Below are 120238 nucleotides of genomic sequence, written 5' to 3'. Positions count from 1 at the left end.
TTTTATTAGAAACTCCAGGGAAAGTTTCTTTGCCTTTAAGGGCAGAGTCATTCACATCTTTTACCTCAGCTTCCTTGGTATGAAATTTTTTTTTTTTTTTTTCCTTGATCTCCTCTAAATGCCTGGCAGTGGCTGAACAGTCTGACCTTCATTCCTAATAAGTCTCTCCATCTCCCTATGTACAGCATGTAACCCCTCCCCCCTTTTTTTAATTACTGTACACTAAAATGCCAGTAATTCATAGCACTGAATTATATCCATTTATTTTCCACTGGTCTAAGATTCTAATCTCTATGGTATAAAGTCAAAATCCTCATCCTAAAGGCAGACAACCCTTTGAGTTCCATGAAACTGCTCTACTGTACAGAGTTTGTGACATTTAAAATGGAATAGCTGTCTTGTTGCTTTATGTGACAAAACAATTAAATGGTATAATTTACAGCTCTGATGTACTGCAGAACTATTATCATTAAATTTCTTACCTCAGATGCAGTGGCCCAACTGCTGTTGTTCAGTGTTCCATTATATTCACGAAGGTCAGAATTCGCATCACTGCTTTTGAAACTCAGTCCATCTTCATTCCCTCCCCCTCCTCCTCTCCAAATTTCATCTTCATGTATTCTGTCATTGTCACTGTTTACTGTTCCTGAAATATAAACAAAATGTACTCTGTACACAGAACTGTACTGTACATTCATATCATACAAGTAATATATTATGGTACAGTACAGTACATACCATGCGCGCAAATAATAAATGCCTGGGTTCAGCAACTTTAAAGAAAACTGAAAACTTTAAAATATGGGATCATAATAACAGAAAATCATGCAATAAATGGCATGCAGTATTGTATCACTAACAACACATGCACTAAAGTACTGTACAGTAACTTGTATATGTAATTTATCACATGAATCTTATATGTTTCTACAAAAGCTCTGTCTTCAAATATGTACACAGTCTCTTCTAATATGCAATGATTGTGTGAGGACTAACGCTATCAACATCCCCCTGATGCCTGAAAAACTATTTTGGATAGTGAAAGTCTTCGGAAATCAGATTTGAGACATTACCATACCCAACAAAGGGAGGGGGTGCTGATGAATTTCAGTGTGAACAATACTGCTGCTTTATGGGAACCACAAAGTTGAGAGAGAGAGAGAGAGAGAGAGAGAGAGAATCACTATTTAAAAAACAAAACAAAACAAAAATTAGAATGATCTGTGAAGAGGATAGTAAATAAGAGGTTGATCAAGAAAGTGTTGTGTGAGTAATGCTGAGGGAAGGGAAGACCAAGGAAGAGATGGTGGGATGGTGTGAAGATCTGGTACATGAGAGAGTGGGGTGTGAGCTGGAGACAGGGCAGCCTGATGCAGAGAGTGACATGGAGGTACTTCATTTGTGGTTACAACTTACAAGATTAGTGTCTGGTGACTGATGTCAGCAGTGACTGATGTTTGATATTTTAATGAGATCCACATTTTTTTGCATGCTGTCTTTATGGTATGTGGCTCAGTCAGTTCAATGAGGCTTTATCCAAATCAAATCCAGAGGGTCCAGTGAAGAGTTTTTATTTAAGTGACTATGCATTAATAAACTTGTCTGAGATGAACAATGACATTCTTCAAGTTGCTGAATCAATCACCTGTTCTGGGAATGTGTTGCTGTACCCTCAGAAATGCATGAATCAATCACCTGTTCTGAGCATATGTAGCTGCATGCTTAGAAATGCATGGCTATCAAAGTGAGGAATGTCTCATGGGCATACACTGTACCAAACTCTTCCTTCATGCTAGTGATTGGTTCAACTGCCTCAATAAAGATATTAGTAGGTTTTGATAGCAGTGCACCTCCCCCCCCCTTTTTTTTCACCATGCATTCTGTACATTATTATGCTATAGGTGCTACACATCATAACCATCATCATTCCAAGCCCTTTTTCTCACTAAATAAAGATAGGGTGAGGTAGAGTCCAAAAACAGAGAAACCATGAGTCATGCCCAGTGAAATTTGCTACATAATTACTGTATTCATAGGCATGTCATTTTCGCCTTTAGAATCGCAGTTCCATCTTGCAGGCACAGCCATCTGCACATATTTATTAGATGCAGGAGTAACTCTACGAGTGGCCCTGTCCATAAGCCACTCGCTGATGTTTCAGAAATGAGATCCTGAGGCCCTTTAATAGGGCCCTGAAGGTCCTGTTTCATGCCCCTGGACTAAGTGACTTTTAACAAGGACCCATATTAGAGACCTGAAACTCCTGCATCTAGCTACTGTAGTAAAAGTACTGGTACTTTACTTTTACTCTGAACTCCCTCTTTGAAGGTGACCTAAAGTGAACTCAGAAACTACTTATGACACCACCCAAGCATTCTATGTGGTATTGGGAGGAATAATCTCAAAACTCTTGAATGCTGAGGAATGGTGAAATAATTCTAACCTCCAGTCAAAATACTACACATGGGATGATGACCTTCCACCAACATCACTGATGTTTTGTCTAATCTACCTATCTATTTACAGCCAGATGCCACAATCCCACAAGGGGTAGCCATCTGACTTTGAGTTAGTTGTTTTACGGAAAGGGGCACAACCCTACACCAACCCATTTGCTAATACGTAGGGAACACGTATGGGTTAGTTATATGACTACCCCCCAGGGTTATAACTGGTTTCCTGGCTTACAGGCAACCGTTAGGCTTGTCACTCATTGTAAAGCCACCTGAAAAGGAAAGCGAGTAATAAGAGGTGACAGGAAAGATGAAAGAAATAGGAAGAGAGAAGGGCAGACACAGAAAAAGGATGATAAAACCCCCCCCTAACCCTGGGGGTAGGGTTTTTTTTCAAGAATACTCCCCCAGTATCCCTGCTTGTCGTAAAAGGTGACTAAAAGGGTTGGCGGAGGGTTAGTGCCCCTCACCGGAAAAAAACTAACTAAAAAAACAAACAATAAGCCTCGGACAAGGACTGACCAAACGATGACGACCAAGGACCGGAAAAAGGACATCGTAATTGGAACTTGGAATGTAAGGGAAGCGAATGATGAGGTGAAAGAGAGAGAGAGAGATTGTCCAGGTGCTTCAGGGTGCGAAAGTGGATGTATGTGGAATAACTGAAACAAAATGGAGAGGAGAAAGTGTGAGAGAATGGGAGTATGGATGGGGTATACATGCAGGAGTAGGTGAGAATGAGAGGGCAAAGGAAGGAGTGTGTATAGTTGTGAGTAAAAGATGGAAGAGGAGCATAAGACAGTATGGATCAGTTGGGTCAAGGATTGTGTGGGTAAAGTTGAAAGTTGGAATACAAATGTGGGCGATTGTGTGTGTGTACGCGCCAACGCAAGATCGTGCTAGAAGAGTGAGAGAAGAGTTCTGGACAAATGTAGAAGTGTGCATGGAAAAGTTTGGAAGGAATGAGAGAGTGTTTTTGATTGGTGATATGAATGGTAAAGTTGGGAATGTGAAGGTGGATAGAATAATTGGTGAGTGGGGTGTGCCTGCTGAGACAGATGAGAATGGGAGTGCATTAGCGGACATTTGTGCTGGGAGGTGGTTGGTGATAGCCAATACCCTCTTCAGGCATAAAATGATCCACAGGTATACATGGCGAGTGATGAGAAGGGTGGGTGGTGAACTGAATGAAAGGAAGGCAATGATTGATTATGTGTGTGTGGATGAAAGGATGCGAAGATGTGTAATGGATGCAAGAGTTTATAGAGGTTGGGGAAGTGGACTTCCTGACCACTACTTGGTGGTGGCCAGAATTAGAATTCAAGTAAGATGGAGGAACAGAAGAAAGGAAAGACGAGAGGAAGGAGTAGTTGCAAGGAGAGTGGAAAGGTTACAAGAGGATGAGAAAAAGGCAGAGTATAAGAGAGAAGTGGAGGAAATGATTCGGCAAATATGAATTGGAGCAGATGGGAGACGTGGAAGGTGTGTGTAGGATATTTACAGAAGAAATATGTGCATCATGTGATGTGGTGTGTTGAAGGAAGAGAAGATGGAGGGGGGTGCAAGGAACAGCGTGGTGGACTGAAGAGGTGAAACAGGCTGTGGCACAAAAGAAGAAAGCATACAATGAATGGATGAGAAATAGGGGCGTGGAAGAAGCTGAGAGGCGGAAGAGAGAGTTATATGTAGAAAGAAAGAGAGAGGTGAAAAGATTAGTAAGAGAGAGTAAGAAGAGAGTGGATGAGGAATTTGGTAGGAATTTGAGTGTAAAGTGGAGGGACTGTAAGAAAATGTTCTGGAGAGAGGTGAAAAGAGTAAGACAGGGTGGAAGTGAAGTTAGCAGGGGAGTGAAAGATAAAAATGGTAGATTACTAGTGGAGAAGGGAGAAAAAGTGAGCAGATGGAGAGAACACTTTAAGGAATTGTTGAACGTAGAGGATGGAAGTAATGCGAGTATAAGTGGCTGGGGAATGGCTGGGAGAAGGAGGGAGGTGAGAAGACAGGAAGAAATCAGTAGGATAGAAGTTGTGGAGGCAATGAAGAAAGTTAAATCGGGGAAAGCCCCAGGAATTGATGGAGTGTGTGGTGAAATGCTGAAGCGTGGGGGAGAGATAGTAGTAGAATGGATGTGGAAGATGTGCAGCTTGGCCTGGGAGGAAGGTATAGTACCGGAGGATTGGAAGTCAGGTATAATTATTCCCTTGTACAAAGGAAAAGGGGAAAAAGAAGTGTGTGGTAATCATAGGGGCATTTGTCTTCTTAGTATAATAGGAAAAGTGTATGGTTGGATACTTATTGACAGAGTTAGAGAAAGAACAGAGGAATTAGTTGGAGAAGAACAGGGAGGCTTTAGGAAGGGAAGACGTTGTGTAGTTCAGATATTCATTCTTAGATCTTTAGTGAAAAAGTTTCTAGAGAAGGGAAAGAAGTTGTATGCGGCTTTCATGGATTTGGAGAAAGCATATGACAGGGTGGATAGACAAGGATTGTGGAAAGTGTTAAGAATATATGGAGTAGATGGGAAGTTGTTGAATGCTGTGAAGAGTATGTATGATGCTGCGAAGGCTGCAGTGCGTATGGATGGTGAACTAAGTGAATTTTTTTCTTTGAAGGTTGGGTTGAAACAGGGATGTATCATGTCTCCATGGTTGTTCAATCTGTACATGGATGGGGTAATAAAAGAGGTACAAGGTAGGGTAGTGGATGTTGGAGCCGCCCTGGTGAGAGAGGATAGTGTTTGGAAGCTCCCTGTACTGTTGTTTGCAGATGATACTGCGTTGTTGAGTGAAGACGAAGGGGAGCTGCAAGGCTTGGTGGATGAGTTTGAGAGAGTGTGTAAAAAACGGAATCTAAAGGTGAATGTAGGGAAGAGTAAAGTGATGGTCTTTGAGAGAGGTGAAGTCAGTGAATGTACAGCGAGGTTGAATGGCGAGGAATTGGAAAATGTGAGTACGTTTAAGTACTTGGGTAGTGTGATGAGTAAGGATGGAGGTTTGGAGGGTGAAGTGCTTGAAAGGGTACAGCAGGGAAGAAAGGTTGCTGGTTCTTTGAAAGCAGTGATAAGAAACAGGGAAGTGAGCATGGAAGTGAAAAAGTTACTACATGACAGTATTGTGATACCAACTCTAACGTACGGAAGTGAAGCTTGGACGTTGTTGGAAGGACACAAGTCAAGAGTGAGAGCAGTGGAAATGAGTTATTTAAGAGGAGCCTGTGGAGTCACATGGAGAGACAGGCTGACGAATGAGGATATAAAGGAGCGTTGTGGTGTGGATGTGGATGTGATAGGAAGCGTTATGAGGAACACACTGAGGTGGTTTGGCCAAGTAGAGAGGATGGAGGGTGAAAGACTGACGAAGAGAGTGTATGTGAGTGAGGTGGAGGGGGGAAGAGGGAGGGGGAGGCCGAGGATGAGATGGAGGGATGGGGTGGAGAGGTATATGAGAGAGGGGGGTGTGAGTTGGGAGCAGGGCAGTGAAATGGCGGGGGACAGGGCGACTTGGAGGCGATTTGTTTGTGGCTACCCCAAACGGGATTGAGGCGTCTGGCAATAGATAGATAGATAGAAGAAGTTGGCAACACTACATCAAGTGAGTATATGATGGCTGCCATCACCTACCACCATGATGTTTTGTCAACTTATTTAAATAACAGGAATTTTTAAAATGAGGTCTCCGTTCAAATTCTCTCATTGCCAGCCCTGTAACTTCCCTTTCAGTGGAGTAGGCAATTTCTTTCTGTCACCACCAGGTGCTTCTCACTTAAGCTACTGTTTTACTCACTTTGTGCTGGCTTGAGAGTCCTAAAATACTGAAACCAATGGTCATGTTACAGAGTTAAGGAGGAAGACTGGACCACCATACTTTTGTGTGATGTCTCGACTATCTCAAATCCCTCAGATTTGCTTCCACATACTGGATTTGTAGGCATGGTTATAAATTACAATCTCTACAAAATCTATCAAATTCATACAATTACATGACAATCACAATCAGGATTTTTCCTTTCTTGATTGGAGTTTGATTGTAGTGTAATATTTATTTTGTAGTGAGAGGTATAATTTTTGGGTCAGTTCTGTGGGTTTTAACACTTTACTTTCATAAAATGCAGGCTGTAGAGTTACGTCACTGTGATCTTTGATTCTTTAGGCTTCAAAGGTCTCACTTTGGCAATAATATATATTTTTACATATATATATAAAACAAATAGTCTATATATAGTATTAAGTGTCTGCCAGCAGATTTTTTTTTCTTCTTCTTTTCTTTATGGAGGTGGCACCAGTGACTCCTACTGGGCACTCTCAGTCCTAACCCTGGCATTCTTCTAATCAAGGAATCACAGTATGCAGTGTATTAATTGGACTCACACAAACCAAACCTGAGCCTAACCTACCGGTACCTTAAAGGTATGTCCTGCATCATTCACTTTTTCAACATACTGACCCAAATATCTGTAAGCAATCCAATGTAAGAAGGTCAATATTCAGATAGACACCTGTTTTAGGTTGATTTTATCTATGCATTTGATTTTTATGCTCTTACCTTACTCAGGGGGCCTTGATGATAATCAGAAAGGTATTTTTATATTATATCAGGTAACACTTTGCTTTTACCACCCCATGTAAGGCACCCACATAGAGTATAGTACTGTATGAGGATGAGGTGTTTGGCCGGGAATGTTGGATGGCATTGTTGTGCAAAATGCAGGGATGCAATTTATATTAATTAATGTGGATGTGACAGAAAGTGTTAGGAGAAATACAATGGGGGTGAGTTGGCCATATGGAAAGGGTGGAGTGAGAGACTATCTAGGAGAGTGTATGTTGGTGGGGTGGAGAGGTGGAGGGGGAGACCAAGGATGAGATGGAGGGATGAAGTAGAGAGGTATGTGGGAGAGGGGGGGCAGGGGTGTACATTGGGAGGAAGGCAGCCAAATGGCATGGGACAAGGTGACATGGAGGCAATTTGTTTGTAGTCACCCCTAACAGGATTAAGGCATCTGGCTATAGATAGATAGATATCCAATTGCTTTCAGTAAGCTTTGTTTTAGTAATAATAATAATAAAACACACATCAATAAGGCCTTGTGTAAGTGGGGAAAAAAAGCTAAATAAATAAATTTAAAAAGGGGTAAAAACGACAAAAAATGAGAGATTAATTTCCGTACTTACCAAAGAATATCGTAATCCACATTCAATGGATAATTCAAAATGTGAAAAAGTCCATTACAAAGGAAAAATAGTATACTATCAAATAATATGACAGTATCAGTAACAAAACTAAGGTACATACCCGTAGTTAGTTTCAGCCCATCTTAATCAATCTGGTTTATTCTATGATGTACAAATACCTCTTCTTCCACACTACTTTTATCATAAATCAGTAGAAGCTGCCTCTCATGGAATGCTTACACATCATTAGACCTATCTGTGATGATCATCAAGCCTCACGTAACCATGCGGGGAAACATTTTTTATCTACAGTACCTAACTAACACTTTGTGATGATTTACTTCAGCCAGTCACTGACTGATATACTGTAACTGCCATCTTTCTTGAGTTCCACCTGGTTGTGTCATCACTCTTGCAACTATGGTACATTATCAAAGTCCATTTTGAACATAAGCCAAACTTGATGCTCTGGCAAAGTTTAAAATCAGAACTGTGTGCAAATTGGTTCAAAACTTAAGAAGGCATTTTTTTTTTTTTTGCATGAGTGTGGACACAGACAAAATGGGTAAGCTTGGTCTAGTTTGTAGCAGGCAGTGTTTGGCTATGTTATGTTGGGTATCTGTCTGCTTTCAACAGGTTTCTCATGAAACTCAGGGTTTTCCCATGGTTTCTGATGTCTATCTATCTATTGCCAGATGCCATAATCCTGTAAGGGGCGGCCATTTGACTCTGAGTTATTTGTTTTACTGGGAGAGGCACTAACCCTCCACCAACCCATTTGTTGACACGTAGGGAGCACGTATGGTTATTTATGTAATTTCCTGTTTCATTTCCCAGCAAGTCCCCAGTGGACTTTCTGACCACCATGTGGTGGTGGTGAATGTCAAGGTTGAAAAGCAATGGCAGAATAGGAGGGAAGGACAGGAAGTAGTGGTCCATACAAGGAGGGTAGAAAGATTGCACGAGGATGAAAAAGGCAGAATATCAGAGAGAAGTGGAGAAGCAACAGGGTAAATATGATTTGGAGCACATGGGGGAGGTGGAAGGTGTGTACAAGGTATTCACAGAAAAAATCTCTGCAGCATGTGGGGTGGTGTGTGGGATGAAGAGAAGAAGAAAGGGGATGCAAGGAACAGCATGGTGGAATGAAGAGGTGAGACAAGCTGTGGCACAAAAGAAGAAAGCACATAGTGAGTGGATGGGAAGCAGGGACATGGAGGAAGGTGAGAGATGGAAGAGCAAGTTATATGTTGAGAAGAAGAGAGAGGTGAAAGGCTAGTAAGAGCGTAAGCAGGGAGTGGATGAGGAATTTTGAAGGAATTTGAGTGTAAAGTGGACGGAATGTAAGAAAATGGTCTGGAAAGAGGTAAAGAGAGTTAGTATGATAAAGGAGTTAGTTTGGGAGTGAAAGATAAAAATGGTAGACTGCTGGTGGAGATGGATGAAAAAGTGAGCAGATGGAGAGAACACTTTTAGGAACTGTCAAGCAAAGAGAATGAAAGTGATGTGATGATATGTGGCTGGGAAATGGCTGGGAGAAGGAGGGAGGTGGGAAGAGAGGAGGAAATCAGTAGGATGGAAGTAGCTAGTGGAAGCAATGAAGTCAACATGGGGAAAGTCCCAGGAACTGATAGTGTGGTGAAATGCTGATGCACAGGGGAGATATAGTAGTAGAATGGGTATGGGAGATGTGTAGATTGGCCTGGGAGGAAGGCAGAATCCTGGAGGATTGGAAGTCAGGTATAATTATTCCCCTGTACAAAGGAAATAGGCAAAAAGAAGTGTGTGGTAATCATAAGGGCATTTGTCTTCATAGTGTAATAGGAAAAACGTATGGTAGGGTAGCTACTTATTGAGAGAAATAGGGAAATAACAGATGGAATTAGTGAAGATCTATCTATCTATCTATCTATAGCCCGACGCCCTAATCCCGCAAAGGGTGGCCGCAGACAAAACGCCTCCAAGTCACTCTGTCGCCCACCATTTGACTACCCTCCCCCCCAACTCACCCCCCCCTCCCTCATATACCTCTCAACTCCATCCCTCCACCTCATCCTCGGTCTACCCCTCCCTCTCCCTCCCTCCACCTCACCTACATACACCCTCTTAGTCAGTCTTTCATTCTCCATTCTCTCCACATGTCCAAACCACCTCAGTGTATTTCTCCTAATCTTTTCAACCACATCCACATCTACCCCACAACGTTCCTTCACTTCTTCATTCGTCAACCTGTCCCTCCACGTCACTCCACATGCTCCTCTCAAGTAACCCATTTCCACTGCTCTCACTCTTGACTTGTTCCCCTCTTGCAAGGTCCATGCCTCGCTTCCATACGTCAGGGTAGGGATCACAATACCATCATGTAGTGACTTCTTAACTTCCATACTCACCTCCCTATTTCTCATCACTGCTTTCAGTGTACCAACAACCTTTCTTCCCTGCTGTACCCTTTCACGTACTTCATCCCCCAAAGTTCTATCCTTACTCATCACACTACCTAAGTACTTGAATGCACTCACATTCTCCATATCCTCACCATCCAACCTCACTGCACACTCTGTGGCTTCATTCCTCTCAAACACCATAACTTTACTTTTGTTTACATTAACTTTCAGATTCCTCCTCCTACACACTGTCCCAAATTCATTCACCAAACCTTGCAACTCCCATTCATCTTCACTCAACAATACTGTATCATCAGCAAACAGCAACACCGGAAGCTTCCAAATCTCACCCTCATTCATTAGGGCCACCCCCACATCCACTGCCCTACCTTGCACCTCCTTTACAACCCCATCCATATATATATTAAACAGCCATGGAGACATCACACAACCCTGTTTCAGTCCCACATTGAGATCAAAGAACTCACTCAGCTCACCATCCACTCGCACCGTAGCCCTAGCTCCCTCGTACATACTCTTCACAGCACTCAACAATTTCCCCTCCACTCCATATATACTTAATACCTTCCACATACCTTGCCTATCTATTCTGTCATAAGCTTTCTCCAAGTCCATGAAGGCAGCATACACTTTCCTTCCCTTCTCTAGATACTTCTCCACTAAACATCTTAGAACAAATATCTGACCTACACACCCTTTTCCCTTCCTAAATCCCCCTTGTTCTTCTCCAACTAGCTCCTCTGTCATATGCCTAACCCTATCAATGAGTATTCTACCATATATTTTACCAGTCACACTAAGCAGGCAAATACCTCTATGGTTACCACATACTTCTCTCTCCCCTTTTCCTTTGTACAGAGGAACAATTATACCTGATTTCCAGTCCTCTGGAACCCTTCCCTCTTCCCAAGCCAATCTACACAACTTCCATATCCACTCCACAACAATCTCACCCCCATACCTAAGCATTTCACCACACACTCCATCAATTCCTGGGGTCTTTCCCAGCTTAATCTTCTTCATCGCTTCCACTACTTCCGACCTACTGATCTCTTCCTCCCTCCTCTCATCTCTTCTTCTCCCAGCCATTCCCCAACCACTTATACTCACACTGCTCTCACTCTCTACATTCAACAAATCCTCAAAGTGCTCCTTCCATCTCCTCAATTTCTCTCTCTTCTCCATCAACAATCTATTATTCCTATCTTCCACTCCCCTACTATTGCCCCTTTCACACTGCCTTACTTTCTTTACCTCCTTCCAAAACAATTTCTTACTCTCCCTCCATTTCACACTCAGATTCCTCCCAAACTCTTCATCCACTTTCTTCTTACTCTCCTTCACCAGTCTCTTAACCTCCCTTCTCCTGCTCACATATACCTCTCTCTTCTCTCTCTCATCTTCTCCCCTACCTCTACTCACCAACCATTCACCATATGCCTTCTTCTTTTGTTCCACAGCTCGTTTCACCTCATCATTCCACCATGCTGTCCCTTGCAAACCCTTGCATCTCCTCCTCACTCCACAAACCGCCTCACACGCTGGGCTTATCTCTTCCGTGAATATCTTACATACGTCTTCCACTCCTTACATCTGCTCTAGCTCATACCTTCCCAATCTTTCTTCCACTATGCTCTTATACTCTGTCATTTTCTCACTATCTTGCAATTTCTCCACTCTTCTCACAGGAGCTGCTTCCTCCTGTCTTAGTGAAGAACAGGGACATATTAGGATGGGAAGAGGTTACATAGACCAGATAGCTATATATACATTCTTGGGTCTTTAGTGGAAAAGTTTCTTGAGAAGGGAAAGAAGTTGAATGCTGCCTTCATGGATTTGGAGAAAGCATATGACAGGATGAATACAAAAGGAATGTGGAAAATACAGTATTAAGAATATATGGAGTAAATGGAAAGCTGATGAATGTCATGAAGAGTACGGTATGTAGTCCTATGAGGGTGCTAAGGCTGTAGTGCGTGCGGATAGTGAATTGAGTGAATTTTTCTTTTTGAACATTGGATTGAAACAGGGATGTGTCATGTCTCCATGACTGTTCAGTCTGAATATGGATGGGGTTATAAAAGAGATAAAAAGTAGGGCAGTGGATGTTGGAGCGGCTTTAATGAGAGAGGGCAGTGTGTGGAAACACCTTGTACTGTTGTTTGCAGATGGTAAAGCATTGTTAGTTGAAGACAAAGGGAAACTGTATGGCTTGGTGAATGAGTCTGGAAGAGTGCATAAGAACTGGTGAATGTAGGGAAGAGTAAAGTTATGGTCTTTGAAAGAAATGAAGTCACTGGATGTACAATTTGGATGATGAGGAAATGGAAAATGTGAGTGCATTTAAGGGGTACTTAGGTAGTGTGATGAGCAATAATGGAAGTTTGGAAGATGAAGTGTTTGAAAGGGTACAACAAGGAAGAAAGGTTGCTGGTTCTTTGAAATCAGTGATAAGAAACAGGGAAGTAAAAAAATCTCTGCATGACAGTATTGTAATGCCATGTCTAATGTATGGAAGTGAAGCTTGGACCTTGCTGGAAGGACACAAGTCAAGAGAGAAAGCAGTGAAAATGAGTGAGAGGAGCATGTGGAGTTACATAGAGGGACAGACTGCTGAATAAGGAAGTGAAGGAGTGTTGTGGTGCGGATGTGATGGAAAGCATTAGGAGAAATACACTGAGGTTTGGTCATGTGGAGAGGATGAAGAACGACACTAACGAGGAGAGTGTATGTGAGTGAGGTGCAGGTGGGGAGAGGGAGGGGGAGGCCAAGGATGAGCTGGAGGGATGGAGTGGAGAGGTATATGAGAGGAGGGTGTGAGCTGGGAGCAGGGCAGTGAAATGGCAAGGGACTGGGTGACATGGAGGCGATATGTTTGTGGCCACCCCTTACGGGAATGAGGCATCTGGGAATACTGTAGATTGATAGATTTATGAGTACATGATCAGTTTCATGCCATTTCTATCTATCTATTGCCAGACGCCTCAATCCCGTTTGGGGTAGCCACAAACAAATCGCCTCCAAGTCGCCCTGTCCCCCGCCATTTCACTGCCCTGCTCCCAACTCACACCCCCCTCTCTCATATACCTCTCCACCCCATCCCTCCATCTCATCCTCGGCCTCCCCCTCCCTCTTCCCCCCTCCACCTCACTCACATACACTCTCTTCGTCAGTCTTTCACCCTCCATCCTCTCCACATGGCCAAACCACCTCAGTGTGTTCCTCATAACGCTTCCTATCACATCCACATCCACACCACAACGCTCCTTTATATCCTCATTCATCAGCCTGTCTCTCCATGTGACTCCACAGGCTCCTCTTAAATAACTCATTTCCACTGCTCTCACTCTTGACTTGTGTCCTTCCAACAACATCCAAGCTTCACTTCCGTACGTTAGAGTTGGTATCACAATACCGTCATGTAGTAACTTTTTCACTTCCATGCTCACTTCCCTGTTTCTTATCACTGCTTTCAAAGAACCAGCAACCTTTCTTCCCTGCTGTACCCTTTCAAGCACTTCACCCTCCAAACCTTCATCCTTACTCATCACACTACCCAAGTACTTAAACGTACCCACATTTTCCAATTCCTCACCATCCAACCTCGCTGTACATTCACTGACTTCACCTCTCTCAAAGACCATCACTTTACTCTTCCCTACATTCACCTTTAGATTCCGTTTCTTACACCCTCTCCCAAACTCATCCACCAAGCTTTGCAGCTCCCCTTCGTCTTCACTCAACAACACAGTATCATCTGCAAACAACAGTATAGGGAGTTTCCAAACACTATCCTCTCTCACCAGGGCCATTCCAACATCCACTACCCTACCTTGTACCTCTTTTATTACTCCATCCATGTACAGATTGAACAACCATGGAGACATGACACATCCCTGTTTCAACCCAACCTTCAAAGAAAAAAATTCACTCAGTTCACCATCCACACGCACTGCAGCCTTAGCACCATCATACATACCAGTACTCTTCACAGCATTCAACAACATCCCATCTGCTCCATATATTCTTAACACTTTCCACAATCCTTGTCTATCCACCCTGTCATATGCTTTCTCCAAATCCATGAAAGCCGCATACAACTTCTTTCCCTTCTCTAGAAACTTTTCCACTAAAGATCTAAGAATGAATATCTGATCTACACGACCTCTTCCCTTTCTAAAGCCTCCCTGTTCTTCTCCAACTAATTCCTCTGTTCTTTCTCTAACTCTGTCAATAAGTATCTTACCATACACTTTTCCTATTATATGGTACTAAGAAGACAAATGCCCCTATGATTACCACACACTTCTTTTTCCCCTTTTCCTTTGTACAAGGGAATAATTATACCTGACTTCCAATCCTCCGGGACACTACCTTCCTCCCAGGCCAATCTGCACATCTTTCACATCCATTCTACCACTATCTCTCCCTCATGCTTCAGCATTTCACCACACACTCCATCAATTCCTGGGGCTTTCCCCAACTTAACTTTCTTCATTGCTTCCACAACTTCTATCCTTTTTTTTTTTACTGATTTCTTCCTGTCTTCTCACCTTACTCCTTCTCCCAGCCATTCCCCAGCCACTTATACTCGCATTACTTCCATCCTGTATGTTCAACAATTCCTTAAAGTGTTCTCTCCATCTGCTCACTTTTTCTCCCTTCTCCACTGATAATCTACCATTTTTATCTTTCACTCCCCTGGTAACCTCACTTCCACCCTGTCTTCCTCTCTTCACCTCTTTCCAGAACATTTTCTTACAGTCCCTCCACTTTACACTCAAATTCCTTCCAAATTCCTCATCCACTCTCTTCTTACTTTAATAGCTATAAAATGTACAGTGCTTATTTACCTATGATAAAAGTTCATTATTTTTGGTTTAATAGTTTGACAGAGGAAACACACTGTCATTCTGTTTGTATTTATTACAAATCATGCATGGAGAATATATTAACAAATAATAAAATCTTGATTTAATATTGATATACTAGACTGGATACAACTCTAGTATTTACATCATTGTATTGCTATGTCCTATTTATCCTGCAAAGGAGATGCACAGCAGAATTAGTTTGGGTGGCATTATTGATACTAGAAACTGTGTTTTTTAGAACAACCATGGCAGCACCAACTGAAGTCTTGCCGATCCACCTTTCCTGCATCTGAACAAAGTGGGTGGGAGGGGAAACACAGGAGGCCTACGTTAAATTCTTTTAAATCTCTCATACTTTGGACTACACACATCACATTTACAAGATTTGGAGAAATAAAAATATCAACCTCTTTTCTGTGTTTTCCTTTCCACCATATTATTCACCTGTTACTATGGATCAGTCACTTATCTGCATCCCATAATGAGTTTTGTTGTCCCATTCAAATTTTTGGTGCTTGGTTTATTCTACCTGATATCTGATTGGATTCTGGGTTATCTATGTGGATAAACTGTTCATATACCGTACTGAAAGCTACAAAGAAAATAAAATACCTGTATGCCAATTTTGGATGAGTTCAGTATTCAGAATCTAAGGATTACACATTTCAGTCAAACTATGTACTGCACAGAATCATGTCATTTCCAACATATTATACAATATTCTGTAGTATTACATTGACAATAATATTTTCAGTGTGAAAAGGGGATATTTTGGTACAGTTATACAGTATGTATTGTCCAGTATTAATACTGCACAATTTTATAAATACTGTACTCAAACCATATACTGTACAGTATTTATGGATTATGATCTGTTTCATCCTTTAATATATCTACTCTATCTTTACTGCTTACATAACAAAAGACAACTGAATTTATATACATCATTGCAGCCTGTAATTTATAAAGTTGACAAACTATCCTGTACATAAAAAAGGATATACAGGTAGATAAAGGTATTTCACTATATATTTTGGAGATTACGCTGTGTTGTTTGATGACTGACTCGTAAATTATTTACTTGTGGAGGAACACTGCCATATACTCAGTTTTAACAGAAGTTCTCCACTTTTGCCATGTAAGCAAAAGTTCTGATATATAACCACCAACATTAACTTAAGATTTGGCAAACATGGTGCTTAAATCTTAACAGCAATGAGAAAAATGTTCAAAGGAACTGGCAGACAACCTAAGCCCTTGTAAAACAGTAGTCACACTATGAAGCATTGTGTGCGGCAATGACAAGCCCACTCAGCATAAAGTTTTAAATATATAAACATCTGAAAAATCCAAAAATAATCAATGATAATGACAAACTTGTTCCACCACACAATATAACCCCACATTCCACAAGGGCCTCCTCCTTCCTGAATATCAGTCATAATATGGGAATACTGTATATTAAAAGCCAAGTTAGTCACGCCTGACTGAAATGAGTCCGAAATGCATAATAATAATGTGAAAAACCTAAGCTTCACAGTTAAAATGTGAAATGGACCAAAACTATAATAAATAATCTGTGGGCCCAGACTGGTTGACTCTTACTATGTACAATACAAGGAAGGAACTCTCCTAGGATGAGCATTATCGTCTTGTGGCAGCAAAGTTAAGATAAATGAGATTATTAGTGGAGATGAGTCTGGTTAATGGGTCTACTTTCTCGTACCATTAAAACTTCGTTGATACATTGGTTTTTAAAGGAGGCGATACACTATATTTTCACCCTTTTCAAATATCAAAGCTTTAGTAATATAAATAAGAGTCTTTATAAAGTTCCTTAAATTCACTAAAATTCAGACATCCTGGCGCCACTAAGTATGCATGCTGTTTAGCCCGTAAAAAGTACGGCATTTTTCGAATATTCCATTACACAGTTAGGGAAGAGCGATAAGTCCTTCATAGATTTACCATTATAATTGTTTACCTTCATGGACGCGACATACTGCTGATGTTACTAGCAGGGCGTGGACTAAGACTACCCCTCCAGGCGCCATCATAAACAACTCTGTGTAGAATACATACATTGAAAAAGTCATAACCCCTTAGGCATAAAAATATATTCGCATCAGAAACTTTTCGTTCCCTTCAAATGAGCCTCATAATACTTGATATCACCTCAGAAAACCTATTTAATCAATTAAAGAGGTAACGAGATTATCTGACCTTATAATGGGTATTTTTTCATACATTTGTTTCACAGCTTTCCAAAATCTGTGTAGGAAAAAGTCTCATCAGTATCTGTTTAACTTGTGATATTTAGATATGCTTTGGTAATACCGGATGATGACAGGCCCAAGCTGAAAGTGAGCGAACAATGCTACCTGTGAATTTACCCCGATAGTTGGTAAAGCGTCTGGCCGCTGGCGGCTCGGCGGCTGGCTAGGGCTTCGTCACATCAGTCTCTGAGGACCCTTCGGAGGGTAGGGTTAGCGTTGCATGACTGATTAGGTGCGTGTGTGGTCATCGGAAATGACATCAAATTTTGTATGTCTCCATGGATTTTATTAGTTAACATGAAGGTAATTTACCAGAATACAAAGGACTGAATCAACCTAAGTGGTGAAAAGTGTCCGTGTGTGGCATAACAGAAGAGGAGTGCCCGGTACCTCCGTGGATGTCTCAGCTCAACTGGACACGTCACACGTCAAAGCCATCCTCCCCTGGACATGGTGTTATCAACTGAAACCTCAAGTGGTACCACCGGGACGTTGCGCAGGTATATGCTAACGCCAGTGACATAGTACGTGACAATGGGTATTTACACTGCTCTGCATACTCCAATACCAGGTATTTAACATACATGCAGCATGCAATTATTTCTTTTCTTTGGTGGTTTGATTTAGTGTATTTGAAACAGAACCAATTATCATGCAGTGTTGTCTTGCATTTGTTAACTTATCTCTGCAAGCAGAGAGGCAGGGAAACATGACTCAGACACTGTTGATGCCTTTTTCAAAAATTTGTAGGTTGTCATGATATACAGGTACAGTAATTCATGGTTCAAGCACATACCATAAGGCCTACTTGGGAAATGGTAGCTTTGAAAGGGCACCATTAGACTGCAGCGCAGTGCCTGTATGTTTTTTAGAATATATAATGATATCCCATAAGTTTACCAAAATCATTCTGAATTCTAAGGAGTGTACCATTACCAGTTTTTCTCCTGTGGCACTGCTGTGGTATGCCTAACTGTCGATTTATGTTAAAATAAGTATGGAGTCATCAGCATTGACCAAAGAAGGAAATGACCAGTTCAGGAATATGAAGCCTTAAAAGCTTAATAAAATTACAGTAATCCCTGTACTTTCTGGGCTCCCCACTTACCGGACATGGTAGGCCTGGACCTTCAGAACCCAAAAATTGCCAAAAAAAAGAAAAAAATCCCCTCCAAATCCAATTTTTTCCCCACCCATAATTTGAAATTACCACGTGTTGCGCAGTGCCAAGCAGCTGTTTACACCATGGTCCCTTTACCCCTTCCTTCCTCCCCCCTCCCCAGTCACGGTTGCCATTTGGTATTTTTCATAACCAAATGTGGGCCAATTTGGTACTGAAAAGTTCATTTGGTATGGTAGTGAATCAGCATGATCTATTACCAAACAGACTTTTCACATGTATGAAGATATAGAGAATGGAGACGGTGGACCTGTCTGCTTTTTTTTATTAATCTGCTAGCATACATAGTGCAAAAATAAACATGATGCTGATTATAAGGAGAGTGATTATTTCCATTTACATATAATCAGTGAAGAATAAATGCTTCCTGTAAGAACCTGGTAATGAAAAGTTAAGTTTAGTAATGAAAATTGAGGAGTTTGGTAATGTGGCCAAGTTCAGATCTGGCAACCCTGTCCCCAGTTACTGCCTAACCTTCGTTCAGGGAAGACGTCCGTCGCAGTGGATGCCACACATGCTCATTTTTTATGAATAAACAGTGAATAAACTGCAATACCTCCCCACCAGACCACAGGGGAATTTACAGTGTTGTGCGTGTTAAGAAATTAGAATTTCGAGCGCAAAGGATTGAGTGTGGCGTGCAAAGTGGCGGTTGAAACTAGCATGGTGCAAAGAAGTAGAATGTGCAATGTTAAACAGATATAACTCACAGTGCAAAGAATTAAGTGTAGCACAACACTGGATTACTATACGTGCTTCAAGAGCATTTTCAAAACAACCAGAGCCTTAGAGAGTTAGAGGAGGCAGCCACAGACGTTCTGTAAGTACAGTCTCCTGTACACTGCAAGGCCTAAGTATTTTCCATACTTCTAATGCCTCATTCTCTGGTTCCTTTGCATTTATTTCATGCTTTATGTCCATTATTGGTGTGAATAGGGTCTTAAATAGGTTTAAATAAGTGCTGTGCATGTCTGGTAGGGAGTTATTTAGGTGGCTTTCAAAGTTAGGGTCCTTAAGTACCAGTCCAGGAGCCAGGGGCCCACTTTCCAGATGGGACCACTTTCTGGACATGCCTTTGGCACTGTTACATCGGATAGTGGAGGGATTACTGTATTTGGTGTGTTAGTAGGAATAAAAGGTAGAATAAAAATTATGAGATGAAAAGATTTGAGAATGTTGGAATATTGGAAATCCAAGCCAGTACTTTGAGATTTAAAATAAAGAGGTGTGCAAACTTGGGATTTTAGCTAGATTTTATACAGTTCCATTTTTGAAAGTGCAGGCAGGGAATATTTATGGTTATTACACAGACCAAACTAAACTTATGAATCCCATATTTTTTTTAGTCTAATCATCTTACATTTAGGATGAGAGTGACCAGCCTCACTCATCCCTGAGTGGCATTACATGAGCAGTCAACCCTAACCATCCCTTGGATATAAACCTTCACCAGCTCAATCTGATTGGAGCTCATTAATTACCCACTAAACAACCAGGCATAAAAATTTGGTTATATGGTTACTACCCAGCATAGTAAATTGTTTCTTGGTGTACAGGAAACCATTTGGCTTGTCATTCAGTGTAGAGTCACCCGCGGGCAGAAGGAAGAGGAAAGAAAGACAGAAGAGGGGGTGTAAAGTTACCCATAGGCAGAAGGACAAAGAAAGAATGAAGGAAAGGAAGACAGAAGAGGATGGAAGGAAAGAAGGATGGAGGAGAGGAAAGGGCAGACACCCGAGAGCAGCACTACATCGAGTGAGTGGATGGTGAGCGCCCCCACCTACCACAATAGTGGGTTTATCACATAACTTTAATCTTTCCCATGGTACATCATGCTGGTGCATGGTATCATGATGTCATGTGATATACGGCCAATAGATCAGTGGCTGACTACATTACAGATTGGCGAGACCATTATCAGAACAATGTGATCTCACATTGTATGTCTGTATGTATGATTAGGTATGCCTAATTCTGCATGATTTTATTTAGGACAGGTGAAACCTGTGTGTCATAAAGGATTAGGACATTTTAATTAACACCTATAATTTAAGCAACGTTGGGTCTGGTTAGTACTTGGATGGGTGACCGCCTGGGAACACCAGATACTGTTGGCATAACGTTCTCCCTACGTGTCAAGTGGGGTTGGTGGAGGATTAGTGCCCCTCCCTGTAAAACAATTAACTCCAAGCCGTTGGCCACCCCGTTTGGGGTACATGGTGTCTGGCAATGAATGAATGAATCTTACCTTTCAGCCCAAACGCTGGCATCTCTCAGGTGCAACCCTTGGTAAATATTTCCATTATTGTCATTTCCTGTTTCTGGTGTTTTTTTTGTTCTATTTGATAGTTTTTTAGTTCATCTGAGTGTTTTGAGGCCTCATTTGTTATGCAAATGAATAACCATAATATGACTGACAATCTGATTGGAAATATTAGTAATGGTGGAAGGGACTGGCCTATCTTAGTGTTTAATCAAACTTAACCTAACCTAGCTTAACTGTACCTAACAATTGAACCTTCCCTACCCTAACCTGACATACCCAACCCAACCCAACCCTGCTTGACCTAACCTAACCCAGCATCCAATTGGGAAGTGGAAATGAAATCCACCTTTCAGTATGTTGACCAAGATTTGGTAATATTCATTTGCACACAAAAAAAACACACAGGCATACACTATGTGACAGCACAAATCCACTGGGTATAGTAAGATTGCCCGCTAAGGAAACAGCAGTAAAATACACTCTGTCTATTGCCAGACGCCTTAATCCCGTTTGGGGTGGCCACAAACAAATCACCTCCAAGTCGCCCTGTACCCCGCCATTTCACTGCCCTGCTCCCAACTCACACCCCCCTCTCTCATATACCTCTCCACTCCATCTCATCCTCGCCCTCCCCCTCCCTCTTCCCCCCCTCCACCTCACTCACATACACTCTCTTCGTCAGTCTTTCACCCTTCATCCTCTCCACGTGGCCAAACCACCTCAGTGTGTTCCTCATAATGCTTCCTATCACATCCACATCCACACCACAACGCTCCTTTATATCCTCATTCGTCAGCCTGTCTCTCCATGTGTCTCCACAGGCTCAGTCCTCGTAAATTGCGGCAATTTGGGTCTGGACCACTGCCGTGATTTATGAATAATAACTCTTATGTGAAAAATTAATTTGGGTCTGGACTTTGGCCAACCCGCCCCCACAGCACCCTACCTACACTGATCTAGGCACCATCAAACACATACAAATATAGGAATATTCAGTGCATGGATTAAATAGAAATAAGCCATGTTAAGGGATCTCACCTTAATCCTATGACGAAATTGCTTTAGTGAATGGAGTGGGGTGGTGTTGGGAAGAACTTAGAACATCTCAGCACTTGTTCTTCCCAAACTCTTTCGCCAGCTTTGAAAACTTCTCTCCCCTCTCGACACGACGAATGAGCTCCAAACTTTGACTGTACAACAACGGCATCAGCTTCTTGACGCAGCCCGTCACGTCCAGACCACTTTCGCACCTCCGACACCCCCCAGTTCCGACCACTTTTGGAAAAAAAAATTTTTTGGCTAAAACCGCTTTTGGTGAGAAACATCGAAAATTCATAGAGAAATCGCTCACCTGAGGTTTAAAATACTCGATACAGGTAGGAGAACCTCCTTACCTTACACAGTTTTCTATCAGGCTGGCTGCAAAGAAAACAAGTTCTATGGAAGGATAACTATTCCACACCACTCCTAAACGGTATTTATTTATTTATTTGGTACGAATTTATATGTAGTATGAGAGTATATTGGTTTTCAGACAGTAATATAGGCATTATAAGCATTGTTTCACCCACTAACTCATCACCATTCCTGACCTTCTTTTGCCACATTACCTGATCATCATTTCTGACTGTTTCTTCCTATAATGCTATGTAAACTTTGTCCTCCACACTGTCATCGATTGGGGAATCACTGTGGCCCTGAATGTCTTTATTGGCCAGGTCACTGGTAACAGGTGAATTGCTGTGACAATGGGGGGGGGGGAGGTTATGCGGCGTAAGGCATTGTCCCTGCTTGGCATCTTGTAGAGGAATAGAGGAAGGTGTCCCGTGTATACATACGAAAAATCACGCGCGAAAATTGAAAATTGTGCAAATTATAGACCTTGCAATTGCAAAATGTACCAGCACGTCGATGGGACTGGCAAATGCAAAATGTTGCAACGTACCCATACGTCGACAGGACGTCTCGGGTTAGAGCGATTCATTGGGGGGTCGGGAAGTGCCATGGCAAGTAGGAGGCGGGGAGGGGAAGTTGCATAAAAAAGTCAAGTAACTCTTGTACGTGTCAATTGGGGTTGGTGGAGGATTAGTGACCCTCCCTGAAAAACAATTAACTCTAAGCCCTTGACCACCCCGTTTGGGATACATGGCGTCTGGCAATGGATGGATGGATGGAACTCTTGTACCGTACTCCATGGCGACGGGCTGTAGTGTGTGGACTGGCGGTACAAGAACAACAACATGGCGGCATTAGTATGCACATATGCCACCAGGGACACGCGGTGATTGGTTGTTGGGTTGCGATTTTCAGTTTGAATGCTGAGGTTTACGGTTCTTCTCGGAAAAGGCCCACTTGGGTGCCTAGATCCTCGATTTTCATGGCTTAACAGTGATTTAAGGTTGCAGCAGTCTGACGACCACCTAGACATGATTTATGAACATGTGATTTACGAGGATTGAGTGTAAATACCTAACCTTGTTTTAAGGGATCCAAATTGTGGACTTTTGCCCAATGGAAATTGTAGTTAGGGAATATTTAGCCTATGGTTATTACACCAACCAAACAGAACATAACATGTGAACATCACATCATTGGCCCTATCTTACAATTTCAGTCCTAACCATGGCATCCCTTAGGTATAACTTTTTATGAAGGAAGAGTTGGAATGGGGCACAAAGGTTTGAGAGTAACTGCAGATAAAACCACTGGAGGGACTGGTGATCAGTGATGATGATGACCTGGGTCCCTGCTAGGTACGCCCGGAAGTGCTCGAGTGCCCAGACAATACCCAGGCACTCCCTTTCGGTGGCGGCGTAATTCTTCTCTGTCGGATTTAAGGTACAACTGGCGCAGGCGATGATGTGTTCGTGGCCCTCTTGGACTTGCGCCAGCACAGCCCTGATAGCAATGAGGGAGATGTCTGTGTAGAGCCGAAATGGAAGGATGTAGTCGGGGAAAGCGACGACAGGGGTGGATACAAGCTTATCCTTAAATTGTTGGAAGGCAGCTCGTCTCTCATCTGTCCAGATGAACGGCTCTCCCTTTTGGGTCAGGTCGTGGAGGGGCTTGGCAATGTGCGTGAATCCCTTCACAAAACGGCAGTAGTAGGAAATCAGGCTGAGGAATGCTCGGATTCCATGGACATCGCTGGGTGGGGGGAAGTCATGATGGTGCGGAGTTTGTCGGGGTCAGGGGATATACCGGCCTGGGAGATGACATGCCCCAGGAATGAGACGGTTCTGGCGGCCAGGATGCACTTGGAGGGCCGGAGTTTGAGGCCTGCCTGTCAGATTCGGGAAAAAAACCAGTGGAGGCGCTGCAGGTGGTCGGCCCAGGTCTGGCTGAACATGACATCGTCCAAGTACGCCAGACAGATCTCCCACGCAAGGCCGCTGAGGACGGATTCCATGAGTCTTGAAAAGGCGGCAGGGGCAGTACAGAGGCTGAAAGGTAAAACATTAAATTCATAATGTTTCCCATTGCTGGTGGAAAACGCAGTCTTGTCTCTGTCCTCTGGTCGCACTGGAACCTGCCAGTACCCTGACTGGAGATTGAGGGTGGAGAACCAGGATGTGCCGTACAGGGAGTCTAGGGATTCGTCTGTTCGCAGGAGTGGAGTGGCGTCTTTGGTAGTGACATCTTTGAACCGGCGGTAATCGACGCAGAACCACATCGTGCTATCCTTTTTCTTCACAAGGACGACAGGGGAGGACCAAGGGCTGGAAGAGGGGGAGACGATTCCGGCTTCAATCATCTGCACCTGGCGGTATTCCTCTTCCTGTTGCTTGAGGTTTTTCCGACAGGATGGCTGTCGGATTGGTGGGCCCATCGAATGGATCTTGTGAGCTAGGTAGGTGGTATGTCCAGTGTCATTGGGTCCTACCGCAAATAGGTCTTGGAAGTCCAGGAGAAGGCGGCGGAGGGTGTTGGATTGGTGGGCGGAAAGATGGTCGGGGATAGGGGGCAGAGGGGCGGGATGGGGAAGGGGCACAGGGCTCGGCTTCTTCCATCTCTCCGATTACGAGCCCTTTCGGGAGGGTGAGGGGTGAGGGAGCAAGATTTGCAATCCGGACTGCCGAGTGATGAGGGGGAAGGAAGGTTGGGGGCAGGAGGCAGGCTGAGAGGGTTCTCTGCGGAAGGAGGGTGGAGAATAGAATGGAGGTACCTGAGGGCTGGTTAAGGGGCACCCAGGCCTCATGATGAGGGGGGATAGTGACAGCCGAGGAGGTGGCGGGAGGGGAGGGGGGTAGAGAGAAGGGGGGGAGGGGTGTCCTTCTGCCAGGGCCGTGGCGTGCAAATGCAGACGGCTCTTGTGGGAGGGGGGGGGGGCCGGAGGGTTTCTGGAACTGAAGCTGTCCATTCTGGCAGTTGATGGTGGCACCTAGCTTCTGCAGCAGGTCCAGTCCCAGATAGCCGTCGTAGTTTCGGCAGGAAGAGTTGAATACAATAAATTTGTGCATCACCGATGCTGGCTGATGGGTGTCGACGCACAGGGCCCATGTTTCCCCACGGATCGGCAGGGGGCCATCCCCCGTGTCCACATGGTGAGTAGCCGTTGGGAGTAGCTGGCCAAAGGCTGACTTGTGACAGGAGAAGTAGTGGCTATATAGGCAAGATCTGGCCGCTTCCGTGTTGACCAGCAATGTGGCTTTTACTCCGTTCAGCTTCATCTTGTGGTAAACTGGGGGGCAATATTTGGGGGAAGTGGACCTGCCACCGTGGGAAGGTGCGGGGGTGGTCCTAAAAATCCAACTGTCGGGGGCCTCCTCCTCCTTCCTCTGGCTCCTGCTCCCAGGGTTCGGCTTCCTCTACGGGGTCAGGTTCGTCATCCGGCTCCTCATTATCTAGGGAGGAGACTTTACGCCTGCCAAAGATGGTGGTTTTTCATCTGGCAGCCTTTAGCTGGTCCCTAATATCATGCAGGGAGCATCGGGAGCTGCAGGCAGAGAACTCCCAGGGGTTGACTAGGATAAGGTTGGGGTTCTCCTTGTAACTGGGGCGTCGGTGGGCGGGGTGTGCTCTAGGTAGGCTGGGTGCCGGGGTGGGGCTGGTGTGGGGCATGGGTGGGCGTGGCTTGACTGGGGGAGCCAGAGCATTTGTGGGAAACTTCTTTACCACGTTGATTTGCTGGGGTGGAGGGCGGGAGGTTAGGAGGCGGTGTATCAGTTGGATATCCTTATCCATGTCTCCTGTACGGTCATGGATTGTGAAATGCTCCTTCACCATACTAGGGAGCACTCTCAGGAGAGTATTGAAGGTGTGTTGTTCCTGGGTGTCATCATCTGCCTCCGGGTAGGCAGCAGTGACCAGGCGTCTAGCCTGGATTAAGGTATCATCCAAATTTCCATCGAAGGTTAGGATATCCAATTGGGACAGCGCTACTACTTTCCGTAGTGAGGGAGTGATAGGTTGCATCATGAGTTTCGTCAGCTTTTGCCAAGTGAGCCCTGGAACGATTTTCGGTGCTATGTTAGCTGCCGCTTTGCCTAGTAATGGGAATGTGACTGCGATCTTTTCCTTCTTGTCCTCGAATTCGATATCCAGCAGAGGTTTAATAATTGCCAGGTATGTGTGAACATACTGTTCGGGGTTGAATTCTGGTAATCGCACATGCAGTTTAGTTGCCATTTTGATAGTACTGTATTTCCTGATCACCTCTCGTATGCCCGGGTCAAGAACCACCGCTGTCCACCAGTATAATGCTAGGTGTTTTAGGGTCGGCCTCCCATTCCTAGAGCACCTAGTAAGTAGCTGGGTTCACTTTCTAGACCGGAGCTTAGACAAATAAGAGAGAGGCAGGACACAAAAACTCAAGGCAACACCTTACATGTGTATTACTAAATCTTACACAGGAACGAGCAGATGTCACAAATACAAACAAGCTGGACAATTATAATTCTTGGGCTGCAGATATGGAATACTGGTATCACGCAGGATACTGTACAGGACCAGATTGGTTGGGGGGAACGACACTTGAGCTAGACACTTATGTTGGTGGGGGAGTTTAGATTTCCTAGGCCAGTGGTGGTGGTGGTTGTCTCGATTTCCCAGGATAGCATTAATATTTTACTCTGGGCCTAAGCGTGACCTTATCGAGACGTGCCGTCACTGTTGCATAGTGTTCACTGTACCTTGACCCATAGATCACTTTTACATTACTCTACTATGTACCCAGGTGGAGCTGGCGGTACCAGACCTTCAACTCAGGGGCCTAGGTATGATCTTCACTGTCTTACGGCGGCACTGTACACTATGGTAGGCCTGTTCTTCACTGTATTACTATTGCACCACCTCTTCCACCACATTCTTTTATGCTCTAACCACCGGCCCACTTTACACTGTCACTCCTACACTGTCTGTATGCTGCGTGTGTTCACTCTCACTCACTGTCAGGTCAGACGTGTCACAGTCAGGCACAGGGGCGGCGGCGGAGTCTCAGCCTCCCTACTGACGGGGCAGCGATCCACCAGGGGCGGCTAGATCCTGGGGACGGGGGACAGCTGGTGAGGTGTCCTCTCTCGTCCGGGACTGTTGGGGGCGTAGGGGCCCAAAGCTTCTGGGCTTGGGGTGGGAGTTCGGCCCTCTAGGCTGGGGCCGAACAGTCGCCTGAACTTCTGAGTCAGGCACATGACGGAGGATGAGGATCTCCAGCGTCTGTGTGCAGGGAGGTCCTGCCCGGGAGTCTGAGGGGTGGTCGGGAGGCTGCAGTCCCCACAGGTCGGGGACACCGTCAGGAGTGAGCTGCGGCATCGGCTGGCGTCGGGGTCCATCAGGGGCATCTCCACTGGCTGTAGGGAGAAGAGCCCGGTAGTGGTCGCAGGGGCTCTCCAATACTCCTCCAGGCTGGGCGCTCCCTCCAAGTCGTGGGTAGGTGGACCGGGCTCAGCATCTGACGAAGGAGTGGCTTCAGGGCGTCTCTGGTGGTAGGGCCTGGCTACTGGCCGTGGCTGTCTCAGGACACCTTCAGAGTGGCTACCAGCCGCCTCGTGCAGGAGGGTAGAACGGCTACAGGCCGTCTCTCCGGGGGCACCTTCAGAGCGGCTTCCGGATGTCTCCTGACGAAGGTGGGAGCAGCTTCTGGACGTCTCCTGACGAAGGTGGGAGCAGCTTTCGGCCGTCTCCTGATTGACCTCCGGAGTGGCTTTGGACCATCTCCTGTAGGAGGGTGAGTGGCTACTGGCCATCTCAGAGCGACTTCCGGCCGTCTCCTGATGAAGGCGGGAGCAGCTACCGGCTGTCTCCTGATTGGCCTCCGGAGTGGCTTGAGGCCATCTCCTGTAGGAGGGTGAGCGGCTTCCGGCCGTCTCTCCAGGGGCACCTTCAGAGCGGCTTCTGGCCGTCTCCTGACGAAGGCAGGCGCGGCTACCGGCCGTCTCCTGATTGGCCTTCAGAGCGGCTTCAGGCCATCTCCTGTAGGAGGGTGAGTGGCTGCAGGCTGTCTCTCTGAGGGGCATCTTCCGAGCGGCTTCAAGCCGTCTCCTGACGAAGGTGGGAGCAGCTTCTGGCCGTCTCCTCTTTTTCTCCAGAGCTGCTTTGGGCCGTCTCCTGTAGGAGGGCGAGTGGTTGCAGGCCGTCTTTCTGAGGGGCACCTTCCAAGTGGCTTCAGGCCGTCTACTGACAAAGGTGGGGGCGGCTTCAGGCCATTTCCTAGTTTCCTCCATAGCGGCTTCCGGCTGTCTCCTGCAGGACAGTGAGCGGCTATTGGCCGTCTCAGGGGTGCTGTTAGGAACCTGAGAAACAGTTCTACCCCAGTCTGATCTGTGGGCAGCTCGCCCGGCAGGTCGTCTTGTATTCCTGCTATGGTGGCAGTGGGCGAGTTCCGTGTCATAGGGGCATGCAGCTTGGGTTCACTTAATCCATTTCCGCCCGGAGCTCATTTGCACCGTGTACACTCCTCCATGGGCTCCTTCTGGTGGCTCGTTGCAGTCTGTTTTGATGTCCTGCTGCACTTTAGGTTATATCTGCCCACAAAAAGAGCAAGTTACCCGTTAAATAAGTTTCCTTGTGCATTGTGAGGGCATAGCTGACTAGATCCCCCCTCCCCCCTTACATCCCTGCATTCACTGCGTGCACTGATGGGTTCTAATTTCTCTGAGTGCTGAATAGCAATAGACATAATGTGCTGTCGGGCCGGCAGCTTCGATGTCAGATGTTAACCACAGAGCTACTGCAGGCGAGATTGGTTAAAGTCTTATAAAAACTGTCTCTCATCTTAAAACAGTAAGAAACACACACACACACACACACACACACACACACACACACCAGTCAAGACATAACACCTGCTCGCATTGTGAATGCGGATGTAAAAAATTGCGTAAGTAGAGTGAAGCGACGAATCTCGTCAGTCATCTGACATATCGATTTTTCTTGTTGCCTCCAGAGTTTTGTCCATGTTGTATTAGACCCCCGGTTCTGAAAGTCACCTAAGCTGGATGAAATCGGCTGGAGGTATGATGAATGAAATAATGAAAACAGTATGTATGTCACTGGCATGAAATGGCTAACGTTTTCAGTATCCTCTTTGCCACGTGATTCCATCATATAGTGTTACTTTCAGACGCCATTCTGTATCCTAGGAGAGACTTTTTCATACTGGCAATGTTAGACCATTCAGTAACTTCCTCAGTAAGACAGTTCTTTCCTAAGTTGCGTACGGTAAAATCGTCTGTAAGTAACAGGGAACAAGGAGCAGAGTGCAACACCTGCGCCATGCAGGCGGTCTAAGAGCTGAATCTGTGACCTTGACGTTCGATTGATTGTCCACGAAACTTATTGGCTTCATCATTTCTTGACCTTCAGTACTTCTATCAAATTTGACTAAAATAAGATGAAAACTATTTGGGCTGACTTTGATGTGTGACCTCTTGATCTCAGAATCACCGTTCATTCTTGACTGACCCTTTACCCATCCAACAGGTTTAGTGTAGATGAAAGTTGTTTGTTGTTGAGCCAAACCTTTGACCTTGGCTGAGGACATTGACCATTGACCGATTGTTCTCAAAATTTAATAACTTCATCCTTGCCTGACCCTCAGTCCTCCACCACCTATGTCCTGTAAATCAAATTAAAACTAAGTTGACCTCAACCTTTGGCCTGCAGTTTCCATAATCACTTCAACCTTGACTGACCTCAGCCCCTCCACGAAGTATGGTCCAAGTCGGGTGGAAATGGAATTACCACGTGTTTTCCAGCACGTGCACGCCACCTCGCACGTGTCTTTAAAAAATGGCTGCGATGTGAAAGAGTTAGATTATTCTTTGTCACAAAAAGAGAACCCTGTAAGTTTACTTTCTTCTCTGATGGTAGCAAGAATACCAGTAAGCAAATAAGTAATCGTTTTGAAGAGGTTAAGGTGAAGGGTCTAAGGGTAAATTTGCAGTAAGATGCAAATATTTAACCTCTTCAGTATGAAGGTGTCTTTCAAAGCTTACTGTTTCTACCTCCAGATTATTTCTGTTCATTTTAGGAAGGATCTGTTATTGTGCAGGGGTTAATAGGGATATCTAACCCCCACGATCTCACAAGTCTTCTCCAAGCAGATTAAAGTCATCTGGGGGTAGCAATAAAAATTGAAAAGACGTCATCAGAGACAAGGGGATTGAATCCTTTCATCAATATTAAACATCATGACGGACGTGTGTATGCTGTGATTCTAGTCACATGTGTCAGACTTAAACCTGTCATGTGAACAGCATAAAAACTTGATCGAGGCAATGTGTAGGGTGACTCTTATGGGGAATTATTTCAAGATGTATTGTTTACCTGTATCTGGCTGTCATTCTGCTGCTGTGGCTAACATATTATAAGATACTGTACTGATGATAAGATGGCAGTCGTTTATTTCATGACTTTAATGCAGAGGGCATGTTACGAGCTCAGGCACACTTGATTACCGTATATCGTTCATAAGGCGACAAGTACTTTGTACTGAGCAGTGGTAAAAGGAAGTGGTTACGTTCTGGTACGGTACTGTTCACTGTTTTTGTGGAGGGGGTGGTGACTATCATTCACTCACTTGATACAGTGTTGCCCATTTCTTCCTTAGGTGAACCAGCACTGCGGCACTCCAGTGACGTATAATGGTTTCCTGTTAGGCTACCCAGGAAACCATTTACAATGGAGGGTGATACCGGTAACCATATACCGTTAACCAAATAACGAAGTACTGAGGAGCCTACTATGGTGCCCCTGTTAACTGGGTGCAGAGACGCAAATGCAGTGAACCATCCCGGAACCAAAAATCCACACTTCCCCACACCATGCCCAATCCTTGCCACCACAAGGAACATCTAATTGCACAGGCCAGCCCTGCAGGAGCAATTGCATGCATGCGGTTAATGGGTCTGGTTGACCAAACAGACCGGGGTAGACTTACTACCAGTTCTATAAAAAAAAAAAAAAAAAATCACTTCCATGGGGGAAATCGTATTCAAGACATCGACTATACCAACATAGGTAGTGTAATGCTAGGTGAAAAGGCCCGACTCCTCGGTCCTAGAACACCTAACGTGTAGCGGGGTCTTAGTGCAATAAAGAGAGGTAGGACACAAAAACTCCAGGCAATAACCTTTACACATATATTACTACAGTCAGACACAAAACAAAAACAGCAGATAGTACAACACAATATATGGTGGATAATAAAACCTTAACTAGATAATCAGTATCTCACAGGATACTAACTTAACACTGATGCTAAGACTCTAGGTTTAGTGCACAGGTTTACTTGGAACACAGGGTCGCGGTGCACATGGGAGAGTAGGAGTGGGTCTCACACGGGGGGGGGGGTGACGCGCGGAGGGTCTGATTATAGTTATAGTAATATTAGGAGGGAATTGATGTTACGGATTCTGACTTAGTATTTTCTGGTAGCAAGGGATTTAGTCCAGGTTCTTACATACACACCGAATGCTGAGAGGAGATTTATTAAGGGAGGGTGGAAGGCACAGAGAGTCTCGATATGTTTATGGTAATACAAGCGGGAGGGTATTATTAACATTTTCTCTTCACTATTTCCTGGTAGCAAAAATCGTTTGGATATTTTACCAAAGAGAATTCTCTCGTGTTGGGAGTCTTACTGACTCTATACAAGGGCGTCACTCGTGAGTCTGATTCACCAGAACTTAGTCTCTGCACTCATCCTTATTAATCCGCCCTGTGATAACGCGTATTCGCCTGCTATCTTCTCTTGAACACTTGCCCTGTTATTCGACATATACTACGTCACTGTATCACTGTTACACTAACTTTGGGGGCACCTCACTCTTAACATAAATCACTTATACGGTGGGGGCGGCGGGGAGACACGCTGGCTACAATTCTGCCAGAACAGGGGCACCGCCAGGGGAGGGCGTGCCGAGAGGGCACGGGACGACTCACAGGGGCGTCTTCTCTTGTCCGGGGCTGCAGGTGGCGAAGGGGCCCGTATTCTCCGGGCTGGGTACAGGGGTGTGGCCCTCAGGGCTGGGGCCAAACAGGTTCAGAAATCTCTGGCTCAGGTCTCAGCTGGAGGTGGAGGACTTCCGCCGTCGGGGCGTGGGGAGATCTCGCCCGGGCGTCCTGGGGAGGGCCTGGAGTACCCGAGGACTGCGGCCCCCAGAGTCAAGGGGCGCCGTCAAGGAGGGGCTGTGGCACCGACCTGAATCAGGGTCCGTCAGGTGGGTCTTCTCCAGTGCCAGGCGTAGGGAGCAGAGGCCGGGGGAGGCTGTAGGGCCTCTCTGGAGTCCTTCTGCATTGGGAGTCTGAGCACTCGTCTCATGCTGAGGCGGTAACACTGCTCTCACCTCTCTCTGGCCGTGGCTTCCCAAGGGCGCGATTATGAGGTGCCAAGGCCTGGCTGCTGGTCATGGCCTGAGTGGGGGAACCAGCACGCCTCTGGACACCTTCGGAGCGGCTATCGGCCATCTGACGAAGGTGGGAGCGGCTCGAGGCCATCTCTTGCAGGAGGGAGGGGGAGTGGCTACAGGCCGACTTGGAGGCAGCACCTTCGGAGCGGCTATCGGCCGTCTGACGAAGGCGGGAGCCGCCGCAGGTCGTCTCCTTCTGTCGGAGGGAGGAACGGCTACAGGCTGACTCGGGGGCAGCACCTTCGGAGCGGCTATTGGCCGTCTGACGAAGGCGGGAGCGGCTGCAGGCCGTCTCCTTCTGCCGGAAGGAGGAGTGGCTATAGGCCGTCTCCTGCAGGAGGGAGTGATGGGCGGCTACAGGCCGTCCCTGGAAGAACACCTTCTGACAAAGGCGGGAGTGGCTGTCGACCATCTCCTGATTACCCTCAGGTCGGTGAGACGCCGATTCCCTTACAAGAGGCAGGCAGCTATTGGCTGTCCCAAAGGAGAAGACACCTTCAGAAAGGCTACAGGCACACTCCTGTTGAAGGCGGGAGTGGCTACAGGCCAACTCCTGAGGGGCGCTGTTTGAAGCTGGATAGGCAGCTCCACCCCGATCTGATCTGGCGGTACTTCTCCCCGAAGGTAGTGTTGAATTCCTACTAGGGTGATGGTGAGGAGGCTGAGTGTCATAGGGGCACACGGCCCGGGCTTACTTGTGCCGTTGTCGCACTGCATCCAGCAGTTCGGCTGCGGCTCCTCCGTGGGGTCCAGGTGGGGGTGTCGGTGAGTTTCCGGGGGCACTATGCTGTAGCTCACGCATGTTACCTGTTGGGGAGTTACTGGGGGCACTATGCTGTAGCTCATGCATTTTACCACCTTCCTCCTGGAAAAAGTCACGTCCCCGCGACTGGAGGTGATAGACGTGAGTGTCATGGGTGGCGTAAACAGGTTGGAGGTGCTGGAGAAGGGCCTGCCAGGCAGCAGTGGGGTGGTTTTCCTCTCGCTCCACATCGCAGGTGAGGAAGAGCGTGGAGGTAGTGGGGGAGGAGCGGAGGAGGTTTAGTAGGTGGCGTTGTCCTCGGAGGCGGCGGTTCCTGCTGAGGGTAGGCGCCCATACTGCCCGTCACACTTTCATCTTGCTTGGTGTTGTTGCTGGTGTGGTGTGGTGCTGTATGCTGGACACCGAGGGTAGGAGCCGGGTCTTGTGCCGTGATAATGCGGCGTAGGGTCTCCGGGGAGTATAGGTGGTGGGGATCTGTGCTTGGTGTAGCATGACAGTGTGAAGTCGTGGGGAGGCAGGTGGCATAGGGGAATGGGTGTATCGGGTGGGTAGGCATGAGAGGTGGCCCGAGCTGGTGGTTGTGGTTTAGAGGGTAGGAGTGGGTGGGGAGGTGGGCATGCAGGGTGGTTGGGGTTGGGTGGTTCGTGTCATTGGGGGTGTGGGGGGCGTGGCGGGGTGTGACGACGTCGGAGTGGGCGTCTGTAAGGGTGGTGGGTGGGGGGTAGTGGTTGTCGGTTGTGGTGATGGTGTGATGGCGTGGACGGGACATGAGGGGCTGGGCAGTGAGGGTGGGGTGGCAGGAGGAAGGGGTGAGGGAGAGCGATGAGAGGCTGGTGTGGCAGGTGAGATGTCAGGTGAGGTGTGGGGGATGATGGTGGCCGGGGAGGCTGAGGTGGTAGGGGGGGGTGGAGGGGGCAGGTGAGGAGGAAATGTAGCACTTGTATGTGGAAATGGGGGGTGGCACGGGGGCAGAAGGAGGTTGGGGGTGTGGGGCGGGGGTGCGGAAAGGGCGCACGTGGCGGTTTCGGAGGGGGTGTGATGCGCCGTGATAGTCCACGACAACTTGGTAAGGGTTGGGGATGTGGGTGATTGTGTGGGGCCCCGTGAAGCGGGAGGCTAGCTTGTGTGGGGTGGGGAGTTGGGCGATGACGACGGTGTCACCAGGGTGGAAGGAGTTAGAGGCTGTGTCGGGACTGAGGTCTAAATTTCTTTGTAGGTGGTCTAATCAGCCCTTCAGATGGTGCAACGGGTCTGTGGTGGGAGCGGAGGTGGGTGGTTGTAGGTTTTGGCGTAATGGCAATAGAAGGGGGTCCTTGCCAAATATCCTTTCGTAGGGGGAAACCCTGTCTTATCAGGGGCAGGAATTTATGCCCCACTGAACAATCTTTATGTGAGCAGGCCAATCGTCGTCTTTCATAGCCTCGATGTGTGTGCGCAATTGATTCATGATAGTGCAATGGCTACGTTCGGATACTGCGTTTCCCTGTGGCCAGTAGGTAGAGGAGTGGGAGATTTTATATCCAAATATTCTGGCGAGCTCTTCCCAGATTTTTCCAGAAAAATCCGGGGCATTATCAGAATGGATGGCCTGTAGGATGCCAAAATAAGGGAACACGTGTCGGAGAAGGGCGTCGGCGATGGCGACGGCATGATGGTCTTTGGCCGAGCAGGCTACTACAAACTTTGAATACGTGTCCATGAAGGTGATCACATATTTATACCCTGATTTTGGAGGGAGGGGGCCTACTACATCTTATTGCCAGGAGTTGCCAGGGCTTGTGGGCAGTGATGTGGCCCGAGGGTCCTGCGGTTCGGGTGATATTCCCCAGTGCACAGGCGCGGCAACTTTGAATGATTTCCTTGGCGAGGGTGGAAAGGTATGGCGCCCAGGATGTGTCGTTGAACACCTGCAGTAGTTTCTTGGTGCCCAGGTGAATGCCGTTTTGGGCATGAAGATGGCGCAGGGTGTCACATGCTGCATCAGGGGTCAGGAGGATATGCCCGGATGGGGTTAGGAGGTGGTCTCCCTGCCAGTATAGTTTGCTGAACTGGTGGGAGGGGATCCAGGGGGGGTCGCTCCTTGCGGTGCCATTGTTGCAGGAGGTCTGTTTCTGGTTGTACCGTGTGGATGGGGAGGCGGGAGAGGGCATCTGCGTTAGTGTGGAGTTTTCCGGGCCTGTAGATCTTGTAATGGAATTCTTCCAGGGTTTCGCGCCACCTGATGAGTTGGGTGTTGTGAGAATCAGATTGGCATAACCACTGGAGTGACTGGTGGTCCGTGATGATAGTGACCTGGGTCCCGGAAAGGTAAGGCCTGAAATGCTGTAGAGCCCACACTATGCCGAGGCATTCCCGCTTGGTCGCGGCACAATTCTTCTCAGCTTGATTCAAGGTGCGGCTGGCGCAGGCGATGATGTGTTCCCGACTGGCTTGTACCTGGGCTACTACGGCACCTATGGCAGTGAGGGAAACATCGGTGGAGAGGTGGAAGGGAAGGGAATAATCGGGAAAGGCTATGATAGGGGCAGAGACGAGTTTATCTTTGAGCTGTTGGAAGGCAGCTCACCTCTCTTCTGTCCAGAGGAACAGCTCCCCCTTCTTGGTCAAATCGTGAAGGGGCTTTGCAATGTGGGCGAATCCTTTGCGAAAGTAATAGGACATTAGTCCTAAGAAGGCACGGATGCCGTGGACGTCCTGTGGCAGAGGTATATCTGCTATGGCGCGGAGCTTGTTGGGGTATGGGGAGATTCCTGCCTGGAAAATAATGTGTCCCAGGAATGAGACAGTCCTGGCGGCCAGGACACACTTAGAGAGATGGAGTTTGAGGCCTGCCTGGTGAATCGGCGCTGCAGGTGGTCAGCCCAGTTCTGGCTAAAGACGGTGACGTCATCTAAATAAGCCAGGCATATTTTCCAGATGAGGCAGCTCAGGACAGATTCCATTAGCCTGGAGAAGGTGGCGGGGGTGTTGCAGAGGCCAAACGGCAGGACATTAAATTTTTAATGTTTGTCGTTGCTCATTGAAAAGGCCATCTTGCCTCGATGTTCTGGATGCACAGGGACCTGCCAGTATCTAGACCGGAGGTTAAGGGTGGAAAACCAAGACGCCCCGTAAAGGGAATCTAAGGAATTGTTGATTTGTGGGAGGGGGGTGGCGTCTTTGATGGTGATGTCGTTCAGGCAGTGGTAATGAATGCAAAATTGCATCGTGCCATCCTTCTTATTTGCTAGAACGATGGGGGAGGACCAGGGGCTGGTGGAGGGGGAAATGATGCCGGCCTCTATCATTTTATGTATCTGGCAGTCCTCTTCCTCCCTTTGTCTGGGATTCTTCCGTCGAGAAGGCTGTCTAATGGGTGGGCCTGTCGTGTGAATCTCATGTGACAGGTACGTGGTGTGCCCTATGTCTGCTGGTCCTGTTGCAAACAGATCCTGGAAATCCAGGAGAAGGCGACATAGGGTGTCTGACTGCTTGGCGGAGAGATGATCGGGAATGGGGGGCAGGGGAGTGGGAGGAGGGTGGGGCACAGGGCTCGGCTTCCTCCATCTCTCCGATGATGAGCCCTTTTGGGAGGGTCAGGGGGGAAGGGGTGAGGTTACCGATGCTGTTGGCGGTGTGATGTGGGGGGAGAAAAGTGGGAGACAAGAGGCAGGCGGAGAGGGCTCCCGGCGGTAGGAGGGGGGAGAACAAGACAGAGGAACAGGAGGGCCGGTTAAGGGACACCCAGGCCTCGTGGTGGGGGGGAATGGTAACGGCGGCTGAGACGGTGGTGGGGAAAGAGGGAGGAGGAGGGGGGATGGAGGGAGGGTAGGAGGAGGGTACAGGAGGGGGGAAGGGGGCGAATCTTCCTGCCAGGGGCTGTGGCGAACAGGTGCAAACGGGCTGGGTGGGGCACGGAACTGGAGCTGCCGATAGCGGCAGTCTATTGTAGCTCCAAGTTTCTGGAGTAGGTCCAGTCCTAAATACCTGTCGTAGCTCCGGCAGGAGGAGTCAAAAATAATGAATTGGTGTCGGGTTGACACCGGCTGGTGGGTGTCGACCCGTAGGGGCCATGTCTCCCCAGGGATGGGTAGGGGGCAATCCCCCACGTCCACAAAGTGAGTGGCAGTGGGGCGGAGTGGGCCAAAGGTCGATTTATGGCAAGAGAAGTAGTGGCTGTAAAGGCAGGATCTGGCTGCTCCCGTATCGACTAACAGTCTGGCCTTCACGCTGTTCAATTTCATCTTGTGGTACACTGGGGGGCGATACTTAGGGGTAATGGCCCCCGCCACCGTGGGTTGGTGCGGGGGCGGGCCTAAAAATCCAACTGTCTGGGGCTTTCATTTTCCTCTTCCTGCTCCTGTTCCCCAGGATGGGGCTCCTCCATGAGTGCCAGTTCATCTTGCGGTGCCTCGTCCTCCAGGGAGGACACCTTATGTGAACCCAGGGCCGTGGGCCTGCGGCGGGCAGCCTTAAGCTGGTCCCGTATGTCATGTAGGGGACACCGGGAGCTGCAGGCTGTGAATTCCCATGGATTCAATAAGATCAGGTTCAGATTTTCCCGAGGGGCTGGGCGCCGGCAGGAGGGGTGTGCCCTAGGCGGGCTTGGTGCCGTGGTGGGGTTGATGTGAGGCAAAGGCAGACGTGGCATGGTCGGGGGAGCCGGGGGTTGAGTGGGAAATTTCTCTACCACATTAATTTGCTGGGGAGTAGGGCAGGTGGTCAGGAGGCGCCATATCAGCTGTATATCTCTATCCATGTCTCCAGTTGGGTCACAGATAGTAAAGTGTTGTTTGACAACACTCGGAAGCACTCTGAGAAGAGTGTTGAACATGTGCTGATCCCGGGTTTCCTCGTCTGCCTCCGGGTAGGCAGCAGTAACTAGGCGTCTTGCCTGTATCAGGGTATTATTTAAATCCCCGTCAAATGAGAAGCTATCCAGTTGGGATAGAGCCACCACCTTCCCTAATGATGAGGTGATGGCTTGAGAACAACGAACTTTGTAAAGTTCTGCCAGGTGAGCTCCGGGATGATTTTCGGTGCTATGTTCGCCTCTGCTTTGCCCAATAGTGGAAGTGTGACTGCAGTTTTTTGCTGATCATCATCAAAGCCAATATCCAGTAAGGGTTTAATGATCACCAGATACGTGTGTATATCGTACTGGTCGGGGTCAAAGTTGGGTAATTGTACGAGAGGTTTTGTTGCCATTTTGCCAAATATTTCCTCACTACCTCTCTTTTACGCCCGGGTCAAGAACCACCGCTGGCCACCAGTGTAATGCTAGGTGAAAAAGGTCCGACTCCTCAGTCGTAGAACACCTAACGTGTAGCGGGGTCCACTTTCGAGACCGGGACTTAGTGCAGTAAAGAGAGGTAGGACACAAAAACTCTAGGAAATAACCTTTACATGTATATTACTACAGTTAGACACAGGACAAAAACAGCAGATAGTACAACACAATATATGGTGGATAATAAAACCTTAACTAGATAATCAGTATCTCACAGGATACTAACTTAACACTGATGCTAAGACTCTAGGTTTAGTGCACGGGTTTACTTGGAACACAGGGTTGCGGTGCACATGGGAGAGTAGGAGTGGGTCTCACACGGGGGGGGGGGGTGACCCGCGGAGGGTCTGATTATAGTTATAGTAATATTAGGAGGGAATTGATGTTACGGATTCTGACTTAGTATTTTCTGGTAGCAAGGGATTTAGTCCAGGTTCTTACATACACACCGAATGCTGAGAGGAGATTTATTAAGGGAGGGTGGAAGGCACTGAGAGAGTCTTTATGTTAATGGTAATACAAGCGGGAGGGTATTATTTAACACTTTCTCTTCACTATTTCCTGGTAGCAGAAGTCATTTGGATATTTTACCAAGGAGAATTCTCTCGTGTTGGGAGTCTTACTGACTTTATACAAGAGCGTTACTCGTGAGTCTGATTCACCAGAACTTAGTCTCTGCACTTGTCCTTATTAATCCGCCCTGTGATAACGCGTATTCGCCTGCTATCTTCTCTTGAACACTTGCCCTGTTATTCGACATATACTACGTCACTGTATCACTGTTACACTAACTTTGGGGGCACCTCACTCTTAACATAAGTCACTTATACGGTGGGGGCGGCGGGGAGACACGCTGGCTACAATTCTGCCAGAACAGGGGCACCGCCGGGGGAGGGCGTGCCGAGAGGGCACGGGACGACTCACAGGGGCGTCTTCTCTCCTCTGGGGCTGCAGGTGGCGAAGGGGCCCATATTCTCCGGGCTGGGTACAGGGGTATGACCCTCAGGGCTGGGGCCAAACAGGTTCAGAAATCTCTGGCTCAGGTCTCAGCTGGAGGTGGAGGTCTTCCGCCGTCGGGGCGTGGGGAGATTTCGCCCGGGCGTCCTGGGGAGGGCCTGGAGTACCCGAGGACTGCGGCCCCCAGAGTCAAGGGGCGCCATCAAGGAGGGGCTGTGGCACCGACCTGAATCAGGGTCCGTCAGGTGGGTCTTCTCCAGTGCCAGGCGTAGGGAGCAGAGGCCGGGGGAGGCTGTAGGGCCTCTCTGGGGTCCTTCTGCTTCGGGAGTCCAGGCACTCGTCTCACGCTGGAGCAGTAACACTGCTGTCAGCTCTCTCTGGCCTTGGGGCCTGGTTACTGGCTGTGGCTGCCCAAGGGTGTGACTATGAGGTGCCAAGGCCCGGCTACTGGCCGTGGCCTGAGTGGGGGAACCAGCGCGCCTCTGGACACCTTCGGAGCGGCTATCAGTCATCTGACGAAGGTGGGAGCAGCTCCAGGCTGTCTCCTGCAGGAGGGAGGGGGAGTGGCTACAGGCCAACTTGGGGGCAGCACCTTCAGAGTGGCTATCGGCCGTCTGACGAAGGCGAGAGCGGCCACAGGCCGTCTCCTTCTGCCTGAGGGAGGAGCGGCTACAGGCTGACTTGGGGGCAGCACCTTCGGAGCAGCTATCAGCCGTCTGATGAAGGCGGGAGTGGCCACAGGCCGTCTCCTTCTGCCGGAGGGAGGAGCGGCTATAGGCCGTCTCCTGCAGGAGGGGGTGTAGGGCGGCTACAGGCCATCCCTGGAAGAACACCTGCTGACGAAGGCGGGAGTGGCTATCAGCCATCTCCTGATTACCTTCAGGTCGGTGAGACACCGATTCCCTTGCGATGGGCGGGCGGCTGTCGGCTGTCTCAAAGGAGAAGACACCTTCGGAGAGGCTACAGGCACACTCCTGTTGAAGGCGGGAGTGGCTACAGACCAACTCCTGAGGGGCGCTGTTTGGAGCTGGATAGGCAGCTCCATCCCGATCTGATCTGGCGGTACTTCTCCCCGAAGGTAGTGTTGAATTCCTGCTAGGGCGACGGTGGGAGGCTGAGTGTCACTGGGGTGCACGGCCCGGGCTGGCTTGTGCCGTTGTTGCACTGCATCCTGCGGTTTGGCTGCGGCTCCTCCGTGGGGTCCGGGTGGGGGTGTCGGTGAGTTTCCGGGGACACTATGTTGTAGCTCACGCATGTTACCTGTCGGGGAGTTCCTGGGGGCACTATGCTGTAACTCACGCATTTTAGGTAGTAACTTGCAGAGTGTAGTCTTTTCTTTATAGCATTTTGGTTTTGTATGTTTTTATGTCACCTTGCTATTACTTTTACGCATATTTATGCCTAGAATCTGACCACCTTTTCTGCGTAAACTGTGCGGTTTATTTTCAGATCAGTAGATACGACCTCTGTAAATTCATACTTGTAAACCTATCATTATAGCAGTAACCAACTAGATAGTTTATCATATGTTGAGTGTAACTGTTTTTACTGTTAGATGAACCTGAGATTAGTGCCTACTTTCAGGCTACCCGTCGATATTTCTGTTCAGTGTGTTATTGTACTAGTAGTTCCCGTACCATTTGGTATCCTGTGATTAGATCGGTCTTGTTGAGGCTGGATTTATGCCTGAATGTTGTCCAAAGTCTAACGCTACAGTACTTTTAGGATGAATTGGGTGCTCTGCTTCTATCTTGAACTATGAAAATTCTCACTCCTGTTTTAAAATGTCACCATAATAGTTCCAGGCTGTTGTATGCTTGTTTGCTGGGGCTGTTGCCGATTTCTCTCCCATTTTAGTGAATTTTTTGCTTATGATTCTACCAGTACAGTTTTCTTCGAAGACAACTGATACGTGTAATTTAGTGACTCAGGATTATTCCCTCGACTTACTTGCAACTAAGACGTAAATTAATCGGGTAGCGGGCAATCTTGTGGTTTATGGTAACAAACTTCACTACGCTGGCAAGGATTTGGGCACTTACATGAACAGAAATCATGGAGATATGTGTAAAAATAAAAATGATGATGTTTGTTGTATACTAACTTCTGGGTTACCATTTCAACAGCAAGAATAGTTATGGATGTGACTATGGTGAAGCGCTTAGGGTCGGCGGCGTTCTATGGCCTGTGCTCCTTCCTCATCGTGGTGGTTAATAAGACGGTGCTCACCACATACAAGTAAGTACCTTTCATATATCTGTTCGTACGATATACCTTTTAGAAAAGTGTAACATCTGTTGCACAGCCATTTTTAGTCCTCGTCTCTTCACTGCAAGGGATCTCTGATGATTTGAGGGTAGTTATAACAGTATGGAACATGTAATCGTACTAAAGAGGCTGATGAAGATAGCGCATATCTAATCCCAGCAACTCAAGACAGTTCCCAAATTGAATAAACAGCCGAGTGGTAACCAGAATATAAGTGAAAAACAACGTATTGGTGGGGTTAAACTTAGGATGATAGAATGGTCTGCAATATTTCGTTCATTTTTTTTTTAGCAGCAGTTATAAATACTGGCGATTAATTTAAAAAAAAAAAGTGAATTCCCGAGAATTAAGGGAGCGGAGGGTAATGACAAATTATCCGTGTTATGCATGCCATGGTTTTCTTATTAATAAAAAATGGATGTTAGAAAAGGGTGAACTGGGTGGAAATGAATGACAAGGACCGGGAGACGTGGTGTGGGTTAGTTGATCTTTGAGATCTTTGATTTCTCAGAAGCGCTAGTTCTTAAAATATTCACTGGCGTTCAAACCATCGAAATAACATGGCTGTCATACTTAGTACTGCGTCAGAACAGAGGCACCTCCTGAACCATATAATCCTCCATCAAAGTACCATCCGTCAGCTTAATTAAGAAGGTTTCAGAAAAAGAGTAATCTTGAGCTTTTTCTTTAATGACTCCACGGAGGTAGATACTCTTATAGATAAGAGAAATAATTGAGGAGACAAAAAGATCGTGAAACAAAAGGATACACCCTTTCTGGTCTAAGCCTCTCAAGACGTAGGGGGTCACCACTACCGTACAGAACAACTTGGGGAGGGGAAAAAAGAAAAGAAAAGCGGCAGGGTTAATGTCTGTTGGCTACATGAGGGCCTTTAAGGCAGTCCTGATCAGCTCATTGCTCAGTAGGACACTGCGGTTAAGTTTGCTCCCCAGTTGTACTTCTGGGTGAATGAGTAAACAATCAGATTTCCATGGAAGCAGATTTAGCCCTGTGAAATAATAAAAAGTTTGCAGTAGTGTGTGTGTTGTTCCCGTTTTTCTAGGATTATTCGACGTTGTTAAAAGAAATTAAGTTTGCAGTCGTGTTTTATGTTGTTGCAGACTGAATGTTCGTTATGAAATAAGTAAGTTAGCAGTCCGGTGTACGTTGTAGCAGATTAGATGTTAAGGTTGCAGGTGTATCTTGTTGTGAAATAGGTAATTTTGCAAGCGTGTGCTTGCTGCTGTGAATTAAGTACATTTGCAAGTGTACTGTATGTTGTGAAATAAGAAAATTTGTAAGATTGTTTTTGTTGTAAAATAAGTAAGTTTGCAAACGTGTGTTGTAAATGAAGAAAGTTTGTTAAAGGGTCGAATCCGGCACAAAAAAAAAGGGGGGGGGGGCTTGGTACCTAAGGGAATTACGACATGTTTTAGTTCATGTTGATTCGTTACCAAATTATTTATTTACCAACTGCGGCGTTTAACTAACGTAATTTTACGATAACACTAGTAAGATAAGTATTGCATATACTCTAATAAATAACATTGCTCTTTTGTTCTTTTATGTGATGATTGGTCAGCCGAAAATAGGGGGCACGCCCCCCCCCCCAATCCTTGCCTGTGTAAGCGTGTGCATGTTGTGAAATAAGTTTGCAAACAGGTGTATGTTGTTCATTGTGAAATGAGTATACTTGCAGGTATGTGCATGTCGCAATGTTTCCATAGAGACAGATTGTGCGTGGGTGCCAACGCAGCGGCAGGTGTTAGGGGAAGGCTACTCAGCTGTGTCGAATATTTTCGATACCAGGTGTTGTACGCTGCCAGCTAGTGAGTCTGTAACATGTGTTTAATTTTATTTGCACAAGTGGATCAGACACCTTTTCGTTCGTATCTTTAAAGTTGTACGGAGAGAGATTTCCCAGGTAGTGTAAAATCGTCTGGAGGTAGCAAAAAATGAAATAAAAAAGTCATTGGATTTTTTTTTTTTTTATGCGAGGAAGAAGGAACCAAAGGCCAAGAGCCCGCAGTAACAGTTCCCTCCAAGAGAAAAACAAAATTCAATAGAGAGCCAAATTCAAGATCCGATCATTTTGAGATGCCTGGACACACTGCGTTTGAAAGACTGGAGATCATAGGCAGCAGGAAATACAGATAGAGGGAGACAGTTCCAGAGCTGACCTGTTGCATAAATGAAAGACTGGGAGTAACGGTTAACTCTTGCATTAGAGAGTTAGACAGAAAAGAGATGAGAGTTTGCTGCCAGACGGGTGCTACGCGCCCGTCGTAGAGGTGGAGGAATGCAAGCAGACAGTTCAGAGGAGCAGTGACCATTAAAGTAGCGATAGAAAAGAGATAAAGATGCAACAGTGCGGCGAAGAGACAGAGGTTGAAGGGAGTTAGTAAGAGGAGGAGAGTTAATGAGACGAAAAGCCTTTAACTCCACCCTATTGAGAAGAGCTGTATGTGGGGAGCCTCCCCACACATGAGAGTTGTACTCCACAGGGGCGGATAAAACCCCTGTATAGAGTCAACAATTGTGCAGGGGTAAAGAAAGGACGGAGTCGGCTTAGCACACCCAATCTCTTGGAAGCAGATTTTACAAGAGATGTAATATGATCTTTCCAAGAGAAGTCCCGAGTAAATGAAACCCCAAGCATGTTCAAGGATGATGCAGAATTAAGCTGAATATTATTAAACATTAATGGGTATACCTGTGGAAGATTTTGTCGGGTTGATAGGTGTAAGAACTGAGTCTTAGATGCATTAAAGACAACTAAATTATTTTTACCCCAGTCAGAGATACGAGCCAAGTCAGACATTAGGTGTGCCATAGCCTCATCCCTTGCTTGTTGAAGTAACTGCTGAGATGGGCGTTGCGGGAACCGAATGGAAAGGTGAAGGGTGGAGTCATCAGCGTATGAGTGGATAGGGTTAGATGTACAGCTTAGAAGATCATTGATGAATAAAAGGAAGAGAGTTGGTGATAGGACAGAGCCCTGAGGAACACCACTGTTGATAGATCTAGGAGAAAAACGATGGCCGTCTACAACAGCGGCTATAGAACGACCAGAAAGGAAGCTAGCGATGAAGGCACAGATAGAAGGATAGAAACCGTAGGAGGGCAGTTTGGAAATTAAAGATTTATGCCAGACTCGATCGAAAGCCTTTGAGATGTCAAGTGCAATGGCAAAGCTTTCGCCAAAGTCCCGAAAGGAGGATGACCAGGAGTCTGAAAGGTAGGTGAGAAGATTGCCAGTGGAGCGTCCCTGACGGAATGCATACTGACGATCGGAAAGAAGGTTGTGATAGGAAAGATGCCTTAAAATTTTTCTATTAAGAATTGACTTGAAAACTTTTGAAATACAAGACGTTAAAGCAATTGGACGATAGTTGGAGGGTTGGGAGTGGTCACCCTTCTTTGGGACTGGCTGAATGAGAGCAAACTTCCAGCAAGAAGGAAAGGTACAAGTTGACAGACAAAGGTGAAAGAGTTTGCCTAGGCAGGGTGTAAGCACAGAAGCACAGTTCTTGAGAACAACAGGAGGGACCCCATCAGGCCCATATGCCTTGTTAGTACTGAGGCCAGTGATGGCAGAAAATACATGAACTGAAGAAATTTTAATGTCAGCCATGAGGAAGTCAGAGGGGAGAAGTGATGGAGGAACAGCACCGGAATCGTCTAAGGTGTAATTGGAGGAGAAAGTCTGTGCGAAGAGATCTGCTTTATCAGTAGAAGAAATAGCTACAGAACCATCAGAGTAGAAAAGAGGAGGGAAGGATGATGAGGTAAAGTTGTTAGAAAGATTTTTGGCAAGGTGCCAGAAGGAGCGGGAAGAATTCGAGTCGGAGAGTTGAGAGCATTTAGTATGGATGAAATTATTTTTAGTAGAGCGAAGGACAGACTTAGCACGATTCCGGGCAGAAACGTAAAGATGATGTGATTCAGGGGTGGGTTGGCTCCGGTACCTTTTGTAGGCCTTCTCCTTGTTGCGGACAGCATTAGAACAAGTGTGATTAAACCAAGGCTTTCTTGCGTTAGTCAAAGGATATGAGAAAGGAATGTATGTTTCCATGCCCGAGAGAATAACCTCCGTAATGCGCAAGGCACACTCAGATGGCTCACGGCCATGGAAGCAATAATCATTCCAGGGAAAATCAAAGAAGTACTGCCTGAGGGCCTCCCAGTTCGCGGCTCCAAAATGCCACAGACAACGTTTCCCTGGAGGGTCCACAGGCTGTACCGGTGTGATAGGACAGGTTAAGGTAATAAGGTTGTGATCGGAGGAGCCCAACGGAGAGAAAAGATTAACAGAGTAAGCAGAAGGATTAGTTGTGAGGAAGAGGTCAAGTATGTTGGAGCTCTCTCCAAGGCGGTCAGGGATACGGGTAGGGTGCTGTACAAGCTGCTCTAGGTCATTAAGGATAGAAAAGATGTAGGCTTGTTCACCAGGTGGATCTGTGAAAGGAGAGGAGAGCCAAAGGTGGTGGTGAACATTGAAATCTCCAAGAATGGAGATTTCAGAGAAAGGAGAAATGGACAGAATGTGTTCCATCGTAGAAGTAAGATAGTCTAAGAATTTTTGATAGTCAGTAGAATTAGGAGATAAGTAAACAGCACAGATATATTTAGTCAGAGAATGACAGGAAAGCCGAAGCCAGAGTGTGGAGAATTCAGAAGAATCAAGTTCAGGAACACGAGAGCAAGATAAGTCGTTGCGTATGTATACACAACAGCCACCTTTGGCTTTGAAATGAGTATAGAGAAGTAGGAGGATACAGAAAAGGGTTTGCTGTCGGTTGCCTCAGACAGCTGAGTCTCTGTCAGAAAAAGAAGGTGAGGTTTAGAGGAGGAGAGGTGGTGCTCAACAGAGCGAAAGTTAGATGAAAGGCCGCGAATGTTGCAGAAATGAAGAAGAAGAGAGTCAGACAGTGGTTCCAGGCACCTCGAGTCGTCACCGGGAGAGGGGCAGATGGCGTGGGCATTTATAGTCCCCCCCCCCTGGGGACTCCGAGGCTTGATTAATCGATGCCATTTTTGTTGAATTTTGAATAGGAAGTGTAGTGTGTACTGTGCATGTAGTTTGGTGAAGTTAGTTAGAGAAATTTGTACTGGAGAGCATGCTGGCCTACTCTCTGTGTAACTGAGACACTGAAAAAGTTCAGCAAAGGGGGATGGTCAGGAACTAGTCCTGAGGGCTGATGAAACGGGAGCTCCAGCACTCCCTGTCATCAGCTTTCCATCCACCTCGGGAGTACTGCCCTGCTCGACTGAAGGTGCCGAAGTAGTAGGCTAAGTAAAATTCTTGGTATAGCAAAGACGTTTATTATAGGCGATATGTAACCCATATAGTATGATATCGGGTATTCAGAAAGATATTTCTTAATCAGATCTGGTGAAAGCGTTATTAGTCAAAGTTTAGCTTAGTGCGATGTCGCCTATTCAGATGGACTCATTTACATCAGTTCAGGCGAAAATGTGGATACAGTCGAAATTTAGGTTATTGAATACAATATCGCCTAATCAGGTGGACCCATTTAAATTATTTCAGGCGAAAATGTTGCTGTAATTCAAGTTTAAGCCATTTTATATGATATGGTGATATCGTCTATTCAGAAGAATCCTGTTGTATCGACTGAATTAAAAATGTGGTTATAGTCGAAGAATAACCCATTTTGTGCGATATCGCTTATTTTGAAAGGTCCATATAAACAGTTGAGGCCATTCGCATCTGTTCAGGCATGGGCTAGATCAGGGACCTTCAGATGCATTCACTACCTTAACATCCAGTCGGGTCCTGTCACACCCATTCAGGTTTAGCTCAGAACCATTCAAGTTATTTTCACTCATGTTCATACTTGGAGTATCTCGTGAACTTTAGATTTAAAGGTTTATTTTAGGTCAGTGAAAATCGATTTAGGTCTTGCTAGTAGATGCGCATCCCCCAAACGAGCCCGACTTGTGAAAAGGTCTTTGTAAATTTGACATTTCAGGTGTTCCAGAACTTGTTGTGGTGGGTGGGTTTGAGGAAATATACAGTAGGTACCCTCTGAAATTGGATATTCGAGGTTGAAGGGGTGGGCAGGACAGATGTGGTCGCGGTAATGGTTTGATACAAAACTTGCTTGAAGAACAACAAGCGTATGAATGTAAGCAAGCCCAGTCTTCAACCTGACGTCTAGCATGTGTGGCTGAGGCGGGAATAAAATGTGTTGCATATAACGCCCACGTGTTGAATTATTTAACCACAAGATGTATTCAACTTAGACTTCACAGTGAAACTCCTAACCACTTCACCCCGGCGATCTCTCTCTCTCTCTCTCTCTCTCTCTCTCTCATTAGACAATTATACTTAGCAATGTAGAGACGTCGAACTATTTGGGTTAGATATTGTCTTAGTAGTAAAGGTAAATAAAACTGTTTGCTAGAGCTTGTTTAGTCCCTTCAGTTCGATGACGTTCTATTGCTAATTTGAGACAATTTTATTTAACAGAGAGAGAGTGAGAGAGAGTCAAGGGTTTAATGGAGACTTTTTATCCCCGGCACTACAAATGGCTCCTTCATAGGCTATCGTAAAGTCGTCTGGTGATTGCTAGAATGAAATATTAAAATATGTAAAAAAAAAGGTTAATGATATGAAGAGGAAAATAACGAGATAATTTCGTCATCGTTGTGGAAGTGCTGAAGGTTAAAGCGTGATTGCAATATCGTGATGTGGATAGCGCGTTTGTTTTATCCTGGCAGAGATAACTATTCCTTGTATGCTTATGTGTTGGCCAGATGTGGTTAGGTTGGAGAGTTGATTGGACCAGTAACCAAGGAGACTCATTTTTCCCTCATCTGTAAGGCTCATTTAATTTCATGCAACCACGATGCAGTATTCAAGTTGTGGGAGTGGTTCAGTTCCGTCAGGTGAAAATGAACTGACTAGTATTATGTAGCATTGTATTATTTTTGCACCTTATTGTCCCTTTTTGTTTGTGATATTTTTTGACCCTATAGGCCTACAGTACTTTTATATTAGTGATATTTTATTTCCTGCATCTTATTACCCTTTTATGTTAGTGATATCTTTTCACCTTATTGTCCATTTATATAAGTGATATATTATTTTTGCACTTTACTGGCCTTCTGTGTTAGTGATATTTTTGCACCTTGTTGTCCCTTATTTTTCGCCTTATACAGTACTTTTATGTTAGTGATACCGATATTTTATTTTTGCACCACATTATCCTTTTTGTTAGCGATTTTTTTTACGCCCTGTTATCCTGTTATGTTATATTTTATCTTTGCACTTGATTATCCGTTATGTTACTGATGCATTGCTGGTATGAAGAAAGACTTATTAACTTGCAAAATTTTATTAAGGTGTAATCAGGGAATTAAATAACTAAGAATATGCTGCGGTTTTCCATGCGAACGGGAATACAGTACTTCTCAGAGACCCATAGGCTGTCGTCGGTGGCTTGGGAGACTTAGCACTTCTTCCTTAACGATTTATTATTTACCTTGCACCCATTTATCCTCATGACTGTTACTGATGCAAACGGTGTCGATTTAGAGGGGCATACATAGCATATCGGCCAGTATGATGGATAATTATGAAAAGAAAGTCGCTGTGGAACGAAAACTATTATTTGCCTCTCACCCATTTAACCTCTTGAATTTTACTGATGCAAACGATGTCTGTTTTAAAGGGGCATGAGTAGCATATAGGCCAGTATGAAGATAAATTATGGATGGAAAGTCACTGCGGAACAAGAACGACAAAGTATCCCGGCCCCAGGCCAGTGAGAGTATGACGCAAAGTTTGAATATTTATCAGATGACGTAGGCTTAGCTAAAGGCCTGTCGACTGTACGAAGGTCATTAAAGCAGATATTCACGTTTTGCTGAGTCCTCGCTTTCCCCTAGAATACAACCCGCAATAGGTAATGCTTCATCAAGGTCTCCAGTTGTGCTCTACCGTTGGTTTACAAGGAAAAGAGGGTAAGCAGTCGTTATAATGATCAAAAGTGGAATTTGTACGGGGAGAGAGAGAGAGAGAGAGAGAGAGAGAGAAATGAGGTAAGGAGGGTTGGACGGAGCGAGGAGAATGTGGGAGGCAGGAAGGAAGAGAGGGTGAAGGAAAGAGGAGGGAGGGAGGATGAAGGAAGGAGGAGAGAGGGAGAGAGAGATGGTGAAGGGAGGAGGAGGGAGGGAGAGAGGGTGACGAAAGGAGGGAGGGAGGGAGAGTGGGCAAAGGAAGGAGGCGGGAGGGTGACATGATGGCTGGAGTGAGCTTCTCAAGGTCACATCTCCTCCCCCTCCTCTGCTCCCCACACCTTTCCCTTCTCCTTCCCATCTTTCGCCATTTCCCTCCACTCCTCTTTCCTGTCTTTTTTTTTTTTTTCCACTTTCTGTCTTTCTCCATTTAATTCTTTCTACTCCATCCCGTAATTTAAATCTAACAATGTCTATCTCCTGTATCTGTCCTCCACTTCTCTTGTTCCTTTTAACTTTTTCAGCTCCAACCTCTTCTTCTGTTCTCTCCATTTCTCTCTGTCCTTCCCCCCCCCCCTTTTTTTTCTCTCCAGTCTTTCGGCACGACTCTTTCCCCTTATTGTATTGTTTTAATTCCCCCTTTTCCATCTTCCTTTATTCCCAACACTCGTGCCTTTTTCGTCACTTTATTTTTATTATTTTAACTCCATTTTTAATCCTTTTCACCTTTTCTCTTTTAATTCCACCAATTCCTCCTTCCCCATTTTGTCCTTCCTGTTCACCTCTTTGCCTCCTAGTCTTTCCATGCCACCCCTGTATCTCTTTTTCTCGATTCCCCTTTCCTCTTCCTTACTTTCTCTCCACTTCCCTGTTTCCCATTTCTCTTTCCCGTTTGCTTTATTTTCTTCATTCCTATTGCTGTGTTCAGTGATCTAGTGCAGTGTAGTCTACTTTAATGTATAGTGATTTTGTGTAGTTTAGTGTATAATTTGCTGTAAACCAGGAAATGATTTACAACGCTGGGTGGTAACCTTATAACTAAGCAACACGTGTTCCCTACGTGACAGCAAGTGGGTTGGCGGAGGGTTAGTGCCTCTCCCCGGAAAATAATTAACTAAAAATACGAACAAGAAGCCTCGGACCAGGACTGACCAACAGGTGACGACTAATGTTCGAACAAAGGACATGGTACGGATTGCGACATGGAATGTAAAGGGTGCAAATGATGAGGTGAAAGAAAGAGGGATTATCCAGGTGCTTGAGGGTGCAAAAGTGGATGTATGTGGATTAACTGAAACTAAATGATGAGGTGAGAGTGAGAGAAAGGGAGTACGGATGGGGTATATGCGCGGGAGTGGGTGAGAGTGAGAGGGCGAAAGAAGGAGTGTGTATTGTTGTGTGCAAGAGATGGAAGAAGAATATAAAAGAGTATGGATCAGTTGGCTAAAGAATTGTGTGGGTAAGATTGAAAGTTGGACTACAAATCAGGGCGATTGTGTGTATGTATGCACCACGTGCAAGCAGAGTGAGAGAAGAGTTCTGGACAAATGTGGAAGCATGCATGGAAAAGTTTGAAAGGAATGAGAGAGTGTTTTTTATGGAAGATATGAATGGAATAGTAGGGAATGTGAAGGTGGATGGAGTAGTTGGTGAGTGGGGTGTGCTTGCAGAAGTGGATGAGAATGGCAATGCTCTAGTGGACATTTGTGCTGGGAGGGGTTTGGTGATAGCCAATACCCTCTTCAAGCACAGAATGATCCACAGGTATACGTGGCGAGTGATGAAAAGGGTGGGTGATGAACTGAATGAACGGAAGGCAATGATTGAGTATGTTGTGTGGATGATAGAATGAGAAGGTGTGTAATGGATTCAAGAGCATGTAGAGGTTGGCGGAGTGGACTTTCCGACCACCACTTGGTGGTAGTGAAAGTCAAGGTTGAAATGAAGTGGAGGAATAGAAGAAAGGAAGGACAGGAGGAAGTAGTTCTTACAAGGAGAGTGGAAAAGTTACAATAGGGTGAAAAAAAGGTAGAATATAAGAGAGAAGTGGAGGAGCGGCTGGGTAAATATGATTTGGAGCAGATGGGAGACGTGGAAGGTGTGTCCAAGATAGTCACAGAAGAAATCTGTGCAGCATTTGAGGTGGAGTGTGGGGTGAATAGAAGACGAAAGGGGGTGCAAGGAACAGCATGGTGGAATGAAGAGGTGAGACAGGCTGTGGCACTGAAGAAGAAAGCATATAGTGAGTGGATGAGAAACGGGGGTGGAGGGGGTTGAGAGGCGGAAGAGAGAGTTATATGTAGAGAGGAAGAGAGGTGAAAAGATAAGTAAGAGAGAGCAAGAAGAGAGTGGATGAGGAATTTGAGTGTAAAGTGGAGGGAATTTAAGAAAAGGTTCTGGAAAGAGGTCAAGAGGGTTAAACAAGGTGTTAAAGAAGCTAGTCGGGGAGTGAAAGATAAAAATGTTATATTACTAGTGGAGAAGGAAGAAAAAGTGAGCAGGAGGAAATGAAAAATGTGAGTACGTTTAAGTACTTGGGTAGTGTGATGAGTAAGGTTGAAGGTTTAGAGGAAGTTGAAAGGAACAACAAGGAAGAAAGGTTGCTGGTTCTTTGAAAGCAGTGATAAGAAACGGAGAAGTTAGCATGGAAGTGAAAAAGTTACTGCATGACAGTATTGTGATACCAACTCTAACGTATGGAAGTGAAGCTTGGACCTTGTTGGAGAGACAGCAGTCAAGATTGAGAGCAGTGGAAATGAGTTATTTGTGAGAGGCATGTGGAATCGCATGGAGAGACAGACTGACAAATGAAGGCATGAAGGAGCTTTGTGGTGTGGATGTGGATGTGACAGGAAGCGTTAGGAGAAATACCTTGAGATGGTTTTGACTGACGAGGAGAGTGTATGTGAGTGTAGTGGAGGGGGGAGACGGGGTAGAGGGAAGGGGAGGCCAAGGATGATATGGAGGGATAGAGTGGAGTGGTATATGAGAGAGGAAGGGTGTGAGCTGGGAGCAGCGCAGTGAAATGGCGGGGGACAGGGCGACATGGAGACGATTTGTTTGTGGCCACCCCTTACAGGATTAAGGCGTCTGGCAATAGATAGATAGATAGTGTATAATGTCTATATAGTGATTTAGTTTTGTGTATTAAGATTTAATGTAGTTTAGTGTATAGTGTATAATAATTTAGTGTTGTGTATAGAGATTGAGCGTGGCTCAGTGTACAGTTATTAAATCCAATGTAGTGTATAGCGTTTAGTGCATCATTGTAGGGTAATGTACTGTAGAATGTAGTGTAGTGTATTATATAATGATTAAATAACTTTTAGTTTCTGGTAAATAAGTGTAATGTTGTATAGTAAGTAATGTAATGGTGTATAGTAAATAAGTGTAACGTAAAGGAGTGGTATAGACTGGAGTGTTATTATCCACACGCCTCTTGCAGGGGTGACCTTGGTGGGATAGGTTGAAGGTTAAGTGTCGTACTTTTAGTTTTTACTCCAGCCCTGATCCTGACTCACCACCTTGCCTACCCAGCCCTCTCACCTCACCACTGCGCTGTGCCCTGGGTTAGGCTTCATCTCTCTCTCTCTCTCTCTCTCTCTCTCTCTCTCTCTCTCTCTCTCTCTCTCTCTCTCTCTCTCTCTCTCTCACACACACACACAATACATAAATCAGTACATATTCTCTCTCTCTCTCTCTCTCTCTCTCTCTCTCTCTCTCTCTCTCTCTCACACACACACACACACACACACACACACACACACAATACATAAATCAGTACATATTCTCTCTCTCTCTCTCTCTCTCTCTCTCTCTCTCTCTCTCTCTCTCTCAGGTTGATTATGCTTTTGATAAATAAACAAAAGATGACAATAGTTAACTGGACAGGAAGTGGCGGTCTGGCCAAGGTGATTTTCCTCCTCGTTACAACTCTCTCTCTCTCTCTCTCTCTCTCTCTCTCTCCCTCTCTCTCTCTCCTGTTATTTTAGTTGGTAAAAATATGCTTGTCGGCAGCGCATTTGTCGTTTGAGGAAGATAAACATGAATTTAGAATTTAGATCGGGAGGCTCACTAACCTTAACTTCCCTTTATATGTCTGTCTGTCTATCTATGTATTATTATCTGTATGTGCCTCGTGATTGTGGGGCGCAAGGGGAGAGGAGGGAGGGATGTGTGAGCATTCCACGTACGTACACAAGGGAACGGATATGAACTGTGGACGTGGCGAGCTGGGCGGGTGGGGAGGGAGGGAGGGAAGGATGGAAGGAAGGAGGGGCGATAGGATGGAGGGAAGAGAGAAGTGTAGCAGTGGGGGGAGATAGGAGAAGCTTGAGAGAGGTAGGGACGATTATCGAGAAAGAAGGGAGGGGAGAAGGTATAGCCTAATAGGAGGGAGGGAGATATTACCAGAAGAAGGAGAAAGGGAGGTGTGAAAGTATTGGGAAGGTGATTTGGGAAGAGAGAGGCTACAGTATGGTGGGAGCTGTTTACAGGAGAGACCTTAATGTTGTAAGCACTGTCTGTAGGGTACAATAATCAACAAAAGTTTAGTCACCCATAGCTTCTATCAAACTGAAGCGGAGAGACGTTTCAGAGTTTGAGTTTCTTCACCCTTATTAGTAGTAGTAGTAGTAGTAGGAGCAGCAGCAGTAGTAGTAGTAGTATTCCCGTAATTATTATTATTATTATTAATTTATTATTATTATTATTATTATTATTATTATTATTTTTATTACTACTACTACTACTACTACTACTACTCATGCGTACCCAGACGACTATATTTAACTGAAAAATCTCTCGCAGCGAAGGGGATAGAAACAGTCTCCATTAAGCTCCTTCACTATGAAAGGTCTTCCTAAAGCTGAACCTAATCGTCCTTTGGCTGAAGGGGTTGAGAATTTCGGGTTATGCTTATTTGTTTAACCTTCATGATTGACGTAATGTAATGTTTGGGTCTGTATTCCGACCAGTTATGGACAGGACGAACCAGGTAGGACTACTTGTATATCTGCTTTTTATATCTAGCTACCGTCAGTTTTAAATCTACCCTGACGTTTATATCTACCCTCACCTTTATATCTACCCTCACCTTTATATCTACGTCACCCCATTTCATGTCCAGCTGTACTGTTGGCTATCGAGAACTCACCTACTTACAGTACACTCTCTCACCCCTCTCCTGTCTAAATGTAGGAGTTAACCGATAGTCCCATGCTCTCAGTCTTTTATTTATGCCGACTGGTGAGCCTTGAAATAGCCTTCCTCAGTCTGCCATTTCCGCTGGGTACGACTTCCAGTCTTTGAAGTGCGGTGTTTCCATGCATCTTGAGAATAATTTATTTTTACTTTTGAATCCCTTTGTTCATTTTTTTAATAGATGACAGGTTGTACAGATTATGCCTTGAATCCCCCCTTTTTGCATATTGAATGTATGAATACTGTAATGCTAGGTGTTTTAGGGTCGGCTTCCCGTCCCTCTAACGCCTAGCGAGTAGCTGGGTTCCCTTTTCTACAGTAGACCGGAGCTTAGACAAATAAGAGAGAGGCAGGACAGAAACTCAAGGCAACAACCTTACACGTGTTTTGCTATTCTGCAAGTGGAACGGGTAGATGTCACAGGAGTAATTATATTGAACAATTATAAACCTTAGGCCTAGACTGTGGGTATTAGTATCACGCAGGATACTATCGGGAGAGGATCAGGTAGAGTGAATAGCACTACGATCAGGAGTCCTAGGGCAGTGAGACCATGTACTATCACTTAGGGGAAGTCCAGGTTTTATCTGTAGGGTGGAGTTCCGTTCACTAGGGCCGTGGCACTGTTTTCACTGTTGGCAGTCTAACTTGTTTGTCCGTCGTGTCGTTAATTATTGTTCTTGCACTGGAGCCTCCGTATGATCTTACTGTGAGGCTATATCACTAGATGGTAGCATGTTCACTCAGACAGACATTCCACTGCCCTGCCATATTCACTGTCTCACTGTTACTTTATTTATTCCACCTTTCTTTTACACTAACACTGATGCTTTTATCTCTGATATCCCGTATTCTGATAATTCACTGTTCTGCCCTTGCTTCACTGTATCACTTTCTCTGTGCTTTCACTGTCACTCACTTTCGGGACTGGGCGTAATGGCGGCCAGGTACAAGGGCGGCGGGAACAACTCAGCCTAACTACTGATGGGGCTGAGTTCCGCCGGGAGCCTCCGTATTCAGGGGCCGCGGGATCACGCGTAGGGGCGTCCTTTCTCGTCCGGGGCTGCTGGTGGTGAAGGGTCCCGCGCTCTCGGGGCTCGGGGCTGGAGTCTGGCCCTCTGGGCTGGGGCCGAACAGCTGCCTGAACCTCTCGCTCAGGCGCGTGACAGAGGACGAGGGTCTCCGGCGTAAGGGTGTAGGGATGTCCCGCCCGGGGGTCCTGGGGGCGGTCTGGAGGTCCCATGGACTGCGGTCTCCGGTGGTCGGGGATGACGTCAGGAGTGGGCTGCGGCGTCGGCCTCCGTCGGGGTCCGTCAGGCGAGTCCTCTCAGAAACCGGCGGCAGTGAGAAGAGCCCGGTGGTAGTCACAGGGCCTCTCCAGTAGTCCTCCAGGGTGGGGCCTTCCTCTGGGTCGTAGTTTCGTGGGTAGGAGTCAGCACCTGACGGAGGAGCGGCTACTGGCCGTCTCCTGCCGTAGGGTCCGGCTACTGGCCATGGCCTTCTAGAGGCAATGCTACCGGCTGTCGCAGAGGCCCGGCTACTGCCTGTGGCCTGGGGAAGGGAGCGGCTACAGACCGACTCAAGGGCACCTTCGGAACGGCTACCGGTCGTCTCCTGACGAAGGCGGGAGCAGCTACCGGCCGTCTCCTGACGAAGGCGGGAGCAGCTACCGGCCGTCTCCTGGTTACCTCCGGAGCGGCTACCATCCGTCTCCTGCAGGAGGGTCGAGCGGCTACAGGCCGGCTCTTTTAGGGCACCTTCGGAGTGGCTACCGGCCATCTACTGACGAAGGCAGGAGTGGCTACCGGCCCTCTCCTTATTACCTGCAGAGCGGCTACCCGGCCATCTCCTGATGAAGGCGGGAGCGGCTACTGGCCATCCTTTTATTACCCCCAGAGAGGCTACCAGCCATCTCCTGTAGGAGGGTGGAGTGGCTCCAGGCCGTCTCTGTTAGGGCATCTTCGGAGCAGCTTCTAGCCATCTCCTGACGAAAGCGGGAGCAGCTACAGGCCGCCTCCTCCAGAGCAGCTGCAGGCTGTCTCCTGTAGGAGGGTTGAGCAGCTACTGGCCGTCTCAGGGGTGCTGATTGGAGCTAGAGTAATAGCTCCACCCCGATCTTGTCGGTGGTCAGCTTGCCTGGAAGGTAGTCTCTTTTTCCTGCTATGGTGGCGGCGGGCGAGTTCCGGGTCATAGGGGCGCGCGGCCCGAGCGGACTTATGTCCCTGTCGCCCGGAGTGAAGTCGCGCTCTATTCACCCCTGCGTAGGCTCCTTCTAGGGGTGTTGGGCTGTCCTCACAGAGACTATACAGAAGTGAGGAATTTAGAAATATTTATACACTGGACGTGCCTGGGGCCTTTGTCATGTTTATAGCTGATTGTCTGTTGTCCTCCATTGTGTTGACCTGACCTGGTGGTCTTATCTTGACCTGACCACGCTCCTCCCAGCCCTCCCATTTGGTGAGGTCAAAGCTGCACCTGCCGCTGTCATTGACCAACATATAAAGCCATCTGTATGATTAGTGACTTCTTTTGTACCGTACACATATGTGCTGCCTCTAAAGCTCTTCTCATCGTCTTCTCTAACCCCTTCATTAGAATCTTATGTTTCTGCCATTTTGGTAGATGTCGGCACTGTTCTATATTCAGGAATAGGAATTTGAAGTGTTATGCCTACGAACAACTGCCTTATGCTTTGTTTTCGGAAGACCTCTCCCGGTCTCACCTATATATTTTGGACAACCTTTACAAGTTATACTGCAAATAACAGTGTTCTCGTTAACGTTACCTTCACCTCTGCTCACTATTAGTTGGCTGATCTTTACCTCTGACGAAGGAGGTATTTTTAGTCCTGCTTTTTGTAAATAGTCACCCACTATGGAAGCCTTGTCCGAGTTTGGGGTGGATATGTATCTTTCATTCTCTTTATTTGCATTTATATTATAGCCTTCGTTCCTCCTTATTATAATTTCTGCTTTATTTTTTAAACTTATTAGCCAATCTTCAGGGTAACAGACCTTTTAAAATGACTCATGCGTATTTATATTCTTCCTCTAAGAATTCTGTACTGCATATCCTAAAAGCTCTCAAGATATATATATATATATATATATATATATATATATATATATATATATATATATATATATATATATATATATATATATATATATATATATACTATATATATATATATATATATATATATATATATATATATATATATATATATATATATATATATATATATATATATATATATATATATATATATATTACTATGCCTGATTTCGTTATGCTACTGTGAGCGGATAAATGTTCAGCGAAATCGTCCTTGTTGGTTGGCTTTCTGTTAACAGAATTTTACATCTCAAAGTCAAAGTCAAAGTCCAATGTTTATTTAGCCATAGAGATTACAGTAGTTGATATAACACTTAGTTTACTAGCGGGTGACCCTTTTGAGAGTCCGGGAACTATCTTTAAAGGCACCTTGTATTTCTTTCACTTTTGGTAAACATCAGTTGTTTAGTAAGGCTAAAACTACGATTTGACTAAATCAGCTGTATGACTTTTAAGTAATAATGGTCATCCCCGAATTACAATATTTTAAGATTTTAATAAAGGGTATACAGTATACAAGATAGCACGACAACAAAACGGAGGTAATTTTATATTAATACCAGTAATAATAGTAATAATATAACTACCACAATAACAATTATAATAATAATGAAAGCTAAATTACAGAGTTAGTACATTGATAGCAAGTAAAATTTATAAGCAGATTTGAAAGATACAGCCTCGCTTAGTTCCCGAATGGCCATTGGGATACTATTCCAAACTTTGGGTCCCTGATAAGTGATATGTGACTGGGACTGGGTTGAAGCCATGAGCGGTATTTCTAGATTACAGTTATTTCGGAGATTATACCGATCATTCATATTAAAATCAAAGTAACTGTTAAATGACAGGTTGTGCAGAGACTTGTAAACAAGCAAAGCAGTGCAGCAGGACTTTATATCAGGCAATTTTAGGATACCCAGTTTCTTGAAAGGGATTAGTGTGGTCATATTTGCGTAAGTTTTCCATTATACGGACCGATTTCTTTTGGGCTATAAATAATTGGTTTAGTTGTGTCTTATAAGCACCACTCCATACATTGTTACAATAAAAGTAAAAAGCGAGTAATAAATGAGCTTAAAAGACCGTGTTGTTAGTTGATCAAAAATTTGGTACATGATGCCACACTGGTTGCTAATCTTTGTATGGAGATACTGGATATGTAAATTCCAAGACAAACGTTCATCAATTATAACACCAAGGAATTTTATACTGTCCACTCTTTCAATTTACTGGGCACCTGTGTAGATGTTGGGTTGATTTGCAATGCTTTGTTTCCTTCTAAATATAATGTAATGAGATTTGCTTACGTTTAGCGTGAGTTTGTTGCTTATTATCCATTCTTTAATATCTGTTAGGCTGCTATTTACAACATTTGAAAGTTCATTGAGATTTTGGTGGCTTGCATATAAGGTACTATCATCAGCAGATAGTACTGGGTTCATATGTGAGGTAGCGTACACGATGTCATTTATGTGCAAAATAAACGAGTGGTCCTAAGACCAACCCCTGGGGAACTCCAGATTCAACTGGCCTACAGGTAGTCTGGCACTGTTTTTATTGCACAAACTGTTTGCGATTGGCTAAATAGGTAGCAAACCATTGATTTGAAGTGCCTCGTATTCCATAGTGATCAAGCTGCTTTAGTAATATAGAGTGATTAACCATATCAAATGCCTTAGCCAGATCTAGAAATACACCCATAGTAAATTTATTTTCATTAAATGAAGTCAGCACGTCCTTGGTGAATGACAGCAAAGCACCCTCGGTAGACAATTTTTTCCTAAATCCAAATTGTGAATCAGTGATAATATTGTTGTTGTTGCAAAATTGAACTAACCTACCATAAACCAATTTCTCTATTATCATACTGATTGCTGGCAGGATTGATATAGGGCGATAATTGCTTAACGGCTTACGATCACCAGATTTAAAAACTGGAATGATTTTGGCCAATTTCAACATGTCAGGAAACTTTTCAGTTTCAAAAGATAAATTAAAGAGGAAGACAAGTACAGGAACAGGATAGACCATTATTTCCTTACTGATGGACATGGGGATATCGTCATATCCAGGTCCAACATTCCGTAGATTTTTTTATAGTCTGATTAACTTCATGTACAGTAGTAGGAAACAAAACTAATACACTGTCTTGCCTATTGCGTAAATATGAATAGAAATTAACCTCAGACTCTCCAACAGACTCAGCAAGTTTCTTATCAACATCTCGATATTTTCTTCCTTTTATGGTGTATAGAAATGGTTTCTATTCTCATTTTCTTTTTCTGCCGTGATCTGGATGTTACTGTTTACAATGTTCAGCATCCATAATTTATTCTCTGTATTTGTTCCATTTGGCACTATAGCTAGCACATCAACATATCTGAACTATGCTGATCCTCATCCCATAATTCTTTTGTGATGTCAGCCCCCCAGTGTCAGCCTCAAAAATCCTCACTTTTGTACAGTCTCATTGAGGATGGATTCTGTGTAGTCTAAAACGTCAGAGAAATAAAGAACTCAAGCTCTTCTCCCACCCATTCCCATTTTTCATATAAATTCATTCATTCATCCATTATCTAGTGCACTAAATTAGGGTCCGATTCTCATGTTGAGCTAACACGTGGTTAGTGCTATGTCTCCTTGCCTGATCAGTATGTTGGTGGATGCAGCAGCTCGTTAAGTAAGGTGCTTACAGTTAGGTGTAGGCAGAGCATATTAGCTGTGTTTGAAAGAAGTAAAACTGTAACAGTCAGTCCCACAATACTCTATTCGATGAGTAGGGCCCAAGGCAAGACTATTCATTACATTTAACCCGTTAACTGCTCTATACAGCCTGGGCTGTTCCGAGTGCGACTGCTCAATACAGCCCTGGCTGCGCAGGTGAATTTCTGATATAGTGCCATGGTGACCAAGACCGACCCATGCAAGCATGTTTGAGCCTTCATAACCGAAACCGAAAAAGAAAACGAAAACCATACACTCCAACAGGGAATCAGACACTTCGATGTTGATCCATGGCTTTACCAAGGTAAATATTGAGCTAATATTTCGTTACTGTATACTTGGCATGTGTTTTCTCAATTCCTAAGACAAAATTTGGCCTTTGGGAAATTTCATTTTTACCCCTATTTCTGCGCACCACGGACACCTCCAAAAAACCGCCATGAGCAGTTACCGGGTTAAGGGTAGATGTCCAGCCCACTTCCCGTGCAAACTTCACATCATTACATGACCGAAAAACCTCCATCCACCTCTTGGCTGTCACTCAGATTGAGAACGTTCTAAACGCTAGTACGGGAATAAATTGTGGTACAAAATCAGTAGTGGAGAACTGGGAAGATGTAAGACATTCTAATAGTAGGCAGGTTTGTTAACAAAGGATAGCGGAATGGAAAAGAAAAAAATGTTACAGCAAGAAAGAAGAGTAGCAAGTGTTTGGAGAGCTGGTAGAATATTACAAAAAGACTGTAAGGGGAAAATTAAAAAAGAAAAACGTGCTTGATAATATCTGTCTATCTATTGTCAGACACCATAATCCTGTAAGGGGTGGCCATTTGACTTTGAGTTATTTGTTTCACGGGGAGGGGCACTAACCGTCCAGCAACCCACTTGTTGACACTTAGGGAGCACAGATAGTTTGGTTATACGGTTACTATCCAGCGTTGTAAATGGTTTGTTGGCTTACAGGAAACTATTTGGCCTGTCACTTAATATAAAGCCACCTGTAAAAGAAGGAAAAGCAACAAGAAGTGACAGGAAAGACGGGAGAAATGGGAAGAGAGGAGGCAGGCACAGAAAAAGAATGATAAAGGCTAAGGAAGAAGTAGGCAGCACTACATCAAGTGAGTGATGATGGTCGCCACCACCTACCACTACTTGATAATATACTTTAGTTATTTCCTCTTGATTTGGCGATCATCATCCTTTAGCTGCTTATTACGTAGCTCAGTGGCAGAGTACGACAGTATTACGACTCGTTTTCGTAGAACCTTTACATGACTCACGAATTCGTAGTGTTAATCTTGCTACAACTGAGCATTTAAGGAAGAGAGCTGGCTATGCTGGGATGAGTTAAAGTGGGTAGAGTTTAGTTCAAGCAGTGATATAAAGTAATGGATGAACTGTTGGCGATAGTAGAGGGTTAGGAGTGAATGTTAGGGTTGTTGAATTAAGTGCCTGTGGAATGTCGTGGAGGGACGGATGGATACATGAACCAAGGCCAATAAGGCTTATTGGCCTTGACATGAACAAGCTTATCAGGAATATGGCGCGGAAGGTGATGTAGTAGGAAGTATTAGGAGAGAGAGAGAGAGAGTTTCAGTCAAAACTTGTATGTCTTCATAATACAGTAGTAAATATTAATCAGCCCCCCTGCTAGCGAATGCATTACTACTATGTTTGTTATGTTTTGGTCCTAGTAATTATCCCTTATCATTTGAATTGCTTCTAGGCCGTGGTCTGCTGGGAGTCATAGGAGACTTCGTAGGACCTCTTCCATAACGATTTGTTCTGCATTTACAACTTTTTAACTTTTACGTTCCTAATGCATACCACTGTATTTCGATACCAGAAACATTTAACAAAAGAGAATATCAGAGTGTAGTATGCATAGTAAATCTCAAATGAAAAGGCATTACCAAGCTTACTATGCTACTTGGAATACGATCCATGGTTACAATGTAACAGTATTTCCACACCAAAAATTTTATTAACTTCAGAGAGCAGAGTACCTTCAGTATAAACAGATCAGTTCAGGAAGGCCATAGAGATAACACAGAAAACTATAGAGCCGTCGTAAGATTGAAAATTCGTGGTGGCAAACTGATGACATCTGATCGGCCAAGTATAGGAATTTTCCCCAGTACTACGATTGCGTTTTCATATTCATGCTGTTTCAACACTATTTTATTCAGTTTGGGAAGCTGTGTAGGCAGTGAAGATGGGCTACTTACCACCCCTCCAGTTCGAAATATCTCCATGTGAGCTGTATTTTTAAGATCGCTTGGAAAGGCAATAATATATACAAGTAGCCTTTACCGTGTCCCTAGTGAAGGGCATAATTAAGATGTCAGTTCTTTGAGAGATCAACTACGTCATGCAGTACACCACAACAGCTGCGTAGGAAAATATTTGAACCAATCTTGCCAGGTGTTCAAATCCACAATTTTAATGAGTTCCACCATCGGAATAATATCGGTCACATAACTTTCGCATTACGACCCTTTCCCAGATGTTTTCTTCTGCTTTATCGCTTCGTCTTTTTGCATAGAATGTTATGAATGTTAGAGAAGTGATTTGTACACTCACACACAAAAAAATATTCCACTGCGTCTGTATCACACTTGGGTATGTCCGTCACTGTCCTCCCTGACGCATCCTACCAAGGAGCATCAGCTGTGGGCAGAGAAACATACCAAGCCTCAGTTTATCAGTATTAGCCAGCGGAGAAAGTGCTAACTAGAAGAGACGAAATATTAGAATAGCCTTTTATACCCGACTGTACATCCAAAATGAAGATGGAGTATACAAAAATTCGTATACAAACTGCGATGTAGATAAGCGATTGCTTTTGCATGCCTTATTCAAGAAGTTACTTTTGATTGTTGCAGGTATCATTGTTCATTTAACCTTGGTAGCATCCATTATAGCTTTACTGGTATTTGCCCAGGGACCCCTATTGTGTTGATTCCCCCACCTACAGCATCCTGTCATCATCATCATCATCAGTTTCGGTACTTCAGCCACATCATCACACATGAACATCATATCATCACACCTATTAACATTACATTAGCACACATTGCAGTGCATCACTGCATCACCACATATGGTACGCCAGCAACATCATCACATTACAGTACGTCAGCTACACATCACACATTACGGTACATCATCACGTATTACGATACGTCAGCCATATTTTCACATTACATTCCACCTTCACATCAGCATACATTACGATACAGCATTACATGTTACGGAACATCATCCACATCACTACGCATTACTTAATATTCACATCACACATAACTTCAGATACACAGCACGATACATAAGGCACATCACGGTACGTCAGATTCACGTGACCTTGATCTGACCACATACGATCAAAGCATCACCATGACATCACGAAATCATAACACGAGTGTAATGTTAGGTGTTTTTAGGGTCGGCTTCCCGTCCCTCCAACGCCTAGTTTATAGGTGGATTCTCTTTCTAGACCGGAGCTCAGACAAATAAGAGAGAGGCAGGACACAAAAATCGAGGCAACAACCTTACAGGTGTATTGCTAAATTCTACAGGGGTACGGGCAGATGTCACAAATACAGTTATGCTGAACAATTATAATTCTAAGGCTTAGATATCGGGTATTAGTATCGCACTAGATACCGTTTAGGACAAGGTCGAGTAAGGTGAATAGCACTTAGGGCAGTGAAGCTAAACATTACTATTTAGGAAAGTCTAGGTTCTGTATATTGGTGGAGTTTGTGGCACTATTTTCACTGCTGGCAGGCTAACTGGTTTGTCTGTCATGTCGTTAATTATTACTCTTACACTGGGGCCTCTCTAAGATCTTAATGTGAGGCGGAGTCACTATATATGGTAGCGTGTTCACTTGAGACACACCCTTATTTCACTGCCTTGCCGTGTTCACTGCTTCACTGTTATCTTACTTATTCCACCTCTCTTTTATATTATTACTGATGCTTTTTCACTGACTTTCCATATTCTGATAACTCACTGTTCTGCCCTTGTTTCACTGTGTCACGAACACAGTGCTTTCACTTTCACTCACATTCGGGACTGGGTGTACTGGCGGTCAGGGACAAGGGCGGCGGGAATGGCTCAGCCTCACTACTAACGGGGCTGAGCCCCACCAGGGTTCTCCGTATTCAGGGGCCACGGGATCACTCGTAGGGGCGTCCTTTCTCATCCGGGGCTGCTGGTGGCGAAGGGTCCCGCACTTTCAGGGCTTGGGGCAGAAGCCTGGCCCTCAGGGCTGGGGCTGAACAGCTGCCTGAACTTCTCACTCAGGCGCCTGATGGAGGATGAAGATCTCTAGCGTCGGGGTGAAGGGATGTCCTGCCCTGGGATCCTAGGGGCAGTCTGGAGGTCCCAGGGGCTGCGGTCTCTGGCGGTTGGGGATGCCATCAGGAGTGGGCTGCGGCGTCAGCCTCCGTCGGGGTCCATCAGGCGGTTCCTCTCAGGAACCAGCTATAATGAGAAGAGCCCAGTGGTAGTTACAGGGCCTCTCCAATACTCCTCCGGGCTGGGGTCTCGCTCTGGGTCGTAGGTTGGTAGGCAGGAGTCAGCACCTGACGGAGGAGCAGCTACCGGCCATTTCCTGCCGTAGGACCCGGCTACTGGCTGTGGCCTTCTAGGGGCATGGCTACCGGCTGTGGCCTTCTAGGGGCATGGCTACCGGCCGTTGCTAAGGCCCGGCTACTGGCTGTGGCCTGGGGGAGGGAGCGGCTACAGGCCAACTCAAGAGCACCTTCGGAGCGGCTACCAGCCGTCTCCTCATTACCTCTGGAGCAGCTGCAGACCATCTCCTGTAGGAGGGTCGAGCGGCTACAGGCCGTCTCTCAAGGGGCACCTTCGGAGTGGCTACCAGCCGTCTCCTCGTTATCTCCGGAGCGGCTGCAGGCCGTCTCACGTAGGAGGGTCCAGCAGCTACCGGCCGTCTCGTCTAGGGCACCTTCAGAGCAGCTTCTGGTCGTCTTCTGACGAAGGCGGGAGCGGCTACCGGCCGTCTCCTCGTTACCTCCAGAGCGGCTGCAGGCCGTCTCCTGTAGGAGGATTGAGCGGCTACCGGCCGTCTCAGGGGTGCTGACTGGAGCTAGAGTAATAGCTCCACCCTGTGGTCATCGGTGGTCGGCTCGCCCGGAAGGTAGTCTCGCTTTCCTGCAATGGTGGCGGCGGGTGAGCTCTGGGTTATAAGGGTGCGCGACCCAGGCAGGCTTATGTCCCTGTTGCTCAGAGTCCAGTCGCACTGTATATGCTCCTCTGTGGGCTCCTTCTGGGGGTGTTGGGTTGCCATTGGTGATACTATATTGCATTTTACCACCATCTTGTGGGAAAAAGTCACGTCCCTGTGACTGGAGGTGGTAAACTTTGGTGTCGTAGGTGTGGTAGACTGGCTGTAGGTGTTGGAGGGTGTGCCAGGCTGTGGTGGCAGGATTCTCTTCTAGCTGAGCGTCACAGGTGATGAAGAGGGTGGATGGGTCGGTGTAGGAGCAGAGGAGTTGTAGAAGGTGGCGGGGTCCACGGACTTGATGTTTTCGTCCGAAGGGCGGCGCCCATACAGCTTGGTGAATCCTCATGGTGGTAGGTGTTGTCTTCTGTGCAGGGCTGTGCTGAATGCTGGAGATGGATGTCAAGTGTGGAGTTTTATGCTGGAGTAATGCAGCACGTCGTCTCTGCGGAGTGTAGGTGGCTGAGATTTGGGCCTGGTGTATCTTGAATGTGAGATGATTTAGGGCAGGGGCGGGAGTGTTATTTTGCGGTGAGGTGGGTGGGGTGGGAGTGTGGGATTATCAGGCTGGTGGGCGGGAGAGGTGGCCAGAGCGTGTGATGGTTGTTTTAAGGGTGGGTGTGGATGGTGATGTGGGTGTGCAGTGTTGGCTTGTGTGTGAGGTGTGCGGGGTAAGGGCGGCTGTGGGGTGGTAGGAGTGCGGGTAGCATGGGATGTGGAGTAGGGTGTAGGCCTAGTGGGTGGTGGTGTAGCGGGTGCGTGGGCGGCACAAGTGGAGTCGGGTGTGGGATGGGACAGGCGGGGTCGAGGGGGCACGTGTGGGCAGGGAGATTTGGGGCCAGGGGTGGCCGATGGCTGGGGTGGGGGTGTGGTGGGTTGAGTGGGTGCGGGCGCATGGGCAGGGCACGTGGTGCTGGGCGTGGGGGATGGGGTGGTTGGTGGCGAGGAGGTGGGGGAGAGGTGAGGAGTTGGTGGTGTCAGTGAGCTATCAGGTGAGGTGTGAGGTGGCGAGGGGGGGGGGGTGAGGTGGAGATGGCGGGGAAAGGGGAGAGAGAGAGAGAGAGAGAGAGACAGCGAGAGGGAGATGTAGCAGTCATAGGAGGTAGAGGGAAGCGGTGCGGGGGTAGTGGGTGGGGCGGGGCAGGGGCAGGGGAGGTAGGAGCGTGAAAGGGGCGTACGTGACAGTTTCTGAGAGTGCGAGAAGTGCCATGATATTCGACTGTCACCTGGTAGGAGTTAGGGACGCAAATGATGGTGTGGGGCCCCGTGAAGCGTAGCGCGAGCTTGTGGGGGGTGGGGAGCTGCGTTATCATAACAGTGTCATCTGGCTTGTAGGGGTTGGAGGCGGTGTTGGGGCAGAGGTCCAGGTTGTTTTGAAGGTGGGTTAGTCGTCGTTTGAGATGGTGTAGTGGGTCAGATGTGGGAGTATAGATGGGGGACTGTAAGTGTTGCCAAAGGGGTAGGTGGAGAGGTGTTTCCTCAAACACTCGCTCATACGGTGAAATTCTGTCCTCTCGGGGGCAGGAGTTGATGCCCCATTGCACGATTTTTACATGGGTGGGGCAGTCGTCGTCTTTGTCTGTCCGGGTGTGGAGTTGATTCATCAACGTACGATGGCTACGTTTGCAGATGGCATTTCCTTGGGGCCAGTAAGGGGACGAGTGCGAGATGTTATAGCCAAATGTGTGGGCTAGCTCCTCCCAGATTTTGTTGGTGAACTCCGGTGTGTTATCGGAATGGATTGCCTGTGAGATACCAAAGTATGGAAACACGTGCTGAATCAGGGTGTCAGCTACTGCGACAGCGTGGTGTTCTTTCGCTGGGCAGGCTATGACGAATTTGGAGTACGTATCAGTGAACGTGGTCACGTACCGATAGTCTGATTTCGGGGTTGGAGGTCCCACTACATCGGTCGCCAGCAACTGCCAAGGTTTGTGGGCGGTAATGTTGTCCTGATGGGCCGGTGGTATAGGTGATGTCCTTACCCAAGGCACACACTTGGCAAGATTGGATAATCTCCTTGGCTAGGGTGGAGGGATTTGGTGCCCAACAGGTGTCGTTAAAGACCTGCAGGAGTTTTTTTGTGCCCAGGTGAATGCTGTTGTGAGTATGCAGGTGTTGGAGGGCATCGAAGGCAGTGTCAGGGGCTAGGATGATATGCCCGGATGGAGTGAGCAGGTGGTCGCCCTGGCGATATAGCTTCTTGAAGAGATGCCGGGGGATCCAGGGGGGTCGTTCCTTACGATTCCACTGCTGGAGGAGGTCTGGTTTCGGCTGGAAGGCATTGATGGGGAGACAGGAGAGAGCATCCGCGTTGGTATGGAGTTTGCTGGGGCGGTACGAGATTTCATAGTTGAACTCCAGGGATTCGCGCCATCTGATGAGCTGGGCGTTGTGTGTGTCAGACTGCCGCAGCCATTGGAGGGGCTGGTGATCAGTGATGATAGTAACTTGAGTCCCTGATAGGTATGCCCGGAAGTGCTCGAGTGCCCAGATGATGCCCAGGCACTCCCTCTTAGTGGCGGCATAGTTCTTTTCCGCATGATTGAGGGTACGGCTGGCACAGGCGATGATGTCCTCACGGCCCTCTTGGAATTGTGCCAGCACAGCGCCGATCGCAATTAGGGAAACGTCGGTGTAGAGCCGGAATGGGAGGGCATAGTCGGGAAAGACCATGACTGGGGCGGAAACGAGTTTGTCCTTAAGTCGTTGGAAGGCGGCTCATTTCTCGTCCGTCCAGATGAACGGTTCTCCCTTATAGGTGAGGTCGTGGAGTGGCTTGGCAATGTGAGCGAACCCTTTCACAAAACGCCAGTAATAGGATGTTAGGCCGAGGAAGGCTCGAATTCCATGAACGTCTTGTGGTGGGGGTATGTCCACGATGGCGCGGAGCTTGTCTAGGTCAGGAGATATGCCGCCTGGGAGATGACATGTGCCAGGAATGAGATGGTTCTGGTAGCCAGGACTCACTTGGAGGGCCAGAGTTTGAGGCTTTCTGTCGAATTCGGGTGAAAACCCGGTAGAGGTGCTGAAGGTGGTCGGCCCAGGTGTTCCTGAAAACGATGACGTCGTCCAAGTAAGCTAGGCAGATCTCCCATGTGAGGCCGCTGAGGACAGATTCCATTAGTCTTGAGAAGGTGGCGGGGGTGTTGCAGAGGCCGAAGGGTAGAACACTAAATTCATAATGTTTCCCGTTGCTGGTCAAGAAGGCAGTTTTGCCTTTGTCCTCTGGTCGCACTGTGACCTGCCAATACCCTGATGGAGGTCGAGAGTGGAGAACCAGGAGGCGCCGTACAGTGAATCTAGGGAGTCATCTATGCACAGGAGTGGAGTAGCGTCCTTGGTGGTTAAGTCGTTAAGCCAGCGGTAATCAACACAGAACCTCATCGTGCCATCCTTTTTCTTCACGAGGACGATGGGGGAGGACCAGGGGCTGGTGGAGGGGGAGACGACTCCGGCGTCAGTTATCTCCTGAACCTGGCGGTCTTCTTCGTCCTGCTGTTTGGGGTTCTTCCACCGGGATGGGTGTCAGATCGGCGGGCCCGTCGTGTAGATCTCATGAGCCAGGTAGGTGGTATGTCCAATATCAGTGGGTCCCACCACGAACAGATCCTGGAAATCCAGGAGGAGGCGGCGGAGGGTGTCTGATTGGTAGGCGGAGAAATGGTCGGGAATGAGGGGTGGGGGAGTGGGAGGGGAAGGGGGCGCAGGGCTCAGCTTCCTCCATCTCTCTGATTATGAGCCCTTTAGGGAGAGTAAGGGGCGAGGGGGCAAGGTTGGCAATTCGGACTGCCATGTGATGAGAGGGAAGGAAGGCTGGGGGCAGGAGGCAGGCTGAGAGGGTTCCAGGTGGCAGGAGTGGGGAGGATAGGACGGATGTACCTGAGGGCCGGTTGAGGGGCACCCAGGCTTCGTGGTGGGGGAAATGGTGGCAGGAAAAGAGGGGGGATGGAGGGGAGAGGGAAGGGAGGTCGGGAGGGGAGAGAAGGGGGGGGGCATGGAGTCTTCTGGCTGGGGCCGTGGCATGCAGGTGCAGACGGCCCAATTGGGAGGGGGGGGGGTGATTTCTGGAACTGGAGCAGTCTGTTGTGGCAATCAATGGTGGCTCCTAACTTCTGTAGCAGGTCCAGCCCCAGATATCCATCGTAATTGCAGCAGGAAGAGTCAAACACAATGAACTTTTGGCGTGTCGACACTGGCTGATGGGTGTCGACGCGCAGGGCCCGTGTTTCGCCACGGATCGGCAGGGGGCCATCCCCCACATCCACAAGGCGAGTAGCCATCGGGAATAGCAGGCCAAAGGTCAACTTGTGACGGGAGAAGTAGTGGCTATACAGGCAGGATCTGGCCACTCCCATGTCGACCAGAAGTCTGGCTTTCACCCCTGTCAGCTTCATCTTGTGGTAAACTGGGGGGTGGTATTTGGGGGAAGTGGCCCCCGCCACCGTGGGAAGGTGCGGTGGCGATCCTAAAAATCCAACTGCCAGGGGCCTCCTTCTTCTCCCTCCGGCTCCTGTCCCCGGGTTCTGTCTCATTCGTGGTTGCGGGTTCGTCCTCTGGTTCCTCGTTCTCCAGGGAGGAGACTTTATGTCAGCCTGGGGTGGTGGTTTTTTAATTGGTCCCTGATATCATGCAGTGGGCACCTTCAGCCTCACTACTGATGAAGGCGGGAGCGGCTACCAGCCGTCTCCTCGTTACCTCCAGTCCGGCTGCAGGCCGTCTCCTGTAGGAGGGTTGAGTGGCTACCAGCCATCTCAGGGGTGCTGACTGGAGCTAGAGTAATAGCTTCACCCAATGGTTGTTGGTGGTCGGCTTGCCCGGAAGGTAGTCTTGCTTTCCTGCTATGGTGGCGGCGGGCGGCTCCGGGTTATAGGGGCGCACAGCCCGGGCGGACTTATGTCCCTGTTGCCCGGAGTCCAGTCGCACTGTATATGCTCCTCTGTGGGCTCCTTCTGGGGGTGTTGGGTTGCCCTCGGTGATACTATACTGCATTTTAACAAGATCACAACACACCGTGATTGCCACCATAACATACTTGCCACCACCACCACCACCACTTATTTCTGAAAGATCTTAATCTGCGCACTGTAACCCCAGTTTATCTCTAATATTGCAATTTTAAAAGTATTGATGATGATGATGATGATGATTATAATTATTATTATTAGTAGTAGTTGTTGTAGAACAGCACTGTAGCAAGGTAGTGGTTAATACAGTGTGTGTGTGGAGGAGGGGGCACATCACAATCTCATGCGTAACCCTTTCAGCCAGAGGACCTGCAATATTTTTCAATTTATTCTTGCTACCACCTAACTGTTTGATATAAAGGTAAAAGGTGGGAGCATACGCCATGAGGCCCATAGCTATGGTGCTCATTTCCATAACATAGGCTTTTGAGCCTGTAGTGGGTTATTCACCCAATAGCCTGGGATACAAGGCCACTGCATCATCCTGGTCACCACAGTTACCTCCCCAAGGTGTTACCGTAGATACTCATTTTGCCTACCAACCCACAAAGGATGGATGGACGCCTGAGTCAAGTGACCCCAGCTGCCTGCACCAGGATTCGAACCCTGGCCGGCAGTTTCACTGTCAGTGATACTAACCACTCTACCACCAGTACCGTTTGATATAGCTGTCAGTAGACTGTCCATAGTGGTGGAGTTTAATGGAGTTTTTTTCTAAGACCTTTCTAATTCACATTCATTATTATTATTATTATTATTATTATTATCAGCCGCGATAGCGAAGCTGGGTGGCTCGTGGCTGGTGTTATTCTCCCCTTCGGGGAGCCTCTAGTTACCACCGCCACCGCCAGCAATCACACTCCCTCTTCTGTCTTTCCTTTATTCTTCCCTCTTGATTCTGCCAGTGGGCAACTCTACACTGAGTGACAAGCCAAATAGTTTCTTGTACACCAGGAAACCGTTTACTATGCTGAGTGGTAACCATATAACCAAATAATGGCGCCTTGTGGTTTAGTGGGTAATTAAGTTGCTCCAATCGGATTGAGCCTGTGTAGGTTTATATCCAAGGGATGGTAGGGCTTTATTGCTCACGTAATGCCACTCAGGGATGAGTGGGGCTGGTCACTCTCATCTTAAATGTCAGGACCAACTTGCCTAGCCCCAGGTTCCTACGCTTCTCATGGGGCGACATAGGATTGGATGATGGATGGATTATTAATATTATTACTATTGTTACTATTATTATTACCACCACCACCGCCACCACCACTACTACTACTAGTACTACTACCACCACTTCAACTACTGTTACTACTACTACTACTATTACTACTACTATTACTACTACTACTACTATTATTATTATTATTATTTATTACCACCATTACTACTACTACTACTGCTACTGCTACTATTGTTATTGTTATAATTATTATTATTTTTATTATTAATATTATTATTATTTTTATTGTTGTTGTTATTGCTATTATTATCATAATTGTTACACATCCATTAACCTCTTGAATCGAAGTGATGCATCACAGTTTCAGCCACAACTTGTTATCACCACATCTATACCACCAGTACTGTTATCACCATATCTATACCACCAGTACTGTTATCACCACATCTATACCACCAGTACTGTTATCACCACATCTATACCACCAGTACTGTTATCACCACATCTATACCACCAGTACTGTTATCACCATATCTATACCACCAGTACTGTTATCACCACATTATACCACCAGTACTGTTATCACCATATCTATACCACCAGTACTGTTATCACCACATTATACCACCAGTACTGTTATCACCATATCTATACCACCAGTACTGTTATCACCACATTATACCACCAGTACTGTTATCACCATATCTATACCACCAGTACTGTTATCACCACATCTATACCACCAGTACTGTTATCACCACATCTATACCACCAGTACTGTTATCACCATATCTATACCACCAGTACTGTTATCACCACATCTATACCACCAGTACTGTTATCACCATATCTGCCACCAGTACTGTTATCATCACATCTATACCACCAGTACTGTTATCACCACATCTACCACCAGTACTGTTATCACCACATCTATACCACCAGTACTGTTATCACCACATCTACCACCAGTACTGTTATCACCACATCTACCACCAGTACTGTTATCACCACATCTACCACCAGTACTGTTATCACCACATCTACCACCAGTACTGTTATCACCACATCTACCATCAGTACTGTTATCACCACATCTGTACCACCAGTACTGTTATCACCACATCTACCACCAGTACTGTTATCACCACATCTATACCACCAGTACTGTTATCACCACATCTATACCACCAGTACTGTTATCACCACATCTACCACCAGTACTGTTATCACCACATCTATACCACCAGTACTGTTATCACCATATCTGCCACCAGTACTGTTATCACCACATCTACCACCAGTACTGTTATCACCACATCTATACCACCAGTACTGTTATCACCACATCTATACCACCAGTACTGTTATCACCACATCTACCACCAGTACTGTTATCACCACATCTACCACCAGTACTGTTATCACCACATCTATACCACCAGTACTGTTATCACCACATCTACCACCAGTACTGTTATCACCACATCTACCACCAGTACTGTTATCACCACATCTACCACCAGTACTGTTATCACCACATCTACCACCAGTACTGTTATCACCACATCTACCACCAGTACTGTTATCACCACATCTACCACCAGTACTGTTATCACCACATCTACCACCAGTACTGTTATCACCACATCTACCACCAGTACTGTTATCACCACATCTACCACCAGTACTGTTATCACCACATCTGCTACCAGTACTGTTATCACCACATCTACCACCAGTACTGTTATCACCACATCTACCACAAGAACTGTTATCACCACATTTATCACCACCGTTGTTATCACATGTGCCACCATTACTGTTGTCACCGCATTACCACCAGTTTTGTTATCACCACATCTACCACCACAGCTGTTATCACCACATCAACCACTTCTATACATTTATTGCCACATCTGCCACCATTATTATTATCACCAATACTATTATCATCACATCTCCCACTACTACTACTGTCACCACATTCACCACCACTGCTGTTATTACCACTTCTAATACCACTTTTTTATCACAACATCTACCACCACTACTGTTAACATCACATCTACCACCATTACTGTTATCACCATATCTAAGCTCCTTTACCACCACAACTGTTATCATCACATCTAATATCCACCACCACTACTGTTACCACCCAGGGCCGGTCTTTCCTATACGCTCACTACGCTCAGTGTGTAGGGCCTCCGATCACTGGTGGGGCCTCCCGTCCTCAGGATGTGTATTATAAAAATAAATAATTATTAAAGAAAATAAAAGTACGTCGAGAATGGTGCTTATATTAATTGGTTCCACGTGCATGAACGTTGTATAAACAATAATAACTGAATAATTGCAGGCAAAAATTACATTAGTCTTTTAGAGTAACAAAAAATAGTGGTAATTAGAAATTTGTTTAATGGGATTTAACATTAAATTCTGGTGACAATACTGAGTGCTGCACTGCAGATCAGCAGAGCGCCTGGCACGTTGGCTGTTGCTGTCAGTCAGGAAACTGACATCGAAGCGTAAACATCTCTCAGGTTTGATAAACGAACAAAGAAATGGCTACATGAGGAAGCTCATGCTAACCGTAAAGGTTAATATTATATTATTTAATATTGCCACTCATCATGCGATTGTAGGCTACTATTTTTCTAATATCGAAAGTGGCTAAACTGACCAAACTTTACTGTTAACGTTGCTGACCGATGTTTTATGGCCGTACTATAAAAACTAAGAGCCAGTATTGACGAAAGTATCTGACGTTCCCGTTTTTCGTACCATAAATAAATTTGCTGCTCACGCTAGGCGTTCGTCACTTGGTTATGGCGTAAAATAGTACTGGAATGTGATAGGGGGATAAACGCCACAAGAGACCTCCCCCCTCCTTTAGTATAACTATCTATCTATCTATTGCCAGACATCTCAATCCCGTTTGGGGTGGCCACAAACAAATCGCCTCCAAGTCGCCCTGTCCCCCGCCATTTCACTGCCCTGCTCCCAACTCAAACCCCCCTCTCTCATATACCTCTTCACCCCCATCCCTCCATCTCATCCTCGGCCTCCCCCTCCCTCTTCCCCCCTCCACCTCACTCACATACACTCTCTTCGTCAGTCTTTCATCCTCCATCCTCTCCACATGGCCAAACCACCTCAGTGTGTTCCTCATAACGCTTCCTATCACATCCACATCCACACCACAACGCTCCTTTATATCCTCATTCGTCACCCTGTCTCTCCATGTGACTCCACAGGCTCCTCTTAAATAACTCATTTCCACTGCTCTCACTCTTGACGTGTCCTTCCAACAACGTCCAAGCTTCACTTCCACACGTTAGAGTTGGTATCACAATACTGTCATGTAGTAACTTTTTCACTTCCATGCTCACTTCCCTGTTTCTTATCACTGCTTTCAAAGAACCAGCAACCTTTCTTCCCTGCTGTACCCTTTCAAGCACTTCACCCTCCAAACCTCCATCCTTACTCATCACGCTACCCAAGTACTTAAACGTACTCACATTTTCCAATTCCTCACCATCCAACCTCGCTGTACATTCACTGACTTCACCTCTCTCAAAGACCATCACTTTACTCTTCCCTACATTCACCTTTAGATTCCGTTTCTTACACACTCTCCCAAACTCATCCACCAAGCCTTGCAGCTCCCCTTCGTCTTCACTCAACAACACAGTATCATCTGCAAACAACAAACAGGGAGTTTCCAAACACTATCCTCTCTCACCAGGGCCACTCCAACATCCACTACCGTACCTTGTACCTCTTTTATTACCCCCATCCATGTACAGATTGAACAACCATGGAGACATGACACATCCCTGTTTCAAGCCAACTTTCAAAGAGAAAAATTCACTCAGTTCACCATCCACACGCACTGCAGCCTTAGCACCATCTTACATACTCTTCACAGCATTCAACAACTTCCCATCTACTCCATATATTCTTAACACTTTCCACAGTCCTTGTCTATCCACCCTGTTATATGCTTTCTCTAAATCCATGAAAGCCGCATACAACTTCTTTCCCTTCTCTAGAAACTTTTCCACTAAAGATCTAAGAATGAATATCTGATCCACACAACCTCTTCCCTTCCTAAAACATCCCTGTTCTTCTCCAACTAATTTCTCTGTTCTTTCTCTAACTCTGTCAATAAGTATCCTACCATACACTTTTCCTATTATACTATGAAGACAAAGGCCCCTATGATTACCACACACTTCTTTTTCCCCTTTTCCTTTGTACAAGGGAATAATTATACCTGACTTCCAATCCTCCGGGATTCTACCTTCCTCCCAGGCCAATCTGCACATCTTCCACATCCATTCTACTACTATCTCTCCCCCATGCTTCAGCATTTCACCACACACTCCATCAATTCCTGGGGCTTTCCCCGATTTAACTTTCTTCATTGCTTCCACAACTTCTATCCTACTGATTTCTTCCTGTCTTCTCACCTCCCTCCTTCTCCCAGCCATTCCCCAGCCACTTATACTCGCATTACTTCCATCCTCTATGTACAACAATTCCTTAAAGTGTTCTCTCCATCTGCTCACTTTTTCTCCCTTCTCCACTAGTAATCTACCATTTTTATCTTTCACTCCCCTGCTAACTTCACTTCCACCGTCTTACTCTTTTCACATCTTTCCAGAACATTTTCTTACAGTCCCTCCACTTTACACTCAGATTCCTTCCAAATTCCTCATCCACTCTCTTCTTACTCTCTCTTACTAATCTTTTCCCCTCTCTCTTTCTCTTTACATATAACTCTCTTCTACCTCTCAACTTCTTCCACGCCCCTATTTCTCATCCATTCATTGTATGCTTTCTTCATTTGTGCCACAGCCTGTCTCACCTCTTCAGTCCACCACGCTGTTCCTTGCACCCCCCTCCGTCTTCTCTTCCTTCCACACACCACATCACATGCTGCACATATTTCTTCTGTAAATATGCTACACACACCTTCCACGTCTCCCATCTGCTCCAATTCATATTTGCCCAATCATTCCTCCACTTCTCTCTTATACTCTGCCTTTTTCTCATCCTCTTATAACCTTTCCACTCTCCTTGCAACTACTCCTTCCTCTCGTCTTTCCCTTCTTCTATTACTCCATCTTACTTGAATCTTAATTCTGGCCACCACCAAGTAGTGGTCAGAAAGTCCACTCCCCCAGCCTCTATAAGCTCTTGCATCCATTACACATCTTCGCATCCTTTCATCCACACACACGTAATCAATCATTGCCTTCCTTTCGTTCAGTTCACCACCCACCCTTCTCATCACTCGCCATGTATACCTGTGGATCATTTTATGCCTGAAGAGGGTATTGGCTATCACCAACCCCCTCCCAGCACAAATGTCCACTAACGCACTCCCATTCTCATCTATCTCAGCAGGCACACCCACTCACCAACTATTCCATCCACCTTCACATTCCCAGCTTTACCATTCATATCACCGATCAAAAACACTCTCATTCCTTCCAAACTTTTCCATGCACACTTCTACATTTGTCCAGAACTCTTCCCTCACTGTTCTAGCACGATCTTGCATTGGCGCATACACACACACAGTCATCCACATTTGTATTCCAACTTTCAACTTTACCACACAATCCTTGACCCAACTGATGCATACTGTCTTATGCTCTTCTTCCATCGTTTACTCACAACTATACTTACTCCTTCCTTTGCCCTCTCATTCTCACCTACTCCTGCTCATTTACCCCATCCATACTCCCATTCTCTCACTTTCTCCTCTCCATTTTGTTTCAGTTATTCCACATATATCCACTTTCGCACCCTCAAGCACCTGGACAATCTCTCTCTCTTTCACCTCATCATTCGCTCTCCTTACATTCCACGTTCCGATAAGAATGTCCTTTGTCCTGTCCTTGGTCGTCATCGTTTGGTCAGTCCTTGTCCGAGGCTTATTGTTTGTTTTTTTAGTTAGTTGTTTTCCGGGGAGGGGCACTAACAAATATGGTAAAGGTTTTTCCATTTATAAACACTGAATAATTCAGGAAGAAAATTTTCCTTAGCAGGCTAAAATATATTAGAAATACAAGGCTGTTCATAAAATTTACAAGAATAAACGTTTCCATAACGAATACGAGTAAACAGAAACTTCCATATTGGCGTCGTGGCGCGTAATATTGGAGTTAGGACATTAAATTATGCATACTAAATTGTAATTATAGTTTCACACAAAGTATCATTATTTTATTTTTATTCAGAGAATACAAGATTATGCAGTGCTAGTTTTTTTTTTTTACTTTACATTGCTCAGGATAGGGGTATAACTTTGGTGAATATAAGGGTAGGGGGAGATGTGTAAATAAGAGTTGGGGGGGGGGGGCCTCCAAAGGGGATCCAGCGTAGGGCCTCAGAAAAGCTAGGACCGGCACTGTTACCACCACATCTGTCACCACTAGTATTTTTTACCACACCACCACCACGATTGCCATCACCTCAGCCACCACCATCATTATCACCAACACCATTACTGTTATCACCATATCTAACCACCTTTACCACCACTACTGTTATCATCACATCTAACATCCACCACCACTACTGTTATCACCACATCTGTCAGCACTAGTATTTTTCTACCACCTCCACCACCATTGCCATCACCTCAGCCACCACCATCATTATCACCAACACCATTTCTGCTATATCACCATTATCACCCTTTCTGTCTATTATTATCACAGCCGACACTCCTAACACCTTAGTTATCACCTCTCCTACCCCACCACTTTGCCCTGCTATTGTTATCACCACTTTATATTACTACATCTCTCTTAATCATCGTTATCATTACCTGTAATCTCAGCCTAAACCATGATCATCACTATATCACCATTACTCTTTATCGCCACCTCATTGCATGCATCACCCCCTTCCCCGCCACCACTGCTAGTAGTCATTTTCATGAAGGATCTTAACCATTATTTACAGTAAGTCATTTTTCATAGCAGTTCAGTATTTCCAGAGGTTATAGAGCTAATTTTCTTTGTTAGTATGTTATCACGTTAAAATTTACCCTAGTTTGGTTGTGAAATGTTTGGTGGTTGTATGAATGAGGACAAAGTATAAACAGACCCTCTTCTATACAAACTTACGCGAAGGAAGATATGTGAATGCGACCCCTTTGCAGATTCTTGTGTGAGGTCATGACTTGAGCTGGACTGTTTACTTGGCTAACATTTGCCTCCTCTAGCTCTGCCTTCCTTTACCTTCTCTGCCCTCCAGTCTTCATCCCTTCCCTGCCCTTGCATTCCTCTTTGGCTTCATACCTTCCTTTTAACGTACTTTTAGCATTCATCCCTTCCCATCCCTCCAGCCTTCATCCTTTCCCTTGCATTCCATTCTTGCTTTATCCCTTTCCTTCTTTTTCATTTCCATCTGACTTCATCCCTTGCCTTCTCTTGTATTCCTTTCTGACTTCATTCCTTGCCTTGCTTTCCTTTGTGGCTTCATCCCTTGCCTTGCATTCCTTTGTGGCTTCATCCCTTGCCTTGCATTGCTTTGTGGCTTCATCCCTTGCCTTGCATTTCTTTGTGGCTTCATCTCATTCCCTGCATTCCTTTGTGGCTTCATCCCTTGCCTTGCATTCCTTTGTGGCTTCATTCCTTTATCTTCTTTGCATTCCTTTTGACTTCATCCCTTCCTTTCCCTTGCATTCCTTTCTGCTTTCATCTTTTCCTTTCTCTTGCATTCCCCTCTGCCTTCATCCCTTCCCTTACATTCTCTTCCCTCCATCCTTTCTCTCTTTCCTCCCTTTCTCTTCCCTTTCACCTTGATCCATTGTGTTCCTTTCCCTTCCCTTTCACCTTGATCCATTGTGTCCCCTTCCCTTCCCTCCAGCTGTCATCCCTTCCCTTTCCATGAGCCTTAATCCCATCTCTTTTCTTCCTTTCACTTTCATCATCATCATCTGATCCCTTTTCTCCAACATATATAATGTCCATCCTTTATATCTTCCTTTCCCATTTCTTCTGCCTCCATCCCACCCCTACCCTCCAGCTCTTTCCCTTCTTTTCTCTTCCTGTCCCTTCCATTCCATTTAATATAACTGTCTTACTTTTTCTTCTTTTCCCTCCTTTTCATTCCCTTCAGTTCATTTATCTTCTCTTCTCTGTCCGCATCCCTTTTTATCCCTTCCCTTCCCTCCATCCTTCATCCCTTCTTTCCCATCCCATTGCATCACATCCCTTCCCTTCCCTTCCCTTCCTTTCCCTTCCCTTCCCTTCCCTTCCCATCCCTTCCCTTCCCTTCCCTTCCTTTCTTTCCTTTCCCTTCCCTTCCTTTTCCTTCCCTTCCCATCTTATCCCCTTCTCCATTCTTCCCTCTCCTCCATTCTTCCCTCTCCTCCTGTCATGCTATGATGTATGGTACCTTTATTTTTATACCTTCCTCTTTAGTTTTCTCATTTCCTCTGCCCTGTCCATAGGTATTTTGCTGCTGCTGCTAAACAATCTTATGTAGCTTAGGAGAGTACCTGGGTAGTGATGGGATAGTTAATGCTATATTCATCCCCCTTAAATTTTAAAAATCTCTCCACGTCTGTAATTTAGTAACATATTCTGCATTTTATTCTTCTCTGTCGTGGTAATTCAGTTACATATTCTGTATTGTATTCTTCCTAATAAAAGCATTTTTATTCATCTTAGGAGAGACTTTTCAAACGATGGATGTGATATAGTGCTAAAAATGGGGTGGTCATTGGGTAACCAAACTCACCAGTAGGGTGTCCTAAGGAAAACAAGGAGGTCCAAAAGTATTCTCAAAATTTTGGGTGTCCAGGCATATTTCAGGAATGGTCAAGGCCACTGGCCATCCCTTAGGCTATACCAGTGATAATGTTATGTGCATGCATGTTTCTATGTGTCAGAGCAGAGCTAAAGAATGTCATAGTACATTACAAGATTATTTAGGCATAGCCAGAGTGTGGAATGCTGGAACCCATATTATGTGTGGCCAGAATAAAGGCATACTTTTATTACTGAATTAATAATACAAGTGGATTAAGATGTACTGTAGGGTAATGATGGAGTCTTACATGTATGTTCTTTATTTCAGATTTCCATCCTTCCAGTTTGTTGCATTGGGTCAGGTAAAGTATAAATGTGTCATTTTGTAATATGTTTAGTACTGAACCTAGATGTGTTATGCAAGTATCACATTATCTAAAAGACTGAATTGATAGCATAATACATGGGCAGTCAAAGGTGATAGCTGATGAGCATAAAAAAAGGAAATTAAAGCAGGATAGAGATCTTATATTTTAATGTTAGAATCTCACATTTTGTCATGTAGTATCAACATTTGTCTGCTTTCACCTTTCACTACCTCTTTTATTGCTCCTTGAATTATCATTTTTTTATATACATCATACTATGGTGGTAGGTGGTGGCACCCACCATCCACTTGATGTAGAGGTGCCTTCTTCTTCCTTCATGTCTATCATTCATTTTCTGTGTCTGTCTTCTTCCCTTCCCATTTCCCCTGTCTGTCTTGTCACTGTTTATTACCTGTCTTTCCACTTTGGATGGCTCTAAACCAAGTGACAGGCCAAATGGTTTCCTGTAACTCAGGAAACTTTTTACAGTGCTGGGTGGTAAATATATAGCCAAATAGTGGGGTGACGTGGAGCCTACCATGGTGCCCCTATTAACTGGGTAGAGAGATGCAAATGTGACGTCCACTCAGGAACCAAACCTCCACACTAATCTCCATGCTTTGGTATGGTAAGGCGCTGTCATCCGCGTTGGAATATTGATTCACTGCACGGGATGGTCCTGTGGGAGTGATTTCATGCCATAGGTTGATGGATCTGCTTAATCAGGTAGACTGGGGTAGTACAACAACAGCAACAGCATACTGTACTCTGTATGTTACACATCACATAGGAGGTTTATGACCAGTGCAGCTTGTGATATCTATGGGAGATTAATCTTTTTTCATATAGGTATGCATATATGAACAAGACTTAGGAAGAATAAGATTAAAAATGTCAGTAACACGGGATATAGTGCATCATCATGAAAGAAATGCGGAAAATGTTAGACATTTTTCGGTATTCATCATCTGCTTTTAAGAATCTGTTTCATGGAGAATGTGCACTGGTACTTTTTTATGAAGTGTTTAGCCAACTTTATATTACATTTTGATGTTTACCCAGTCCTGCTTTTAAAACAAACTCAGGAAAATGAGGAAGTGAACATAATTTTAGAATAGCCATCCAGCAAGCAGTTTAACAAAAGAATCACATGATTTATATGTTTATCAAATTATGCACCGGTCACCAGACAACTCCTTATCTGAAGAAAAATTACATTATCCATATTTTACTATACACAGTGTTGTTAAATAGCCTGTTGTGAAGCGTTAGTGTTGTGTTGACCTTTTATTTTTATTCTTGGTATCTCAATATGATTTAACTGGGGGAAACCCCTCACAATGCAGAGATGGGAAACAATCCCCATCTAGCTCTTCAGTTTTGAAAGGTGATGCCAAAACTAATACAATTATCAGGTGTTAAGAGGAAAAAATTTTAAATAGAGGTCCTCAAGCTAATAGATACCTGTACAGGTATTGGTAAATTTACAAAGTGGAGAATCTGTGACAGCCAGAAGCAGTGTGAGGTATGGTATATGTTCATACTGTGCTTGTAGTAAATAGTACAGTACTATTTCATCAATACACTTTTACTCCCATTTAGTAGCAACCAAAGCAGTGTATTGTTGCATGATACACATGCCAGTGTTGAGTCATCTGAGACATTGTGGGCAATATATGATGCTTACACAACTTTAGTACAGATAAAAAGAAAACTGTAGAGCAGTTCAGAATGTTCATTTTTCATTGACTCAGGTTATTTTAGTCGAGTTAGGTATACATTTTTTTATTATTACTGTTATCATTATTATTACTGCAACCGTATCTGTTATTATTATTATTATTATTATTATTATTATAATTATTATCTATTTATAATCATTATTATTATTATGGATGTGATGGAAGGCGTTAGGAGAAATACATTGAGGTGGTTTGACTGTGAGGAGAGGATGGAGAGCAAGAGGCTAAGGAGAGTGTATGTGAGTGAGGTGGAGGGGGAGGCCAAGGATGAGATGGAGGGATGGAGTGGAGGGGCATATGAGAAGGAGGGTGTGAGCTGGGGGGAGGGCAGTGAAATGGCGGGGGACAGGGCAACATGGATGCGATTTGTTTGTGGCCACCCCTTATGGGATTGAGGCATTAGGCAATAGATGGGTAGATTATTATTTTTTTATTACAGGAGGTTATTGCAGTGCCGCTGGATGAACCGTCATGGCTATCCAGAACCTGTTCAGTGTAGTGACATTTACTTTTATTTCATTTGTGCTGCCTTCGTGCAGTTTCATTCAACTTACGATTTTTTTCCCCCAAGGAGGAGCTTGATGTAACCTTAATTAACCCCTTCACTACTAGGGGCTATTTCTTGGTCAGTATAAAATTTTGGTTGTGGCAAGAATAAAGTAAATTATATATGTCATATGACTGAAGAGGTAATTGCCATGCAAACACAATAACAGTGGGGGGACAGTCTCAACAGCTGCAGTGTCCTGGAGAATGGGGTCAAATACCACTGTGCTTTAATTCTCTCATTCTGAATATGTATTTTTTATTTTGTTCTTGCTATTTCCACTGATGTTATTCTGCATAGGTGCCAATTCTTGAACTGAAGGGTTAAATGTAGCTGTCATTAATTCCTTAAGTATGAGAGGCCTTTGCTAAGTTGTCATGCTTCAGATGTTTGCAACGATCCTGGTGCTCTTTGTGGCCAAGAAGATAAAGATAGTGGACTACCCAGTCTTCACCCCAGACGTCGTCACCAAAATATGGCCGTTGCCACTCATGTATGTGGGCAATCTTATATTCGGCCTTGGTGGCACCAAACGTCTCAGGTTAGTTACCTGTACTGATTCATAAGACCAAACTACTTGTGTGCTATAATTCATGGAAGGTTGGGGAGTAAAACTCTTAAGGTGACTGTACATTATACAGCAGACCCTCATATGCTGCTGACGTTACCAGAGCTTCAGTATATAATTATGTCATACTGCCTTGAACCCACTGTAATAAAGCTAATATTGTATGTTCACTAATTCTCTGGCCAGACCTTCAGCCTGCCAACTGAAATTATGTGGGGTCATACAGATATGATTCCAAAGGGCATAGGTTAAATGTAGAGGTAAAACAGATGTAAGACATTTATGGTAAAGAGATTTACAGAAATGGATAATTGGCAAAAAACTTTGACATATTTTCAGCCACAGTCTTTTTTGTCTTAATTAACATTGGGTTAACCACCACAATCTCTTGTTGGTAGACACAAGGCTCCTTCTGCTGATTTTTTTTTTTCATTTTTCCATGCTGTACATACTATACAACAGATGGTACTATATGTGCATTCTTTGTCCTCGTTCTATGAGTTCCACTCAGCATTTATGGTTACTGTACGTGAGGCATCTATGTACAGTATCAGGAAGAACATGTATTTTGAGGGTTTGCCGTTTGCAAACTAGCTGTTGGTTATGAGAGGTTGCATGGTAGACTTGGATACAGCACTAGGATTTCTGAAGATGATAGAATGTTTTACTTTGGTGAGATAAGGAACAGTATTCAGGGTTAGGGAAGATGAGTGAATGCTGTGATTCAGTGATACATCAAGCTTTATTGTATGTAACAGCATTTACAAAGGGAGAAGCAGACTGATCACATAGGAACTGAGTGGTGCTAAAAGTCAGACTAATTATTTTCTGAGTACTGTTGGATGTCTAAATAGATATGTCATATGTCAGATATATGTGATCATTGGAGAGGGGTATGCCCTACAGCACAAGTTTATTGAATGTAATGTGATATGCAAATACAAAAAAGAAATATATACTGTAAGTTGTATCTTCTAAGAAGAATAGTGTGGAAGCTGTGGTATAAGAATGTTAAGAATGAATTAATGCTGAGATATGCAAAGAGGAAGATATTGCACAGAAAAGTATAATGTAGGTGTCATTAGGGATACACAAAACATTGTGTCATTCAAGCAATAAACAAAGTCTGTGGTTTGACAAAGGAGTCAGTAAGGCAAAAACTACTGTGATGTTTGAATGATACAGTAGATTAGGTAATGCAAGAGAAAAAGATTTTGTAGCAATACTACCTCCTGGTCTTGGTGAAAGACCACTGCAGTAATGTAGTCTGTTGTTATACAGAGACTGCATTTGCCTGTGATTCATACTTATCAGTGTACAGTAGCTACAAAAATTAGCTTTCTTTTTGTTCCTTTTCATTTTTATTAATGAGGTAGTATTAGTTCAGTAAGATAATATTTAGAGATGCCTGGTGGTTTAGTGGTTTAAAATGACCAGTCAAGGAGAAGATCAGGTTCTTTATATAGTGCTTCTAATCCTTTAGAGATAGTTTGATTTTATTTGTTTTTCATAAGTTAAAGCCACCAGGGGTATAAACCAGTCTCCTTCCCTTGGATGTTGTGGTCTACAGTAGCTTATCTTTGGCTCATTCCACCTGGCAAGAAGTAATAGAGGACTGGTCATTATGCTAATTACTGGGTTAATATTCTGTACATTAGTTACAGATGACAACATTTTCTGATGAAATGCCAACCAACACCAAAATAAAGGTCCATAATTTATTTTCTTTATCCATCAGCTTGCCAATGTTTACGGTTCTGCGGAGGTTTTCAATTCTCTTCACTATGATTGGAGAAAAATTATTATTAGGGTGAGTATTAAGACAACATTCATCAGTGGTTTGTAGTAACTATAGGGAAGTAATCATCTGTTTTTTTCACTTGGTTTAACTTCCATTCCATAAAAAATATTGGCTGTACCATGGTCAGCCTCAACATGGGAGTTACTTAGAGGAGTAATGTTAAGTAATAATAGTAGTAATGTGCTGTATATTAAAAAAATGCCTTTTATTTCATTTCATATTTGGGTTTGCTTATGATAGGTTGCTACCTCTTGATATAGTAGTGTATTGAAAAAGAACTGATTTGCTTTGTCCAGATTTTATGGATGATTGTGAGTATCATTGTATGAATTTAAAGCTGAATGAAGATGCTAGGAAAGTAATGATTGTGGTGAGAGAAAATAATTGTTTCTTTAGGTTAGTGTGTTTAGCATTGATGTGTTTTGTAAGTGAAAAGAAAAAAAAAGTTGTGTAAACTGTTTTGAGTGAACATAGATCTATTTTCTTTTTTCCAGAGTTAATCCTGCATTTACCGTACAGCTGACTGTCTATATGATGATCCTCGGGTCAATTATAGCTGCAATGTAAGTCAAACGTGATTTTTTTAGTAAACATCACATCATAAAATGTAATTCTTTTCACTGGTGAGGCACACAGTTGTACTGCATTCAGCTAATGGTAACCATCACAGTGAAAGGAATGAAACCTGTCTGAGTTGACTCTTTCAGCAGTTTAGTCAGCCCGGGAACATATTCTGTCTTATACCTGATGACTTTCATCATCTGAGACACTTCTCCAGCTGGAAAGTTGTGTATAAATGTAATTTCTTGCAGGATTGCCAGTTGGTGGTTGCTGATTTTATATATATACTGTATATATATACACACACACGAGGTGCTACCCAAAAGTTCCAGTAATTTCGGTATTGTAGAAAAATAAGTTACCTTACCTCCTAGTTCTCATTGTTGCCTTCAAAGTAGTCCCCTTGGGCGTGTATACAGTGGTCCCAGTGTTTTTTCCACAAGTCCATGCATCCCTGGAAGGCTTCAGGTGTCATGGTCTTGAGCTCCTGCGATTCTGTCTGGATCTCCTCAATCGAGTGGAATTGATGCCCTTTCAGTCATAATTTCAGCTCGGGAAACAGGAAAAAGTCCCAGGGGGCAAGGTCAGGCGAATAGGGTGGTTGGGGAATGACCACCATGTTAGTTGAAGCCAGGAACTGCCGAACAACAATTGATGTGTGGGTGGGGGCGTTATCATGATGCAGGACCCGGTCCTTGTTCTTCCACTGTTCTGGACATTTGCGGCGGATGTTCTCTTTCAGACACTGGAAAACTTCAAAGTAAAACTTTCTGCTGACAGGTTGACCAGGTGGGACAAATTCCTTGTGAATTATCCCTTGGATATCAAAGAAACCGATCAACATCGACTTGACATTGCTGCGCCATTGGTCCGCCATTGCAAAACTCCCAAACCACCTACACACCACGTTACAATAGTAAGCATAGCTCAACAGCACGTCCACTCACAGTCACGGCTGGAGTCACACTGACACACAAGGGGTGCTGCTGACTCCTCCTAGCAGCTAAAGGCAAAACTGCAAACAGTTGGCTCCCTCTATTCAAATAACTGGGACTTTTGGGTGGCACCTCATATATACTGGTATACAGTATATATATATATACATACATACATACATACATACATACAGTAATCCCTCTACTTTCCGGACGCCCACTTTCCAGACATCCCCACTTACTGGACATTGTGGGCCTGGACCATCGGAACTGAAAAATGGCCAAAAAAGATAAAAATCCCAACAAAATCCGAATTTTTTCCCACCTGTAATTTGAAATTGCCGCGCGGCGCCAAACAGCTGCTTACACCATGGCTCCTTCACCCTTTCCTTCCTCCCTCCTCCCCCCTTCCCTGTCAGGGTTGCCATTTGTTATTTTTCATTACCAAATGTGGGCCAATTTGGTAATGAAAAATTCGTTTGGTAATGAATCAGAATAATGCATTACCAAACGGATTTTTCACATGTATGAGGATACACAGGATGGAGATGGTGGATTGTTTGCTTTCTCTGATTAATCTGCTACACTACATATCGTAAAAATAATCAACATGCTGTTAATTATAAGGAGAGTGATTACATTATGATATTTCCACTTGTATATATAATTAGTGAAGAATAAATGCTAGTTTGACGTGGAGGGACAGGTTGACGAATGAAGAAGTGAAGGAACGTTGTGGGGTAGATGTGGATGTGGTTGAAAAGATTAGGAGAAATACACTGAGGTGGTTTGGACATGTGGAGAGAATGGAGAATGAAAGACTGACTAAGAGGGTGTATGTAGGTGAGGTGGAGGGAGGGAGAGGGAGGGGTAGACCGAGGATGAGGTGGAGGGACGGAGTTGAGAGGTATATGAGGGAGGGGGGGTTGAGTTGGGGGGAGGGGAGTCAAATGGTGGGTGACAGAGTGACTTGGAGGCGTTTTGTCTGCGGCCACCCTTTGCGGGATTAGGGCGTCGGGCTATAGATAGATAGATAGACGAATTTGGTAATGAAAAGTTAAATTTGGTAATGAAAGTTGAGGAGATTGGTAATGTGGCCGTTGGGATCTGGCAACTCTGTTTCTCCGACATCAACAGTTACTCCCTAACTTTGATTGTGAATAGATGCTTATCGCACTGGAAGCCACACGTGCTCGTTTTTTGTGAATAAACAGTGAATATACTGCAATATCTCGCCTGTAGACCACATGGGAATTTACAGTGTTGTGCAGTGTTAAGAAATTTGAACTTAGAGTACAAAGGATCAACTGTGGAGTGCAAATTGGCAGTGTAAACTGGCAGTTAGAACTGCAGTGGTACAGTTCAGAACAATGTGCAGTGTTAAACAATTATAACTCACTGTGCAAGGAATTAAGTGCAGCACAACACTGGATTACTGTATGTGCTTCAAGAGCTTTTTCACCACTGCCAAAACCTTAGAGAGGCAGCCACAAACGTGATGTAAGTACCCTGGCTGAGGTACAGTCACTTCTGATTCCTCATTCTTTGGTTCCTTTTCATTTATTTCATGCTTTATGTCCATTATTAGTGTGAACAGGGTCTTAAATAGGTTTAAATAGTTTCTTTGCATGTCCGGTAGGGAGTTATTTATGTGGCTTTCAAAGTTAGGCTGGTTAGGGTCCATAAGTACCAGTCCAGGGGGCTGGTGCCCACTATCCGGACAGGACCACATTCCGGACATGCCTTTGGCTCTATTACGTCGGATAGTGGAGGAATTACTGTATATCCTAGTGGCATGGCACATCATCGACCGCAGCATGACCGGATTCAATGTCAGGACTGCAATTATTACAATTGTGTAACGACAAACGATATGTAACAATTATGTAACGACAAACGATTGCATTATGTTACATATATATATATATATATATACAGTATATATATATATATATACACAGGTAAGCCCTTAATTCACGCGAACTTTTTTCACGCGATTTCGGTTATCCACGAATTTTTCGTACAATAATTAAAACATAAAATTATAGTATTCAAATAAATAATTTTAATATACAAGAGAAATAAATAAAATATAAAAATGCCTACCTACTGCCTGGGTGCATACATATATGTGTGTGTGTGTGTGTGTGTGTGTGGAAGGTCAGTCCACACAGTCAGTTTGAATCCGACGATCGAACCATGCATGACTCGCGAATCGTTATTTGTGGCTTATTTTTCTGCCTTCCAGTGCTTGCTTGCCTTGTCTGCCAACCTTGGGCCTAAGCCTAGTGCTAGTGATGCATGTGGTAACACCAAAATGGACTAGTAAAGTGATGTTGCTGACAGAGAAAGTTAAAGTGTTGGACAAACTTCCATCCATCCATTGCCAGACGCCATGTATCCCAGATTGGGTGGCCAATGGCTCACAGTTAATTGTTTTACAGGGAGGGGCACTAATCCTCCACCAACCCCACTTACTTAAGGGAGGAATATCAGCGACAATTCCCCGTCAGGACGATTCTCCATCATTAACTTACATACCAGTTTACTTAGCAAGTACAGTACACTAGTTTTTTACTTAGATATAAAATATACCTGAAAATTAGTTATTAAAGTATTAATTAATCAATAATAAGTATAATTATAGGATGACGGAATTGTCCATGTTTTGATGGTGAATTGACTTCATGGTGAATTGTCTCTGAACCGTGTGTTTGGGGTGAGTCAACTGTTCTTACAATAAAGAAGACAGAACGTAGCATACGGGAGTCAGTGAGGGCTAGTGCACCAGACTGTGCTAAAGTGTCTTCACCTATGCCTGTGAACTGGCTTGGAACTGTATGTTTGGGGTGAATGAGTCAACTGTTTGGACAATAAAGAAGGCAGAATGTAGTATATGGGAGGCAGTGAGGGTTTGTGCACCAGACTGCTGAAGTGTCTTCACCTGCGCTTGTGCTTGTCAGGTTTCAGTGTTAAATTTCTTACATTTTTGTTGTTTTTCATACTTTATTGCAGTTTATAAGGTGTATGTAATGCATAAACAGTATTATTCCGATGTAATATACTTAGTAGACTTGCGTAATTATGTGCACATGTGGGCAGAATGTATACGCGAATTTACCACATACGCGAAGGGTCTGGGAATGTAACCCTCGTGTGAATTAAGGGCTTACCTGTATGTGTATATATATATATATATATATATATATATATATATATACACAGTAATCCCTATACTATCCGGACACCCCACTTACCGGACATTGTGGACCTGGACCTTCAGAACCCAAAAATGGCCCAAAAAAAGAAAAAATATCCCCCCAAAATCCAATTTTTTTCCCTCTCGCAATTTGAAATTGCCGCACAGCGCCAAACAGCTGTTTACACCACGGCCCCTTCACCTCTTCCTTCCTCCCCCTTCCCCCCTCCCCTGTCAGGGTTGCCATTTGGTATTTTTCATTACCAAATGTGGGCCAATTTGGTAATGAAAAATTTGTTTGGTAATGAATCACAATAATGCATTACGAAATGGATTTTTCACATGTATGAGGATACACAGGATGGAGATGGTGGATTGTCTGCTCTCTCTGATTAATCTGCTAGCCTACAAAGCGTGAAAATAATCAACATGCTGTTAATTATAAGGAGAGTGATTACATGTATTTCCACTTGTATATATAATTAGTGAAGAATAAATGCTAGCTTTACGAATTTGGTAATGAAAAGTTAAATTTGGTAATGAAGATTGAGGAGTTTGGTAATGTGGCTGTTGCAATCTGGCAACTCTGTTTCCCCATCACCAACAGTCACTGCCTAACTTCGATCGTGAGTAGATGCTTATTGCAGTGGATGCCACATGTGCTGTTTTTCTGTGAATAAACAGTGAGTAAACTGCAATACCTCGCCAGTAGTCCACACGGGAATTTACAGTGTTGTGCAATGTTAAGATATTAGAATTCAGAGTGCAAAGGATTAACTGTGGAGCGCAAACTGTCTGTTGAAACTGGTGTGGTGCAATTAACAATGTGCAGTGTTAAACAATTATAACTCACAGTGCAAAGAATTACTCTTAAGTGCAGAACAACACTGGATTACTGTACATGCTTCAAGAGCATTTTCACCTGCCAAAGCCTTAGAGAAGGAGGCCACAAACGTGCTGTAAGTACCCTGGCTGAGGTACAGTCACTTCTAATTCCACATTCTTTGGTTCCTTTTCATTTATTTCATGCTTTATGTCCATTATTGGTGTGAATAGGGTCTTAACCCTATATCGCCGACTGTAACGATTTCGTAACGCATGAAATAAATGGTGGCTAGACAGAAATTACCAACTAGATGAAGTGGCTGGCGAGTGTGACGATTACGTCATGTTCTACTGAGCACAGGGGAGGGGTTGGCAACACCACTCGTTGGTGGTATCTGGCATAATTGCCTCAGTGTTTACAGAGAGTCAGCTGGTGTGGGGTGGAGCAACTTTACTCTGTTTTTTCACCTGTTTATGTATTTTCACAGGTGAGTTCTATGCTTTGTAAAATTAGAACTTGTAGATAAGTCACTGCTGATTGTATAGGTGTGAAAAGGAGGCATAATGCACATGAAATACACACATTTCACGGTGATTATTCATATGTAACGATTTTGTACACTTCGTCTTTCAAGTGGATGGTACAAATAGTGCTTTGGACACACCTGAACAGCGAGGTAACATTGAACCTGCCACAAGTCAGTCATCCTGTTGAGTATTTTGGGAGTTTTTTTTCTTGTGGTAGATAGATAGATAGAGGTAGATAAATGAAGATAGATATATAGATTGATGGAGGGAGAGAGAGAGAACCAGCAAATCTAAGCAAGGCAAGCAAGCAGCATCAGTTAGGCAGCACCACATCCAATAGAGCCAGTTAGAGCCAGGCAGGAGTGAGAGAGACAGAAAGAGAGAGAGAGAAAAATGAAAGACGAGAAGGTAAATATGAGTAAATGACTGCAGAAGAGAGGAAAAAACAATAAAACCTCCTGAGAGAGAGAGAGAACAAGCAAATCTAAGCAAGGGAAGCAAGCAGCATCAGTTGGGCAGCGCCACATCCAATAGAGCCAGTTAGAGCCAGGCAGGAGTGAGAGAGACAAAAAGAGAGAGACAGACAGACAGACAGAGGGAGAGAGAACAAGCAAATCTAAGCAAGGTAAGCAAGCAGCATCAGATGGGTAGCACCATATCCAATAGAGCCAGTTAGAGCCAGGCAGGAGAGAGAGAGAGAGAGAAATTTGAAAGACTATCTATCTATCTATTGCCAGATGCCTCAATCCCATTTGGGGTGGCCACAAACAAATCGCCTCCACGTCGCCCTGTCCCCCACCATTTCACTACCCCGCTCCCAACTCACACCCCCCTCTGTCATTTACCTCTCCACCCCATCCCTCCATCTCATCCTCGGCCTCCACCTCACTCACATACACTCTCTTCGTCAGTCTTTCACCCTCCATCCTCTCCACATGGCCAAACCACCTCAGTGTATTCCTCCTAACGCTTCCTATCACATCCACATCCACACCATAATGCTCCTTTATATCCTCATTTGTCAGGCTGTCTCTCCATGCGACTCCACAGGCTCCTCTTAAATAACTCATTTCCACTGCTCTCACTCTTGACTTGTGTCCTTCCAGCATCGTCCAAGCTTCACCTCCATACATTAGAGTTGTTATCACAGTACTGTCATGTAGTAACTTCTTCACTTCCATGCTCACTTCCCTGCTTCTTATCACTGCATTCAAGGAACCAGCAGCCTTTCTTCCCTGCTGTACCCTTTCAAGCTCTTCACCCTCCAAACCTCCATCCTTACTCATCACACTACCCAAGTACTTAAACATACTTGCATTTTCCAATTCTTCACCATCTAACCTCGCTGTACATTCACTGACTTCACCTCTCTCAAAGACCATCACTTTACTTTTCCCTACATTCACCTTTAGATTCCGTTTCTTACACACTCTCCCAAACTCATCCACCAAGCCTTGCAGCTCCCCTTCATCTTCACTCAACAACACAGTATCATCTGCAAACAACAGTACAGGGAGTTTCCAAACACTACCCTCTCTTACCAGGGCCACACCAACATCCACTACCGTACCTTGTACCTCTTTTATTACCCCATCCATGTACAGATTGATCAACCATGGAGACATGACACATCCCTGTTTCAACCCAACCTTCAAAGAAAAAAATTCACTCAGTTTACCATCCACATGCATTGCAGTCTTAGCACCATCATACATACTCTTCACAGCATTCAACAACTTCACATCTACTCCATATATTCTTAATACTTTCCACAATCCTTGGTTTCTCCAAATCATGAAAGCCGCATACAACTTCTTTTCCATCTCTAGAAACTTTTCCACTAAAGATCTAAGAATGAATATCTGATCTACACAACCTCTTCCCTTCCTAAAGCCTCCCTGTTCTTCTCCAACTAATTCCTCTGTTCTTTCTCTAACTCTGTCAATAAGTATCCTACCATACACTTTTCCTGTTATACTAAGAAGACAGATGCCCCGTATGATTACGACATACTTCTTTTTCCCCTTTTCCTTTGTACAAGGGAACAATTATACCTGACTTCCAATCCTCCGGGACTCTACCTTCCTCCCAGGCCAATCTGCACATTTTCCACATCCATTCTACTATCTCTCCCCCTTACTTCAGCATTTCACCACACACTCCATCAATTCCTGGGGCCTTCCCCAGTTTAACTTTCTTCATTGCTTCCACAACTTCTATCCTACTGATTTCTTCCTGGTTTCTCACCTCCCTCCTTCTCCCAGCCATTCCTCAGCCAAAGAAGGTAAATACGAGTAAATGACTGCAGAAGAGAGGAAAAAACAATAAAACCTCCTGAGAAAGAGAGAGAGAGAGCAAATCTAAGCAAGGCAAGCAAGCAGCATCAGTTAGGCAGCACCACATTCAATAGCGAGTTAGAGCCAGGCAGGAGGGGGAGAGAGAGATAGAGAGAGACAGACAGACAGACAGACAGGTGGAGGGAGAGAGAACAAGCAAATCTAAGCAAGGTAAGCAAGCAGCATCAGATGGGTAGCACCATATCCAATGGAGCCAGTTAGAGCCAGGCAGGAGAGAGAGAGGGAGAGAGAGAAACTTCAGTATACATTTCCTTTATGCCAAATGTTTGCTCACCCATACAAAAAATAGTTTTGCAATAAAGAAAACTATTTTGTGTTTTATGAAGCAAGTTCTTGAATGGCATGTTTGATACATACTCAGATAACCAGTTGGTAACTTGATTTTGTGTTGTATTTTTTGTGGAAAAAAACATTCTGTTACTTATGTTGGTGTTTTTCTGCAGTTTATTATGCCTAGCACAGTACATGGCAAACATTAGAATCTTATGCATATACATTTTTTTTATATCATAAAAGACGACTGTGACGATTTTGTTACATTTGAATAAAATTTTGTGTCATAAACCTTTCTCAAAACTGAATGAAATTATGGCTAAATTTCAGCACTGAGAAAAAAAAAAAAAGGAAGAATTTTTTTTTCTAGTCATATCATTATTCAGGCATTATAGGGTTAAACAGGTTTAAATAGGTGCTATGCATGTCCGGTAGGGAGTGATTTAGGTGGCTTTCAAAGTTAGGCTGGGTTAGGGTCCTTAAGTACCAGTCCAGCAGGCAGGGGCCCAGTTTCCAGTCGGGACCACTTTCTGGACATGCCTCTGGCTCTATTACATCGGATAGTGGAGGGATTATTGTATACACATATATAGATATAGATATATATATATATATATATATATATATATATATATATATATATATATATTATATATATATATATATATATATATATATTATAGTATATATATATATATATATATATATATATATATATATATATATATATATATATATATATATATATATATATATGTATTGTTACATAGCCTATGATTTCATCATCCTTTGTGTAATTTTAACGCACAGTATGCTGCATGTTTGATCACGAGCGTGTTCTGCCTCAGTTCCCCCCCTTCTACCGTTATAGTAGAGTAAGTCGTCCTTTCTGTTGCTTAGAGCGGGATTGTCAACTCTTTGTCCCCATAGCTTCATTTGTGCGTCCTTCTTACAAGTTGTATCAAGCTCTGCTGGCCCCTATATAATGAGCTCAGTCTCTGCATCATTGCCACTTAGATCTACTCCTCATTTTGCTCGCATCTCTGTCCTCCCCTGTACAGTTATTATTATTGTGAGTTTCTCAGGAAGTCTCCAACCATCTAGCAGCTGTGTAATTTGAGTATGAGTGTTGTTGCATTTTGTTCTTGTACTGTGTAGCATAAGTTTAATTTGTAGGCCTAGTGAAATTTTTGTAATTTATGTAAAGGTTCTTTACTTCAGTCAATTGTTAATAATAGTTTGTATCTGTAATAATTTATCTTGCATTAACTGAGCAGTGCCCGGTGTATTTTCATTTTATCAGGGCTGACTTAGATAAATTTACTCTTGCTAATTTCGTGTTAATAGAGGCTATTGCAGTTATCCATATATTTAACCTGTTTTTTTGCCATTACATTATCCTTATGAGTCCTGAATGTTTTGTTGTTAGTTTGAGCATTAAACTTTAACTTGCAATTTTACCTAACTCTTTGTTTTGAACCTGGAACTTTACGGGACAGTAGTGATTTTTAGTATTCTCACTTAAAGTGTACATTATCTTTCTCTGTTCCGTAACAATATATATATATTATAGTATACATATATATATATATATATATATATATATATATATATATATATCTGTCATTGTCTTCCATTCATTCAGTTCACCACCCACCCTTCTCATCACTCGCCACGTATACTTGTGGATCATTTTGTGCCTAAAGGGGGTATTGACTATCACTAACCCTCTCCCTGCACAAATGTCCACTAGAGCACTGCCATTCTTATCCACTGCTGCAGGCACACCCCACTCACCAACTGCTTCATCCAACATTCCCTACTTTTTCATTCATGTCTCCAATTAAAAACATTCTCATTCCTTTCAGACTTTTCTGTGCATGCTTCCACATTTGTCCAGAACTCTTCTTTCACTCTGCTTGCATGATCTTTTGTTGGTGCATACCCCCCACACACACACGCATAATCAACCACGTTTGTAATCCTGCTTTCAATCTTACCCACACAATCGCTGAACCAACTGAACTATACTCATATATTCTCCTGCTGTCTCTTGCACACAAAAATACATACTCCCTCTTTTGCTCTGTCATTCTCACTTGCTCCTGCACATATATCCCATCCATACTCCCACTCTCTCACACTCTCACCTCGGCATTTAGTCTAAGTTAATCCACATATGTCCATTTTTGCACCCTCAAGCACCTGCACATTCACTCACTCCCCTTCATCTCATCATTCACACCCCGTACATTCCATATTGCAATCTGTACCATGTCTTTTGTTCGGTTCATGGTCATGACCTGTTTGTCAGACCTGGTCTGAGGCTTTTTGTTTGTATTTTTAGTTAGTTGTTTTCCGGGAAGGGGCACTAACCCTCCGCCAACCCACTTATTGACACATAGGGAATACGTGTTGGTTGGTTATAAGGTTATCACCCAGTGTATTAAATGATTTCTAGGTTTACAGGATATTACTGGCTTGCCAGTCAGTGAGGAGCTACCCTGAAATATAGTACCACTATAGTAAGTGAATGAATGATAGGCACCCCCACCGACCATATAAATACAGTAATACCCCGATATACGATACCCCTGGATTCGATACCCTGGCTTAATGATGGGGGTAGAAATACCACCATACCCTGCCTAATAATGGCCAAACCCTGGTTTAACAATGTTTTTTTTTTTTTTTTTTTTTTTTACCGATTTTGATGATATTTTAGACTAAAATTGTGTGTTTAGGTTGATTTATAAACTGTTTTTAGACTTAGATTAATGTGTTTTACCCATAGGTGGGGTGAACATTGTCATTTTGGGGTACAGTTTACTAAGCTTGCTTTTTCCAGACTTATATTTGATGATTTTCAGATTTTATTTGTTGGTCTTAGTGAGTTATTTACAGGTGTTAGGCTTAGGTTAGCTTCTTTTACAGCCGTTAGGCCATTTAGATTGGCTTTAAACTTGTTTTTTGGCTCATGTGGGTGAGTTTTGGACTTGGGTGGGGGGAAACCCAAGGCTGAAAAACGCATCCCATTACTTTACATGTTGAAACTATCCCTATATACGATACTCAACCTAATGATGGTTATTTTTACCTAACCAATTGCATCGTTAAACCAGGGTATACATGTATATTATAAATATATTATACATATAGATATATTATATAAGTAGCTTAGAACAGATGTACGAGTCAACTGCAATATAGCAACCAACTCAGTTCTGATCTGTGGAACCTGGTAAAACATTACAGTACAGTAGCAGGTATTCTATTGATTGTATTCCTTATAACTTTCATTGACAATTGTTTGTTTCTTGATATCAGTCTTCCATGATAACCATGACTTCTCTCAGCATATAGAATAGTTCATCAGATAGTCCTGCAAGCACTTTTTTTTGTTTGTTTGTTTAATTGTTATGCATGGGTGGTAAAAGTTAACAGTTTTGTGACTGTGTTATCATTATGAGAACAATTTTGTTGTCCATACTTAATGGAGACATCCAGAGCCTCAGATCTGTGGTCCCAAAGAAAAACTATTCAAGTAAGAAAGAAGGTCCTAGTTTCAGTTTACTACATTTCTTGTACAGGAGGTACTAGGCTGTCTGTAAAACAAGTGCTTGGTGGTGATGGTGGTTAAATGTGGAGGGTGGGGCGGTGGAATGTTTATGGGCAAGGAGTCTCTAACAGCATCAGTATGGTCTTTCTCAGCATGCTTTGTAACAGGCAGGAATTATCGTACAGTAATTGAGAGCTTGTTGTTGTTGGTATTTGTATCTGTAGTGGGCTCATATTTGGATGGGATGTTGTAATTAGAGCAAAAAGCTGCTGCTGCAACTGAAGATGCTACAGAGTTCTTGCTTTCAAATGCTGAACATAAGAGAGAAGTGATTCTTTTAATCTGTTTATTCCCCAGCAATGACCTGTCTTTTGATGCTGTTGGTTACTTCTTCGTGCTGTCCAACAACTTATTCACTGCAGCCAATGGAGTCTATGTAAAAAAGAAACTAGAAAGTAAAGAGCTTGGCAAGTATGGCCTCCTCTATTACAACTCGCTCTTCATGTTCCCCTTTGCCACCATCTTCTGCTGGTTCAACGGTGACTTAGATAAGGTACTATTTTGCAGGTTTATCTTAAATTATTATTTGTTTAATAATTCAAAATTCATTTTAGTATGCTCATATGAAGGTTGTAAGGACTTTATAATCCATTGATGTGTCTGAAGCCCTTTCTTGATCTGTGTTCTGTTTTAACCATAACTTTTAATATAAACCCAGGTCAGACAAATGTTATCACTCACTTAGTATGTGTACAGCATTATAGAAATTTAGGATAACAATTAATGTCCAACTTACAGTGAAATATAACTGATTGCTCAGATCACAAAATACCTGTACAGTACCAGTTTGTCACGTGTTAAACATATCCAGTCCTATATTATTCCCTACGGGATATAAGAATCTGAGATTAGGCTGGTGTGCTGCAGGCCACTTGGTATAGGAAAGTGACAGCCAAGCCACTTAACAGTTGTCACTGTGTAGCAGCCTTGTATCTCCTCCAGCTCCAGAAAGAGGGGAGTTTGTATCCATAGATTCTGTTTTCTTTTAATTCCTGTTTACAGTTAAGATCAAGAGCCATCAACACGTTGAGTTAGGATGATGATAATAGTGTGGTAGTAGGTGGATGGTAGGGAGGTATTACTATTGGAGTGGTGTGAGGCCACAAGTCCAGTTGCTGGCCTTGCAAAACACTCTGAAGCAGGGAACTCGACCGCATATACACAGTCAAAGCTTGGGCTGAAACTACTACACGTCTGTGTAGGTTGGACCTAGATGGCAACTGGCCATGGAGAATAAAAACATGGAATTCAAACCCAGGGACCTAGGTGAGGATTGGTGACAGTACAGGCACATGCCACCCCGCACTCCATCCCCCCCACTCCTCAAAGAGAAAAAGAAAATTTGCTGGTGGAGTACTGGTACTGCTAGCCAGAGCTACATGGGGCCCATTTTTGCTGGTAGGTGTCATCAACATATAAAAAAAAGGCTTACACATGCATGCCTGGCCAAGGCCTTCAAAAGTGAATATATGAAATGTATTGAAAATAAGTTAATGTTAATTTCTTCTCAGGCGTGGGGCTACAGCGGATGGAATGACGTGATATTCGTGTGTCAGTTTTTATTGTCGTGTGTGATGGGTTTTGTGCTGATGTACTCAGTGATGCTGTGTACTCAGTTCAACTCTGCACTTACTACTACCATCATTGGTTGCCTCAAGAACATCTTCGTCACCTATCTTGGGATGATCATTGGTGGTGATTACGTCTTTTCACCATACAATTTCTTAGGCCTTAATATCAGGTAATGCTTTTTCTATTTTCTGTTTTTCACAGGTTATCAGTTTTCTCAGTGATTTTAGTTCTTAGAATCTGATTTCCCAAATCATATCAGTTGTTTGATTTGTAGACTGAAAAGAACTGATTGATTAGACTTGCACACTCTCCATTTACAGTACTTGAATCTAGTAGGATTGGGATGCCATATTTGCTGAAGAGTATAGTGTCCCAGCCATCCTTACATGGTGAAGAAGCATGATTATGACAAGTGAACTATGAATTATATGTCGCAAGTTATGTTATTGTTTACATACATAGTTTGGTATGATATTCTAAACTTGAATTTTCAGGCTAATTATACAAGAATTAATATTTTCACAGCATTGTGGGCAGCATCATATACTCGTGGGTTACATTCCGGCAAAGAGAGGTACCGAAGCCTGAGCCCACAAAGCCAGCTGTTGTCACCAACATATAACAGCCACAGAATGATAACTGAGACCTCTTTGGAAAGGACTGGATCAGCCATCTGAAATACTGCACCACAATATAGGTGCTGGACACTGTAAAATAGGAAAAAACAATTCCATTCTCATATTAGTGACATACAGAGATATAAAAGTGATAGCAAGTGAATGACAATGCATTTTGGAACTGTAAGAAGGGTATAAGATTGATACATAATATCATATTTGGAAAAAGGTTGATATTAATACAATACTACGGAAGTTCATACAGGTACCTGGTCAGAGCACTGCCACAGCCATCATTTATCTAAATTCTGACTTCTCATGTATCTTTCTTTCTCTTTCTTCCTTTATTTACCAGTGCCAAGTTATTCCCATGCAGGCTTGACCATCTTACACAACACAGTGAGTTTTCAGTTTGTTGGAGTCTGTGAGGTGTTAAGAAGCCTAGATTTGCCTTCTCCCACAGGTATTTAATGAGATTTCCAAACTCTTTCTTGATACTTAGAAAGTAGTAGAGTAGATCTGTGCTAATGGTCACAGCTTACTCATCATTTTTGAGAGTTTTGGTAAGTATAGTGTAAGGTAGGAGAGAGGGAAATGCATCCAAGATGAGTACAAGGTAATGTTTCTCTGTTAAGCTAAGCAAATAAAAATATTTATTGCAAAAAGGAGTGCTGCTATATAATGTAGTATTAATAATTAACAGTATAGGGATTCTTAGTTGCACAGCACCAGGTAACGTTTGTTGCAATTCACCCGTGTTCATCAGTGGGGTAATGTACACAGAGCGACCTTACTATACAGTCTGGTTACTTTCCTGAAAAACTGATTGGATAACAATCAGTTGCATATTGAATGTAGGGACTGTAGCAGTTGCGTAAGTGAAATCAGCAATCTTATGTAGAAAAACGGTGCATTGCAGGGGGTCATAGCAATCATGTAATCAAAAATGGAGATTGTGTGTCCAAAAAAGGGTGCTAAAATGTTAAGATAGATAAGTGAACGATTGCATAACAAGTAACCTGTATAGCAAGGTTATCCCATATTCTAATCCATGCACGTGCAATAAAATCTGAGTCAGTTGTCCACACTTTATGTTAATTTAGTGTACTTATTTGCATTGCATTCTGTACAGTGCTAGCTTTCCTTTGGTAACACTGTACAGTTTGGCAAGTCTGAGTTTTTCCTGCTGGCATCAGTATGTTGTATATTCTCTGTGTTATGTTCTGTTTTGTTTTTTTCATGGTTAGGCAGCCATACTTGTGATAAGTTTTAAGTCAGTTATTATACTGATCTATTCCTCTTTGGTCAGGTTGTGTGTATTGTTCATTGTTAGTGTGAAATGTCTAATCAGTGTGTGGAGCTTGCATGCCATCTTCCAGAAGTACAATGTACATTGTCTCCAGACTTTTAAAGGAGGTATAAATGACAGTACTTAAATGCTAATTATGCAGGGGACAAATTCATTCACTTCCTTAATCTCCATGTATTCATTCAAGTAAAAGTTGAGGCAGTATATATATATATATATATATATATACATACAGTAAAAGTCCTATTATTCGGCATCTATGGGACCAGGATGATGCCGAGAAATTGGATTTGCCAAGTAATCAAAAACCTACCCACTCAGTACCTTAAATATATTGGTGAACACTGTTATCACCACTTATGGTATTACAACTGTGTTTGGAGAGAGTACTGTATACTGTACAATACTTCAATCAATACAGTACTATACCTGAATCCAAAATATATATATAAATTAGTGAACATATACAAGTGTAATGACACAGTAGGCCTACAAGTCAGATAACACTTCCTGGATGGCCGAAGTGATATGGAATATTACCTACCAGCTCAGCACATCACTTGTATTGGTGAACTCATCACTACTTATATTATTACAAATATGTTTGGAGTGCATATTGTGTACAGTACTTTTTCCAAACACAAAATAAAATAGTCTGAAAATTGCATAAAAAAAAGGAATATGAATTGGTAAGGTCTTTCTGATGAAAGTTAAACGTACATTTAGCACTCATTCTTTTGTTCATTTTTTTGTTTACTTGTTAACCCCTTAACCGCGGGGCGTCACTTTCGTGACGCTTGGGAGCAAGGGATCATACCGCGGGGCGTCGCTTTTGTGATTCTGTGTTATTTTGAATTCACCCGGGCTTTCAAGTGGGGGCTTGTATCATCTATCAGTACTGACAATGTCCAACACTAGTCAGCACTCCTAATCTCATCTGTACTCCCATCCATTGTTGACAATTTAGCCATTTCTCCCCGTTCTTGACTCCCCTCCCTACCCCCCCCTCCATTACCCTATCCTCTCGCCTGCCCGGCCATGCTACGCTAAGTAAATCTTCCCTGGAATTTTTCACTGATTTCATCCATTGAAATAAGCCCTATGTCGTATTCTTATACCAAATAATATATACAAGAAAGAAATCAGGTAAGTGAGAGTGCCATACACCTGGAATTGGCTAATTATCACCTGACAACACCTCACGTGCACTCGTTCGCTAATTTTCGCTGTTTTTTTCCCCTTGAAATATGCCGTATAATTATTTTCGTAATAAATATACATGTAAGGAGAGAAGGGAGAAGCCTAAGTGATATTTACATTCACCTGGAACTACCTAATTTATAATGTATTGTCTAGATTTCCTGCCAATCATATCAGTGCTACACAAAGCTGTTTCAAGATTTAACATTGGTAGCTCTGATTATATATCTCCTAAGTAGGCCTCTAATCTATTTTCGTAATAAATATACCTGTAAGGAGGGAAGGGAGAACCCTAAATGATATTTACATTCACCTGGAACTACCAAATTTATAATGTATTGTCTAGATTTCCTGCCAATCATATCAGTGCTAGACTTAGCTGTTTCAAGAAGTAATATTGGTAACTCTGAATAACCCCTAAAGCAGGCCTCTAGGCTAGCTGGCCTGGCAACTGCGTTATCAGTGTAGTCTCATCTTCCGAAGTGAGAGGACGTATGTTTCATCTTGCTGACTTCAAGGCCTTTTTTCACCCCCATGCAAATGGCTCTGTGACCTTTACCCCCTACTAAACCTCGTATGGAAAGAGGTAAAGGGCTGACAATTGATAAAAGAGTGACTACGATCTTTCTATTGAGTAAAACAGTGCAAGTGGAATTGTAAATAATGTGTAAATAATGTGTAAACAGCAAGTGAAAGTAATGAATGTAAATATACGTGAACAATGGAAAATAGTTTTATAAGTTATTTCAAGTGACAGTGCATAACACTGTAAATAAAATAGAAATGTAAATAACGTAAATAAAATAGAGAACGTAAATAGAAATGTAAATGAGTAGTATTATAAGAATACGAGTATATACCCTAGCAGTAATGAAAGTGAAAGTTTCACTCTAGCATGTCTGAATGCTATGAGTTATGAGAGTGAAGATGAAAGTGACATTCACTCTCAATGCCAGTATACAGGACGAGAAAGTGAATGCTACGTATTTTACTGAAAGAAATTGAATCCCTACAGTGACAATAAACTAATACTACTGAAGGAAACTTATGGATAAAGACTGTAGATATATATAAGTGTTATATAGTAATAGAAATATAAAGTGTGAGGGGTTTTATGAATAATAAATGACAGACTACCATGAGCGAACTAGTGCCAGTGCGACGATCAGACGCGCTCGTAATTTCCATTGCTTTCACAGTGTTTTTTTTTTTGAGTATGGATCCCAAACTACTTGAAAATTGTAGAATAGTGTTTATAGTGTTTGTATCTGGCTGTGGTAATCATATTACGGGTTGTTGGGAAGTGTAAAGTGGAGACTTCGTTACCCTACTTCAGAGGTCTCCACAAGTCCTACAGTAACCGACGAAGGCTCAACAATCATTCCAGGAGAAAGCTGAAGGTATGTGCCATAAGCATATGTAATTTTATTATTCTAGGACTAATAACTGATTTTTGGCAAATATTTTTTGAGAGTCTGTCGGAGCCCAAATAACCCCGCGGCACACGCAAGTAATTGGTAAACAAGCCCGCGGTGTAGGGGTTAAAGGGAGAGTATTGATGGAAACAGTAATGTATTCCATTAACCTCTTAATGACCTCCGGCATTGAACAACCCTTTACAGTACCGATGTCAGTGATGTCGAGTTAGTGAGCTATGAAAAAACTGTGAACAACTATGGGAATGGAACGAAGGGCACTGGTATGTTTACACGACTCTACACTACGATTCCAAGCAGTCAGGGGGTCGGTTAATCTCAGATGTTTTCGCCTATTTGGTAAATGCACCGTAACTTTGTAATTTCTCCAGTGAATCATAGCGAATCATAGCATGGGTTTATGAAGCTAAATAACACATTGTTTGGTGCGCCAGACGATTATCTTCACCTCTTTAAGAAAATGGAAGAAATTTAATCCCCCTCTGAGTACGTAGAATAAGTTTCTTCCATTCTTCTGAAATCAGTTTATTTTTCTTAACTATGTGAAGATAATCGTCTGGCTCACCTAGCAATGTGTTATTTAGCTTCCTAAACCCATGCTATGAGTCACGGAGAAATTGATAAAGTTACTGTGCATTTACCAAATGGGCGAAAACATCTGAGATTAACCGACCGCCTGACTGCTTGGAATCGTAGCGTAAAGTCAAGTAAACATACCAGTGACCTTCGTTCCCTCCCAATAGTTGTTCAGTTTTCTTTATAGCTCACACTAACTTGACATCACTGACATCGGTACTGTAAAGGGGTGTTCGGTGCCGGAGGTTATTAAGGGGTTAATGGGATATATTATTGTTTGCATCGATACTCTCTCTTTCACATTTAAACACAAAAACGAACAAAAGAATGAGCGCAATTCATATTCCTCCCTAGCAATTCATATTCCTCCAGTTTATTTTTAAGTATTTTTCTGACATGTCATTTTCAGGAAGGTGTCAAGAATGAACGAATTTCAAGAATTAGCGAGGGGGCTTGGAACGTAACCCTCGCTAATTTGGTTGGGGTGGTTACTGTACTGTATGATACTGTGCAATATTGTAATCAGTACAGTACTATACCTGAATCTGAAAAAATATAGAAATTAGTGAACATACAGAAGTGTAATGAAACATTCAGCCTACAAGTCACAGATAACACTTCCTGGACTGCCGAGATGATTCTGGACATCTGCCGAACAATCAAAGATTTTCGTAAATGGGACTTTTTCTCAAAACTGCTGAAATGTTGGATCTACCGAATAGTCAGCTGCCGAATAATAGGACTTTTACTGTATATATATATATATATATATATATATATATATATATATTTTTTTATATATTTATATATATATATATATATATATATATATATATATACACAAATCATCATCATCATCATCATCATCTGGACCTCCTTTCCCACCCTAGGGCAGGGTGAGGAGTAGCAATGTCCAGACGGCTCAAATTTGCCCAGTCCAGTGGGCCACACTTCCATTCACTCATCATTCAAGCCCCCGGAATCCTGGCTCTGTCGGATACGCCAAAAGCATTCACCACGTTCTGTAGCTTCATATTAACGTATCCGATTGAGTCAATTTGGACGCTGCCATGTTAAAAAAGGGTGCCAAATCCCTGGTCATGCACTTCTTCTCACAACATTCATCCAGCCAGCTCAATCTCTTGTCAGTTCCCTAGCCTCACTGACTTCCAAACCTCTCTTCCTCACACACTTATCCACCATATCTCTCCACCTTCTCATTGGCCTACTTGATCCATGGTGTAACCACCCCGTGCAACAATGTTTTGCAAGACTGCAGGAAAATTCTTTGTAGCTTCAGTATCAGCGGAGCCAGCTTCACCCTGATACACAGAAAATTTCACCTTGCAATGTCTTTTGAAATCATTGATCCAACCATTGGATGCATGGAAGGGAGATGGATTGTCAATTCGTTTTTTTCGTGCAACATCCTGGTAATAGAGACGTGCCTGGTTCCTCTCAGCCCCAGAGATGCTACCTTGTTCACGGTTTCTCCTGGCCACCCACTCCCTCAGATAATGTTCAGTTACAAGAAGGAGTCTGTTTCTTTCAGTGGTTATACTAAATGCACATCCAGTCGAGAAATGGGAAAATAAATTCACACTAGCACTCACTGCATCATGGTTCTTTTTAATTGAACGCTCTGTTGATTCTGGGCAGTTAAATGTCTTCACAGTATCACATGTTCTAGCACCACTATCCAGCATGGTTAGTATACCACGCTTTTCTTACAGAGAATATTTGTTCTTACTCACACCTTTACGGTACTTCTGGGTACCCTTGACCTTCCTTGAACCCACAGCGCTGTGGTCACTCATTATGTAATCGTGAAACACATTACACAACATGTGAACTAGAGACTCAAGAAAGATTGTCCTGTGAGTGTGAGATTACAACAACACAAAGTGGTGCGGGATATGACGTTACAGACATGGCGGCAGTGGCTCAATACAAGTGACTGAGGAGATGGGGGGGCTCTCAAAAATCATAGAAAAATCACGAGACTCCTAGAAAAAAAAACATTCCCTTGCCATCGCGAAACGAAATTTCACAAGAGTATATATCGCAAAAATAGTGAGGGTACTGTGTAAATATATATATATATACAACATAATTATGTTTTCCCTGCACAGTATTGGTTATATTATAATATGTTAATGAAAAATTGTATTAAACAATATGCTGAATTAACAATGGTAGATATGACGTCTAGAGTGTATAATTGTTTATTTCGGCTGCAATTAGCACATCATAAATTTTTAAATCATATATCAACACTTGAGACAATGCAGCCTCATATTGTTTAATACATGACAATAAATTATAAGTTTGGCAGTGATGGTAGCTACAGTATAATATAAGGTAGTCACCTTTATGAACTCTTATTTTTTTCTTCCCATAGTTAAAGATGGTACCATACTCATTGTCTTAAACATGTGCATGTGCAAGAACACAGAAAAATATTCAGAGAGTGTTGTTTGAGGTAAATACTGTGGATAAGTCATGCCTCAGTATGCGATAGGGTTATATCAAGTGAAAACTCATTGCATAATGATTTATCTTATATCGAGGTCAGTATATCGTGGGTTTAATGGGGATATGTTGGGGGTCAGAGACAACTTAACCTAAATTCTTGAAAAACCTTACTCTTTTAGGCTTGCCCTCAACGCCTTCATTAGCACCATGCTTTCCATTAGGAGGAGCATCCTTGTTGACATGATTTCCTAGTCACAAGTCTCTGTATTTCACACAAAAAAGTTGGCTCCACTTAATATTGCACACTTGCACTGTCATTTGGCAGTAGCTTTGATGTATCTATGGCCTTTCACACATGAAACAGCTCAAAAAGGAGGCAATCACAGTGGATGCAGACACATAGGCAGCCATCTTGACTTAAGCGTCTGATTGTTGACTTCCATGGGAGGCACTGTGTGCACACAGGAATGTCATGTGCAGCCACCACAATGTTGTATAAGAGAATTTTACCATTGGTGTCACAAAACTGGAATTCATCATTCCGTCAATTCATTGCATACCAAACTAACGTATACCAAGGCCTAACTTTGCGTATATACTGTATATATATATATATATATATATATATATATATATATATATATATATCATCATCATCATCATCATCATCAGCCATTTGAGTATCCACCGCAGGACCGGCCTATCCTGACCAAAGTCAGGACGATACAGCCAATGTATCCCTACCAAGTGGCTTAGGCTGTCTGGTAGAGATTCTATGAAGGGTGAGAAGTGCTTGTAAGTGTAATTGTAGTGTTGTAGTGGCTTTGGATGTGTGTGTAGTCTGTAAACCAAGTGTAATCGGCCCGTGCAAGCCGACTGGGTGCAAGCATACTTTATAGTAAGCGACACTGGTTCAACCACAGCACCCCTTGTGTCCGCCGATGCAGTACGTGGCTTGGTGAACACTCCCAAAGTTTATTACCCTGACAGGGCGCGAACCCTGGTTCACAAGTGTACGAAACGCACACTCTACCACTGTACCACAGAGGCTACATATATATATATATATATATATATATATATATATCTATTGCCAGACGCCTCAATCCCGTTCGGGGTGGCCACAAACAAATCGCCTCCACGTCACTCTGTCCCCCACCATTACACTGCCCCGCTCCCAACTCACACTCCCTTCTCCCATATACCTCTCCACCCCATCCCACCATCTCATCCTCGGCCTCCCCCTCCCTCTTCCCCCCTCCACCTCACTCACATACACTCTCTTCGTCAGTCTTTCACCCTCCATCCTCTCCACATGGCCAAACCACCTCAGTGTTTTCCTCCTAACGTTTCCTATCACATCCACATCCACACCACAATGCTCCTTTATATCTTCATTTGTCAGCCTGTCTCTCCATATGACTCCACAGGCTCCTCTTAAATAACTCATTTCCACTACTCTCACTCTTGACTTGTGTCCTTCCAGTAATGTCCAGGCTTCACTACCATACATTAGATTTCATATCACAATACTGTCATGTAGTAACTTTTTCACTTCCATGCTCACTTCCCTGCTTCTTATCACTGCTTTCAAGGAACCAGCAACCTTTCTTCCCTCCTGTACCCTTTCAAGCACTTCATCCTCCAAACCTCCATCCTTACTCATCACACTACCTAAGTACTTAAACGTACTCACATTTTCCAATTCCTCACCATCCAATCTCACTGTACATTCACTGACTTCACCTCTCTCAGAGACTATCACTTTACTCTTCTCTACATTTACCTTTAGATTCCTTTTCTTACACACTCTCCCAAACTCATCCACCAAGGCTTGCAGCTCTCCTTCGTCTTCACTCAACAACACAGTATCATCTGCAAACAACAGTACAGGGAGTTTCCAAACACTTCCCTCTCTCAACAGGGCCACTCCAACATCCACTACCCTACCTTGTACCTCTTTTATTACCCCATCCATCTACAGATTGAACAACCATAGAGACATGACACATCCCTGTTTCAACCCAACCTTCAAAGAGAAAAATTCACTCAGTTCACCATCCACACGCACTGCAGCCTTAGCACCATCATACATACTCTTCACAGCATTCAACAACTTCCCATCTACTCCATATATTCTTAATACTTTCCACAATCCTTGTCTATCCACCCTGTCATATGCTTTCTCCAAATCCATGAAAGCTGCATACAACTTCTTTCCCTTCTCTAGAAACTTTTCCACTAAAGATCTAAGAATGAATATCTGATCTACACAACCTCTTCCCTTCCTAAAGCCTCCCTGTTCTTCTCCAGCTAATTCCTCTGTTCTTTCTCCAACTCTGTCAATAAGTATCCTACCATACACTTTTCCTATTATACTAAGAAGACAGATGCCCCTATGATTACCACACACTTCTTTTTCCCCTTTTCCTTTGTACAAGGGAATAATTATACCTGACTTCCAATCCTCCGGGACTCTACCTTCCTCCCAGGTCAATCTGCACATCTTCCACATCCATTCTACTACTATCTCTCCCCCATACTTCAGCATTTCACTACACACTCCATCAATTCCTGAGGCTTTCCCCAATTTAACTTTCTTCATTGCTTCCACAACTTCTATCCTACTGATTTCTTCCTGTCTTCTCACCTCCCTTCTTCTCCCAGCCATTCCCCAGCCACTTATACTCGCATTACTTCCATTCTCTATGTTCAACAAAGTGCTCTCTCCACCTGCTCACTTTTTCTCCCTTCTCCACTAGTAATCTACCATTTTTATCTTTCTCTCCTCTGCTACCTTCACTTCCACCTTGTCTTACTCTTTTCACCTCTTTCTAGAACATTTTCTTACAGTCTCTCCACTTTACACTCAAGTTCCTTCCAAATTCCTCATCCGCTCTCTTCCTACTCTTACTAATCTTTTCACCTCCCTCTTTCTTTCTACATATAACTTTCTCTTCCACTTCTCAACTTCTTCCACACCCCTATTTCTCATCCATTCATTGTATGCTTTCTTCTTTGTGCCACAGCCTGTCTCACCTCCTCATTCCACCACGCTGTTCCATGCACACCCCTCCGTCTTCTCTTCATCCCACAGACCACATCACATGCTGCACATATTTCTTCTGTATATAAATAAATATATATATATATATATATATATATATAGGCCCGGGCTCCTACGTTCCTCATGAGGTAATGTAGGATTGGATGGTGACTGAAAAAATGAATGATATGTATATAAACAGTAAACCCTCGAAATAATGAACTAATTGGGAAAAGGAATGGATTACTATATCCAAAAGTTTGCTATATGCGAGGGGTTGGTATTTCCAAGGGATTACCAAACTCAGTTCGCTATACAGTGGGTACCCAAGTTCAGCACAATGCAAGTCTAGCGATTCTCAAGTTTAGCGGAGACTGCTAAAATCTCCCCCTCTCATCATTAGCGGACACTCCTCTTGTGCTCAGTAGTATTTTGCTAGCTACAATCGTAAGAATGGATGGTTAGTCAGTTGTTGATGAGAATGTGGAGAATATGATAGGAGAAGATCAGAAAAGCCGAGGAAAATGAGGAGAGTGAGCAAAGAAAGGAACACCACAAGGTTAGCCAAGCACTCATCAGCTGACCGAGATACAAACACGCAATCACCAAATGTGATTTCGATCTTGGACCGAATTGGCAGTTTTAACTGGAAAATATTTTAATATTTTCATCAGACTGACGAAGAGAGTGTATGTGAGTGAGGTGGAGGGGGGAAGAGGGAGGGGGAGGCCGAGGATGAGATGGAGGGATGGGGTGGAGAGGTATATGAGAGAGGGGGGCGTGAGTTGGGGGCAGCGCAGTGAAATGGCGGGGGACAGGGCGACATGGAGGCGATTTGTTTGTGGCCACCCCAAACAGGATTGAGGCATCTGGCAATAGATAGATAGATAGATTTTCATCACCATATATGTTCACACGCCTATTATATGAAGTCCAGTCAAAAATTTGTGTTTAATTTAATTATTAAGAGAAAATCTGGAATCAGAGTGAAAATTTGCTAAAGTTAAGGGAAGTGTTTTGCCTCCAGCTTGATAACTCGCCTTGACAGACTTTTGTTTTGTATAAATATTGATTTACAGTGCAGATACATTAACTTATACTCAAAATGAATATTTATGAAAAACAGAAGTGCTGATGATCTGATAGGGAATATCTGCTAACACTGGTGCATTTTTGCTCTGAAACCTAATTTTTATATTAAGTTATATTAAGCAAAATTTTTTGACCATATTTCAGATAATTAGGTGTGTATGAACCTCCGTGGCAAAAAAAATTAAAATATTTTCCAACTGAAAGTGCCGATTCGGTATTTAGTCACATCGAGTCGGGTGAGCTAAGTGAATCAGGATGGATACCATCGACTTTGACCGTAAGAATTTGTGTTTTTTGATTACTTACGCATTTTATTGTGTCCAGGCCTTGCTTAAATTTTTCTGTGTTATGCAATAAATTATAGAGGCAGTTGAGAAAGGCAAGAGGCAAATGGGATGTTGCCACAAGTTAGAAGGAACTGGTGGAGTGAAGCATGATGTTGGCCATGACGATTTTTATGTATGAAAATATCTTCTTGTGTATGTTACAAATGGCCTTTATCGAGTCTAAACCTTGCTAAAACTATACTGTGTTATGCAGCAGACTGCTTATAGTTTTATATGAGAGAATAACGTGGACTAAGAAGTAAATATGAATGGATACTGCCATGAGTCGGAGAGAACACGGCTATTTACATGTAAATATATATATTGCGAGTTCAGCAATAATCGTGTTCGGTGTGGTTCGGCCAGAATAAAGCAGACGCTAAACTCGGGTACCCACTGTATAAGGGGAGTTGTTCGGTCCTACGTGCTCAGACATAACCTAAACTATATGAAGTTTTACATTGAGAATTCATTGTTTATGAAGTTGTACGTGTAAATACAGTACTGTATGAAGTTGTACATATAAATACAATATCTAATAAAGAATACAGTATAATGTAGTACTGTTACAGTACACTTACTGTGCCAGGGAGGGATGCTGTTGAAGTACACTTACTGTGCCAGGAAGTGATGCTGTTGTCACCTTGGGCTGATTCCCGAACTTCCATCTCATTTAGCAACCTTTGTTCGCAAAATCCAGGGGAAGTTTGGTCGTGATTTGGCCGTTTGTTATATCCGAAATTCGCAGTACCGGGGTTCGTTATATCGAGGGTTTACTGTGTGTGTGTGTATATGTGTATATATACAGTTCGCTCGCCTACTGCGTGAGCTCAGAGTGTACGAATCACATTGTGCGCATGACCAAAAATAATACCATAAACCTTGAATGTGTGAGTTTACCTCACAAAATGCGAGGTAAAGGCTAGGAGTGGCTCAAAAATGCCATTTTCCATGAGTATGCCACCCCCACCCCCACACAACACGCAAATAGTGACCTAGAGGCTCGTGGGGAAGGTGCTTAAGAGGAGTCTACAGTAACAACTTCGACAATAATTTTTTCAGCAATAACAGTAAGTTAGAATAGATACCCAGTTTCTATAATAATGACGGTAATTTCGTTAATACCAAGTTGTTATACTGCCTGTTCGTCCATAACAATATGAGGAATGAAACAAACAAGCAAGAAGAGATGAAGGAAATTGCCAAAGATGTAAAAAGTAGTGAGAAGGAGAGGGAGGATCCTCCCCTTACCACCTCCCCTGACTCGCCTGCCGCCATCCCCTCCTCCTCCACTGCCCCACCTGACTCACCAGCCGCCTCCCTCTCACTTCCACAGCCCCACCTGACTCACCTGTTTCACCTGGCATACCTGCAACTGCCACTATACTGACTGTTGCTGCATTCTTGAAGTCTATGTAACATTCAACAGGCCATAAATTTCTTGGTCAAAACCTTGAATAATACAACATTGGCAACCGTTAAACAACGTGGTGCGGCCAGGGTGGCGGCGGGGGCACTCTAAATGTGTTGCTGCGCCTCGGAACTCCTGTTATTTAAGTCCATCAGGCCTGTTGTCTACTGTTGTTATGGTGACTGCCCATATTTTTGTTATTGTTGCTATATCTGTAGTACAGTGTCTGAAAAATTTGACCTTTATTATGTCTCTAAGGGCCAAAAAAGGTCCAGGTATGACGGGGTACTGCCCATATGCTATTTTTCCCATAGGATTATGTATTCTCAGTGCGCAAATTCGCATTGCGCGAGGTCGCGGACCGCCCAATCTCTCATGCACTGTGCGAGCGAACTGTATATATATATATATATATATATATATATATACTGTCTATATATATATATATATATATATATATATATATATATATATACACAGTATATATATATATATATCTATATATATATATCTATATATATATATATATATATATATATATATATATATATATATATATATATATATATATATATATATATATATATATATATATATATATATATATATATATATATATATATATATATATATATATATATATATATACATGTATATATATATATATATATATATATATATATATATATATATATAGTATATATATATATATATATATATATACACAGTATATATATATATATATATATATATATATATATATATATACACACACATATATACAGTACTCGTCAAAAGTATTCAGCATTGTCCGCCGGGCGTTCTATACTTATGGCCCAAAAAGAATCACCCATTTTTGGGGGTAAAAATTGAGCCACAAGTTTGAGCTCCGAGCATGACGTCACGGTAGCCTGAGGCCTTCCAACGCGCTGGTTGGTTCCCGCCTCAGTCGCCCATGGGCTGCCTGAGAGAGAGGAACTCCGCCGAGTGTCCCTCTCAAATTGCGCCATTTTTTACCGAGTGTCCCGCAGTGTTTTGGCCTTCACAACTTTGTTATTGCACCTACCTGTGAACTATCGAGTGAAATCATATCCCAGATCATTGCTCTAAAGGAGGCAGGCCACCAGACAAAGGAAATTAGTGAATTGGTTGGTGTGGCACGATCGACAGTGCGTCGTTGGTGTGCGCGGTTTCGGGTGGAAAACAGTGGTGAAGTTCCTACAAAGAAACTGTGGTCTGGTAGGCCTAGGATAACTTCCTCAAGGTCTGTTAATGTTTTAAAACGTGCAGTGGAGTTTAATCCTCATGTGAGTGCAAGGAAAATTAAGGAGAGCAACCTGGAAGTGTTTGGTGAGGTGTCAGTGAGAACAGTGTCTCGTAGGGTGCATGAGCTTGGTTACACAAGTCATAGGACTGTGAAAAAGCCTCTTCTCACCAAGAGCCAGAGAATTCGTAGGCTTGCCTTTGCTATAAATATCTAAACTGGGGTGAGAAGCAATGGTTGTCAGTGTTGTGGTCTGATGAGGCAACGTTTAGTGTTACCTGTAACAGAGAAGCACGTGTGTATCGACGCAAAGGTAGTGACCCACTTGACCCACGGTATGTGGAAAGCACAGTAAAACATCCTGATTCACTCATGGTATGGGGTTGTTTCTCAGGGAAGGGTTTGGGGAAGCTTGTTGTACTTCCAAAGAACCTCAGAGTGAATCAGGATGTTTACCTGGAGCTTCTGTGTGATCAGACTCCTTCGAGCTAACAGGTGCACGAGTGTTTCAGCAGGACAGTGCACCTGCTCACAAGGCCAAATCAGTCACCAACTGGCTTCATGACTGCGAGGTATCATTCATGAAAGACTGGCCAGGAAATAGCCCAGACCTCAACCCGATTGAAAACCTCTGGTACCTCGTAAAGAAGAGTCTCCAAGGGAAGGACGTGAGCTCTCTGCCTAAGCTGGAAGCCGCCATTCGTGACTCCTGGGACAAAATACCCCTCCAGCACCTCAGGAGCCTCGCCCTTTCACCTCCAAGACGTCTCAGGTCCGTGAAGAAACGTAAAGGCTACCCTACGATGCACTAAAGGTAAATAAAATGCATTATTTATATGTTTTTTCAATGTTGAAAGGTTTGTTTCTTAGGAGGGACGCAGGGCGCTCCATACTTCTGACGAGCACTGTATACACACACACACACACACGAAACTTGTTTTTTGACCGATTGTTATTCGACAATTTATTGTTTTGATATTTGTTGTTCAACATGGTTATCCCCACCATTTCGACACTTCAAACCATACATCACCAGACAAACTGGCTGAGCTGCCTGTCTCTTGCGTTCTGTGCTGCTGATCGGTTGCTGCTTCATCCATCTGCATTTCCTTTTGGCCTCGTGGAATACTGCAACACCATTGTGGCTCCCCTTAAGACCCTTACTACTACCCTTGTCAGGCATAGTTATGTGCTCACCAACCTGAGTGAGCGTTTCGCCATCGCATGGTCGAGTGACGATCAGGGTTGCCAGATCTGAACTTAGCCACATTACCAAACTCCTCAGTTTTCATTACCAGATTTTACTTTTCATTACCAAATTCTTAAAGCAAGCATTTATTCTTCACAAATTATATATACAAATGGAAATAATCACTCTCCATATAATTAGCAGCATGTTGATTATTTTTGCACTATGTAGGGTAGCAGATTAATGAAAGAAAGGAGATAATCCAGTGACTCCATCCTCTGTATCTTCATACATGTGAAAAATCCATTTGGTAATGGATCATGCTGATTCATTACCAGATGAATTTTTCATTACCATATTAGCCACATTAATATTGAAAAATATCAAATGGCAACCCCGGTAATGACTGAGCCAATGATTAATGAATGCTCTTAATGCACAATACTGTTTGGTGCCAGTTTTACGGAATGCACATCTTAGTTTGCACTAGGTTAGGTAGGTTATAATCACTGGGAGGTCCTGGGGGCAAAACCCCCCAGTTAGGTTTCAGCGCTTCCAGTTAGGCTTCCACTGCTATTTATGGTTTTAAATTGAATATCAGTACATTTGAGTTTGTTTGGTGTGGTGATGTCATGTCCAGTCAGTGGGATAGGCAATAAACACACCATTGGAGGCATTCAGGTGGCTTTCTTTAATATCGCTAAGTAGGTATATTTCATTTGTTCTCCAAAAATTTTTTGATCGAAAATCAAATGTCAGTCATCTGAAATGTATGTAGTACTAAGATAATTTTCTTTGAGAATGTAGGTCTATTAAGAAAACACTTCAAATCCCTGTGTCACTTTTGTTAATATATACCGGTATTTTTTCCATGTATATTGGATATTTTTTGAGTGACAAAGGTGGTGAGGAACCTAACCCTCCTATTTCTTAACAGTCTTTTGGGATAAGAATCGATTTGTTATTCGACCAGTTCATTATTCAACCACTTTTAATGGAATGCATCCCTGTCGAATAGTGGGGGATGTGGTGTGTGTGTGTGTATATATATATATATGTATATATATATATATATATATATATATATATATGTATATATATATATATATATATATATATATATATATATATATATGTATATATGTATATACAGTATATATATATATATATATATATATATATATATATATATATATATATATATATATGTACAGTAAAGCCTCAATATAACGGACTTCGCTTTTATTGGACTTAAGGAGCCTACCTGACTAAATTCTTATATATCACGAAAAGTCCAGTAAAGCCGGAAATGGTCTGGACTGCCTGACCTCAGTCCATCTTGGGCAGGGGGATGGTGAAGGATGAGGATGTTTGGGTAGGTTGTCGTGACCTTGACATTGGGCATTGGGTGGTTGTGACTTTGATGATGGGCGTTGGATGGGCATTGGGTGGTTGTCGTGACCTTGATGATGGGCGCTGGATGGGCATTGGGTGGTTGTTGTGACTTTGATGATGGGCATTGGGTGGTTGTTGTGACTTTGATGATGGGCATTGGGTGGTTGTTGTGACTTTGATGATGGGCATTGGGTGGTTGTTGTGACTTTGATGATGGGCATTGGGTGGTTGTTGTGACTTTGATGATGGGCATTGGGTGGTTGTTGTGACTTTGATGATGGCCGTTGGATGGGCATTGGATGGTTGTTGTGACTTTGATTATGGGCATTGGATGGTGGTCGTGACCTTGATGATGGGCGTTGGATGGGCATTGGGTGGTTGTCGTGACCTTGATGATGGGCGTTGGATGGGCATTGGATTGGGTCAGTATCTTGAGGATGTAGATTGCTGGATATGAGTTAGATAACAAGTAATGAAGCAACAGTGCTAATGAAAAAAAGAAGTTGTGATCTGATATATCGAAAAAAGTCCAGGTAAGCAGGGGGAAGTTCGGATGTCACTTTTATCAGAATTTCGCTCTATTCGGAATGGCTTGGACTCCAATTAGTCTGGTATAGTGAGGTTATGCTATATATATATTCATTCATTCATTGCCAGACGCCATGTATCCCAAACGGGGTGGCCAAGGGCTTAGAGTTAATTGTTTTACAGGGAGGGGCACAAATCCTCCACCAACCCCACTTGACACGTATGGATGCCAACAGCATCTGGTGTTCCCAGGCGGTCACCCATCCAAGAACTAACCAGACTCAACGTTGCTTATATATATATATATATATATATATATACATACCAAGGCTTCTTCCCCCAAGGAAAAGGAGGTAGCCGAGACAGGACGACACACTCCCCATTTACTGATCCATTCAAACACATTCATTCGCATCGTAGCCCCAAGGGGAGAACAGACAGATCCTCACCGCACCACACCACAAGGGTCAACTGCACAATGCAATCAGTGACATCCACAGCAGGGCCTGACAGCAGAGCTGGTTTACCCCTGCCACATCATAACAGACCCATCCCCTTACCCGCACCTGACCTGACTAGCTGATCAGGCCAGATGCGGGAGAATATCCCCTCAGGGCTGCATCATCACTTATTCATTCACAATTTCTCTCCATTTATTTCTGTCACACACAGCCACTCTTCCTTGCTCAACAGACATCCCTCTCGCATCCAGTGCTCTCTTCACACTGTCCATCCATCCTATTCGTGGTCTTCCTCTCAGCCTTACACCTCTCACATCAGATCTAGTTATCTTTTTCACCAATCGCTCATTATCCATTCTCTCCATATGCCCAAACCATTGCAACACCCTCTGCTCAACTCTACCAGCCATCTCCCGAACAACACCAGTTCTCCTTCGCACTTCATCATTTCGCACTCGATCCATACGCGTCACTCCACACATACTCCTCAGACACCTCATCTCCATTACATTCAAACTTTTCATCTCTGCTACACCCATATTCCATGTTTCAGCCCCATATAACGCAGTCGGTACCACAACACCCTCATACAACCTTCTCTTTACATCCATTCTAAGCGAACGACGTCTAAACACTTTTTTCATTCCTCCCAGCACCTTTCCTACTTCATTTATTCTAAATTTCACTTCTGCATCTATTCTTTCATCCACAGCAACATGTGACCCTAGATATTTAAAACACTCTACCTCCTCAAGCAACTCGCCATTCAAAGCTATATTCATCCCCCTACCATCTACCAACCTCGTACACTTCATCACTTTACTCTTATTCTCATTTACTTTCAATTTCCTCCTTTCACACACCCTTCCAAACTCCTCTGCCAACTGTCTCAATCTCTCCTCTGAATCAGCCACCAGTGCAGTATCATCTGCAAACAGCAGCTGCTTCAGATTCCACTCTCCACCATCAACATTCACCAGACTCAGACCTCCACCTAAAACTCTTGCATTCACCTCCCTTACAACACCATCCATGTAAATATTAAACAACCAAGGCGACATCACACATCCCTGTCGCAGCCCCACTCTCACAGGAAACCAGTCACTCACAGCATTTCCCACTCTTACACACGCTCTACTATTTACATAAAAACTTTTCACCCCTTTTAGTAGCCTGCCATCAAGTCCATACAATCTTAAAACAGTCCACAAAGCCTCCCTATCAATTCTATCATACTATCTATCTATCTATCTATTGCCAGACGCCTCAGTCCCGTTTGGGGTGGCCACAAACAAATCGCCTCCAAGTCGCCCTGTCCCCCGCCATTTCACTGCCCTGCTCCCAACTCACACCCCCCTCTCATATACCTCTCCACCCCATCCCTCCATCTCATCCTCGGCCTCCCCCTCCCTCTTCCCCCCTCCACCTCACTCACATACACTCTCTTCGTCAGTCTTTCACCCTCCATCCTCTCCACATGGCCAAACCACCTCAGTGTGTTCCTCATAACGCTTCTTATCACATCCACATCCACACCACAACGCTCCTTTATATCCTCATTCGTCAGCCTGTCTCTCCACGTGACTCCACAGGCTCCTCTTAAATAACTCATTTCCACTGCTCTCACTCTTGACTTGTGTCCTTCCAACAATGTCCAAGCTTCACTACCGTACATTAGAGTTGGTATCACAATACTGTCATGTAGTAACTTTTTCACTTCCATGCTCACTTCCCTGTTTCTTATCACTGCTTTCAAGGAACCAGCAACCTTTCTTCCCTGCTGTACCCTTTCAAGCACTTCACCCTCCAAACCTCCATCCTTACTCATCACATTACCCAAATACTTAAACGTACTCACATTTTCCAATTCCTCACCATCCAACCTCGCTGTACATTCACTAACTTTACCTCTCTCAAAGACCATCACTTTACTCTTCCCTACATTCACCTTTAGGTTCCGTTTCTTACACACTCTCTCAAACTCATCCACCAAGCCTTGCAGCTCCCCTTCATCTTCACTCAACAACACAGTATCATCTGCAAACAACAGTACAGGGAGTTTCCAAACACTATCC

At 44.0% G+C, this 120238-nt stretch overlaps 1 protein-coding gene across 2 annotated transcripts; it reads left to right on the top strand.

Moving 5' to 3' along the window:
* The first annotated feature begins 17346 nt into the window (after window positions 1-17346).
* On the top strand, window positions 17347-101894 carry frc (UDP-sugar transporter UST74c fringe connection). Of its 2 annotated transcripts, XM_080278874.1 has the most exons (9): window positions 17347-17749; window positions 41589-41700; window positions 81272-81305; window positions 83987-84141; window positions 85907-85978; window positions 86464-86532; window positions 98564-98759; window positions 99778-100007; window positions 100364-101894. In XM_080278874.1, the coding sequence occupies exons 1-9, from the start codon at window positions 17713-17715 to the stop codon at window positions 100458-100460; spliced, it is 1002 nt and encodes a 333-aa protein (XP_080135000.1). In that variant the 5' UTR covers window positions 17347-17712; the 3' UTR covers window positions 100461-101894. The 2 variants fall into 2 exon arrangements, with proteins under 2 accessions (XP_080135000.1, XP_080135001.1); XM_080278875.1 differs by lacking the exon at window positions 41589-41700.
* The last annotated feature ends 18344 nt before the right edge of the window (window positions 101895-120238 follow it).

Source organism: Coenobita brevimanus, chromosome 75, assembly GCF_032717465.1.
Source record: "Coenobita brevimanus isolate Jiangsu-jjx chromosome 75, ASM3271746v2, whole genome shotgun sequence".
NCBI classification, from domain to species: Eukaryota; Metazoa; Arthropoda; class Malacostraca; order Decapoda; family Coenobitidae; genus Coenobita; species Coenobita brevimanus.
This window is presented reverse-complemented; position numbering and strand designations above follow the sequence as displayed.

Coding starts and splice junctions, on each gene's coding strand:
- frc (XM_080278874.1), top strand. CDS start 17,713: ATGGGTATTTACACTGCTCTGCATACTCCAATACCAG. Junction 17,750..41,588: donor TCTGCATACTCCAATACCAG/GTATTTAACATA, acceptor CCATTTCAACAG/CAAGAATAGTTATGGATGTG. Junction 100,008..100,363: donor TTCTTAGGCCTTAATATCAG/GTAATGCTTTTT, acceptor ATATTTTCACAG/CATTGTGGGCAGCATCATAT.